General features: G+C 40.6%; 1 long non-coding RNA gene across 1 annotated transcript; it reads right to left on the bottom strand.

Moving 5' to 3' along the window:
• Positions 1 to 21716: 21716 nt before the first annotated feature.
• On the bottom strand, positions 21717 to 62282 carry LOC117095654. The gene is made up of 2 exons (XR_004442124.1): positions 62149 to 62282; positions 21717 to 21981 (listed from the first exon to the last, which is right to left on the bottom strand). It is a non-coding gene; the product is annotated as an uncharacterized LOC117095654 (long non-coding RNA).
• Between the last annotated feature and the right edge of the window lie 47499 nt (positions 62283 to 109781).

The raw sequence follows: 109781 nt of genomic DNA, 5'->3' as shown, positions 1-109781 counted from the left end.
AGAAAAAAAAAAAAGTAGACTCTCCATGTCAAAGGCGTGACTCATAGGGCCAGAAGAGGTTTTTAATAAGCATTTAGAATGAGCATAAATAGATCCATTCAATTTCACCAATATTCTTCATATCAAGGAAAGGACAAGAACTACAATGAAAAAGTGAGCAAAGAACATTGCTAGGCAATTTGCAGAAGTGAAAACCCAAAGGTTTATAAGAGCATATGAAAAGATGTTCAAAATCAATAGCGATTGGAAAAAATGTAAATTACAACGGCAATGATATATTTCTTTACACACCTTAGTCTTCCAAAAAAAGAAAGCCGAAGCTTGAAATGTAGACAAAGATATGAGGATAGAAGCATCCTCATACATTGGTGGTAAGTACAGACAGTATTGCCAATCCAGAGTACAACTAGCACCATTGAGTGTAAATTAGTCTGTGCATGTCCTATGGCGCAGCAATTCCACCCTGGGTGTAGAAACTAAGGACACTGTCACACAGATCCACAGAGTGTACAAAACGGGATGTTCCCTGCAGCATTATTTTTGATGGAGAGAACTAGAGGCAATCTGGCTATCGATTTCTGACACAGGACATACATATGGAAGAAACCACTGGCTTCTCACCAAGCCTTTTTCCTCTTCCTCCAGGATATGCAGAAAAAGCATATTTCTTAGCATCCTCTTGAGAATAGGTATAAATCCATGACTACATTCCAACAACAAAAAAAGAATGTTTGACTAGAATGCAGTAGACTATTTACAGGCTTTGCCAAAAAGAACCCTCTCCAGTGCAAATGTCCCTGCTCTTTCCTCCTGCCCAATGGCTTAAATGGCAATAAGTCCTGGAGCAGCCTTGGGATGCACGTGATGAAACTGCAGTACCACAAGATGGAAGGAGCCTGGGTCCTAAATTATAGGGACTCCATGTTCCGAATCAGTAATTTTGTTTCAACTTTATTAACTGATTAGATGGTTTGATAAGCCCCTGAAATTCAAAAGGTTTAGCAATGTATTTAGTCATATCTTAGCTAATAAAAGAGATAAATACGGTGGATAAACACCATGAAGTATTATGAAGCAATTAAAGGTAATAACTTTTATATATATACATAAATTTTATTTTATATGTATAAATTTCATTATATATATATAAAATTGTGGGTATCTTAAATATATAGCGCTTAGTGGAAAAAAGTGAGGAACAATACTATGTATATCAATTTTAAAATATATGCATACCACCCTGTTCTTTCCTCTTTCTCCTTCATGCAATTTGGAATGCAAATGTGAAGACTGGGGTTTGGGCTGCTCTCTTGGACTCTGAGAATGGAAACCAAGACGAGAGACAGTAGCATACATCCCGATGATGAGTTCCTAATGACATGATGGAATCATCAGGCCACATCTGAGATTATTTTATATGAAAAAAAACTACCTTGTTTGTTAATTTACCATCACATAAAACCATACACATTTTTCAGGAAGGCACACAAGAAAAGGTTACACATTAAACATGGTATAATGTTGGCCTACAGAGGGAGAAAGAAGAGAAGAATGATGGCGAGTTTGGGATAAAAGGAAATCAAAGTGTGTGATTGTATGACTGAATCGATTTAGAAAGTGGCATGCATAGATCAATAGTGATGGTGTAATACGAAGTGAGGACTATGATCAATTGCACACCCAGTTCCTAAAAGGATGAAAGGGGCTAAAGAAATGCGCAAACATGTTGACACCAACAACCATCACTCTAACTTTTCGTCTCTAATTCAGGCGTAGGTCTCAAAAAAAGAATTTGATGCATTTACCGTTGCCCCGCAATTGATTCTTCTCAAATGCTGCTCAAGCCAACAGAGTTTAGGTCAATGTCAAGGATTTTGTGTAAGGTGCCAGTAGGAAGACCACTCAGGAGCTCAGGTGGAGTCAAAGAGCCAGATGGAGATCGCTTCTGCTGCCTGAAGAAATTCCCCTGAAACTGTTACAAAGAAAATGCTAACCAGCCCACAATCACACCTTGAAATGGGCTGACATATCAGTTCCAAACTGCTGGCAAGGAGCATGGTAGTTATTTGCCAGGGGGCCTAAGACTCTTGTCTTGTGAATGAAAATAGGTACCGGGGCACCGCTGAACTAACTTACGCAGTTGTGTGAATTGATCCTGCACTCCATACCATAGAATACAAAACAAATCAGAGAGGCCAGAAGCATACACATTCACAAACACCTAGTCCCAAGCAGGGTTAAATTACCTAAAAGTGTCTCAATTAAGGAGAATTACCACCCCCTTTAAAACTGCAATCATAGCCATTATGTATCATTGGGCTGAAATCCGTTCCCTGGGAGATGTCCTGATTAAGCGAATTTCCCAATTAAGCCCATCCCTGTTGAGTGGAGCATACAATTCTGATTAGATTTCTAATTTATATGGGAGGCTTTATACTACATAGAAAGGGAAAAGAGGAGTTGAGGAAAATCCTCAGCCTCCAGAATGTCTCCCTGTGCAATTTATCCCTCCAACAGCAAACCTCCCATCTCTGAGGAATGAAAGTAGTTACCAGCCAAAGTCGTTCTAAACCTCTTAAGTAAAATACGATTGTCCCTTGTGGAGCCACATCTGCCCTTCAAGAACTTTAAAAAAAAATCACAATTGTCCTCTTGTGGGATAACCCGTTTCGCAGGTCAGCAGCAGACAGAGGAACAGAGAGGAAAGGCATGGCCCAGTGTCCAGAATGAGACACGTGCAGTCTTTCATACCTTTTAAAAAATCTTTTGCAGTGTACTTTGCAGCAAACTCAAATGAGTAAATAAATGCATGAGAACTGAATGGATAGATGAACCAATGACTAACATCACTGACCATCAGGACCAGATATAAAGTTAAGGCATGTCACCATTACACTCACTGATAACACAAAGCCACAAAATCAGGAGAAATATTGGTCTCAAAACTTCACTGAGGCTAGGTGTGGTGGTGTATGCCTGTAATCCCAGCACTTTGGGAGGCTAAGGCAGGTGAACTGCTTGAGTCCAGGAGTTTGAGACCAGCCCAGGCAACATGGTGAAACCCCATCTTTACAAAAAATATAAAAATTAGTGTAGTCCCAGCTACTTGGGGGTATGAATTGAGGCCCGGAGGTCAAGGCTGTAGTGAGCCATGATCATGCCACTGCACTCCAGAATGGCGAGAATGGGCAACAGAGTAACACCCTGTCTCCAAACAAACAAACAAAAAGACTTCACCAAAAACCTGAAATTTGAAAATATATTTGACTTCATTATTGGCCAAATTACTTGAACACAGCATCACATGAAATTACAAACCTCATAAATGCTCCGTCAAAACAGTGTTTTACAGAACTTGCTGGACAGGCTTACATATGGTCCTATGAGGAGATAGGAACTACTATGGCTTTGAAACTGGCACCTCATCTTTTCAAGCTTTACTTCCCTCATCTGCAAAATGTATCATTGAACTTAAGTCAGTTCCCAGGGAAATGTTCACAACAAATAATTTCAGAGGTGATGTCCAACCACCACATCCTGTAGGTCAGAAGAAGCCAACTATAGAGGCAAAAGCAAAGTCTTTGGAGTTGGAATTCTCACTCTCCCATTTACTAGTTACAGGACATGAGCAAGTCACTTGAACCCTCCAAGGTTTACTTTGCTTCTCTAAAATCCAGCTCTTAGAGCTGGGATCACTTTTTGAAGGAACACACATAAATAGCGAAGCCCATTTCAGAGGCTCCCCAAATCTGTTCGTTCATCTCTAACATGAGAATAATTACAACTAATCCATAGAGTTTTGTGAAGATTTAGCTCAGTAACATAAGTAGAATCTCCTTCTGATTATACTATATTCAACAGGGTAAAAGCAGAAACTAACTATTCTTTCTTACCACTAAATGGAAAAGTGCTAATCACTCCCCATTTTCCATCATTGCATGATAACTTAGGCAGGTCTCAGAGTTGTTCAGGGGATTTCTGGGTATTTGAACATTCCTTTTTGCATCCAGTCCAATTTAAAGTGACATTTGCCTCATATTCAGTTAGAACTTTTCCCCTTCCCCAGCTTGGGTTGCAAATTCTGCACTGCAACAGTCCTTTCCCATGACCCTACTTTGCTCTCCTGCTCCTTCCCCATCACTGTGTTACTTCTGGAGACCTCAAATAAGATGTAGAAGGGAGAGGCAGCAGAAGACAGCTAAGGAAACAAAGGTCTGTCTTCACAGGCGGTGCTTTTATCAGGTGTGGGTGCTCACTTATAAGCTGATGCCCAAAGGCTGACTTTCTCCAGCAGGAAATTTTAATGAATTCTTCGGAGTTCCCACTGTAGGAAGTTTCTGTACTCTGCTGTGCTCTGATTTGGGAGATATCTTCTCTGGCTAACTGCTTTTGACTCCTTTTTAGACCCTACTCCAAGGCACATCCAGGAAGGTTTGTCACCTGGGGTTGTCTCTACTTGGAAGAAGTTTCTCCTGGCCCAGCTACCATCCAATGCATCTGTAGTGGATGCTGCAATGTGTCACCTACACCCTCCTTTCAAGACTGAATGATTTATTTCCCCAGATGGTGGGACTAATGCTGGCACTCACCTCTCAGGAATTCCTCACAAACTGCCTTAAGTGAGGACAGATTCCTTGCATCAGGTCACCCTGGGCAACCTGCCTCCAATGACCAGCCAAAGTGATTACAAAAGACCAGCTCCTTTGGCCCAACTTGGGACAACTCTGAAGGGCCATTTCAGTTTCAGAGTTCCTGATGGCACCAGTTGAGGACTTCACTCAGACTGTATCACAGTTACTTTCTCTCTCTGGCCAATTCTCCCTTCTTCTCTTCCCTTCTACAAGAGTTGATCCCAAGAATGCTTCCTAATACTGCCCACTACTCTTCATTTTATAGTGTGCTTCCCAAAGAACCTGGTCTACAAGTTAAACAGTGGGAAAATGTGGACTCTTTTCTCCACTATACATATCTCTGTAGCCCCACCAAGCCTCTGACCTTTACACTTCTCCAGAATGATTTAGAGGTCAATGTCTATGTCTCCAAAACTCTGGCAGATACAAGCAATTATTTCCCAAGAACTAACTAGCCAATATCTGTCTAGAAATACACAATGTATTTCCACAAGTTTTTATAGTTCAAAGCATGTGTGTGGTGGACTTCTGGGGAGATATATATTCTCCCTCCACTGCTAGATATCCCCAGTCTCTACAAATGGCCTCTTTCTTAGCCTTGACCATCAGGAAATAAAGCTTGAAGTAGAGGGTATATGTGCTATAAAGGTATCCAAGCTCGAGGAATGGGAGTGAAGAGTGAGGGAGAAGGAGAGCAAAGCAAGTAAGAAAGGAGTAGGAGATGTGTGACTGACCTGGATGTCACTAAATGTGACTGATTGCACACCTTGTTGGGATTGTGGCTGAAAGCCATAATAAACACTGCATCTGCATCTCAGGATTTTTTTCTTAGCCAAAAAAAGAGAAGAATTTATCTATTGGTTTTCTCCCCTCAGTGGCTAAAGTTCGCTTCTACAGAACAATAACTGCCCTACACTTCCAATTTGAAATGTGTGAGCACCAAGCAGGGGCCCTGAGGTTGGATTTAATGTTAGAATTATTTGCCATCTGGAAAGGATAAGAAACAGATTTATTTTTAAATTCATAAGCCTGAATCTTTTGTCTTCTGAATTTTGATAGAAAATAAACATCACTTATAACTTTATCTTTATCTTATCACACACAGCTAAAATAAACAAGTTGATTTATATTCTTCCCATGTGAAAAATACACTCATGTCCTTTTAAGATCTCTAAGATATTCTCAAGAGTCTCACTTATTATGGCATTCAGCTCAAGCTCAAGGTTCAAGATCCCATCATTTTAGTCAAGTCCAGGGATAAGTGAGTCTCCTTGCATGTATTTCCTCAAAAACAGCACATTGAGTATAGTTTCTCTCAGTATGAATATCTGTGAACTAAAGAGACAAATTCTCAACTCCTTCATCCCATATTCAACATACAATGGTGATATATGCATAGGATATTCCAACAGACACATTCAAAAGAGGGAAAATGGGATATGCACAGCAAACACTGATCCATAGCAATTCTGAAATCTAGCTGGGCTTGCATTGCCAATTTACTGGTTAGAATTCAGTTTATTGCCTTGAGCTGATTCTCACTGCTCTTTGCTGTGCCTTTTTTGTTCTTGGTTCTCACTTCTGGTTCGCCTATCCTTTCCCTTAAGAAAGTATTGGCATTTCCAATTGAGGAGATTCCTCAGTCTGCTTTCTGTTCACAATAATTGGGGAGTGTAAAGCCCTTTCTATATTTTGTACTGCTTCTGCCACTTTTAGTCCAAGCTGCTGATGTTTCTACCATTAAAACTCTCTTTAAATTCTCTGGGTAGCCTATGATTGTGTTACCACTCATACCATTAGACAAAAGCCACGAACATAAATCTCAAGATGAGCCCCTTTAGACCTCAGGTTAGCTGTAGGACTTTGAGCGAAACATCCTTAAGATTTTTTATAAGCTCTGTTTTTGATTAGAAAATATCTAATAGGCACTGCCTTAAGACCTTAGAAGTCTTTTGTATGTCTGAGAGATTCTCTGATGCATTACGTTAGAAGGAATTTAAAATCCCACCCTGGAAATAATCTTTGGTCTGAAGCTGCGTCTTAATTTTAGAATCCTTTGCCATCTGGAGAGGATAAAAACCAACTTTATTTTCAAATCTGTAAGCCCCACCTCTTTTATTTATCCTTTAATTTTTTACAATTGGTAGTTCCACCCTGTCCTCCTAATGTGTATGCGGACCCTTAGACTCTATACAGCTTTGTTCCCCTTATTGTGCATGTGTCAGGGGACAGAATTTTCCAATTGTGCAATTGTAACCCATTTCTTTTTATCCTCAATTTATTATACACAGCCAAAAGAAACACACTGGCACTTTTAATATTCCACCTGAAAATCTACTTGGCCAAATCTACCAATTCATTGGATTCATTAGGCAAAAGTGTTTCCAAACTTTTCAACGCTATGTAACAAGAGTCTCCTTCCTTCCAGCTTCCAGCAACATTTTTGTCAATGTCCTTTAATCCATTACTGAAAGTCTCTTTGAGGGCCGTCAAACTTCTGCTGTTAGCCTCTTCACAGATGCTATTGTAGCATTCCATTCGCGGTACCAAAACCTATTCTGGTTATCTATTGCTGGGTAACAATAATTACACCAAAACAAGGGCCAAAAATAATAACAATCATCTATTTTGTTTACAAATCTGAGAATTGACTGGACTCAGCTAGGCAATTCTCACTCAGGGTCTATCATGTGATTTAAATCAAACAGTGGCTGGGGCTGACCTCATGTTGAAATCTTCTTCACACATGCCTAAAACCAGTACTGGGAAGAATCAAACAACTGGGATAGGAGCATCTGGGCATCCTTCATGTGAAAGGACTCTTTCTCTCTTTCTCTCTCTCTCGCTCTCACTTTTTCTTTCTCTCTCTCTCTCTGTGTGTGTGTGTTCAACAATCCCCAAACCCATTTTCATGTTCAATACTCTGCTACAATAACTCACAGAATTCACCAGAGCTGTTATATGCACAGTGATGGTATTTGACAGCAAAAAGATACAGATTAAAATCAACAATAGAAAAAAGTGGTTAGGGAAGAGTCTAGGAGGCACCAAGAGACAGGTTCTAGTTGCCCTTTCCCAGTGGAGTCATCGAGATAGCACGTAATTTTTCCAGCAATGATGTGGGGCAATATTCACAAAGTATTGCCAACAAGGGAAGCTCACTTAAACTTTGGTGGCCAAGGTTTGGCCAGGTGTTTTCATTGAGGATTACACTGGCATGGCTGACCTCCCACATGGCTGGCCTCAGCCCTTCAGCCCCTCCAGAGGTCAAGCTGATACCACAGCCCAAGGTCTGCTACCATTATTCACGTTATTACTAACTATCTGGCGTGGCCCAAAGTTTCAGGTAAACGAAAACACTCCAGGGGTTGAACAGGGGCCAAACCTTCTTTGAAATGTGAAGAGTTTGAACAACTACCCCTGTGGGGTTAATTCTTTCCACATTATCTAAGAGTGGCCAGACTACAAATATGGTGGCTGAAGACCCCCAGAACTAGAGTCACAAAGGAAACCACTGCAGCCTTGTGGCGTCATCTAGCCAAGGCCTAGAAGTCAGACACGCAGCATAACTCTGCTTCATTCTATTCACCAAGCAATCACGAAGGCTGCCCATGTTCAGGGGGTTGGTTCATAGGCTCCACTTCATGATGGGAGAACTATCAAAGCATTTATGGATGGATTTTTTAAACCACCACAGATGGTGACCAATACTCACCCACAAAGTAACAGAAAAAGGTCTTCCTGTCTCTTCTGACTACTAAGAATTATTTTTCTTTTTGCCTCAACCCAAAGAGAAAGCACCTTCAAGTAAAAAGAAATAAACACAGAGAATTCTTTAATCAAGGCAAAAAATATAAAGTCTAGGCTCAAACATAAAAATTTCTCTTGGCCTTAGGGAAAAGCTTTTTTGAGCGACTTAGAGCTGCTGCCTGCTGTGAAGGAGGTGACCAGAGGACCCCAGAACCCCCCAGGAGGGCCTGAAGTCATGTTGGTTCCTTTCACCAGATTTGCCTGGAGGAATTGCATCTGTTCCTAAAACCTACTCATTAGACTCTCTTTCTTCTTTTTTTCTGTTTTTTTCCCTCCTACTTCAAACCCTGTATATACAAGCTTGTATGAACCCCCTTCTTAAATCCTCTTAAAGAAACAATATCTATATAGCAAACTTGATATATGTCTTCGAAAAATATACCTCTTTCTACATGGCACAGGCCATGACATTTATAACCTTGTTATTTTCTCTCATGAAAAAAATATTTTTTTAATTGAGACAGCGTCTCGCTCTGTTGCCCAGGCTGACGTACAGTGCCACGATCTTGGCTCACTGCAACCTCCGCCTCCTGAGTTCAAGAGATTCTCCTGCCTCAGCCTCTCATGTAGCTGGGACTACAGGCACATGCCACCACACCCAGCCAATTTTTGTATTTTCGGTAGAGATGGGATTTCACCGTGTGGGCCAGGCTGGTCTTGAACTCCTGACCTCAGGTGATCTGCCCACTTCAGCCACCCAAAGTGCTGGGATAGGCGTGAGCCACCGCACCTGGCTTCCTCTCATGAGAAATTGACTTTTTTTTTTTTTTTTTTTTGGAGCAGTGGCAAGATTTATTGTGAAGAGTGAAAGAACAAAGCTTCCACAGCGTGGAAGGGGACCTGAGCGGGCCGCCCGAAATTAATTTTTAACTTATTCCATTCAACACTTTTTCATTTAGCCTGCCACATTAATAGCAGATTTTTAGAAATCAAATCTTCTTTTATAAATGAACCCAAAAGTCTCAGACAGCAGAAAAATTCTTGGCCTCAGAAAAAAAAAAAACCATGGAATTGCCAATCCACTGAGCCTGTTGCCTAGCTCCAGCGTGGGTTCCAACCTCTTTCCATAAGGGACAATTTCTGCAGGTGGTGTGTGATTCAAAGAATAAAAGCTCAACTGTTTGGAGAAACATCCTGCTCATTCACATCCAGCTCCTGACTGGAGAGCAGTAGCACAACTGTGCCAAGGAAAAACCAGTCTACAGAAATGCGTATCCAACTCACAAAGCCAGAACGTGGTGAAGCATTAGGAATCCCCCGCAGATGTCTCTCTTGCAAAGCGTTTCCAAACGCAGCCACCTAACAATGAAAGGCACAACAATCTTGGCCTGAAATCCTGCTGAAATCCAGATCATCATCTTGGAGAAGGGCAGTAGCCGTGGTCATCATGGCTTAGAAACTCCTCCTAGGTAGTTACATCGCACTCCTGGAAACCTAGTCAAACTTTCATTCAAAGTGAACAGGTGCAGAGTATGTAAAGGGAGACTACAGAGCCAAGAGAATTATTTTTCTGGGTTTCCAATAAATGTGGCCTTATTTGCCGCACAAAGAACGCAGTCGATGGTTAAAACACAAAACGATTTTGAAGTTTAATTTAAATTTCACCCTCCTGGCTATTTGTGTTTGTATTTCACTTCACTTGAACAATAAAGTAGCTTGGATGGTTTGGGGCATGCGGTGAAGCCTTTTAATTTCCTAGCTCTCATGCACTACTGCTCACACAGCAGGGTGACTGCCCTTAGCACAGAAGCAGAATTTGTAAATTGTTCATTGATATCTTTGGCGTAACATCGATACAATGTTTTGTGCACACGTCCTGTTGTCATATACATCCAAACCAAACTCTGATGACATCCACGTCCCTCAATACTGTAGCAACTGCTCTTACATCCTGTTAGCCACCCCATGACAACCTGTAGACAGGAATTCCTCGGCCCACGTCTTAAACAGAATGAAAGGGAGCACTGCAGAAATTCTAAATCCTTCCACACTTCTGAATAAATTATTTCTTTGCTGATGTTAGAACTCAGCATCTCAAGAAAATATTTTCCAAATAATAGAAAAGTTATTTGAAGTGTTCTGAGACTTCGTTTCCTTTTCCTTCTCAGTGGGCTGAGATTCTCTTATCAACAAGAGTAGCTTCTTTGGAAGTAGATATTCATAATGAGGAGGCAACTGTGCTACTAATTTACCAGGGTATGAATCAGCCTAAGCATGTCCACCTTTTCTTTGCCATTTGATTGTGCGTTCTTGCACACTCTGATTCGTCTCCAGACCAAGCTGCTTTGTTCTCCCTTATTTTCAAATTAGCACAGCTTAGAGCCAGGGTGATGGAAGATTCAGTGCTGAGAGAAAGAAGACCCACTTCCCAAGAGTAGTATCTTTGAATGCAGACATTCACACAATTGCTTTTTAGCATTAATTGGGTCAAAAGTACGTGACATATGGAAAAACAACATACTACCTCTATGTGTTTTAGATGGCACCCAATTTCAACTGTCATTTTGGAAAAGAATTTATAGGTTAAAAAAAAACACTTATGGAGCTCTGGCCACCATTCTGATATAAGTGTACTACAACAGCAAAGATTAATAAGTATTTGCTGTCATTCTTCAAGGAATTTACATTCTGGCAGGGAACATGGAGGAGGCAGAAATGTACACAAATAATGGAGTTGGGTGAAAATAAAGGGAGGAACAAGCGGGAGGAGTCTGGGAGCAGGTGGATGTTAAAGAGTCTAACCAGGATCTAGAGGCTGAGAGCAAACTAGATGGAAGAGGAGCTATTTTAAAACTGAATCTCAGCAGTTTATCTTAGAGTCACTGATGGATTTGAAGCTAGATGATGAGACAAGATCAGGGGCAAGACATTACATACACCTGGCCCTCCAAACAGGATAATGTCATGCCAGCCTACCTCACTTTGCCCTCAAGACATCATCCAGGAATAAGTTACAAAATTTGAAGATTACCAGGTCAGAGGGCAGCAGACTACAGCCCACTACCGGTGTTTGCTAAGAATGATTTATACATTTCACATTTAAACATTTTTAAGTGGTTGAAAATATCAAAAGTATATCTCGAGACACATGCAAACTACATGCGATTCAGTGCCCATAAATAGTTTCACTGGAGCATAGCCACACCAATGTCTTTGCATATCGTTCACATGTGTCCATGTGATAAGACAGCAGGTTTGAGTAGCTGCAGTGCAGCTTGTATAGCCTGCAAAGCCTAAAATATTTACCATGTCACTCTACAGAAGTTTGCGCAAGTCTGCTCTAAATGGTACAGTCTGTGAGTGTCCTTGCATAACTTACGAAGAGTTGCTGGCAGAAAACAAAGGTAATTCTTATTGCATATGTTGAGACACAACAGCAAATAAATCAGTGTCTATCCCACACATTGGCTCCTTTTTACTTCCTGTGCAATAAGACAAAATTGGCTCAAATGTCACTAGTCTCTGAAATAATAAATGCTATCATTCAGATAGTGGAAAGTGATTGCTTTCCATCTTCCCAACAAAAGAAGCCAGGAAAATGAGACTTAAGTCAGTACGAATTCAAGATACATCAAAAGAAGAATGTCCACACTGATAGAAAGAAAGTGACACCTGGGGATGAAAGAAGGTTGCCATCATTTTCTTTGCATTACTGTAACTTACTGCCTCTGCAGCTTAGAGCATAAAATAAGGTCTCATTACCTAGAAGAGCCAAATAAATTTGGTTCCAAACATTAAGCATGAGACTTTCTGCTGCCTCTGACTTCTGAGCAGGGTTCTGGATGCAGGACAAAGATGAGGAGGACTCCCCACTAATTTGCCCTGATGCTGCCTACAGGGCTTGTCAGGCCTTCTAAGGAGACTGAAATGGATGCTCCTCGATGCAGCCTCCTCGGTGCATGCCTCCTGGTTTGAGTGCATGTCAGCAAACTCCAACAAAGGGAGGCAGAAGCCAGTCGGCCTCAGTCTGATGTGAACATTGCCACTTACTATATGGCTGATGGGAGGCTGATTAATGGCCCTCAAAGAGATCCATGTCTTCATGACCAGATCATGTGAATGTCACATTATAGACAGAAGGGACTTTCCAGATCTGATTAAGGGGACATAACTTGAGAAAGAGGAGATTATCCTGGATTACCTGGGTGGGTTCTAAATGTAATCACAAGCATCTTTACAAAAAAGCGGCAGAGAGAGACAGAACTACAACAGAAGAAGGTAATGTGATAACTGAAGCAAGACACTTCACCGCTGGCTTTAAAGCTGAAAGAACGGATCACGAGCCAAACAACGCAACGAATGCAGCTCTAGAATGATGAGGACAGATGGACACAAGGTGGGGAACAACACACACCTGGGCCTGTTGGGGGAGGGAGGATGAGGGAGGGAGAGCATCAGGAAGAATAGCTAATGGGTGCTGGGCTTAATACCTAGGTGATGGGGTGATCTGTGCAGCAAGACACCATGGCACACGTTTACCTATGTAACGAACCTGCACATCCTGCACATGTACCCCTAAACTTAAAATATTTTTTAAAGAATATTAAAAAATAGTTAATTTACAAAAAAAAAAAAGAATGCAGCTCTAGAAGGTAGAAAAGCAGGGCAGATTTCTCTAATCTGACGAGGCCAGCCCAATCCATTCCATTTTTATCATGGGGAACCGAATTCTCTGGCTAGCACCAGTGAATGCCAATCACATCTCTTCACTTTTGCTACAGCATGACTCATCAGTCTTAGAGGCTAGATCTTTAAACTGGGTTGAGACTTTTCAACTGAGGCAAAGATGAGGAGAGAGGAAAGATATCTTGAATTCCCAACTCCTTCATGATTTTCTGATATCAGTCAGTGTGGCAAGTGATAACAAGAGATACCATTTCCTAAGTGCTTAGCACACTGTTAAGGGTTTTATGAAACCAAGATTCTGGGAAGCTGGCACTACTATTTACTCCCATTTTGTTGACAATGAAAGTCAGACTAAAAGAGATTAAGTAATTCACCACTGCAGAATGAAACACTAAAGCTGATTTTTCTAGGTGTCTACAACCCCTTCCCATGTGCTCATTGGCCCCTCAGCTCTAAGAATTCTTCTTTTAGCCTTTTTCCAACTCTGCCCCTTTGCCCAAAGGTCTGGCTCTTTCATTAATTCCTGTAGGGCTGCGTTAACACTTCCTTTTATTTTTTTATTTTTATTTTTTTTACTAAACTCTATAGTTACAGTAAGGAAAAAAGACCTTGTTTTCATCCCAGTAACCCCTTCTCATTAATTCAAGCTACCACCTCCCTTTGCCAGATCAACAACTGGAAGAATCTAGGAAATGTGGGGTCCATCAGAGCATCTCTTTTAGTACATCCCCTGCTTTCACTTTCTGGGAGAGGCTGATCAATGTTTCCTTGATCTCCCACTCCATTTCCCCTGAAATTCTTCAGCAACGTCTTTAGCTTGAACATAAACACAGACACTTGGGCTCCCACTCGTGAAAAATAGCAAGAAATTCCCAACATTCCCAGCAGTAGTTCAACATTCTGTAAATACTTGGCCTCAGTGTCAGAAGCATTGTTCACCTTGAGAGTGAACTGCTTCAAACATGGCACTTCTGAGACACTTTGTCACAACCCTCCTCACTTTCATTTTGTACCTGTCACTTTCACCCAGGTGCAATTGGCCTCAGCCATGCATGGAAGACCTCTTCCCAAGGCTGGAGTAACAATATCGAGAACACTCTCAGTGCTGGATACTTTATTATTTCTACCACAAGATGAACAGCCTTGTACAAGACTGGTCACAATATACTGATCTATGCACGAATAATCAGACTTGGGGTCCTGAAGTTATTCTTATGCCTGGTCACATCAGGCTGTTCACTCCTTCTGCTCTAGAGGCCCAGATAAGGGGCTTTCCACATAGTGGCCTGTCCTAATACCTTAATAAAAATAAGAGAGTCATTAAAAACTCTTGGGAAGTTGCATACATGTTCTCTTACCTCCTCTACAGGAAATGAACTGAATCACAGCCACCAAATTCAACCACTGAAAAAAACACACACCCTTTAAACATTTTTCTAGACTTCATCTTATTTTGGTTGTTTTTGTTTTTGCTTTTTGTTGTTTGTTTGTTCGTTTGTTTTGAGACAAAGTTTCACTCTTGTTGCCCAGGCTGTAGTGTAGTGGCACAATCTCGGATCACTGTAACCTCTGCCTCCCAGGTTCAAGTGATTCTCCCACCTCAGCCTTTTGAGTAGCTGGGATTACAGGCACGCACCACCATGCTAGCTAACTTTTTTTTTTTTTTTTTTTTTTTTTTGTAGTAATAGAGACAGGTTTTCACCATGTTGGCGAGGCTGGTCTCGAACTCCTCACCTCAAGTGATCTGCCCTCCTCAGCTTCCCAAAGTGCTGGGATTACAGGAGTGAACCACCACACCCAGCTGGTTGTTTTTGTTTTGTTTTGTGTGGTTTTTCTTTTTTCTTTTTGAGATTGTATTCTCCTGGGATTTCAAAAACATAACCTCAGGATATCTCTTCTCCCTTACCTTCCATACCTGTTGCTATGTTTATGTTGGGAGGGGGGCTTACTTGGTGCTGAAGTGTTGGGGTGACAAGGGCAAGGGAAGTCTTTGTGTCCCTAGTGCAATCCACCCAAGAGCCTTCAAGATGGCTCCCACGTTCATCCACAGGGCTTCATTCATTCAGGCTTAGTGACTCAGGCTCTCTGCTGGTTCCCTGCCATACCTGAAGGCACAGAACTCATTCCACTGTTTGCTGTGGCTGGCTGGTAACTAGGAATTTCTGTTATCTATCTGTGGGCTACCTGTCTGGCCTTACATTACAGCCATTCTCTCTCTGGGAGCTTCTGCCTCCTCAGGGCGCCTTTCTCTATCTGGCCCCACAAATCAATGTAGAGTTTTGCAGATTTCCTACTGCGGACTGTGTCCCAAAACCATTGTTCTAATCACTACCATCATTATTAATCATCTGGGTTCTTCATTTTCCCAGAATGGGAACCTTAAGGCCAATATTTTGTCATGTGAGTGGCTATAGAGAAGGCTGCCGTCCTGCTGTCAGTGTCCATGTTCCCCATTCCTTTGTGATATGTGTGACAAATTGCAAAGAGAGCTGCAATTCCTCACCCCTTCCTGCCCTTTTGCAATGTGTCTTCATAGCTCCTCCCATCAAAGCGAAAGTTTTTTCTACACTCGAATCTGGGGTGCTCTTGCGACTTTCTTTGGTCAATAGAAAGTGGCAGAACGGATGCAGTGCCTGTTGGGATGCAGGTCTGAGGGAGCGTTGCACCTCTGCCCACTCTCAAAATCCTCCAGCCACCATGTGAAGAAGCCAAGGTTAGCTCACTGGATGATGGAGGTACAGGACCACGTTTCCTCATGGCCCCAGCCAACTCCCAGACAATCCCTAGGCATAGGAGGGAGGCCGTGCACTGTAATGAAGACCCACAAGCTAGCTCAGCCACAGTCAGCTAAGGCTGTCTCAGATCAGCGGAACTCAGGCAACAGTAAATAATGTTTGTGAGGCCGGGCGCGGTGGCTCAAGCCTGTAATCCCAGCACTTTGGGAGGCCGAGACGGGCGGATCACGAGGTCAGGAGATCGAGACCATCCTGGCTAACATGGTGAAACCCCGTCTCTACTAAAAATACAAAAAAAAACTAGCCGGGCGATGTGGCGGGCGCCCGTAGTCCCAGCTACTCGGGAGGCTGAGGCAGGAGAATGGCATAAACCCGGGAGGCGGAGCTTGCAGTGAGCTGAGATCCGGCCACTGCACTCCAGCCTGGGCGGCAGAGCGAGACTCCGTCTCAAAAAAAAAAAAATAATAATAATGTTTGTGTTAGTCACTCCATTTTGGAGCAGTTGGTCCTACAGAAAAGCTAACTGATATTTTTCATAACATTTTGTCTTTGCCTCAAATCCTCTGAATTTCCCTAAGGCATTACACTTTTGAACCACTTACCCCTTCGTCTCTCCCCTTAGGCAATAAGCCCAGAGCCAACGATCTGATTGAATTACAGGCAGCGGAAGGTAAAAGATGAAATAAATTGAGAAAAAATAAACAAACAAAACTTGTCACAACTCAAATATTTTGCCAAGTACACTCTACCTGCCAGGGATTTAGGGCCACAAATTGTAGATTGAGAGTCCATCATTCTCAGTCTCATTACAGTTTTCTTCTGTAGCCCTAAGCATCTATAATTTGTTTAATTCCTACTCTTCTGTGTGTACAGTCATATAATCTGGTTATAGACACAGCCTCAGATATCAGTGAGTTTTGATCCTGAGTTACCATTCAATGAAATTTGCAAAATTGCTACTCCCGATATTTCCAAGGAGCACTCACATTGGCTGACCTAATCCAGCAGGTCTTTTGGGGTTAATTTTGTCAGGAAATGCCAGTTTCCCAAATCCCTATTAATGCCTGCTGATTTTGACCCATAACTGTCCCCTCCAAACACACACACACACACACACACACACAACACACACAACCCACATACTTCTAGTATTACCCAGACTCTGTACACTTCAGAGTCAACATTTTTTACTCTGGTGGTCGGTCATACCAGCTTCTAGCATCACCATACCTTGAGCCCAGAACCAAATCTTCCCCACTAATATTCTTCAAGCCTGGACACAGTTTTCTCTCTTAACTCTCCAGAAGAACAAGAAAAGATTTAAAAGGCAGCCTCAGGAACCCCCAGGGTATTCACTCCCTTGTAGGAAATGACTCAATTCCAGCCCCTACATTCAACCATTCATGGAACAGCTTTCTTTATTTTCAGTTCACACCTTAATTTTTTGAGCTGCTCAAAAAACAAAACCAAAAAACAGTGTAGATTTTTCAACCATTCATGGTCCCATGTAGGAGGCAATAAGTAAAATAAGTTAAAGGAGGGAGGAGAGACAACTTTTTTTTTTTTTTTTTTTTGAGACGGAGTCTCGCTCTGTCACCCAGGCTGGAGTGCAGTGGCGCTATCTCAGCTCACTGCAAGCTCCGCCTCCCGGGTTCACACCATTCTCCTGCCTCAGCCTCCCTAGTAGCTGGGACTACAGGCGCCCGCCACCACGCCCGGCTAATTTTTTTGTATTTTTAGTAGAGACGGGGTTTCACCGGGGTCTCGATCTCCTGACCTCGTAATCCGCCCACCTCAGCCTTCCAAAGTGCTGGGATTACAGGCATGAGCCACCACGCCCGGCTGAGACAACTTCTAAAAGTCACCTTTACAACATAGACCAGATAAAAAATACTCAATTTACATGAGCAAACAGCAGAATCCAGATGGCAACAGACGGAAATGTCAAGGTTTTCTCCTAAGAATCATAGATAACTACTAGTCTTCCATTTACAGAGCTTAAACGACCCCTTTAAAGAAGACATTCAGTTTAGAAAGATTGTAGGCTGTTTTCTACAGGAACTTAAATTACCAGTAACTTCCACCCTAAAAAGGCAATTCTCTGTCTATATATTTGAAAATGTTATTTCTTCTTCCCCAGGCATCCTACTATGGAGTTTTTCTCAGTCTTTGAATGTAAGATGCAGTTTTTTTGTCTGGGATGAGTGAAGTGTTATTCTGCCTTTGAGCTATGTATTACTTATTTTATTCTCTGGTTCCATAATTCTGTGTCACACATAAAATATTGTCAGTATTGACTTGTCACTGAAGAGGACAGCCTACCAATTATAGAGAAAAGTAGTTCTCAGTCTCTTCACTTCTCCGTTTCTTCATTGAGAAGCAGAAAATGAGAGATCATTGCTGAAAAAGTCCCGCAGAGGCAGTGTGGGACATACCTTGGACTTGAGAGTGGCACCATTATGATTCTTTTTTTGAGACAGAGTCTCACTCTGTTGCCCAGGCTGGAGTGCAGTGGTGCAATCTTGGCTCACTGCAAGCTCCACCTGCCGGGTTCAAGTGATTCTCCCGCCTCAACCTCCTGAGTAGCTGGGACTACAGGTACACACCACCATGCCCAGCTCATTTGTGTATTTTTTGTATTTTTAGTAGAGACGGGGTTTCACCGTGTTGGCCAAGCTAGTCTTGAACTCCTGACTTCAGGTGATCCACCCACCTAGGCCTCTCAAAGTGCTGGGATTACAGGCATGAGCCACCACGCCCAGCCACTATTATGATTCTTTACGGTTCTTACCCACTAAAAAAATTGCCTTCTTCCCTTGAACATGAAAGGGACAGAGCACCTTTGGGAAGGTTTATCATCTTCTGGACTCTTCAGAAAAGAACACCTCACATTTCTCCTACTCCTAATCTTCAGTAAGTGATTATGAGCCATTGCCCCTGCTACAACAAATTGCTACTTTAAAAAATTTACTTTCAAATTTAGACAGTTTCCACTAAGAAAGAAAGAACATTTTCATGTTAGATGCCTGATCTCTCAGAATACTACGCCCTTTTAGTGGAAAGGAAACCCAGCTGGTGTTCTAGAGAACATAATCTTCAGTGGTTCTGGTTGTTAAATTACAAATCAAAATAAAATAAAAGATCTATATAAATAGACATTACAAATGACTAATGAACAGAGCCCAAAGGCAAGATACATCAATAGCTTGGGAAATGCCCAAGTTTCTGCCTTTCAGCGTTGTTGGAAATGTTCTTAAGGACATTATGTTTCATTTTGCTTTCATCATTTGCTTAATAAAAATGCATAGTATGACATTCCCATTTATTTTTCTACTCTGAGAACATTAAGTCAAAAGCATCTCCAGTTTCGCCCATCACCTAAAGAGTTATTTATCTGTGGCTTTTGAATATGGCATTACATGTTTTTATACATTATAGCATCTTCCTTGCAAAATGTACCTAAAAATATGACTCTAGGTTAAACAAATAATAATAGTCATCAGGGAGAAATGAATGGGTGCTAGGCGAGGAAGGAAAAGATCATCTCAAGCTGAGTCCTCAAAAGAAATGTGAACTAATGAGGCAGATACGTGTGAGGGGGTGAAGGAGGCCACAAATGACAAGTGTGACCGAAAATATTTCTGTCAGTAGGATCTTTTCAGAGAGAGATGGGGAAATAAGAAAAGTTTAAAACTTAGAGCCAATCCCAGCACTTTGGGAGGCTGAGGTGGGCGGATCACAAGGTTAGGAGATCGAGACCAGCCTGGTCAACAAGGTGAAACCCCATTTCTACTAAAAATACAAAAATTAGCTACGCACCTATAATCCCAGCTACTCGGGAGGCTGAGGAAGGAGAATTGCTTGAACTCAGGAGGCAGAGGTTGCAGTGAGCCAAGATCGTGCCATTGCACCCCGGCCTGGGCGACAGAGCAAGTCTCTGTCTCAACCATAAAAATAAAAAAATAAAAAAACCTAAAAGCCACCTTTTTTATGCATAATGAAGAGCCAAAGAATGTGTTTTCATAGGAGAAATACTGATAATAAAATGAAAATTAAAAATGGATAATGTGGCAAAGATAGGATGCCAAGCAAAGGTTATCCTGGACACACAGAACATTTTAAGCAACCTATTCCATTCTCTCCCCAGCATGACTGTCAGTCTGCATAGAGTGACCTGAGAAGTGAACCCAATAGATGTTTTGTGGCTTCTTGCCACAAGTCTTTCATTATCTTTGCCTGTGATCTCTCTTCATATGGTAAAATCTATAATGGGTCAATATCATTCCATTCACCACGACAGCATCTTCGGCTCCTCTCCATAAGGAAAGAAGGGATTGGTGGCTTTGTGGCTGACCCTTTATCACAAGGATGTATCACATGCCTCCTATGTAAAATGGGAAGAATTTTACCAATTATATGAATTATTATTACTGTAACCTCTCCCCATTTACCCTACTAAAGTCTTCTTTGCTTGGTAGTACACTAAGAGCCAGAATATGATAAACTCTGCCCAGCTCCCTTGCTGTGAAAGGGCACTAAAATACTCAGGTCTGACTCTACTTTTTCTCAGGCTATCTGGGTTGATCATTTTTATTCTTTCCATCCAACTTACCCATGTCACACTCTGGACATTTGAACGGACTTCTGATCATGAATGTTGGAGAGAGGCTGTAGAACCTAAAATGGGCTGCCAATTTTTTCATTCACGAGTATTTATTGAGCACTTCTTTTGTGCCTGGAATTGTGTTTGGGGCTAGAGACATAAACCTGAGGACTAAGGCAGCTCACTCTCAGGTGCAGGAGGCATCCTGGTTATAAATTATTGTGATAACAATGTGTTGGGTGCTTTTGGAGTTCTGAACTGTAGGCACCACCTTCTCAGAGCTTCCAGAAAACAGCAGAGGCAGCTACAAAGTTTGGACAGAGGGGTCACAGGTCTATGCAAACTTCTCTAGTCCGCTGTAGTGACTCCCGTTCTGTGCTCTTAATTGTTTTCTTTGAAGAGCGCCCAGGCTCCCACCATCTGGAAGAGGGATAGTGGATGCCACGGCGTCAGCTGCCCAGTCTGCCTTGCTTGCGGCCTGCTCTCTGCTGCCCCCTGCAGGGCCTCCGGTAAATGGGCTCATGTATTCCCAGAGACGTTTTCTTGAACCTAACAACATCCTTCATCATTTAAAAAGCAATTCCTGAATTCCCAGCTGCCACAGGAGAGAAGCAGAAACAGTAACCCTGAGCCGGAATCTCTCTCCAGGGGCCCTGTGGCTCCCCACATCAGCCATGGGTGTGTGCTGACTTTTTTGCCTCAGGTATGGACAGGAGGTCGTTGACAAGGAACCAAGCCAATTCCACTCCTCCCCACGGGAAAACATTTTTCTGAACCCCGCTAGCACCCTCTCTTTGGGCCCACGGATCCTTTGCTTATCTCTTCTAAAAGTGAAAGCATTAAAAAAGAGAGAGAAAGACAGAGAGAGAGAACGCCGGTGTTTCCTCTTTTTCCAGCTTAACGAGTCAATTGTTTATGTGTCTCTTTCCTGCTTGAAAAAAAGAATAAAGAATACACCTAAGGGTGCAGATAGGGTGGGGTTGGAGGAGACCAGCCTTCAGGGAGAGTACTGAGCACCTCCGGGGGAATGTGTCCCCAGTTCAGACAGGTTTTCCCTCAGTCATCGCCCATCCATGGCAGCCCTTAAGGAAAGGCCCCCATAGACCAAGCTGGTTAGCCACTGGGGCTCTTTCTTCATTTTTTCCTGATTGGTACCAGCCCAAGGAACACAGACCCCAGTGTTTCCTTTGCAATGTGCTCCCTATGCCCCAGTCAATTCATTAGCGTATTAGTTTGCAGGAATTTTTGCTCAGTAGTACATTAGAAAGGACCATGGAATACTGTTATTTCTACAATTATTTTCTACTTTTCTTTTTTTTTTTTACTATTTTTTTCTCTTCCTCCAATCAATTCCTCAAATTCCCCCACCATCCACCTTCTCCCAGGGCTCCTGACGATTATGTTTAGCCCAACTCTCACCACCGGCTTCAAAGGCTGTTTCCTCCTGATTTTCCAAATGAGGCAAAATGAAGCTTCAAGGTCACAAGCAGAGCAGCCCAGTGCAGGCTCCTGCGCACATGGTGCAGATGTGCTTTTTATCTTTCTTGTACCTTTACAAGCAGATCTTCCCAGGCTTCTGCAGTGTAGGAGAACAGATATGGTTTTATTAAAATTAGTATCTCAATTTCAGTAGCTCTAAGTTCCCACCTGCTTGATGGCAGTGCTAAAGGAAGCCTCTCAGAGCCTCCTCTGCAATTCCAGGCATTCCAGGGCGGCCTTGCAGGACAGCAGGGAGCAAATCTGCTCCTGGATTTCAACCTCACCTGCTGCCCACCGCCTGTACCGAAGAAGGCACCTTGATGAGATATTGCTCTGTGGCTTTCGGACCCTCTGAGAGAATAGGGGTCGTGGATCGCTCCACTACAACTCTGGGTGCCACTTGGTAGCCACCCCAAGGTCACAAGTCGCCTCAATAATACTAGGGTCATGGTCTCGGTCACCTTTTCCACTTAAGCCCTGAAGTTGCTCTGCTCATGCCTGGATTCACAAGTCCTTCGGCTTCTGACTTAACCTACTCCCTTACTAGGGTTGAGAATTGGCTCTGACATACTCTAGAAAGAGGGCAGGACACAAGTGCCCCCGCCCCTTGCATACCCTTACTTATTCTCTTCTTTCTCTTTTCTCCAGTTGCCTTTGTCCCTACAATGGGATGAATCGTGTCTTCTCTAAAGACATACCCAAAGCAATGTAAGTGTTCATCAACAGACAAATGGATAAAGAAAATGCAGTGCATATACCCAATAGGGTACTATTCAGCCATAAAAAAAATGAGATCCTATCACTTGTAACAACACAGATGGAACTGGAGGTCATTATGTTAAATGAAATAAGCCAGGCGTAGAAAGGCAAACGTCGAATGTTCTCACTTATTTGTGGCAGCTAAAAATTTTTTTTAAATTGAGCTCATACAGATAGAGAGTAGAATGATGGTTACCAGAGACTGACAAGGGTAGCTAGTGTAAGGTGTGGGGATGGTTAATGGGTATAAAAATATAATTAGATAGAACAAATAAGATCTAGTATTTGATAGTACCACAGGGTGACTACAGTCAACAATGTACATTTGAAAATAACTAAGTATAATTGGATTGTCTGTAACAAGAAAGGACAAATGATTGAGACAATGGATACCTTATTTACCTGGATGTGATTGTTACACATTGCATACCTGTATCAAAATATCTCATATACCCCATAAATATATATACATATTAAGTATACACAAAAATTAAAAATTAATAAGTCCCAGCTACTCGGGAGGCTGAGGCAGGAGAATGGCGTGAACCCGGGAGGCGGAGCTTGCAGTGAGCTGAGACCGCACCACTGCACTCCAGCCTGGGCGACAGAGCGAGACTCCGTCTCAAAAAAAAATTTTTTTTAAGGATATGTCCAATTTCTGTTTCTAAACTCCAATACACATGAGTGTCATCGTATGAAAGCAGGTCTTTTGTAGGTCTTCAGAGATATAGTTAAGGATCTTAGAATGAGATTATCCTGGATTTCAGTTACACCCTAAATCCAATGACTGATGTCCTTACAAGAGAAAGGATAAGGAGATTTTAGACACAGGAAGGAAGAAGGCCATATGAAGATGAAGACAGACATTGGAGTAATGCTACCACAAGCAAGAAACACCAGGAGCCATCAGAAGCTGAAGGGGGCAAGGAAAGATTCTCCCCTAGAGCCCTCAGAGGGAGTGTGGCCCTGCAGACACCTTGTTTTAGGACTTCTGGCCTCCAGAACCATAAGGGAATGCACTTCTGTTGTTTTAAGCCATCAGGCCTGTGGTAGTATGTGGCAGTCCTATTCTCCCAGACGATGTGAAAGCAATATCTCATCATGATGCCTTCTTCAGTACAGGCAGTGGAGAGCAGGTGAGGTTAAAATCATAGTCCAGGAGCAGATTTCCTCCTTGCTGTCCTGCAGGGCCACCCTGGAATGCCTGGAATAGCAGAGGAAGCTTTGAGGGGCTCCCTTTAGTGCCGCCATCAACCAGGTGGGAACTTAGAGCTATTGAAATGTCGACGCTAATTTTAATAAAACCTCATTAAAATATAGCTGTCATCCTACTCGTGAAGCCCCAATATGTCCTTCTATCTATTTCTGCCAAAAAAATTACAACTCAGGCAAATAGAAACTGGAGTAAAAGGTGCTTCCTCACCCCTCTGGGCACAAACAACTGAGTCCTAGCTGAGCACAGTCCTGGGTTCGTCTGGTTTCTTTTCCTTGAAGACCATTTTGTTGACACTCCTTAAACTGAAACACTACATTTCTTAGGGTTCTTCCTGTTAAACTTGTAGATACTAGTTAGACAACATGTGAATAGACTTAAAATTAATGTACTTTACCACTCACTTTGCAACTCAATGCACTCTCCCCTGCCCACCAACAAGCAAAGCAAGTCATCCATAAGTTGAGAATTGCAGAACCCACAGTTCCTATAGTTTATGTCTAACTACCCAAGATAAGGATTATTAGGTCTTTCCAGACTTCCTCACTCAGCATTCTAGTTGACAGCAGGCCTCTGTTCTCAGGTCACTCTCTGGAACAAAAACATTTGAATTCCTTCCAACCAAAACAAACAAACAAACAAACAAAAATAATAATGTTCTGTCTCTCCACCATGTTTCTCCCTTATCTATAACTCTCTCCCCCTTGCCATACATAAGAGGCAATCTTCTTAAAAGATTGCCTCTTTGGGGGACTATGGTTAAAAGCATCCATTTTGACCTTAGACAGACCTGTGTAAAGTCCCAGTTACATAATTTAGTATGTTATTCTCTCCAGATCTTGCTTCTTTCTTAACTAAAAGGGGAAGAGCCCCAGAGTTATGCTACAAGAACACAGTGAGATGAGGCGGTTATAGAACTAAGTAAACAGAAAGGACTGTAGAGGATAAAAGGGTAATGAGTCTCTGTACAGCCCAGGAAAAGGATAAAGAGAGAAGGGTTTGGAGTTACAGGAAACACATGAAGGACTCCTAGACCTCTAGATGGGCCAGCAAGGGACTGTTGCTCAGGTATCAGGAGTCAACAGATGGTGACTGAGCAGCCACTGATACAGGCCCTACCCGTGGCTTCTACATCCCTCTTCCATCACAGCACAAGCACCCAGGACACTAATTGGCAGTGCCAGAGACACAGCAGGTACTCAGAGACGGTTTACTTCCTGCATCCAGAAAGCAGAACACATGGTGTCCAAGGCAGGGGGGATGTGTCCATGACCAGATGTTCAGAGTGTACTTGGGAGAGAACCTAAGGGGGCACATTCAGAGTAGGCTACAATAACAGGAAGACTGCTCCTTAAAGCAGTTCACACCCTGACGTCTCCTGGGTGGTGATGAGTAGGTTTGTATACGTGGGCTCCCTAGGAATTCTCAGGGTGCATATACAGTCCACAGTCATCATATTGATATAATTAGGTGCCCTATGTGAGATTACTCTTTTCTCCTTTAGCAAAAGCAATTTTAGCATCTTTTTATGTGGATGGGGACAAAACGTCACCCTGAGTCAGATCTCAAGAAGGCCCCTTAAGTTTCATAGGTGAATGACAGGCAACCCCAGAGCACATCATTTGCCCCCCAGTCTGCCAAGAGAGACCTCTACCTATACTTGATGAATGTAAAGTATATTCTTTTGTGTTAATTGCACTTTCAAATATAATACAGTGTTATTAAAAAGATGTGTAGTTTACATGTATTCTTGATATTTCTAGGCAGGCATGGAAAAGAGGAGATGGAATTCATGATACACTATGAAATAGATCACCAAGGGAAAATTTTTACAAATTGAATGGATTGTGGCTGCTGAAGATAGTAATTCTTGCCTATTTGCTTCACGGGCTTGTTAAGAGGATGAAAATCAAAATGAGATCGTAGAAATGAAAACACAATCAAGATTTCAGAAATTGAAAATAGCACTATCATTATTATTTTTAATTAAAGTCATTTATATGGGAACTACATACTTGAGCTGCAGACTCGGTGACCTGGCCCTCAGGTGCACAGAAAAGTTCTAATTAAAATTTTAATAACTGTCTTATTACAGGTAGAAGGTTTCTCAACAGTGAAATAACAAACGGTCATGGTAGTTGGATTCTATTATTCCCAGACTTCCCCATTCTAGGCTCTGTTCCCCCAAAACACTTTGAACACAAACACATTCACCTGCACACTTTACAGGTGTCCCGGGGCATTATTCTGTCTTACGAGAGCAGCCCTCAAGATAATGCCTTGGTGAGTTTAGAATCTTTTTTTTGTGTTTTTTTGGTTTTGTTTTGTTTTGTTTTTTGAGACAGAGCTTCTCTCTTGTTGCCCAGGCTGGAGTGCAATGGCGCAATCACGGCTCATGGCAACCCCCACCTCCTGGGTTCAAGCGATTCTCCTGCCTCAGCCTCCCAAGTAACTGAGATTACAGGCACCCACCACCAGGCCTGGCTAATTTTTTTGTATTTTAGTAGAGACAGGGTTTCACCATGTTGGTCAGGCTAGTCTCGAACTCCTGACCTCAGGTGATCCACCCGCCTCAGCCTCCCAAAGGAGTTTAGAATCTCTACAACAAGAAAAGAGAAAACTTTTTGTCTTCTTCTTAAAAATTTCTTGGAATAAATTTTTGAAAGTATTCTTTTATCTGTTTCTCAAACTAGCAGAGATCCCATTTTATCTCTTCTTTCAATCTTTTTTTTAAAAATCAATTCCCCCTCCCCCGCAAAAAAAAAAAAAAAACAAATAAATCATGATTGATGAAAAAAGGCACCATGATGCGGTTCTTGTGCATGGACCAGCCTGTCAGCAATGACCACAGCTCACCTGAGAGTAAGATTACAAAATTACCACCAGAAAATGACTTTTATAATCAGCTTCCAAAGCTAATGCCCAATATGTGGTACTTTCTGCTAAAGCGCCTGGAAATCTTCCCACGTGCTGTACATCTGCATTTGCAGACCCTCTACCAGGAGCTAAATTTATCTGCCCTTTAGTGTTTTATGGGATTTAAAAGAGCTAAGCAGAGAGTTTTAAATCTAGCGGGGATATTTGATGAAATAAAAACTGGTGAAAACAAGGACAACAGCAGAGAGGAGAATGAACAAGAGGGATTTACAGACCCTCCATCTTCCTCAACGTCCATCCCTTCCAGACTTCTCCCCCCAATTTTTGTGCACCTACTCTGAACTCGACATGTGTCAGATACTGAGGGCATATGGAAATATGATAAACCAGATTTCCACACTTTAGGGAACTTCTATTTGAAGAAGTACGACTAGCACAGGAACAATTACTTCTCAAAATATATCAGTTAAATGAAGAATTTGGTGAATTTTAAGTGTCTTAAAATATCACCAAAAGGAAGTTCAATGTGAACTCCCAGAGTAATCTGGAAAAGCTTCAAGATGAAGTGAGGGACATCAGATGAGCCTTGAAAATTGGGAAGCAGGCCAGGCACAGTGGCTCAGGCCTGTAATCCCAGCACTTTGGGAGGCTGAGTCAGGCAGATCACCTGAGGTCAGGAGTTCGAGACCAGCCTGACCATCATGGAGAAACCTCATCTCTACTAAAAATACAAAATTTAGCTTGGTGTTGTGGTAGTAGCCTGTAATCCCAGCTACTTGGGAGGCTAAGGCACGGAGAATTGCTTGAACCCAGGAGGCAGAGGTTGCAGTAAGCCAAGATCGTGCCACTGCACTCCAGCCTGGGCAGTAGCTCGAGGCTCTGTCTAAATAAATAAATAAAGTACCGTTATAACTGTACATTTATTTCAAATACTAAGGTGATAACTATTTTATTTCCATTTTAAATTTCAGGTACCAAGCTAATGCTTTTTAATAAAAAAAGTTTTGTGACTTAACCAAGATCACAGCTAGTTATTGGTAATGGGACCCAGGGCTCCTGACAACTAGACAAATTCATTCCACCAGACCTTACTGACTTGCAGTAATTTTTTTGCCCTAAAATAGAAATTCTTATTTGGCATCCATTCAACTGAAGAAATATATAGATATACAGGTGGTCTTATATTTAAATGCAGGATGCTCCATTGTCTTTTCCAAAAGTCAAGCCACATTTCTAATTTCCTTTATTTGTTTACTTATTTATTTATTAATAATTAATTATTTATTAATAAATAATAAATAATTAATATTAATAATATAAATTATAATTGTTGTTTATTTATTAGTTTATTAATAATTGATAAATAATTGCTTGTTTATTTATTCTTTCATTTATTTATTCTTTCATTCATTTCATAGATGTATTGAGCTACTGCTACATGATCTGCTATTGACCTGGTTCTAATTTCTGGGGATAGAAATAGTCCTCTCTTGACAGAACTGGCTTAACAAATAATTACAATTCCTACCAAGTAGGAAAATATAGGGTGCTATACAGAGTAAACAAAGGGAGTTCAGAAAAGTCCTATCAGGAAAGTCACCTTTAAGATGTAAAGGATGCCCAGTAGTTAAGTGATAAATAGGGACACCTATGTTTCTGCAAGACAACACAGCATGTTCAGGAAACTGAAGGAAGACTTGATGGCTACACCAAGTGAACAAAAAGCAGAGCATTTGATGGAGGTGGACTGTTTGGTGGGGCAGGACTACTGAGTGTCCCACACTGCCAATTTGCTATGGAGGTCAGGAGATGTATGATCAGAATTGAGTTTTCAAAAAAACAGTACTCTACTTCCGCATGGTCTCCTTTACAGAAAGGAGTGGGTTAAAATGGTCACCAGGAGTCTAATTATTAGGCCATTGCAAGTCATCTGGGAGAGAAGCAGTGGTAGCATGGAGTAAGATTGTGGCAGTGGGAACAAAAACAAGTGGATGTATGGCAGAGCCATCTAGAAGTCAAAGCCAACAACAGTGGTGTTTGGCTGCAAGAAGAAAGAGAGGGAATGGTCAAGGGTGACACCCAGATGATTGACAAGTGGGAGGATGGTAATTACCATTCCCTGAAACAAAAGTAACTGGAAAAAGAGCAGTTTTTGAAGGAGAAAGGAGAAGAGAAGAAAATGAATCAAGTTTGGGATGGGTTAAATTTGAGTTGCCTGGAAACATTCTAAATGGAAATGTGAAATAGACAGTTGGATATTCTAGCCTGGTACTCCAGAGAGAGGTCTGAGTTAAGGATAAAGTTGTAGAAACCATAAGCATGGGAGCGCATGAGACCTTGGAGGAAAGCATGTAGGGTGAGAGGACAAGAGCGCTTAGAAAAGACTCCTCAGGGAATCAAATAGCCATGGGTTATGTAGAGATGAGTGACAGCAAAGGACACTGAGAAGCCATCACAATAGGAGACAAATTAAGGCTAGGATGATACCATGGATGCATAGGCACATTAATGAAAAGCTTTCTTAAGTCATCATGAAAACATCTGTATTGGTCCATTTTCACACTGCTATAAAGAACTTCCCTGAGACTGGGTAATTTATAAAGGAAAGAGGTTTAATTGACTCACAATTCCACATGGCTAGGGAGGCCTCAGGAAACTTACAATCATGACAGAAGGCGAAGCAGGCACTTCTTCACAGAGCAAAAAATCTTACCCAGCAGTATAATAACCATGGCATTGTGATCTCTTAATTTTTTAACTACTAGCAAAATGTACAAGATGCATTGCAAGACACTGAAAGAAAATTTAACACTTTGTCTAAAAAAACAATAGGGGGATTGCAAGTAACCCTCCATGACTCTGAAGCTGATCATTGAGCTTGATCATTATTGACATCCTTTGTTTCTTCTCTTGCTAACTTTTGGCAATTTTATTCAACAAGGTAAACTGTCTCACTATGTGATTCCAGTGAGATCCTTTTCCTCCTTGGAACCAGTTTAAAAAAAAAATCAGCAAAAGAGAAGAGTAAAGCTGTTATAATTAAGTTTTTTTAAAAAAATTATATCTGATTTTTATGTTTTCATATGAACCCTGGGAGAGAAATCTGTCTTCTTGCCAATGGGATAATACAATATTGGTGTGACCATTGGCAGTGCTGTCTGTTGCCTCATTTGCCATCAGGGTTGATTTGGTAATCAGGTTGACTGATCCTTATTTCCCTTCTCTGTGTATTTCAATAGAACTAGTGGGCTTAAATGGACAATCTTTCCAGAAAAAGGAGGTCGGTTCTTCTGAAACAAGTAAATGAGAAAGTAAACCTCCAGACGATTCCTACATTTTGCACTTGCTGACAGAGGAAGTTCTACCCTAAGATGAGTTATCATGGGAATCTTCTCCTCTTTCTTTTCTGTCTCAATCATGGGTTTGAATTCCAATATCAAAATCCTAGTATTTCTGTATAATATTTTTATGGTGTAGTCAAGAGTGCCCCACTCCATACAGACATAGAACTTTGTGGGGCAGTATTGGGTTCTTAATGTTACTTCAAATGTTCTGTTACCCTGGGTCACTTCAATTTAGCAAGTATCATTTAATGAGCTTCCACTGGATACAAAGCACAGGGAAGAATTCTGTAAATGATATGAAGATGTATAAAGATTGAAGGGTAGAGAAAAGCGCCGGAAAGATGTATAAACACTTTGAGCTCTTGAATCAAACCCTGTCTCTTTGGACTTTCAAAAACTTCTGAACAATGGCAAGAATCATTACTAAGTTATGAAAACTCTGGGCCATGACCCCAAATCCACAGAAGGCTGGAATTTACCCCCAAGAAAAATGCAATGGGAGCAGAGTGGGGAGGAGACACTGATGCTTGAAACCCAGAAACACTGAGAGCTAAAAGTCATGCTCACAGTCATCGTGTGTTCACTGTGTACCAGCAATCATGCGAAGTGCTTTATATAAACAATTGCATTTTAATCTTACAAATAGCCCTGTGAGTATGTATTATTATTTTTACCCTACTTTGTAGATGAGGAAATTTAAAAGTTTAGATGTTAAGTAAATTATCCAAAGTAACAAACATCAGTAAGTGGTAGAGCCTGGAACTGAACCCAGAGCCTAGATTCTAAGCTACTACATGCAATGAGGACTGTCTTCCTGGTCTATGTCTTTCTCTCCAGCAACCTCACTCCCAGCCCTACCCCACACCCCTAGCCAGTTACAGTAGATGCAGTGCCTATGGCCCAAAGAACATTAGGAATCCACAAAAATATTTTAATTTTATTTCTTTTAAGTCAGAAGAAAAATACTAATGTAATAACAATAAATATATGATAATAATTCCAGCCTGAATTGTGTTCATCTTTATATCAATGTAATCATAAAATATAATTTCAGCTTATTTATTTTTATGAAAAAAGGGCGAAAGTGCCCACTCAAGGCCCAGAATAGTCAGAATTTGGCAGATACTATCTTCTTGACAGAGGAATAGAAACTTCACGCTCTCCCTTTCTAAGCCCCTTCACTGGAGCTAATTTTTCCTCTTCAATATAATAAAATAACAATAACCAGCACCTCTATAGCTTCTACAATGTGCCAGGAATGTATATACGAGCTTTATATACATTCTTCACAAACCCCTGTGAAGAAGCTGCTACTAATGTTAGCAGCAGAAAGCATCTGAGTTGCATGGTACCAAAGTAGGTTAGCAGTGGATCCATAAGGGCCTGCAGCAGTTTCTTGCCTCCTCAGAAGAAAGAATTCGAATGAGGGGCAGAAGGCAGAAGGAGAGAAAGAGGCAAGTTTAGAGCAGGGGAGAAAGTTTATTAAAAAGTTTGGAGCAGGAACAAAAGAAAGTAAAGTACACTTGGAAGAGGGCCAAGCGGGCAACTTGAGAGATCAAATGCCCTGTTTAACTTTTGACATGGGGTTTTATAAGTTGAAATACTTGTGGGGTCTTGCATCTCTTCTCCCCTGATTCATCCCCTGGGGTGGGCTGTCTGCATGCGCGGTAACCTGCCAGCCCTTGGGAGGGGCCACAAGTGCAGTGTTTACTAGAGTTGTACATATGCTTACTTGAGGAGTTCTTCCCTTACCAGCTGAATGTTCTAGAAGGAACATTCTAGGGATATTTTGCCTCTTCATGTGCATGCTTGAGCCCACTTAGCCAACTCCTAAGATCTTACTGGGATGCTGCTGATCACCAGTTTCCGGCATTTCTATCTATTGGGAGACGGCCTGTCTTGGTGCCAGCTGTGACCAATTATTATTTTACAGAGACAGTTAACAACCACCTGACCATACCTGATAGTCGCCTGACATTCCTGATGGGCACAGAGGAGCCCTCTCCTGCCCCGCTTATGCCTGACTAGCTAGCCAGCCACTGTAATACTATTCGCTCCATTTTATTATCAGTATTAGTATTAGTATTAGTATTATTGGCTCCATTTTAGCAAGAGTATTTAATATTTCTTTGAATCACATCCCACCCACATTAAAATACCAAGAGTCATTTCAAGGTGTGTCCCTGGCCCCAGCATCCTCCCAGAATAGCTTCACTCATGCAGATATGCACTCATTCACGTATTCATTCCCTTAACATGCCTGTCTTAAGAAGGTTGCTCTATAAGCCTCCGTAAATATGAGAAGGGAAACATAAAGTGTCTCTGTCTACAACTTGCTAACATTCTCACCCTAAGATTATGATTTAAAATACATCTCCTGTAGATTCAGCCATGTTATCTGTGCAGTTTCTGGGACTAGGTTTTGGTTTGCTAGACTTTGGTTGGTAGTCATTAGGTGTTTGTGTATTTGTCTGGAGAAGCGTGAGATTATGGCACAGAAATTAACTTCACTTTTGCCAGTGCATAGAGTACAAACGGTCCTCTTCCAGAAGTATCTACGCTATTTAATAGAGAGTTAATAGGAAGGCACCCCAGAGGATTCATTTAACCACAACTCACTTTGTTAAACTTTTTAAATGGAACCGGTATCAGCAATAATGCCAACGTAAAGCATTATTTCAGCCTTTGGCACGACATGAAAACCACCTCATCTTTTTGCACAAAATTGTTCCCTCTGTCACTAACAGCATTCAGGATTAGATCAGTTTGACTGTCAACTATTTTTACTTTTCAAGCACGGATCAACGGCACACTCTGCCTGATATCATTAAGATAACTTGAGGATAACTAGCCATACATTGACAAAGGGAGAGATTCATTATTGTGATTAAATAAAGCAACCAAGCTGATTATTATAATTCCAACCACTTCTCCCCAACCTCACAGCTCCCTGTTACTAAAACATTCTCTCCCAGAAATAAGTACATTGCCATACATCGTATTTCTTTTTTTGACTTTTTAAATTTTGCCTCTGAAACCTCAACACTCTTCTTTGGGTAAATTAAGCAGTTCAATGAGTAGGTCCCTCATTATTACTTTTAATAATCAAGAGTTTCAATCTGATTTCTATAATCATTTTTATTTTGTCTCTAGTTAAATACTACTTGACTGAATGAGAGTGGTCTCTTTTTCCATAACAATGCATATTTTAAATGTTTCAATATTATTTGCAGGAAACTTTTACCTTCCCAGCTGACTAATTATCATACTTAACAAAGCCTTTTTTGTGTGAGAGTGAACAGCCCAGCAATTGCCATCATTTGCATGCACACTAAAACTAGCGCTGGGAATGTGACCTTCATTTAGGCATTGAATAATGTTCTCTAAGCTTTATCCATCCTGCCTGCTAATCACCGCAGCTACAACACAGTCCCGTGTTGGGCAACTGAATTGTTTTTTGCAAACAAAAAGTAAATTGTCTATTAGTGCATGTACGCATTTTCTTGTCTCAGAGAACTAACATAAGGAAAGGTCATTGAAGGAGACAGACGGGGTTCCAGTTAAATGTTATTGGTGGGTAGGGGGATAGAGTGCAGTGATAAAGAAAACTATTAACCTTGTTTTTTCCTCTTTTTGTGCCTTTGTTTGGGAAATAAGGTCTATAATAACAGAGTTAAAACTCCCCACCAAAAGCAAAGTAAGGACCTGCTAAATCAATTTTTATATGTGAAAAAAAAAGGTAGATCTACATTGCTGATATGGAAAAAAATAAAGATATTGAGTTATAATGCATAAATCTGCAGCTATTACCATAAGTCCAGATGGAGTATTTTAGACTTTCTAAGGAGCTCCTAAAAGGCACAGGAAAGAGATTTGAAATTTCTTATAATTGAAATAAATCCTTTTGCATGATTACAAGGCAGATCTTAGGCTACTCACAAGAAATCAACCTTAGAGAGGAGGGGTTGGTAAGGCTCAGGAGATTCCAGGCCATTGAACTCAAAAAGCATGTGTCCTGCAGCAGCTGCCATTAAATAAATAACCTAGATCTATAACGGTTCTATCCTTGGTGACTATTTGCATGGTAAATGGATAAAAGCACAGTTTTAGAATCTCTTATTTATGTATATTAGAAAGGAAAGAATAATTCACAGTTCTTTCCTGCCCAGAGGTTTGCACACTCCACTCCAAGAAGGAAAATGATATGTCGTCAGCAAATATACAAGGAACCACTTAAAATTCTGGTTTCATTAATCATCATATGCATTTGCTTTTCTATCCAAGTTCTTTGCAAACTTCGGTGCATACACACACATTAAAAAGATATATGAATATATTTGTGTAGTTATTTATATAGAATATATATGTTTATCCTGTGTGTGGCTGGTAGGCTCAACTGATTAAAGTCCTGTTCTAATGAGGCTAGGTCAGAATTTCTCTGGCTCTGCTTTCTGGCCAGGAATAGCAATGTAATTTCTGATTAGCCAAGTTCTAAAGGCACACAGCGAGTCCCAAGGTGGAGCAGGCAAGAAACTGCTGGACAGAATAAGCCTTCTGTATGATGGAAAGAAAAAAGACCATGTGACAAGACCTGCTGGAGGGAAGCTGGAAAGTCTGTTTGGATAGGTAACATTTTCATTTGCCAGGATGTCTATTCAGGGCATAAAGTATAACTTAAATAACTAACCTACAGTTTTGGTCACTAAAGAAAAACCAGAAGAAAACTTCATAGACACTATCTTGAGTCATCTCCCTCTGGAATTTTAGAAGGTAGTTTGGTTGGATTTTCAGATTAGAAAGTCCACGGCTCAGAAGAATCAGAGGTCCAGGTGGAGAAGAAGAAAGGTGCAGGCTGGACTGTCACTGGGCTTTACCAGATGAGGTGAGATCATAGGGTGATCATTTGTGCTTCTTCATGGTACAGTCAAGTTTACTAGGGAGGAGTACAAGAGGGATCTGGGGAAGAAGTCATAGTCGGGAACAAGGACTGGCCCTTGCATAAAATTTCCCTAGAACTCTAGAATAGCTACAGGACAAGGTGGGAGTCCAGCAGAAGAAAGGCAAAGAGAAAGTCAGCTATGTTTGGTATGATGCCACTAACAACATCTCTGTAAATGTGTCAGTGGAAATGAGCCACACCCTGGAAGTCTCTGGAGGTCACAGGTGATATGGTTTGGCTGTGTCCCCACCCAAATCTCACCTGGAATTGTAGCCCCCATAATTCCCACGTGTTGTGGGAGGGACCTGGTGGGAGATAATTTAATCTTGGGAGCAGTTTCCCCCATACTCTTCTTGTGGTAGTGAATAAGTCCCACAAGAGCTGATGGTTTGATAAGGGGTTTCCCCTTTTGCTTGGTTCTCATTCTGTCTTGTCTGCTGCCATGTAAGATGTGCCTTTTGCCTTCCACCATGATTGTGAGGCCTCCCCAGCCACGTGGAACTGTGAGTCCATTAAACCTCTTTTTCTTTGTAAGTTACCCAGTCTCAGGTATGTCTATCAGCAGCGTGAAAATGGACTAATACAACAGGGGACTGCATTATCTTCAGTGGGGTCTTCAAAGATAAAAGGCTACGAAAACCTGATAGTTGAGTATGGCAGGTCAAAGTAGATAAGCCAAAGAAGTTTTTCCAAAAGATCCACCAAATCAAGAAGAGCTTGGAGGATTTGTGGGACCTGAAGCCAAGGAAGCAGTCTGCATTCAAAGACGCAGTTGTGACTTTAAGATACCATCACTAATTCCAGCAACACTCCACAAAGTCTACTAACAAAACTGGTCCTTCAGTGCTTGCAGATCCCATGGTAATTTCTGGAGACAAACAATTCTGCCAAGGATCCTGATAGCTAAAAGGAATAGCAATATGTCATTTAGGAACTTGCTACATCCAGAATGACTTCTCATGGTTGAAGGTCAGCTGCTAAGAGACATAGATAATTTAACTGCCCTGTTGTCTTGAACAAGGAACTGGTAACATCAATTACAAAGGCTCCTGTAAAGTCTGAGCGAACACATCAAGGCCAAGAAATTTGCCTTCATGTTTACTCAGCTTGGGTCTACACATTAGGAAAGTCATTAATAGATTGTTACCATCTGCTGAGGAGTCCTCAACGCCTGTCACAACAGCACCTCCATCCGCAAGCCATACTGAGTCAATGCCAAGGTGGTAGGTTAAGTAAAACTTGAAGAGGTGATAATGATTGGTGTAAAACCAGGAACTCACCAGTATCTCATCCCACCAGCCTCAACACAGCCACTTGTGAGCTGTGAAGGAAAGAACGAAAGAGGCGTAAGTAGTGGATGGGATTCCAACATTACAGAACAGGGCAGCAGAAGCAGCAGCATTGGAAGTCTAACTCCACTTCTGATGTTGGAAGACCTAGACATAAAATCTGGGGAGTTGTTCTTCCATAATAAAAGAAAAATCCAAACAATTGAGTAAGGCAACTAAGTAAAGCAATTAAATGTGATGCTTCAGGATAGACATCAAGGCCATTAATAGCAATTAATGTTTATTGTTTGTAATATTATGCATGGGGTATTGTAATTTCCACATAGTAAAATGATCTATTTTTCACTTCATTAATCAGAAAACATGATCATTGTGATCAAAAAAAGGGACCTCATTTTACTTCCCAACCAAGATTGAACTGCAAGTGCTTACAATGAGGTCTCATTTTCTCAAGACTTGATCGCAGGTAAAAGACATACTACCACCCATTAGTCAGTAGGCTATGGATTATTATAATAAATACTTAAAACCACATATTAAAATAAAGAGCCAAAGCACAGTCTGCCATGCAGTGGCCCTGATTTTTTAATCAGAGTCTCTCACTTGCTAATTGGAAGTACTCAGAACTCCAAATGACTTGTCTTATCGTTGGTGAGAATTAAAAAGCTTTTATACACTGGAGATATTTTAGCACTTTTCCCAGCTAGGTCACCCTCATTACACTAGCTTTGAAGCTTCTCTTACATTTTCTTTCTTATATGTCAGTTCAAGAAACGCGCTTTCAGAGACAAGTACACTGACCCTCTCAGCCAATGATCCACCAAGTGACTATTCCACATGTAGGCAGCTGTACACATAGCCACTTGCCAAGGGGAAAGAAAATCAATTTATTCCTGAAGATTACTGAAGCTATTTTATTTTGCTTGTTTTTACAATGTACCAAACTCCTGCCTGAAAAGCAGGCTGACTTATTTTGTGTGTTTATTTATAGGGTATGTTTATAGTACTTATTTATATACTTAGTTATAACGTTGTATTAAACAGATATCAGACCTATTAGAAGGAGTGACAGCAAATATGTTTGCTTGTTTCTTTGTTTTTAAAATTGTGCTGGAATGGTAATGAGGTTGGGAAAATATCATTACATCCAGAATACTGGACCGTGCATCTGCCCAGGATCTTTCTCTGAGTCCCACAAAACAATGACAGCCTACAATAAATAGATGAAGGACCACCTGAGAGAGGAAGAAATGAATGAGGACCCCTGGAAGGGGATAGGAGCACAGAGGGGGCCAGTGAGCAGCAATCTGCTTGAGGAAAATATTTATTTCCTCTGAGGGCGAAAGAGGGAAACTGTGAATAAACCTTAGCAGCCACAAATGGTCAAGGGAGTCTATAAACCAGGTCATCAAAGAGTATGCCTACTGCCTCAAACACAGCACCTTCTCCTGCCTTGGGAGGCCCCTGAAGGCCTCTGGTTGGAAAGTGCAGGGATAAAGACACCAAAGCTGGCTGGGCACCGTGGTTCACGCCTGTAATCCCGGCACTTTGGGAGGCCAAGGCGGGCGGATCACGAGGTCAGGAGATCGAGACCATCCTGGCTAACACTGTGAAACCCCGTCTCTACTAAAAAATACAAAAAACTAGCCGGGCGAGGTGGCGGGCGCCTGTAGTCCCAGCTACTCGGGAGGCTGAGGCAGGAGAATGGCCTGAACCCGGGAGGCGGGGCTTGCAGTGAGCTGAGATCCGGCCACTGCACTCCAGCCTGGGCGACAGAGCGAGACTCCGTCTCAAAAAAAAAAAAAAAAAAAAAAAAAAAAAAAAAAAAGACACCAAAGCTAACTCTTCACTTTCAACAAACTTTCCATTTTAAGTTCTGAAGAGCCTCAAACCTCTCAAACCTCCCAGAACCCACCATCTGCCGGGTCTTTCGAATGAGGTCAAAGGTAGCTCACTCTGTGGGCTGAGATAATTGCTTCTTCAGGCTTAGGTAATTAGGACAGTTGTTTCATTATCAGCCAAGCTCCTTTTATACATACAGCCCACATGAACTGAGTCTGAAGATTCATCTCAGAAACTAGGCCGGGGCAGGTAAACCCAAAATACTGCTCAGCAATATTCCCATTTTTAGAAATGTTGACAATGAAAGACAAAGTCTTGAGTTTTATGTAGCAAACAGTAAAACATAAACTCATACAGTTAAAGGAATATAGTAAATGAAAGAAATACTCAAGGAAAGAATTTGGCAACGTTTCATTCTTTCATTTGAGCATGAATATGTGTAAGTTCCTCCTTGTCAACTAATCTGAAGTTACTACATTCCTAACCACCCTCATGAAATTGCCCATTTATGGACACCCCTTCGCCATCACATTCCACATGGAACAACTGCAGTTATAAAAAGGACAAATAAAAGGGGAAGCAGGCCTGTGGCTCACATCTATAATCCCAGCATTTTGAGAGGCCAAAGCAGGCAGATCGCTTGAGCTCAGGAGTTTGAGACCAGCCTGGGCAACACGGCGAAATCTCGTCTCTACAAAAAAATTTTTAAAAAATTAGCTGGGCATGGTGGTGCACGCCTGTAGTCCCAGCTACTTGGGAGGCTGAGGTGGGGGAATCACTTGAGCCAGGAGGTTGAGACTGCAGTGAGCTATGATCATTCCCCGGCTCTCCAGCCTGGGTGACACGGTGAGACTCTGTTTCAAAAAAAAAAGGTGGTGGGGAAGCAGCTATTGTCACTACAGAATCAAAATAGAGTTACAAATTGTCAACAGAACACTGCCTGAGGGAGTGAGAAATATGTAACCTTCCATCCTTTTCTGTTTGTTCTCTGATTACTCTTGTCTGTAATTGTGGTTGGTCTTATGCATTAGGTTTGGTTACAGAGTTTTTGCTATGATTCCACATCTGTTGTGTCTTAAGAGACCCAGGAAAGAGGAAATTCCAGCATCAAACTTTAATCCAGCATATTAGGTTGATGCAAAAGTAACTGCGGTTTTGCCATTACTTTTGCCATTATTTTAATGGCAAAACCCAATTACTTTTGTACCAACCTAACGATAAGTACTCTCACGAAGTTTCTTCCTTTCCCCTCAAAATTGTCCTTCTCTTTACAGAGCCAAAGGCTAGCTCTTATATTTTTATTGCTAATGATTTTTTGCCCCCCAAATCTACTGGGACTTTCTCATATTCCTCATCACTGTTGAATTACTCACTTGGATATGAATGAGATTTCACTGGGCATGAATTCTCTCTGTCCCCACAGCATTTTATATATTTCTGTGAAAACTCTCTGTTATCCGTGTGCTTTAGCAGGCTTTTTTATTTTCCTACATCTCTCCTCCATGAAGCTATAAGCATCTTGATGACTGAGATTCTGATATAAAAGCAAAGCACAGTGCCTGGACCATAGTAGGAGCTTACTAAGTTTATATTGAATGAATAAAAAAATAAGTTGTAAAATATGGAAGGTGGGAACCTGATTGCTCTGTCTTCCTTCACTTAGATGTCTTTCCTACTTCTAGCAACTGGCCATTGGAGACAGTGATTTGATTATGCAACTATGTTTATTATCTCTGTCATTATCAATATATTCGAATTCATCCATTTCTTCACTCATTAAAGTATAGAAACTTGGCCAGGTGCAGTGCCTTATGCTTGTAATTCCAGCACTTTGGGAGGCCTAGGCGGGTGGATCACGAGGTCAAGAAATCAAGACCACCCTGGCCAACATGGTGAAACCCCGCCTCTACTAAAAATACGAAAATTAGCTGGGTGTGGTGGCGTGTGCCTATAGTCCCAGTTACTCAGGAGGCTGAGGCAGGAAAATCGCTTGAACCCAGGGGCAGAGGTTGCAGTGAGCTGAGATTGCACCACTGCACTCCATCCTGGTGACAGAGCGAGACTGCATCTCACAAAAAAAGTATGGAAATTTAGGGTTATGTGTCTTTAAGGATTGTTGCAACCAATACATACCTTTGCTGGTTAAACTCTCCTCTTTCAAGGTAAAGAAAACAAAATCTGTGTGACTGAATCCTTCTTAATAGTGTAAAAACTTGGAGGTTAGGGAAAACTTTAGGAATGGAAATGTGGCTGGGAAAATGGAAGTTGTTCATTCACACTGGTTGATCTCTAAAGCTAGAATATCTGCATTTCCAGCTTCATCACTTTGGCAAGTTACATAATCTTGGTTTTTCACATTGCTAAAATGGAAACAAAAATAGACATAACCCAACAGGGCTCTTACAGAGTTCAACAAGATAAAGTGTGTTCAGGGCTGGCAACTGCTGAGCTTCCCCCCTACTCCACATCAAGTCTTATTACTGCTATTATGGAGATGTATCAGTACTCCTCATGTCACTCAGAGAAGGCCCAGCCAAAGAGACACAAAGGGGTGTAAACCCAAGTGTATTCTTCATCTCGCCATACAAGCATAAACACCCACTGGCTACTCTCCTTTCACTACCCAGAGAAACTTTGCGTTCGTAATGCAAACTGCATCGTAAACTCCAGGAAACACCAGCTTTCAGCACATAGGTAATTTAAGCATAGCTACAACCTCCATTGCTTAAGTTCCAGCTCTGTCTGTGAGTCTACCATTCCGGCCCACACCATAACAATAGCTACCAGTAACACTAATACTTATTAAGTGCTTTTAATGCATCTTATGAGTTTTCACTCATTTAGTCCTCAAAACAACCCATTAAAAAGATGATTATTATTTCATCTTTTTACTAATCTATTCCTCAAATTAGGAAACGAAAGCAAAGAGAGGTCACATAACTTACCCAAAATCACACTATAAATCAACTATGTGTCGTTAAGAGATGCATTAAAATACAAAACCATACAGTGAAAGATGCATTAAACTATGACAAATTACCAGCTGGTCCAGGTATCTGGTCTTTCAGAAAAGTTACTCAATTTTAACAAAATCTGTATAAACTCTTTGTAAAAAACTCTGGAAAAGATCATAGAGATTCATAAGGTAGAAAAATGTGAGACTTTCTGCAATTAAACTTGAGCAAGCTGAGATAAAATTCTGTAAAGATAAGAAGGAAAAAGAAAGAAGGAAGAGAAAAAGAACAGAAGAAGCAGATCAGGGAATGAAAATAACCATAATTAAACTCCTAATGATGTGTAAAGCATCATTTTAGAAACATTTTATTTGTGTGACTTGCAAATACTCCAAACTCTTTTGTCTTTCTCTCTGTTTCCATTGTGTCCATCTGTGGAGATCCCAACCTTTGTCCTTGCATGTAAGCAGCCAAGTCATGTTCTAACCTCGACCCTGTCTTCAATCCCTGTCCCCTTGCGCGCTGAAGAGACCATCAAACATTGTTACTCCAGCCAGAATGACCCATGACCCTCTCTTCCCTTAACCACCCCTTCCTACCCAATTCCTCCCAAAGTTCAGTCCATTTTAGGACCCACCTGTCTCTTGAATCTGGCTACTAGGCTCCAGATGCTTGTCCTCTCATCCAAGTTCCTCTCTGTCTTGCCAGGATTTGCATGGCCACCTTTTTGCTCCTGTGCCATCCTGGGCGCCACTTCACTTCCACATGCTAATGCTACAGTGACAGGGCTATTTTCAATGTCAAAACTCATTATGACCTCCTGTATCAACAACAGCTCCTTGGCTGTCATGGTTAATATTGAGTGTCAACTTGATTGGATTGAAGGATGCAAAGTATTGTTCTGGGTGCGTCTGTGAGGGTGTTGCCAAAGGAGATTAACGTTGGAGTCAGTGGACTGGGAGAGGCAGACACACCCTCAATCCGGGTGGGCATCATTTAATCAGCTACCAGCATGGCCAGAATAAAAGCAGGCAGAAGAACGTGGAAAGACTAGAATGGCTAAGTCTTCTAGACTCCATCTTTCTCCCATGCTGAATGCTTCCTGCCCTCGAACATCAGACTCTAGGTTCTTCAGCTTTTGGACTCTTGGACTTACATCAGTGATTTGCTGAGGGCTCTTGGGCTTTAGGCCACAGACTGTACTGTTGGCTTTCCTGCTTTTGAGGTTTGGGGACTAGACTTAGCCACTACTGGCTTCTTTGTTTCTTAGCTTGCTGGTGGCCTATGGTGGGACTTCACCTTGTGACCTTGTGAGCTAATTCTCCGTAATAAACGCCCTTTTGTATACACCTCTATCCCACTAGTTCTGTCCCTCTGGAAAACTCAGACTAATACACCAGCCCTGCCATAGACCTCAGGGTCAGCCTGCTCTCCCCGGCCTCATTTCATGCTCTTTCCCTCTAGCTGTCTGTGCTCCAACCTGCATTCCATTCCCACCTCTGTCCTCTGCCTGGGCCCATTCATTTCCACAACACTTCCCTTCCCATCTCACTGCCTTTCCCTGCTTAGTATCAATTCATCTTTCAGATTTCACCTTCAGTCTAAATTTTTAGGGGGACCTGGCCTGACCATCCAGCTGGAGCAGGTCTGGGCCTGTCTGCTGTGATTCTACAACACGTTTTTTTTTTTTTTCCTTCGGAGTCCTTCCTTCAGTCTGTGATTACATATGCACTCCTTTGGGTGTTTTGTTTGAAATCAAGGTTGTTTTATCCACCTGACCGTATGTGCTGTGAGCTCAGGGACCACACCTGGTTGTTCTCAGCATGTCACCCAGCTGGACCTGCAAAGAGTGCCACATATGCAGTATCCATTGCCTAAACAAGTGACTCCCTCTAAAATTCACAACAAAGCTAACAGTTGTTGTGCCTGAGGACATACAGCAAGTCAGCCACAAACATCAGGTCTGGTATGAGAAAGCGACGCTCAAACTTCATGACTTTCTAAGTCCCCATGCCACCAACCCTTCTGGACAATAGCTGACTTCGATTTCTAAAGAACCATAAAAAGGTCTTTGGTTTGCAAAATCAAAATTTGTTCTGGGTGCTACTGTGCCCTCATAAATGAAATTTTGTCATTAAAGGAATGAACCTATTCGAAAACCATTTTTGGTGGAGTTTAGTGAAGCAAGTTTCTACTCTCTTCCCCCCACCCAAAAAAAATCACACCATCTGGTACAAATCAAGAGAAAACTCACCCTGCTAATGACATGTGCAAAGATGAATAATGAGGGCTCAAGGGTGGCAGAGAAACAGCGTTCTCTCTCTGATGTGAGTCAGGATTTTTAGAAAGTCTGAATGATTTGAGAAAACTTTTCCAGGAAAAAGTAACAACAGCTTTTCATTCTCAGTGTGTCGGTCAGTGCTTGAATTAAAGAAGAACACTAAAGAAAAAAAAACCCTCAAAACCAACAGAGATTCCAAACTGCTTTAACATAGATAGAACTAGAATATCTGATATTCAGAAAGCATCACAAAAGTTGGCCTCGCGGAGCCAAAGAGGGCTCAACCACAAAACAAACACTGTCAAGGAAAACAGAGTTTCCACCAAAAGCAGGAGCACGCAATTTTCTAGGACGAAAAAAAAAAAGCTTGTCACACAAAACCACAGGGTCCCCAAGGGCAGCGAGCCGAAAGCGGCATTCATGGACGGCTGCCACCAAGTGGCCACTGCGGGTATTACAGCTACTTAAAGTCCTGTTTTGGTTTTTGGTTTTTGGTTTTTTGAGACAGAGTTTCCCTCTTGTGGCCCAGGCTTGAGTGCAATGGCGCGCGACCACGGCTCACTACAACTTCCACCTCCCGGGTTCAAGCAATTCTCCTGCCCCAGCCTCCCGAGTAGCTAGGATTACAGGCACTTGCCAACAAGCCCAGCTAATTTTTTGTATTTTTAGTAAAGATAGGGTTTCACCATGTTGGCCAGGCTGGTCTCGAACTCCTGACCTCAGGTGATCCACCCGCCTCGGCCTCCCAAAGTGCCGGGATTACAGGCGTGAGCCACTGTGCCCAGCCAAAATGTTTTAATTACCAATATTCCCCCAGAGAAAACTATCTATGAAATTCTCAAATCTAGAGAGCATGTCTTGGGATTTTTCATTATTCAGCCTATCAAGTTAAATTTTCCCCTTTAAAATTGGATAGGGAGGCAAAATACAGCTAATAGTTGAACACATATGTCTCATAAAATGTAAATTTATTTTTGTTCCCCCACTGTCTCTTAAAATGTACTCAGACTGGTTCTTCCTCTGCTCCAGGATGAAAATGCAGGCACCCCAAGACTTTTCTGGATATGTGAAACATTGTCGCAAATTAGTAACTAAAATGATTGGTCCCATGTACAGGTCTGAGTTTCAATCTAGTGTTAAAAGACGAGTCCACACCAGCTTGGGTCAGAATCTAGGAGGCAGCTGGCATTGGAAAAGGAGGGGATATATTCTCTCTTCCTGGCTTATTATAGCATTTTACATTCTTTTTCCATTCCGCTAGCTTCTGTTTCTGACTCCTTTAAGACTGAGGGTCCAAGAGAGGGGAGGAGATGGAAAATTTCTAACTTAAAGAGTAGCCTCTTTCCTCGGTGTTTTTGTGGATTCTTGAGAGACTCTACCATCAGAAGTCTCTCCCCTGTATTTGTTCAGACTGCGGGCTGACTTGATCTCCTGATCTTGTGATCCGCCCGTCTCGGCCTCCCAAAGTGCTGGGATTACAGGCGTGAGCCACCGCACCTGGTCTGCTGCAGTATTCTTGGCATCAAGATGGTACTCCAAGATAAGAAGCAGAAGAGAAGATAAAGAGAAATTCTCAACTGGCTTTCTTTTCTTTCATCAGGGAAGAAACATTTCTCCCAAAGACTTCCATTTTCATTTCAATGGCTAGAACCTTGTGACATGGCACATGAGGGCGGGGCCCTCATGACGGGATTAGTGCCTTTATATGAAGACATTAAAAAGCTTGCTTACTCCTCTCCACACACATGCACCAAAGAAAGGCTGTATGCGGACACGATGAGAAGGCCACTGTCTTCAGCTGAAGAAAAGGGCCCTCTCCGGGACCTAATCATACTGGCATCTGATTCCAGACTCCCAGCCTCCAGAACCGTGAGAAAATATATTTTTATTATTCCGCCTATCAAGCAATATGCCCATTCTTTGGCATTTTGCTGGGGTAGCCCAAGCACATTAAGACACTGGATGAGCGTGTCTTTATTCTGACTGTAAGTATCGTGCACCCTCATTCCTCATTAGTCCCAGGAATGCATTGATACAGGCAGCTCCTCTGCTGAGATCTTTTTGCCTCTCCAGGTAGCCTTCTTGGACAAAGTCCCAAGAGAATTTCATGCCAGGCTTTGCTGACATAGCCCATAGTTGGACCATGAGAAACACCCCTGCATTCTTTGTCTTAAAACAAAGGGACAGAGGCAACTGCAATTTCTTTTTACTTCTGCCCTAAGACTGGCTGGCCAGCTTGCCTCTCATCTTTTTAATTTGCCCTGTAAAAGTCAGATAATCCACTGTGTGCCCACCAAAAATCCAGGAACATATAGAAAGTCCTCCCAGTAAACTCCTTAAAGCCCCATGTCATGATTAATTTCACGTGTCACCTCGGCTACACCACAGTACCCAGATATTTGGTCAAAACAGTCTAGATGTTGTTTTGAAAGTCATTTTCAGATGAGATTACCATTTAAATCAGTAGACTTTAAGAAAAGTAGATTAACCCTCCATAATATGGGTGGACCTTATCTAATTAGTAAAGGCAATAATAGAAAAAGACTGACCTCCTCGAGAGAAGGGAGAATTCTGCCAGCAGTCTGCCTTCAGACTCGAGCTGCAAAATCACCTCTTCCCTGGATCTTTGGCCTACCCTCTACCCTGAAGATTTTGGACTTGCCAACCTCTACAATTGTGTGAGCCAATGTCTCTTTCTCTCTCTCTCTCTGTGTGTGTGTGTGTGTGTGTGTGTATGTGTCTATATATCCTACTGGTTCTGTTTCTCTGGACAACCTTATTACAATCTCACTAGTGACTTGAGGAAAGGGAGGAAGCATCCCCATGTTTATTCCCAACCAACAATCATCCCCAAAGATTCTCTTCCAAACTCTTCTCTAGGAATCTTCTTAAGACATCTCTCACTAGGCTCCAGGTGAGGGGAAACACCCCCACCACTTCCCCTGGCTGAGAGTGAGACTTCAAGTCAACTCTCTCCAAAGGAGGATTTCTCCGCACACTCTCCTCCCAGGCCCTCTGTAACTACCATGGAGGTGAGAGTTCTAAGTGTCCCCTCCTGGGTCCTGGCCCCGATCCTCTACATTGTGGTGTGGCACCAGGACAGCGTCCGTCCTTCCCATGTCTTCCTCACTGAGTGGACTCTGATCACTGTTCAGGGTGGCAGTGTGCCTAGTCCCAGAGAACAATGTTTGGTGTCAGAGTGCTGAAGTCATTCTGCAGAAGCAGAAGGGACATCACCCAGAATTTGGTCCTGATGTTGAGACTGCTGACACCATACACACACCTAGGGGTGTGACATTGTTCACTATTCACAAAAGGAGGCTTTCTGGGGGGAATAGGGTAGGCTCCAGGAAGGTGTGAAAATGGTTTGAGAGAGCTGGAAAAGGAGACTGGTGTGGGGTTTTGTGGCAGATGGGGCTGGCGTGAGGGCTCCCGCTCACGGACAGAGGGAGCAGGGAGGTTTAGAGGATGTCAGCAATTGAACATCAAAAATGGATCAGAGTCTTTATTAAACACAGCCCGGGGCAAGGGCTTGTGTGCTACTATTTTGTTGGGGTGTATAGCTCCAAAAAGCAGGAATGAGGTCACAGATTAAGCAGGGAAGGTTGGAGAAGAAATGCAGAAAATACAGAAGATGGGTGGAGCTGGCTACTGCATATGGAGATACCCTCTCAACCACTGCTCCCAGGACAGTCCTGCCACAGACAGAAGGCGAAGCTATCTATGAGTTTCAATCTTCTGTTAGTCAAAGTCTACCCCACGGGTTGACCTCCTCCCCCAAACTTCTAGATTGTACACAGGGGGCCCCAAGTGAGGGTCTGGTTACATCTCTTACCCTAGTGGCATCAGGGAAGTCCCAGGACATGAGATGGGAAGCAGAGTGTGTTCGGGAAATGCTTTCAAGCTGTGTCTAGGACAACACAATGGGACGGGGCAGCCACTGTGGCAAGTCCCTGGGCAAGTAGCAACTGTGGCAGCCGCACAAGGGACCCAGCTGACACAGGCAGGAGCAGTGAAAGATGCTCTGGCCAACACACTGGCAGGGGTAGAGATCTAGAGGGATGTACATACAGCGTGCAGGGCAACTGGTTAGGCTGGTCACGGTTATCTTGTTGTGTTCCTTCAAATGCTCCTTTTCCAGGCTCTTTTGTAGTTTGCAGGAAGGGATTGCCATGTCACAAGGTTCTAGCCATTGAAATGAAAATGGAAGTCTTTGGGAGAAATGTTTCTTCCCTGATGAAAGAAAAGAAAGCCAGTTGAGAATTTCTCTTTATCTTCTCTTCTGCTTCTTATCTTGGAGTACCATCTTGATGCCAAGAATACTGCAGCAGGCCAGGTGCGGTGGCTCACGCCTGTAATCCCAGCACTCTGGGAGGCCGAGACGGGCGGATCACAAGGTCAGGAGATCAAGACCATCCTGGCTAACACGGTGAAACCCCGTCTCTACTAAAAACACAAAAAATTAGCTGGGCATGGTGGCAGGCGCCTGTAGTCCCAGCTACTCAGGAGGCTGAGGCAGGAGAATGGTGTGAACCCGGGAGGCGGAGCTTGCAGTGAGCCAAGATGGCACCACTGCACTCCAGCCTGGGCAACAGAGTGAGACTCTGTCTCAAAAAAAAAAAAAAAAAAGAATACTGCAGGAGTTCAGCAGGCATCCTGCAACAATTAAGTAGGTCTAAAAGCCTGCAGACTGAGGATGATGAACTATAAGGATGAACACAGTCCCTGTCCTTACTGACATGACTGAGCGGCTACCCTCCACCTGGAAGCAGCTATGTCTGGATTCATTGTTATGGAAGATAAGGACATACTTTTATTCATCAGATTTTCAGTTGCAGGGGAATATAATTTCACACGCATTAGAAAGGACAATCAATGGTGTGAATGCAACAAAAATAAGCCCCCAGGTACCTCTAAGCCCCATTTTGCATGAAGCTAAACACAAGAGAGACACACACAGGCCCCATTGTATGGTGGTACACCTGGCCACTCTTCTTGGCAACCCCCATTCTGCCTTGACTCCTGGGGGAAAGACAGAGTAAATAACTCAGTAAATATTTTACCTTCAAATAACCTTGAATGCAGATGTTTCTACCTGACAGAAAAGAGGTGCTATGTCATCATTTTCATCTCATAATATATTTGCTGGTATTTAGATGCTGGAAAGAAGGAGAGGGTGTAGCAAAATGCTGAATAATAACACTAATAATAATAATGAGGAAAACACTACTAGCTCATGAGTTGCACAAAATGCAAAAGTTAAAAAAAAAAAAAAAAGTACTTAGGAGCTTATTTTTATCCTCACACTGGATCATGGGTGATCTGGGGTTTTGCCAGAGTTGAGGATTTGTATATTGACAGTTCCTGACTTTTACGTATTGTACTTTCTCTTAACCTTCACTTTCATGCACTCTGTATTGATCTCCCTAAATCTGCTTTTATGTGACAGGTAGGGACTCTCCTGCCTCTATTGCTCAGGGATAAAGTAGCATTGTGCCTGCCCACCGACAGGTCAGTTCTACCAACACCACCACCTCGATCAAAACACCAACTTTGTCACAGCATCTCGAATACTATTTTAATGCATAATTTATATTATGAGTTAAATGGGGAACATAAAACAAGAGTTCTAACACTAAAGACAAAAAGCACAGGCCACCCCAATTCGAAGTATGATGAAATAAAGATGAGATTCACTTTACATGAAGAAAGCAGAATGTATTTAACCTCAAACTGCCTCTTATTGGATACAAACTAGTTAACAGCATCTTTCATTTTATATGAAAACAATTAAATAATATGTACAAGACACAAGAAATATATTGAGATTAAAAGGCTAGAAGAATGTGATTTTATAATATATCTTAGTAGATTGGCAAATGAACCACATCATCCTCCTACTCATAATTTATAAATCTATTATTCTGTCTTTATTCATAGATCTTAAACATAGTTGTAAAAATACTTTGTACTTAAGTAGGAGATGCTTATACTATACATTGTGCTCATCAAAACCTTTGATAAAAGAATAATATACCATCTCATTACCTTCACCCAAATATTCACAGTTAAATTTGGTTCTACTCAGATATATGCTGCATTTAGAAACCACACCACAAGAGAAAGACAGCGTCTTTCAACCACTTCTTCCTGCTTCCCTAATAAAGAGAACTTCTACGTGTACAGAAAGAGGAGATCTGCTCGCCATGAGTGACTAAGGGGCCCCTAGTGAGTCAGTGTCTGGCCTTAGCTGTGTTTTCCTTCTAACAATCCCCCAGGAGAATTATGCACAGAGACCAACCTCTGATTGATTATGCACCAGTGATCAGGTCATTAGCACACTATCTCTGTTATTTACTAATAAATGTCCTCAGCCTTGCACACCACCATAAATTCAGCTCATTAGGGGGACTCTCGGAGCACCCACTTGTGCCTTCCTCATCCTAGAGACGGGTCATTTATCCACAGGCTGCCTGCATTTTGCCTTCTGCCTCCAAATACTCTCTTTTCTCACAAGGGTCAAAATGGCTTTCATTTTTGTACAAAGTCTACGTCCCATATACTCCCTCTTCTGAATGACTTTGAACTTGAAATATGTTTGTTTGCTTGTTTAACTTAAGCCCCTTCAGTCCATTTACTTCTTTACTGATCTCTTCCCTGCACCAATTACTCACCCTCCTTTTAGTAGCAGCCATTAATATTCTCTGTTAATGGTCTCTTTCCAAAACCGAGTCTCTCAGAAATTTCCTTCACCAAGACTCTCCTTTGAAAATATCTACTCCCAAAGTTCTACACTCATCTCTTTGAGCAGCCTCTTTCCTAAATATGTGTAATAATAAATTTAGCCCTGGCTAAGAAACTTGAAGAAGTGATCAAGGATCATTTTGAAGAAAATGATAAACAATGAACAAAAGGCAACCTTAGTCTGAAGAGTTGAATAAAAGGCTCAGGCTGGGTTCAGTGGCTCATGCCCATAATCCCAGCACTTTGGGAGGCTGAGGCAGGTGGATCACCTGAGGTCAGGAGTTTGAGACCAGCCTGGCCAACATGGTGAAACCTCGTCTCTACTAAAAGTACAAAAATTAGCGGGGCATGGTGGTGCACGCCTGTAATCCCAGCTACTCAGGAGGCTGAGGCAGGAGAATCACTTGAACCTGGGAGGCGGAGGTTGCAGTGAGCTGAGATCACGCCATTGAACTCCAGCCTGGGCCAAAAGAGCAAAACTCCACTCAAAAAATAAAATAAAATAAAATAAAAGTAAAAGGTTCAAATATAAACTCAAGAGTTTATGAAGAATTGTAACCAATTATTTATCTTTTTCCTTACAGCTTGAAAAAGAAGAAAAAAAAAAGACAAGAGGCATTTCAGTTTTGTACTTTGTGAGAAAAAAAAAATCCTGACAGAAACTGTTGTTAGATATTCAAATCAGTTACCAAAGGAGACTGTGAAGCCCATGCCCTTGAGTGGGTGAAATTACAAGATGAATTCTCATTGCCGGGCAGGAAGCAAGGGATAATGTCAATGACCTCTGTAAGTCTCATTCTATCCAACACTATTATGCCCAAGTGGTATACAAATTGTGGTTGTTGTCTTTGTTTTAAGAATCAAAATGTGTGACACAAAAGCAATTGAATGCAAATGTAACTGCCTTCAGGAAAATATATCTGTTGACAAAGTACTGTAAGAAAATCACGGCTTGGCATGGTGGCTCACGCCCATAATCCCAGCACTTTCAGAGGCTGAGGTGGACAGATCACGAGGTCAGGAGATCAAGACCCTCCTGGCTAACATGGTGAAACCCCATATCCGCTAAAAAAAAAAAATACAAAAAATTAGCTGGGTGTGGTGGCATGCACGTGTAGTCCCAGTTAATGGGGAGGCTAAGGCAGAAGAATTGCTTGAACCCGGGAGGCAGAGGTTGCAGTGAGCTGAGATTGTGCCACTGCACTCCAGTCTGGGCAACAGAGCGAGACTCTGTCTCAAAAAAAGAAAAAAAAAAAAAAAGAAGAAGAAAGAAAATCACATAATCCTCTTTGCATGTCACTTATGATTTCTGTTTGAGATTAATTCCAGCTGTACATGCATTAGGGATGGTATGCTTTATTTAAGGAAGTGATAAAAAAAATAGTCATTTCTTATTTCATTAGTGTAAAAGAATCAGCTAAACATTTTAATGTATGTGATTTCAATGACTTAGAAGCAAATTAATAAAATATTCCCTTGTCAGCCACTAGGAAATACATTCTACCTTGTTAGAGATATATTTATTTAACCTAGTGAAATTCAGAACTGCTTATAATCAAAAAGCAATTTTGGATTAAGGAATAATCCTGTGTTAACATGCAGAAATGGTAGAGAAAAAAATCACAGAATAAGTTGTGAGTGAAAACTTAAGGAATAGAGATTGAAGAAATGAGAACTTGCCACATTGCAGGCAATCCTTCTATTAATGATACCCTATGTTCCAAAGGCTCATTTTGAAACCATGTGTTCAGAATTTAGAGCACATATTCCTGCATAATCATACACTCTACAGGTTGGAAAGAGCCTCAAAGATCATTTAGGTCATTGCTCTGGGATTTAATCACCTATTACATCATCCCTACCATGTAAATAATGTTATTAAAAAGGCAATTAAGACTCCAGATTACCCTTTAAAATTGTTTTCACAGCCAGGCGCAGTGGCTCACACCTGTAACCTCAGCACTTTGGGAGGCCCAGGCGGGTAGATCACCTGAGGTCAGGAGTTCAAGGCCAGCCTGGCCAACACGGTGAAACCCCGCCTCTACTAAAAATACAAAATTAGCCAGGCATGGTGGCAGGTGCCTGTAATCCGAGCTACCTGGGAGGCTTAGGCAAGAGAATTGCTTGAACCCAGGAGGGAGAGGCTGCAGTGGGCCAAGACCATGCCATTGCACTCCAGCCTGGGCAACGAGAAGGAAACTCCATCTCAAAAAAAAAAAAAAAATTTTTGTTTTTCTATCACAAAGATCTAGCATGTACTAAACACATAGTATGATAGCATTTTCCCACTCTATATCATAATATTTGTATGAAAAAATAGGATCAGATTATAGTAGCAATTTGGGGTGGCAGATACACAGACACATCTGAAGCCCAAACTCCATGCAGAAGCATGATTTATCTCTACCCCACGTGCAAGCACCAAAGGGCTGAGGAAAGGAGCGAGGGGAGAGCTGTGAGTAGGATCAGGACCTGTGTTGTAGGGTAGGAGAGAAATGAACAAGGGGCTAGGAAAGAGGTGAGAGAGAGACTGGAGATAACACAAGGGCAATGAGATTTGTAACTTCCGCATCTCCCTTGACTGGCTTTACTTGCCTTCCAACTCAGTGCTACCCTCAGAAGGCCAGCCTCCACTCTCATGGATCCTCCTCTCTTCACACAATGTGGAAGCTCTGAGAATTCTATTCAGTCAAGCATTAAGTCACTCATCTACTTGTTCACTTTTGAAACACTTCTATTTTGCACTCAATCACTTTACAGTTGTTGGTGTTGACCAGTGACCAAGAGTCCTTGGAGCACAGATGCCTTGTATTATGCATTTCTAAATACCCAAACCCCGCTTGTGTTTGGCTCACAAAGCATGTTAAAATGCTTTTGTAGAATAGGAGTTTAGGGTGCCGTGGCTCACGCCTGTAATCCCAGCACTTTGGGAGGCCAAAGTGGGTGGATCACCTGAAGACAGGAGTTCAAGAGCAGCCCAGCCAACATGGTGAAATCCCATCTCTACTAAAAATACAAAAACTTAGCTGGGTGTGGTGGCAGGTGCCTATAATCCCAGCTATCTGGGAGATTGAGGCAGGAGAATTGCTTGAAACCAGGAGGTGGAAGTTGCAGTGAGCCGAGATTGCACCACTGCACTCCAGGCTTGGCAACAAGATCAAAACTCTGTCAAAAAAATAAAAGGAGTTTATTAAATAAAAGGAAAAGAAAGGGAGTTGAAGGAGGAAAAACAGCAGAGGTCCCTTAGCATAAATAGCAGAGTAGATTCTTTCTGCTCCCGAATCTCCTTACCACTTGGCAACCGTCAGCAAGAGCTGGGCCCTGAGAAATGGAGCAGCAAAGAAACCAGCAGCAGTAGAGAAATGAGAAGTGACAACTAAGGGACTATTTCTTTTCTTTTACCTCCCCCTTCTACTTTTCTGCCACTTCACCCACCCTCAGAGATGCCTCCTCTAGTCAAGACTGAGTTGTCTGAATAGGGGAAATCTGGTACCATGAGGATACAGTTTCATAAAGCAAGACGTCTAAACAGTTAAAGAGAAAGGTAGCAGGAGAGAAATTCCCAGTAGGTTTAAGAACAGCCTAGTCCTTATGTAGCACAGATGACCAGCGCTCACTAAATATCCAGGTTTCCCAACCCCATGCATTGGAGCAGTGGTGTCATGTGACTGACTCTTCCCCATGAAATACAAATGGAAGTAATATGCCAGTTCCAATTTGAGGAAGGTCTGAGTGGGTATGCCTTCTCCAAGACTGTTTTTTCCTCTGCTACATTGACCTTGGAGACCATTTGCTCTAAGTGGCATGACTACAAATCAAAGAAAGCTGTTAGACACAAGGAGGCCTCATATGAGAAGAAAACAAGCATTTTTTGGGGCAAAATCAGTGTATTTCAGAGATGTATTTGTTACCACAACATAGCATAGCATAACCTAACTGATTCACCTTATTTCACCCATCTGAGACAGTCACAAACAGTAAAAGGAAGGTTGCTTAGTTGTGTATACAGGCCAAGAACCGCCTAACTACTCATTAGCATCTCATTCATCATTTTTAATTCAAAGTTTGAAACCATCTCCAAGCCATCACTTCCATTTCTACCTATCACTGAATTAGAAGATGTAATATTTTCAAAGAATTGACTAAAGAGCCTGGGAGAGGTAGCTCACACCTTGGTCTCCTGGCACTTTAGGAGGCCAAGGCAAGAGGATCACTTGAGCTTGGGAGTTCAAGACCACGCTGGGCAACACAGTGAGACCTCATCTCTACAAACAATTTCTCAAATTAGCTGGATGTGGTGGTGCATGCCTGTAGTCCCAGCTACTCAGGAGGCTGAGGTGGGAGGATCTCTTGAGCCTGGAAGGTCAAGGCTACAGTGAGCTGTGACTGTGCCACTGCACTCCAATCTGAATGAGAGAGCAAGACCCTGTCTCAAAAAAGAAGAAGAAGAAAGAGAATTAACTAAAGTATATTCAAATAAACACATTCCTCTAGGTACTCTGAAATCTACCTCTGAATGAAGTTTTATCGGCAGAGCTACGTTTATCACATTGGTCACTGTAGACTCATTCTGAGCTTGGCATGAGGCCATTAGATCAAGAGATGCCACCCTCTAGTGTTAGACCCTGTATAATCTCCTCCCCTTGAGCGTAGCTGGGATCTGCAGCTTGCTTCCAATCAATAGGATATGACAACAGTAATAGGATATTACTCCTTGATTAGTGTATAATCAAGGAGTAATTGATGTTGTGTGGCAAATGTGAGGAGATGACAGTTTCAGGATTATGTTACATAATATAAAGACAGACATGTGAGATTCACTGTAGTGCCAGGGTATAAACACTGGAGAATGCTACTCATTCTATTGCACAGCATCATCTTTGTGAAAATCCTCTGAATAACTTTCCTCCTTATCTCAATGTTAGTAATAGTAGATCTTCTCCTGTAAGACAGAAGATTATTAGGACTCATCTCATCAGGTTGTTGCAAGGACTAAATTAATTCATTTAAAAAGCTTTAAATGATGCCCAGAACAGAGTAGGCACCACATATATTTTTGCCATGACCAGGAATTTTTTTAAATCTTAATTGAACTATAAATTGTGCTCATGCTCAATATGTTTTCTAACTGATAAGAGCCAAAACCTGAGCCTTCTCACAGCAAGTCTGTCAAATGTCTCCAACTTTGTTTGGTGCCCCATTTCTTTCTCACCTTCTCCAGTGTACTTAATTTGACTGCATTTCATATATTCCTGGAAGCTGATCTAAATTATCTCCAGAGCCACATAGGCTAAAAATAAATAAAAATTCACAAACTAATCCCTAAATTCTTTACTTACCTTTTAGTAACACTTGGGGAGGGGAAGTGAAACATCAATGAAAGCATGGACGTAAAAGTAGAATTTTCTCCACTACAGTCTTCTCTTGCTTTCCTACTGTTATTAAAGATGTAAATCTTAACAACTTTGCCTGGAAGGACAGATAAGCTCCGGCTAGCCTCAATACCCTAAGTCTAACTTTGACACCTCAGTCAAAAATTTACAAAGGGAGCATCCCTTTCTGCTAACTTGTCTCTGAAACACTCAGGCTAAGGATTAAAAGCCCATTCTGTTCATGGGCCAGAGACATGGAAGGCCACTTTAGGTGAAAGCTGTAACTCTAGTGGCCATTTTCCAAACAAATACTTAGGCCAGCACTGGGATAATGTGTTTATAGAAACAGAATATTTAAAATATAAATTTGGTTGAAAAATTGGACTTCATGATCGTTGTGGCTAAAGGACTTAAAACATTGGCCCTGAGCTCAGAGCCAATTTGGTTCTGTTCTGTTCAATAAATATTTGGTGTCTTTATTTCCTGGGCATTGTGTGAGGCTCTGAGGACCCAAAGACAAATAAGTTATGGACCAAACCCTCGAAGACTCTAAGTGGGTAATAAGATACACTTAAATAATTATTCTGTATGACTGAACACTCCTCATTATCTTCATAGCATTTATTCAAATAGTAACTATAAATTAGTTTGCTTACATGTTTACTTTCTACCTCCTTTACTAGGCCATTTGTTCATGGTGGGGAAGGACCATGGCTATTTTGTGACTGTGAGCTCAGCACTAGTATAGAAGCCCATCATATGGTAGACACCCAATAAATGTTTTCTAACTGAGAATGGATGCATATATAAAATTTATAGAAAGCAATAGTTTTCATGTTATGCAAACACCAAAGTGTAGAAGATGTAATGGACAAGAGTCATTTATAATGGCAAAATCAATAAATCTATAAAGCACGAAATACCAAAGAATAAACTAATAAGAAATATGCAGCCAGGCGTGGTGGCTCACACCTGTAATCTCAGCACTTTGGGAGGCCAAGGCGGGCTGATCATCTGAGGTCAAGAGTTCAAGACCAGCCAGGCCAACATGGTGAAACCCCGTCTCTACTAAAATTACAAAAATTAGCTAGACATGGTGGTATGTGCCTGTAATCCCAGCTATTCAGGAGGCTGAGGCAGGAGAATCACTTGAGCCTGGGAAGTGGAGGTTGCAGTGAGCCAAGATCACACCACTGCACTCCAGCCTGGGTGACAGAGTGAGACTCCATCTCAAAAAAATAAAAATAAATATGCAAAAACAATATGATGAAAGAAATAGTAGTATATTTCTTAAAAACAAAGATACCAAGTTTGTAAATGCACCAAAACTTAATATGGTAAAGATGCCAATTCTTTCTAAGATAATTCATAAATTTAACAATCCTAATAAGAATACTGAAAAAGAAATTTTGTTCTAGAATTAGATAAGCTAATTATAAAGGTTATGTGGAAAATAAACTAGTAATAATAACCAGGAAATCTCCAGAATAGAAGATTCTGGAGAAGATTCTTAGAAGCCAATGAATACATAACAAAACTTTAATAATTAAAACAATATGGTATTGAGACATATGTAAATATACTAAAGAAGAGAAGATAAATTCCAGAAATAGATTCTACTTTATATGGGAATTTAGTGTATGATAAAGGTGATACTCATTCTGTGGTGGTAAAGATGAACTTTAATATACAATGTTGGAACAACCAAAAAGCCTTCTCAAAAATGACATTGTTAGATTCATATATCATACCATATTCAAATAAATATTCCTAATGGGATTTAGGATTTAGAGGTAAAAAAATTATAACATAGTTTAATTTCTTTATATACCTAGCATAGGAAAGACCTTTACAGCTATGACTCAAAAATGAGAAGTCAAAAGAAAAGATTGGTAAGTTCATAAACTTTGAATTCAAAAACATCAAGAGTGCAAAATGGAAGAAAATATTTGCAATTCATGTCACATAGAAATGTAGAAGAAAAGTAAACATTTGATGGAAATATAAACAAAGAATATGAACAGACAGTTCACTAAGAAAAAAACACAGATGGTAATTAAATATATGAAAATACTCATAATAAAAAGAAAGGATTTTTATTTTCTCACAATGATGGGAAGAATCTTATGATAGGTAGCCCCCTAATCTCCACCCCCGGTGTTAGGGCCTGTACAATCCCCTCCCCTTGGGTGTGGCCAGGACCTGTGATTTGCTTCTAATCAATAGAATGTGACAACAGTGATGTGGTGTTACCCCCTGGACTAGATTTTGTTGTTTGGCAAATGTGCCAGGATGACACTCCCATGATTAGGTTACATAGTATAAGACTCCACCACTTAACAGACCATAGCAAGGGACTCTTCTGCTAGCCTTGTGGAAGCCAGCTGCTGTGATGTAAACTGTCTATGGGGAGGTTCATGTGGCCAGGAACTGCAGACAGCCTCTAATTGCCGAGGGCCTCAGTCCTACAACCATAAGGAACCGACTTTTGCCAACAATCACATGAATTTGGAAGAGGACTCTTAACCTCAGATGAGACCACAGTCACAGCCCACATTTTGATTGCAGCTCCTGAGACCCTAAGCAGAGGATGCAGCTAAATCATGCTTGGGACACTCACAGAAACTGTGAGATACTAAATGTGTGTTGCTTTAAACTACTGAGTTTATGATGATTTGTTATTCAGCAATAGAAAACTATGACACTTGTCAATCATATTGACAAAAATACAAAACATATAACATTGTGTTCCTGAGTATGCCCATGGGCTCCCTCATATGAAATGGCTCAATGCTTATGGAGGAAAATCTGGCAATGTCTAGCACAGTGACAGTAACATTTGCCCTTTGGCCCAGCAATCCCACTTCTGGAAAATCTACCTATGCTTTCATACGTATGAAATAATGCATTACAAAAGTTTTCATTAAAGCATTGTTTATAATAACAAATAATGAAAACAATTCAGTGATTCAACAATTGACAATTGGTTACATTATCTAGGACCATGTATGCGATGGAATACTATGTAACCATAAAAAAGGAATGGGCGAGATCTTTACATAATGATATGGAAAAATATCTAGGATATATTACTAAATGGAAAAAAGTAAAGTTCATAACAATATATGTAGTGTACTGCCTTTGTATAATGAAAATGTACGTATTTGCATAAAGAAACAATAGAAGTTAAAAAAAAATTTTTAAATGGTTACCTGTAGGGAAAAGAAAGAAAAAAAACGGATAGGAATTAGACTTCTCCATGGATACCCCATATAAACGTCTTACCTACTAAAAATTAATGTTCTAAGTTGTTAAATGGATGGATGTAAGAAAGCACTGTGTCATAATGAGCATACTCAAGATGTGGAGATGACACAGAGAAGGAGGGGGTGAGAGAGGGAAGTCAGCTAACACGTTTTCACAGGCAGGGACACTCAGTGGGACTCTGAAAGATGATCAAGAGTTACCATGGGCCAGGCGCAGTGGCTCACACCTGTAATCCCAGCACTTTGGGAGGCCAAGGTGAGCGAATCATGAGGTAAGGAGTTCCAGAACAGCCTGGCCAACATGGTGAAACCCCATCTCTACTAAAAATACAAAAATTCGGTGGGTGTGGTGGCACACGCCTATAGTCTCAGCTAGTCAGGAGGCTGAAGCAAAAGAATCGCTTGAACCCAGAGGTTGCTGTGAGCTGAGATCGCACCATTGCACTCCAGCCTGGGCAACAGAGCAAGACTCCATCTCAAAAACAAACAAAAAAAGAGCTACTATGGATGAACAATCCTCAAAAGGACATCACAGATCATGAGAACTGCAAGTTCAAAAATACAGTGGGGTAAAACAGATAGTATATCCAGGGAATAAGGGACTCCAGTCTTATTAAATGTTATGGGGGTGCCAGAGAGTCATGTAGTGAGAGAGGAAGCCAAAGACCAGATCAAGGGGTCCTTGGAAGCTCTCCTAAGAGATTTGGACTTTATGCTGTGCATAATGTTTATGTCTTAAATGGATCATTCTAGAAGTGATTTGGAGGATATATCAGAGGGTATCTGTATTTATGTCTTATGGTATCTGTCATAGCAAATTCCCATGAACTTGGTGGCTTAAAACAACAGAAATTTATTTTCTCACAGTTCTGGAAGCCAAAGATCTGAGACAAAAGTCTGAAATCAAGGTGCCAGCAGGGCCGCATAGGGAAGAATCCATCCTCTGTCTCTTCCAGCTTCTGGAAGTTGCCAGTTTTGGCTCATGGCCGCATCATGCCAATCTCTGCCCTTATCTCCATCTCACCTTTTCTTTTATGCATGTCTTTTCCTCTTCTGTTTCCTACAGGGACACTTGTCATTGAATTTAGGGCCCACTCAAGTAATTCAGGATGATCTCATCTCAGCATTCTGATCTTAATTATATGTGCAAAAAATCTTTTCCAAATAAGGTCACATTCACACCTTCCAAGGATTAGAATGTGGACATATCTTTTGTGTGTGTGTGCGGTGGGGAAGAAGTGGTCATGGTCAATGCTAAAGACAAAAACTCTATTTGGAAGGTAGTTGCAATTGACCAGGTAAGAGATGTTCATCAAGTATTCAAATTTTCTGATTAAAAACTTCCCAGGGCAGAAATCCTACAAGCCACTCACATTTTTCAGAAATCCACCACATATTTTCCTTATAATTTAAGCCCATCTTTCTTGCCTTGATTTTTATTCAAGCAATTGAATGTATATTTGCTGCAGCACCCCCCCCCATTTCTTCTAAGTCATTTCTTATATTCATATCATAACCACTGTGTGGCATTTTATGCTATAAGAATAATTCTGGACTTTCTAACCTGAAATGACAGAAGTCCTCAGGGAGATTCCCTCCCCGAAAATGACACTTATCTAGAGGCAGACAGAGTGTTCTACACAGGATATTTTCCAGCAAGAAAGCCCGAGGCACATAGCATTAAATGTTCTGGTGAAGTCTGTGGCGCACCAGACCAATCATCATAAAATCCAGATACAAGAATTTCTAGAGTAAGTGGTAGCATATCAAAATCGGATGCAGAAGACCAAGGAAGGGATCAAATCTTTAAACTTCACATCAGAGTCAAGAGTGGTTTCATATGAAAGTGAAAGACAAGCAAATCTAATCGCCCATCCCCTTCGCCTCCAAACCAGTCACTATCTGGCTGTTTTTGGTTAGCAATTAAGCAGCCAAGAGTTATTATCCAGATCATGTTCTGCTTGCATTTCTAAACCTAGCTAAACTGTAGTTATTGACTTTTAATCAAACTAACCAATGCTGCTAGTGACCCCTTGCTTTCTAATCAGTTGGAGTGGTCATTTTCTTTTTTTTCTTTTTTCTTTTTTTTTTTTTTGAGACGGAGTCTTGCTCTGTTGCCCAGGCTACAGTGCAGTGGTATGATCCCGGCTCACCCCAGACTCCGCCTGCCCGGGTTCCAGCGATTCTTCTGCCTCAGCCTCCCGAGTGGCTGGGATTACAGGCGCCCACCACCGCGCCCGGCTAATTTTTGTATTTTTTAGTAGAGATGGGGTTTCACCATCTTGGCCAGGCTGGTCTCGAACTCCTGACCTCATGAACCACCCTCCTCGGCCTCCCAAAGTGCTGGGATTACAGGCATGAGCCACCGCGCCCGGCCGGAGTGGTCATTTTCTAACATTAAAGCTCTGACGCTAAGCCAGTCCTGTCCAAAAGAACTTTCCACGATGACAACAATGCTGCACATACAACATTGTATAATCATCTGCACTCTCCAATATGATGTCCACTAGCCACATGTGGCTACTGACCACTTGAACTGTGGCTGGTGTGAGGGAGAAACCAGTTTTTAAATTATTTATCATTTTCATTAATTTAAAGAGCCAAATGGAGTTCACGGCTACCATATTGGACAGCACAACTCTAAGACGGGTCCTGGCCCATCTTCCTATTTGGACAGACTGAAGTTCCATGTTGGAATCACTTTAGTCTTGGTCTGTTGTCATATTTACTTCCTGCTCCTAAGGAAGAATCTAGTAAGCCTACTGGGACTTATGGCCATCGATTATATTTCAAAGGAATAAGGTAGATGCTTTTTTTCTCTTTGATATTAGTTTGAGCTGTTATGAAATAAGACCTATGATACTGCCTAGATAATTTCAAAAAAATGTTTCTAACTGTAGGATGCCCTGCTAGCCACAGATCACTTAGCTGTTTTCTGGATAGACTCACTCTTTTTTTCCCCCTGGCTTCTCTTTCTAGACAAATTAACAAAGGCTTCTTTAGCTCCTGGATTTACTTTCTATGATGTGGCTGAAACATGTACGTTTACATACACTATTATTTAAGCCTGAAACTGCAAAAGTTTCTTAGATTGTTTTCAAGTTCCTAACTACCAACTTCTGGATGGAGTGAAGTTGATTACTCATTGAGGGGGTGAATATAAAGTATTTAGGACTAGATAATACACTGTCTTTCAAGGAACTCCTACAGATGTGCCTAGGAAGACGAATCATTGTTTCTGTGAGTGATTTTATCACGTCTATACACTAAGCATTGAAAGAAAGCTGAAGCTTTCAGTAAGCAGACCAGGCTGTCACGAAAGCCTTCACTGTGTGAACCCAGATTCTCCGTTCCCCAAAATGGGAGAACATTTGAACAACTCACCTGTCCCTTTATTCACAGTGTTAAAAAGAAACATTCCGCTCCATGAAGTGCTGAAGAAACAGAGACGGTTGGTTCAATGAGACTACGGGATGCGGAGAGCGTCATAAAACTTACTACCAGATTATATGATGGTAAGTCCTACAATAGAGATAACATAAGAACAAACCAGATCAAATTTATAAATAATATATTAAAAATAGAGATAGCAAAAGAATAAATGAGAGGAAATCTACAAAGCACTTCCCATAGAAAACAGTTTCAAAACTATGTGATATTATTACATAACATTACTGTTTTGATAAGTTAACTGAAATCCCAGCAACTCAAGAGGCCAAGGTGGGAGGATTGCTTAAGGCCAGGAGTTCAAGGCCAGCCTGGACAACATAGCAAGACCTTGTCTCTACAAGAAAAAATTTTTTTAATTATCTGGGCATGGTGGCATGCACCTGAAGACCTAGCTACTCAGGAGGCTGAGGCAGAAGGATGGCCTGAGCCCGGGAGTTCAAGGTTACAGTGAGCTGTGACTACGCCACTGCACCCCAGCCTGAGTTACAGAGCAAGACTCTGTCATTTGTTGTTGTTTTCTCTCTCTTCTTAGATAAAAATTCTGTTTGTGACACAAACAGCCATTAGAGAGAAATGATTAGCTATTATACTTCTCAGTGGTGGTTAGCAATGGGCTATAATTATTCCTGTCTATTAGGAGCCATTAGCCATTAATTCTAGGTATTAGAATTTTGAGAGCAGCTTGAGCAGATTGATTCCTGGGTTTACATTTAAAATAGATGTGAGAGAGAGAGAGAGAGATGATAGACAGGTATGTATTTTTGAAATATAAACTATTAAGTTATCATCATGATTACTGAATGGCTTTGAAATCCATTGGAATCCATTGTTCCAGAACTGTGTTTTATCTCTGTCTTCACCTACGCAAGTTTTCATTAAAATAGAATCTCAGATTTGAGGAACTTTAGCCACTGTCAAGAAGAAGAGCAGGAGCCCAGGATAGGAAGACATAACCTTAACCCTGTCTTTGCTGAGTGAACTTAAGCAATAGATTTAACCTTTTTATGGCTTAGCATCCTCATCTGTAAAATGAGAAAAATGGTATCTACTTCATTAGGATGTTGTAAAGATTAAATGAGTTCATTATTGTTAAGCACTTAACTGTCGTCATCATCATCATCATCATCCCACAGATGTAGACAGCAATGTCCAGGTAGGTGATGTGATTTATCCAAATCATAAAACTAGCATTAAGCACACAGAAGAACCCAAATCTCTTGACAACTAGCCCTGAGTTCCTTCCGCTGTGCCATGCTGCCCATATTGTTCTATACTGTGCCATACTTTCTGGTGCATAAAGTCCTTATCAGGTACATAACTTATGAAGGAAAGAACTCAGAAAGGAGAAGGCCTAATGATGCCATTTCTAGAGGTCTCAGGCAAGGCCATATAGGCCAAAGTGGCTGCTGAAACCAGTCACTTCATTGTCACTATTAAAGTCCTTGTACCCAGTGTATCTCCCCATTTGCTGCTATTCCTAAAATTTCCCTTATATAAGGAACAAGTTTTCATTGCATAATAATAAATGTATAAATCATATTGCTTTAATTATTAATAACTATATACTGGCTTATATTTATAGTACTCATATCAACACCTTACTCTTAATAAATGAAAATATAATGTAAAATATATGAATATATAATATTTGTGTAATACATAAGAACATAAGATCATGAGCCATGAAAGAGGGATTGTTGAGGTGAGGAGTGAAACGGTGCACAGTGGATGCTTTGGGTATCAAAATCAAACTTAATTTTCCTCACAATTTTTCAGGAGCCAGTAGGAACATTTCCTGGGATGTCACAGCAAGGAATGGAGTACAGCTCCACCAGGAGCCATTAAATATGGGATTATTGATGGACAGTTCACGTGAAAGGCAAGAACTGTTTGTCTCCTTCTGCGAAACACCAAGGCCATTCCAGACCCAAGTCAAACTCAGTCTATAGCCATGAAAAAAATGGTCCCCATGGGGCCCCTGCAGGAGAGACAACAAAACATTTTGATGTTACATCTCCTCCAGATCCCTGTGGGCTTTCAGAAAAAAAAAAAAAAAAGGCCCTTGTACAGATATGTTTTATAATCCAGATTTTTACATAGCATGAAAGGGGACGAAAACAGGAGCCATTCACAAACTGTCCATCTATTCCTGTATTCTGCAGGAACAATACTTGGCTTCCACATGAACTGCTTTCAACATAATTCCTCTTTATATTAGAAGTCAAAAGTATAAAGGCTATCTTGACTATATAAGCTTCACGAAAATCTATATATTTAACTTCAGAATGGCTTTTCTTTTATCCCCATGTAACGTTTGAAAATCATGTTGATGCATTTTATAAAGAATTACACTGGCTCAAAAGTACAGCAACAAAAACAATTCAAACATAAAATCTCATGTTTAAGTTCTTAGCTTTAAATATGCATCAGCCGAATGTGAGCTGTTATTTTCTCTACATGGGTTTTAAGTACTACACAAAGCATTGGCCGATCACTGTTACAGAAAAGTGGACTTGGTTATTGCCACACTGTCTCTGTCACATCAAAGCTATCTCTCCTTTGCAAGAACCAGTCTTTTTCTGCACTGCACATTTTCCCCTGCCACTACATGGAGCGCTGTGAAGCACTGATCAATTAGGGAATTCGTCTTAATGAGAGAGGTTGATTTTGTCATGTATGCATTACCTTGCTCTTTTCTTGACCACATTCTCCTCTGGGAATCAGAATGCTAAGTTGTTATTGGGAGTCTGTAACTGGCTTGAAATTACTCCGAGAAGTTCAGCCCTGCCAAACTGCTTCATGGCAAATTATTGCTTACCACCTAGTCTCTGATACATATATACCAGAGGGTACGCACACATGCATGTGTAGGATGGCAACTTGCTTTACTTTAAATTTATTCCTTTCTTCTCACCTTTCTCACATGCCATCAAATTGCCCATTTCCTAGATGGAATACATTTTTCTAGATGAAAAGAAAAAACTCACTAATGAAATGAGTACTAACTCATTTGCCTCACTGGTCGAAGGAGCCAGTTAATATATGAGAAACATCAGTTAGCTTAAAGAAACGTGGAGTGCAGATAAAGACTAAAGAACCACGGAGTCAACCAAGTAAAGTGCCAACTCAAAAGGATAGCAAAGAACTAGACATCTAGTATGTGTTCAATAGATGGCTAAGGGTGTGCTTTCTGATACTGTAATTTACTCAGGAGCAATCTGAATTTTCTAAGAGGATATTTGTAATAAATTCCTAGTGGTAGACTGTAAGCTATTATGGAAGAGAGTAAGAGGTTTCTTTGTTTTTATTTTTGTACCCATTAAATTGCATCATGTAGTTGATCATTTAACTTTGTCTAAATCCAAGTTTGACCTGTTTGTCTATGTTCCACATAATTGAAAAAAGTATTGAGATTAAATGAGATAGATTCTCAGATGTGCTTCCTGACTTATGTTGGTCCGGTAGATGCTGGAATGGAGAGTGAAAGTCTTCAACGTTCTTTGTCATTCTATCGAACCCAACAGGATGGAGACAGGAAGGAATGCTCAGTTTGCAATCAGTCACAATCTCATCAGGAAGACTCGCCCCCAACTGGTTCATTAAAGGCAAATAGACTTCTTCCGAAGCCTTAGTTTTCCTTTCCATTATCAATCGGGGAAGAATAAATGAGATTTAAAAAGTAAACCAAAAAGGAAGAACTTAATAAATCAGCCAAAAAATAATAGGATCTTTGGGAGAAAATAGTTTTTTCAAAGACGTTCAGAAAGAGTATAAAATAAATATCTGAGTATAGAGATCTAAGTATATATACACACTGACATTAACATGTATGTTTCAGCAAACATCAATATTTGTTATGCCTCTGGAAACTATTGGCTGGTGGGAAAATCAATATATCTTGATGTTGACCACAACAAAATCAATAATTGCTTGATAACTTACCAAGACTCATGGGATTTAATGAATCTGATAGCTATGAAGTAAAGCAAAATCATTATACTTTCTCCCCGGCATACTGGATAAAGGATATAATACCAACATTAGACATTTGTAGCCATACCTTGTGTCACCCCCTCACACCCCACCTTTATTGAATGAAGCAAGTGAAACATCACCTTTCCTGGAATTGTGGATGACAACTCTGAAATTTGAGCAAGGAGAGAAGAGTGAGAGAAAGAAACCGCAGGGAAGACAACACTCATTAGAAAACGGATTCAGTGTCACAGATGAATGTGGGCGTTTGTGCCTGTGAATTAAACAGCAGTCCCCTTCTGATAAATATAATTTATCCACTTTGTTAGGCCCCAAGATTGCCTTATATTGATTCTACGTTCAACCTCTTCTAGTTTTTCACTTATCTCCAGAGATTAATAAATTGCAAGTTATTCAAATGCCATGACTATCTAAAATCCAATTCAAAGGGACTTTGCAGATTTAGAAAAAAAAGAAATGCTGGTACACGTCCTGTCCTTCTTTAGGATCCCCTCAATATTTATTTCTACTTGAGAAAAGCAGAGGTACAAAGATGGCCAACACTCTGCAGTGCAGACACAATGATTCATCTGCAAATTGGGAGCTGGGCCAATATGGCCAGTCATTAAAATCTTTCAGTTTAAGTCCAAAACAGAGAAGTTCTATACACTGAATTGTAGGGATGTGTGTATGAATTGTCTGATAAATATGCAGAATGATATTTCCCAGTGCTCCTAAATGATATTAATAAGTCAAGCTCTGCAAGTAAAAACAGAGGTCAAAGCAATCAACAGAGTAAGCCAAAAATGGGTTCCCATTAGAATAAATTTCTAATAATGAATTTCTCTAGAAAACTGCCAGACTACCTTTATCTAAAACTATAGAAAAAGATCTCATTCCCATTTTGCAGGGTCTACACAGGGAAATAATAAGTGAACAAATGTGGGCTGAAAGCATAATGGCTAATAATATTTCCCAGAAGAGAAGAAAGAGGTGAGCTGTGTCTTTATAGACATTGCCAATAGGTAAGAGAGGGCACGGAAACTCAAAGCAGCTTTAGATTTACTGAATGTAAGAGAAGGAAGAGGGGAAAAGAGATGTAGATACAAGATTAAAGGTTATAAATAAAATTACCATAAGTAACCCCAATTTACCAATCATTTGAAGTGGTTCTAAGAGCAAGATTGTGTCATATTGCCTACATTCACGGCAAGACGCATCAGCGATGATTACATTTTTCAAAGGTATCATAACTTATGCTTTTCAGAAAGCTTATACATAGATTATCATAACTGAGCCTCACAAAAAAACTTTTAAATGGCCTCCTGCGTGATGGTTAATTTTATGTGTCAACTTGACTGGGATTAGGGATGCCCAGATAGTTAGTAAAACACTGTTTCTGGGTGTATTTGTGAGGGTGTTTCTGGAAGAGATTAGCATTTGACTCAGTAGACTGAGTAAAGAAAACTGTCCTCACGGAGGTGGGTGGATATCATCCCGGCCATTAAGGGTCTAAATAGAACAGAAAAAAATAATACAAAATTAGTATTTTCAATCAGAAGGATTGTAAGATTCTAATATCTGCCTTCGCACATTTTCCAGCATAAGCTAACCATTAAAAACTAATTAGACAACAATTATTTATTCAAATGTCTACCCCTAACATTACTATCTTAAATTCCACATTCTTTTCTATGTGACTTAGAGCACCATTTTATATCAGGTAGTTCTATCCTTTAGGGCTATTGTGAGACATGAGGAATACTTACGCCTTTGATAACCAAGCTGGGGAAATGCCCCTTGATACACCAAATCTCAACTATTAAATGATCTAAAGCAGTGTTTTTAAAATTGTAGTCAATTGACTACCTTCCTTTAAAGGAACTGGCAATCTTGTTAAAATGCAGACTCCTAAGTCCTACCCCAATACTTTTGAGTCAGAATTTCTAATTGGGTCCCAGCTATATTTTAACAAACATCCTAGGCAATATTTGTGTACAGGGTAGGATAAGAACCACTGAATCAGAAGATTAGAGCAATTAGTGCACAAATAAGACTCAGGCCCTTAACACAGAACCCTCTACACGTTATACCTGGGGACAGCGAGTACAGATCAAAAGAAACAAAGACAAAACGTCCTAGCTTAGGTAAAAAGTAAAAATAAAAAACAGGACAGGAGCGGTGGCTCACGCCTGTCATCCCAGTACTTTGGGAGGCTAAGGAAGGCGGATCACTTGAGGTCAGGAGTTCAAGACCAGCCTGGCCAACATGGTAAAACCCCATCTCTACTAAAAATACAAAACTTAGCCAGGCGTGGTGGTGCATGCCTGGAGCCCCAGTTACTCAGGAGGCTGAGGCACAGAATCACTTGAACCCAGGAGGTGCAGTCTGCAGTGAGCCGAGATTACACTACTGTACTCCAGCCTGGGCGACAGAGTGAGGCCCTGTCTCAGAAACAAACAAACGAACAAAAAATTCATTCTCGTTTAAATACCTTCAAAGGAGGTTTTACAAAGCCTCTTGATAACTTCTTTTTGTTTTGTTTTGTTTTTTTTCTTTTTTGGTGAGATGGAGCCTCACTCTGTCTCCCAGGCTGGAGTGCAGTGGCAGGATCTTGGCTCACTACAACCTTCACCTCCCAGATTCAAGTGATTCTCCTGACTCAGCCTCCGGAGTAAGCTGGGATTACAGGTGCGTGCCACCATGCCCGGCTAATTTTTGTATTTTCAGTAGAAAGGGGGTTTCACCAGGTTGACCAGGCTGGTCTCGAACTCCTGACCTCATGATCCGCCCACCTCAGCCTCCCAAAGTGCTGGGATGACAGGCGTGAGCCACTCCGCCCAGCCGATAACTTCTTATATGTGTGTGCTTCACTCTAAACATGCACACACACGAAACCAAAACATGCGTATTTTAAAAATCAAATTACTAAAATTTTCCTTAAGTTTTGAAATATCTTATACAGGGTTATTTAAAATAGTGTACACAATTATGCATTTTACATATTATTCTATCTAGACGACATAATTTTACACACAGCTGTTAGTGAATGTGTCTACTGAACAAAGGTAAGCTTATAGATTTTTCCCAAATAACCCTTCATTCCTTCATTTTGGATTTTCTTTTTTTTTTTTTTTTTTGAGACAGAGTTTCGCTCTTGTTGCCCAGGCTGGACAGTGCAATGGTGCGACCTCGGCTCATCACAACCTCCACCTCCCAGGTTCAAGCGATTCCCCTGCCTCAGCCTCCCGAGTAGCTGGGATTACAGGCATGTGCCACCACATAATTTTGTATTTTTAGTAGACACGGGGTTTCTCCACGTTGGTCAGGCTGGTCTCAAACTCCCAACCTCAGGTGATCCACCTGCCTTGGCCTCCCAAAGTGCTGGGATTACAGCTGTGAGCCACCACACCCAGCCAATTTTGAAATTTTTAAAATATGTCAGGGACCATAAAACTATACATACACACACATGTATATATAATGTTTATATACAATATAATATACACATATATGTATATACATTATATATGTGTGTATATTTTTGTTTAATTGATGAACTGATTAACTTGTGTTTGGGACTCTAATATAAAAAGCTGTGGTCTGGCCTGAGCACAGTGGCACACGCCTGTAATCCCAGCACTTTGGGCGGCCAAGGTGGGCGGATCACTTGAGGTCAGGAGTTCGAGACCAGCCTGGCCAACATAGTGAAACCCCCGTCTCTACCAAAAATACAAAACTGAGCAGGGCGTGGTGGCAGGCTCCTGTAATCCCTGCTACTCGGGAGACTAAGGCACAAAAATCGCTTGAACCCGGGAGGCAGATGTTGCAGTGAGCCAAGATCGCACCACTGCACACTCCAGCCTGGGCGACAGAGATTCAGTCTCAAAAAAAAAAAAAAAAGCTGTGGTGTGGAGTGGAAAAATATGGGCCTGCTTTCTGAACTTTCCACATACTAATTTATGCGGCCATAAGCACATCACTTAACAACCCTGGGCTTTATTTGTCCCTCTGCTGCCTGGGCACGCTAATATCCTCCTCCCAATATTGTTATTAAGATGTTTAACAGGGTTTCTGAATGAACATAATACATTTAAACTGCAACACAGAACTTGCCTCCCCTGACACCTAGCAAGTGAGCAAAGAAGAGCTACAGCAACCTACAGAAAGAAAAAGAATTAATCGAAGTCGTGGAAGGAAAGTTACAGGGGAGAGGGCATTCTTCTGTGGAGGGGAGGGGCACAGCACAGCTGGCATCTGAACCAGTTCCCTCCTAGTGGACCTCAGTTTATCCCAGAAGGAGTGTCACTGAAGTTACAAAGTTATGAAATTTTTCGTTAATACCCTCATCCTGAACAGAAGCAGACTGAACATATATCTGTATCTTTTTCTCTCTTAACAGAAGAATGATGGAGTGGTTCCTGGGGTGAAGCAGGTTAAATGGAGAAAGCAGTCAATGTACGTAACTATTCTCTGATGAAAATGAAAACTATAGACCCACACCCTGTATTGAAGTACAACTGAAGAACAAGCTAAAGTTCAAGGCCCTTCCTGCCTCCATGCGGAAATAAAATATATGATTCCTAGCCAAGTGTTATAGAACACGTACGTGACATAAAATCTCAAAGGCACAAAAGATTCTAAATATCCTAAAAGAGAGCTCCTCAGCTGACCTTTCTTCATATCCTCCATTTTCTCCTTAGGTGACTCAAAAATGGGTAGAAGACAAAAGACTTGGCTATCAAACAGTAGCTTACAGAGGAAAACAAACGTTTATAGACAAGAAGAGGGTTAAGAAGTCACCCAGCTCTATATCAGATCAAATGGAATGTCAGCACAGGACTGCCAAGTCATAAGCAAGATGAAAAGAAATAGCACGTCAACAATGCAAACATGTGATAGCAAAAAGGGTGGGAGTAGAAATGGGAGCAGAGTATCAAAAAGACAAAGAACCAACGCTAGAAGGAAAAATTACTCAATAGAACCGAGAGAAAGTGATCTACCACTGTGTTATGCTATAAAACAACGTAATTATTAAATGAATACAGTAAGGTGGTAAAAAGGATAGAATGAGATGAAAAGAGAAATTGCGTAGCTGATGCAATAAACTGATGCTCAAATCAACATCATTTCTGAACTAAAAAACACATTAGAACTAGCAAGGAACTGAATAGATATTGCTAAAGAGGAAACTACTAATATGTGAAAAATTGAACATAAAAATAATGAATGCAAATTTAAAAAACAAAGACATCTAAACAATTGGAGAGGAACTGAATTATGTGGAGGACAAAGATGATATAGCCAAAGAATTGGTGCCCCTGAGATAATCAACAAATGAAACTGAAAAAATATGTTGTAAGTTATAATACAATATATATATTGTATTGTATAATACTATATATACACACATATATCCTAAAATTCAAAGAGGAACCAATGACCCTGAACAAAAGGTCATATCATAATTGAGCATATCACTCACAAAATATGCATATCACTCACAAATAATGCATATCACTCACAAAAAGAAAAGAATCATGCTGGCCGTAGATTTATTCACCATACCAATGAATGCCAGGTGATGATGGAATAATGTCTATTAAGCTCTAAGGGAAAGAAAATGGTTCCCCCAAGAGAATTATCTCCAACCAAGAGGTTGTTCACATAGAAAGCATCAGGTAGACATTCTTGAACATAAAAGAAATGAAGGAATAAAAACATCCATGATCACCGAGCACAATCGCTCATGCCTGTAATCCCAGCACTTCAGGAGGCTGAGGCGGGAGGATCACAAGGTCAGGAGTTTGAGACCAGCCTGGCCAACATGGTGAAACCCTGTCTCTACTAAAAAAAAAAAAAATACAAAAAGTAGCCGAGCATGGTGGCATGAGCCTGTAATCCCAGCTACTCGAGAGGCTGAGGCAGGAGGATTGCTTGAACCCAGGAGGTGGAGGTTACAGTGAGCCAAGATTGCGCCACTGCAGTCCAGCCTGGGCAACAGAGCAAGCCTCTGTCTCAGTAAATAAATAAATAAATAAATAAGAATAAAAACATCCATGAATTCCTTCTTGATGACAATACAATCTAGCCAATTAATAGATGAGTCAAAATTGAAAACTTGAGAATGAAGAAGCCATGGTAACAGAAGAGGTGTTAAGCAGTTTATCCACTGTACTATTTTTCAACTTTCTTCTGTGTTAGAATGTATTCATACTAAAAAGTTGGAGAAAAAAAGGTTGAATGAAATAACACATGGTAATTGTATACATGCTGTAGCATAAAACCATGGAAATACTATACCAGGTACAGTATGCCATATATACTACTAGTAAGTGGTATACATGGTATACTATTCCACAGTATAATACTAGATCATGGTAAGTATTACACGTTTTGCAAAGATGGTTAAGCTGAGTCACAAGTCTACTTGCGTTACCGGGCAGTCTCTGACCTCACTCCCTTAGCAGTGCTACTAAGCATAGAGGTTGGGAAACATCTTTCAGCAACACTCCACCCTGCCATGGTGTAAGCAGATATTTATCTGAAATCTATTTCTAGATTATAAAAAAGCTAGCTTTGATAAGAAGAAAAGTTAAGACTCTGTGACAGAGTCAGAGCCTTGGGATGGGATGGGACCATCAACAGGACCATTATGCTATTCAGTAATACTAAAAAAAGTTATTAAAATACATCTTTGTTAATAAATTTGTGGTGCTCCCCTAGAAAAATTAAGAAAGTCATGGTCCCTGTCTTTTGAGATATTGTCTGTTCTCATCACTGTGTCATATGATGAGAAGATTATTTAACCAAATACCAGAAAAGCTGAGGTTATAGTTTAATATATTTGGTTATCTATAGATATAATATACAATATATAAATTAAATAAGAAAATATCCATGTGTTGGTGGGCATCTGTTGAAATTACGCATGTGATAATTTTAACAGATGCCCACATAACACATCTAATAAAATTTTATACCCTACAATATTTTTAAATAAAACAATTTTACTTAAATATAATTATTTATATTAAATCAAAAGTTGAAACATATGTGGCATTCATTTCAAATACAAGAAAAGAGTAAGGATACCTATTATCAGTATTGTGCTGGTCAGAGAATTTTTGGTTTTGAGAAACAGAAACTCACTAGAGATAGATGACAGAAAGGAGGGTTTATTACAGTAGAATCTAAAATCTAAAGGGGGGCCGGTTGTAGTGGCTCATGCCTGTAATCCCAACAGTTTGGGAGGCTGAAGCAGGAGGATTGCTTGAGCCCAGGAGTTCACAATCAACCTGAGCAACATATTGAGACCCCATTTCTATCATAAACTTTAAAAAATTAGCCAGGCGTGGTGGTGCGTGCCTGTGGTCCCAGCTACTAGGGAGGCTGCGGTAGGAAGCTCACGAGCCTGGGAGGTCAAGGCTGCAATGAGCCACGACAGCACCATTGCACTCCAGCCTGGACACCAGAGAGAGAGACCTTGACTCAAAAAGTCAATTAATTAATTAATTGAAAAACCTAAAGGGAAAACTGCTTCTCACAAGAAGTTGAAAGATAATCAAACGACTCTTTCTGAGTCTGAAAGTCCTCTTGGATTGTTTTTTGTGGGTTGGTATGTGTGTGTACATATGTATGTGTGTGCGCACGTGTGTCATACATGTGTGTGCGTGTGTGTGTGAACTCAGTCTCACCAGTACATGTCTGACTTCTAATCTGCAGGTTGCTGGCTGGCAGATGAATCAGCTTTCCCTGAGGCGTGTGCCCATTTTTTATCCAGTCAGTCATGACGGAAGCGTACATATGGTGCTGAGTTAGCAAGCGGAACAGTTAGAGTTTAGACAAGACCGGCATATTAATTGATGTCTCTTCTACAACTGCTTTTCTAATATACTTATAAGAGTAAATATCATTAAGATTCAAGTAAGATATAAAAATCATATTGGGAACTGAAAATTATTATGCATGATTAGAATAATTGCATCACTAAAATAGCTGAATAAATCTGCTCTTAGAAATAAATTACCAATTAGAAATAATAAAATAACAGTGAAATGGGCCGGGCGCGGTGGCTCAAGCCTGTAATCCCAGCACTTTGGGAGGCCGAGACGGGTGGATCATGAGGTCAGGAGATCGAGACCATCCTGGCTAACACGGTGAAACCCCGTCTCTACTAAAAAAATACAAAAAACTAGCCGGGCAAGGTGGCGGGCGCCTGTAGTCCCAGCTCCTCGGGAGGCTGAGGCAGGAGAATGGCGTAAACCCGGGAGGTGGAGCTTGCAGTGAGCTGAGATCCGGCCATTGCACTCCAATCCGGGCGACAGAGCGAGACTCCGCCTCAAAAAAAAAAAAAAAAAAAAAAAAAAAAAAAAAAAAAAAAAAAAAAAAACAGTGAAATGAAAAGATAGAACATCCAAAAGCTCATCAAAGTCTTATGTCCCATAAAAGGAAGCTAAAGTATAATAATAAAAGAGATCTATTCTCAAGAATAATAAAGTTAGCAAATATTCATGAAAAAGCTTAATTAAAAGCTACACAGAACTTTATAATGATACATGTTGGCCGGGCGCGGTGGCTCAAGCCTATAATCCCAGCACTTTGGGAGGCCGAGGCGGGCGGATCACAAGGTCAGGAGATCGAGACCATCTTGGCTAACACGGTGAAACTCCGTCTCTACTAAAAAATACAAAAAACTAGCCGGGCGAGGTGGCGGGCGCCTGTAGTCCCAGCTACTCGGGAGGCTGAGGCAGGAGAATGGCGGGAACCCGGGAGGCGGAGCTTGCAGTGAGCTGAGATCTGGCCACTGCACTCCAGCTTGGGCGACAGAACGAGACTCCGTCTCAAAAAAAAAAAAAAAAAGAAAAGAAAAATGTTAAGTAGGAAATATAAAGAAAAACTTTAATAAATGAAGTTATAATTTAAACCTTGATAAAGAGATTAATAGTTCTTCACAGTGAATTTGTAGAAGTATTACCATTGCATTCAAATTCTCGACAGCGACGGGTGGGAAGATAACAGAATGTTTCTAAAATCAATTTTAGAAAAGTATTTAGAATAATTGGAATATTATAAAAATATTGAAAACAGTATCACAGGTTTAAATATAAGAAAAGCAAAGTATTACTCTTAGAAGAATTAAGTTGTATTAGATGTTAAAACATATTATAAAACAATTATAAAATTAACAAATTTATAAAAATTAGAATAATTAAAATATTGATTATATCTGCAGACGAATGATAATTTTTCTCAAGCCTAAAGTACCAAGCAAAATCACAAGAAAAAATTGACAAATTTACATGTGTAAAATTTAAAATGACATATTAAAAACTCAATTGATAAGGAAACCAGTAGACTCTGAACAATATTTGATATTAAGTATGTCAAATATTTCTAGAAAATATCATCTCTCATTAAAATTTATTTTAAAAGGCAAAATTGCCCTAGCATTAAAATTGAAAATATGTAACAATTTGTACAAGAAAGAACTCAATTACATTTAAACAAACAAATGGAAATGTGTTCATTCTCACTAAACATCAAAGATTGAACTATAAAGCAACCTTGAAATATTAACATGCAATTAGAAAACACTTCTGGAAATAGCACACAGATTGAATAAGGATGTTATCACACTAGAAATATTCTGCACAATTTGTAACACTGCAAACTGGTACAACTGATTTGGATGGCAATATTACAAATTGAACACCAAAGGCCATAAAAAACTTTGTTTCCACTTTACCACTCCCAAGAGATAAAGGAATGAATGCAATCTCTTTTTTTTTTTTTTCTTTTTTGCCTTTCAAAAATTATTTTAAAAGATTTTTGAGGAACAAGTGGTAGTTTGCTTACATGAATAAGTTCTTTAGTGGTGATTTCTGAGATTTTGGTGCACCCATCACCCAAGCAGTGTATATTGTACCCAATGTAGAGTCTTTTATCCCTCACCCCTCCTCAACCCTTTCCCTTGAGTTCCCAAAGTCCATTGTATCATTCCCATGTCTCTTCATCCTTATAGTTTAGCTCCCACTTGTGAGTGAGAACATACAATGTTTGGTTTTTCCATTCCTGAGTTACTTCACTTATAATAATGGTCTCCAATTCCATCCAGGTTGCTGCAAATGTCATTATTTCATTCCTTTTTATGGCTGAGTAGTCCATGGTATACATATATCACAATTTCTTTATCCACTCATTGATTGATGGGCATTTGGGCTGGTTCCATATATTTGCAATTGCTAATTGTGCTTCTATAAACATGCATGTGCAAGTATCTTTTTTGTATAATGACTTCTTTTCCTGTGGGAAGATACCCAGGAGTGAGACTGCTGGATCAAATGGTAGTTCTACTTTTCGTTCTTTAAGGAATGGAATGAACACAATCTTTGAGATCAGACAGACACAGGCTCCATTCTGATATACTGCAGCTTGACTGTCTTCATTGATTAGAAAGTGATGATAACTATGACTAAGAGTTCCACAAAGAGCAAATAGGATAATGACACTATAAATGCCTAGCACTTCTATAGACACTAAATAGATTGTATTACCTATGTTTTTTTCTCCCTATCTTGCTTATCCCCATGAAAAACACACACAAACATGTACATGCACATATAAACATACATATAAGCACAGAACGTTTAAAGAAAATAATTTAATCAAACAAAGCTTTATGCCTTGAGAACAGAAGGGGAAATGGCATGCCATTCCTATAACAACGCCTAAGCCATTAAAAGGGATTGGGAGTTTTCCAGCTACAGTCTTGGCCGTCTGTATTAGTCCATTCTCACACTGCTATGAAGAAATACCCAAGACTGAGTAATTTAAAATGGAAAGAGGTTAAATTGACTCAGTTCTGCATGGCTGGGGAGGCCTCAGGAAACTTACAATCATGGTGGAATGGGAAGTAACCATGTCCTTCTCCACATGGCGACAGAACTGTGCTGAGCAAAAGGGGGAAAGCCCCTTATTAAACCATCAGATCTCGTGAGAACTCACTCACTATCACAAGAACAGCATGGAGGTAACCTCACCCATGATTAAATTACCTCCCACTGGGTCCCTCCCATGACTTGTGGGGATTATGGGAGCTACAATTCAAGATGAGATTTGGGACACAGCCAAACCATATCACCATCTGAAGAAAATAGGATCCAAAAGGACCCAAAGGCAGAGGGAAATCTGGCATATTCCTGGACTCCATCTAGGGAAAGAAGCTTAGGGAGAGAAGGCTCTCTTAAGACCCTAAAAACTTTTACACAACAGGGTCTGAATGCTGCTTTGATGGCCTAACTCATCAGATTGGTGTATGCTTTAAACCGGCTGCACATATTCCCCCTCTAACCAGTAGATGAGTTTCCAAGAGGAAGGAGAGATCAATTATAGAAAAAAGTAATTGCTTTCTTCTCTACATCAAAATTGTAGAATGAGTTGAATTTTGTAGATGTCACATGTAAAAGCACTTTTAGAAAACTAAAGGACAATCCAGTTTTAGAAATTCTCATTAGACTGGGTTTTTTGCTCTCTTGTATGTGTTTTTAGGTTGACTCCATGAAGGCATCACATCTTTGCTGTGGTTAATACCTGTCTAACAATCTGTGGTTCTTCAGTATCAGCTGTGAAAACCATACTTTTCAAAATGAGTTATTAGAATCTGGAAATTATAAGATTATTAATTACTACTTCTAATAATTGTTCATGTTATTATTTTGGAAATAGTAGTGGCCAGGCATGGTGGCTCATACCTGTAATCCCAGCACTTTGGGAGGCCAAGGTGGGAGGATCACTTGAGCTCAAAAGTTTGAGACCAGCTTGGGCAACATGGTGAAACCCCATCTGCACAAAAAAATTTTTAAAATTAGCCAGGTGTGGTGGCCTGCACCTGTAGTTTTAGCTTCTCAGGAGGCTGAGGCAGGAGGATCACTTGAGCCAGGGGAAGTTGAAGTTGCAATGAGCCAGTATCCAGCCACTGAGTCCAGCCTCAGTAACAGAGTGAGACTCCATATCAAAATAAAATAAAATAGAAATAGTAGCAAAAAAATTATTTCTTTCCAAAGGCTGTAACTTACAATCCTCTTTTACAGCACATAAAACCAGATTCTGAAAATCACAAGGGTCCACACATTACGAAGAGGGTCTTTTCTCTGTTTATGTCGTCTTTTGAGTGCACTTACAGATTCCCATCTTGAATTCACTGCTGGCTTTTCAACCATTATTGTTGCTTCAGTTTGCTCTTCCATTTCCTAGTTGCTTATGTGTTTCTTCATTTTATTTATAGCTCTATTTTTTCCCGCACTGTTGGAATGATTTCCAGTTGCACCATTCACGCTTTCAAATAGTTGAAAAAAAAATCTCATTTTCTATAAAAGTAGCTAACCTCAAAGCGATTCATTTCATTGTCCAAGCCTTTTTATGAGTAAAAGACCTTTTCATATTATTCATGAGTCTAAACTGATTCATCCATATAATTGAGATTTTAAGCTTTTAGGTTAAGGACTACAATTTCCCAGTGACGTTTCAGTGCTAGGTGGAAAGTCTGGGCTGAAATTGATGCTCTTTCTTAAAAAGAAATATTAGCACTTACTTCACCTTTTAACTTAGGCTGCAGAACTAAAGAAACAGGTTTATATTCTTTAAGGTGAGAAGGACCTTAATAACTGCCTGAAGTGACAAACTGTAATAGGAAGTAGATTTTTGTACCACGGATTGCTGCTTAATAAAATCACACATTTATGTAGATGAATACAGGAAAACCATTATGCGTGAGTATACTAAGTTTCAAAACTTTCTTGTTTCATCCATTCTCAAAGTAAGATATGCTCATTAGGGGAAACAACAGAAAAAAAGGGAGAAAAAAAAATCAACCATACTCCCACTAACCAAAACAATATCAATGTTAACACTTGGTGAAATGATTTTCTTTATTCATTTATCTAAATGGAATTTGGGGTTTTGTTTTATTCCTTTTTCCTTTTTGTTTTTATGTAATTGTGATCATTCTGTATATGGAACTCCTATATATAAACATTCATAACATATAATGAAAGTACCTTGCTTTCTTAATATTATGGCATGAACATTTCTCTTATTATAAATTTTTACAAAGCATTTCAAAACAATTACATAATATGTCATTGAGTGGTGATTCCCGACCTTATTTAATGATTTTATTTTATGGCATGTTAAAATGGTTACCAATTTTTACTATCACATTAAGCTAGAAAAGACTATCCCTAAACAGAAAGCTTTTTCATTTGGTCTTAGTTTCTTGGGGTAAATTTTCAGGAATAGAGTTATTAGTTCAAAGGGAAGAAATATTTGCAGGTTTTTGCTACACATTATCTAAGTTTTTCCAAAAGACGTGCAATAATTGGCACTCCCCTCTACAAGGTACCCTTAAGTTATCAGCAGTAAGTAGTCTCATTAAAAACAACTTATGTTTGTGAATTTGCTAGGAAGAAATACCATTTTCTTCTTAATTTGCAAATCTTTGATCACCATGGTGTTGAAAATGTTTCCATATTTTCATTTATTAGTTGTTGCTCATCTTTTATGATTTTCTAGCAATGATTTTTGCACATTATCCATCATGATTGTAAAGTTTCCATTAGTAACACTTTTACACTGTTGGTGGGACTGTAAACAGTTCAACTATTGTGGAAGACAGTGTGATGATTCCTCAAGGATCTAGACCTAGAAATACCATTTGACCCAGCCATCCCATTACTGGGTATATACCCAAAGGGTTATAAATCATGCTGCCATAAAGACACATGCACATGTATGTTTATTGCAGCACTATTCACAATAGCAAAGACTTGGAACCAACCCAAATGTCCATCAGTGATAGACTGGATTAAGAAAATGTGGCACATATACACCATGGAATACTATGCAGCCATAAAAAAGGATGAGTTCATGTCCTTTGTAGAGACATGCATGAAGCTGGAAACCATCATTCTGAGCAAATTATCACAAGGACAGAAAACCAAACACCGCATGTTCTCACTCATAGGTGGGAACTGAAAAATGAGAACACTTGGACACAGGATGGGGAACAGCACACACCAGGGCCTGTCGTGTGGTGGGGACAGAGGGGAGGGATAGCATTAGGAGATACACCCAATGTAAATTATGAGTTAATGGGTGCAGCACACCAACATGGCACATGTATACATATGTAACAAATCTGCACATTGTGCACAGGTACCCTAGAACTTAAAGTATAATAAATAAATAAATACATGTTTCCATTATGGATTTCTGTGGTTTTTCATAAGGAAGAAAATGAACGTGATTCACAATCGATTCAAAAAATGTCCAAACTATTTACCCTTGGATTTTTTTATAGGCATAAGTTTTTATTTTTATAGTATTAACATCTATCTCTGCCCTTACAGTTTTTCCATTATTTTTAAGTTAGTAAACCTTCCCCCAAACAGAGATTTGATAGTTTTCTTCTAAACTTTTAAATGTGTATGATTTTTTCAAGTCTTTTTTATTCTTGTAGATTTTTGGGGGGTGTATGTATGGTAAGAGGTAAGAATACAAAGGTAACTTTTTTTTTAAACAGATAACCGGTTGTTCCAACACTACTTATTAAATACTACTTTCTTTAACCATTAGTTTGTGGTGCCTCCTTTACCATATATTGCAGCTTACCTATCATAGAGTTCATCTGAGCTACCTGGTTCTAGTGATTAGCCTATGTCAAGCCCACACTGCTTAAGATATCCAAGCTTCATAATACTTCTTAATATATGGTACAATTCTCCACCACTCATTAATATTCTATTTTAAGAAAAAAAAAGAATTTTTAATTTTTTTTTACAAAGTTTCTCTCAAAAGAATCCCATCTGGACTTTGAATTATAATATAAAAATGATAAATTAATTTGAAAAATGATAATTTTTTACTGTTTAACCCTACCACCTGATAAAATGTACAACCTTTCCTACAGTTTTACTTTAGGGCATTAGGTAATCTCTTACAGTTTTTTAAAAAATTTTTAAATTATTTTTTATTCAGTTTATTTTATTTATTTATTTATTTATTTATTTTGAGACAGTTTCCTTCTGTCACCCAGGCTGGAAAGCAATGGTGCACGCTCTCACCTCATTGCAACCTCTGCCTCCTAGGCTCATGTGATCTTCGTGCCTCAGCCTCCAAAGTAGCTGGGATTACAGGCATGAGCCACCATGCCCAGCTAATTTTTGTATTTTTAGTAGAAATGGGGTTTCATTATGTTGGCCAGGCTGGTCTCAAACTCTTGGCCTCAAGTGATCCGTCCGCATCGGCCTCCCAGAGTGCTGGGGTTACAGGCATGAGCCACCGCACCTGGCCTATTCAGGTCATTTCTAACTGCAGATTGGTGCTATTTATGCACATGGACATTCTATTTTATTATACTATGCAACCTAAGTACTTATAGGGTTATGAAGAAAAGCTAATCAAATACTTTTATGTTTAACTTATATTTAGCCTCATTATTTACCCTTTTATAAAATTTATTATTTTTTGTGTTTAAACTTCTAATAATATATTATAATCTATATATAATATATAAACATACCAATTAAATACATTAATATAATGTAATCCCAATATATTTAAAATTTTCAATTCTATCTCTTACTTCCTCCTTTCATGTCTTTAGAACCACTTAAATGATAGTCAGATAATCCTGAGGTTACAAGTTAATTGATTTAATGAGAATTAAATTTTTAGGTGTTCTTGAAAAACTAGTTCTTTTAAATAAAACCAATGATGAGTTTCCGTAAGATGTGAAGTATTTTGGTGTAAAATAAAGGTTTTTTGTAATTCACAAGCTCCGTATTTAAAGAATGCTTAAAATGAAACCCATTTGCGATGTTACATGTAAAATGCCATGTATTGGAACGAAGAATGAATTCTCAAAATCTAAAGTACAGTTACAAAGACTTCCTTGAGCACTTGCATTGAATCTAACAGACTGACACGCTTACTATGTGTTAGATGATAAAAATATGCAGTGGGTAGGAGCCTGTGAAAAGATGTTCTGGCTAATTTATTAGGAATTGTAACATACAAAAATTACCGTGGGTGATACCATGTCAAAATTAATTTTAGTAATCTTGACATAAAACCGAATTTGTTTAAAAAAGTAAGAGAAAATATTCTGGCAACCCCACGGTATGGGCCAAAAATAAAGAAAAAAAAAAGTTAGTGGTGGGGAGACATGTTGAGATGCTCTAGAAAGCCAGTATGTGTGGTAAACTTGCATTGCTGCCAAAGGCTACCAGTAGAAAACAGTTGTAAAGATACAAAAAGTCACAGAAGGGAATTATCTAGCCAGAGAGAAGAATGTGGGGAATACAGACTTAATAAAAGGTCTTTGGTGGGATCCAAGAAATGATTTGTAGCAGGATGTTAAAATGTGACCCTTCCTGCCTCATATTTTCACCTGAGACCCTAAATTCCCTCCCAAGGACCCTTCGTGTGGCTAAAACCAGTTCTAACAGCCTTTGCCAGTCACCTGCCCCCATTAGAACCTGCTCGGAAAAGCTTTTTAAAAAAGATGAAAAGAACATCATTGACCAGAAAGTTTTCTTTTTTTTTTTTTTTTTTTTTTTGAGGCGGAGTCTCACTCTGTCGCCCAGGCTGGAGTGCAGTGGCGCAATCTCGGCTCACTGCAAGCTCCGCCTCCCGGGTTCACGCCATTCTCCTGCCTCAGCCTCCCAAGTAGCTAGGACTACAGGCGCCCGCCACCTCGCCCGGCTAGTTTTTTTTTTTTTGTATTTTTAGTAGAGACGGGGTTTCACCATGTTAGCCAGGATGGTCTCGATCTCCTGACCTCGTGATCCGCCCGTCTCGGCCTCCCAAAGTGCTGGGATTACAGGCTTGAGCCACCGCGCCCGGCCGACCAGAAAGTTTTCTTATTATTTGGGCTTAGTTCCTTAGGACTGATTGTCAGGAATGAAATTATTTGTTCAAAGGGAAGAATTATTTGAAAAGAAATCCTCATGAGGAGTGTGAAAGGAAAATAAATCTCGGGACCCCAAAATCACTAAAGCCAAAGGGAAAAGTCAAGCTGGGAACTGCTTAGGGCAAACTTTCTTCCCATTCTATTCCTAAGAAAGACAGCTACTAGGATAAATTCAAAGTCATCCCTCCACTCACTGAGATAAATGCATATCTGATTACCTCCTTAGGAAAAACTAATCAGAAACTCGAAAGAATGCAACCATTTGTCACTTACATACTTATGATCTGGAAGCTCCCTCCCCACTTAGCATTGTCCTGCCTTTCCAAACCAAACCAATGTACATCTTACAGATATTGACTGATGTCTCATGTCTCCCTAAAATGTATAAAACCAACTGCGTCCCAACCACTTTGGGCACATGTCATCAGGACCCCCTGAGTTGGGTTGCAGGGCGCATCCTTAACCTTAGCAAAATAAACTTTCTCGATTGATTGAGACCTGTCTCAGATATTTGGGGTTCACAAGAGGCTGAAGAGACTGAAGATGAAGAATGTGTCTGGTATTCTGTGTTGTGGCACTTCCCTTCCTGACCTGTAGTGAAGAGAAGATGGCTTTAAGGGAACCAGGCAGAGGACATGTGTCCCTTCAACTTCCAGGATGGTACCAGCCTCACTCTTAGGAAGTCCAAAGGCAGCCTGCCTGAGACACAGCCAAACGGCAGGATTTATTGGTGTCAGATGTATGTCTACAGTTGAAGAGGACAAAAGTGAATAAAGAGGCTAGATGTAGACAGCCAGATCCAGGGATCTGAGGGGAAACAGAAAACAGCCAGCTGGAAGAGGAAGCTCCTTGCCAGAAAACTGGAATTGGAGATCTTCAGGGAGGACTCTCCAAGGAAGCCATAACAGTGTACCATAAGAGAAAGAGGCAGCTAGGGACATCTGCCATCCCCAGCCCCACCAAGCCTAGCACCACTCACCAATACCCTGCACCACTACAGTCTTTAACCCCAGAGAAACAGGAAGCAGCATGGGCAGGGATGGGGGAGGAGTAAAAGAGCAAGACAAAAAAATAGAGATGAAAGGCACTCCCCATGCTCTGCCCCATAATAATGGGCCTTGTGCCTGGAACCCTTCCTTGCCAAGTTCCAGGCTCTGTGTGGGCCCCTTTGTTAGTCTTAAGCATGTGTGTCAATGGCTCCGAAGCATACCCCCAGCTTTCAGTATTTCAGGCCCCACGGGGTAAGGGTCAGCGTCATCCTACTGCAGTACAAGATGGGTATGTGAAGACCTCTTGCCCTGCATTAGCTGCCAGAAGGGTCCACTAGCCATGCAAGACTCGTGCACATTGTTGGAGCTGATCTCACCCTGTCTCTTCTCTATGTGAGTAAAAGCGTTGCTCCAGCCAGTGCTTGACACTATTGCATTTTCCTTGGTGACTCCAACACTAAGATATGGTAGGCAGAGTGTTTGGATTTCTATTACAGGTGGCTGGCATTATGATGACCTTGTCTATCCTCTAGATAGTTGGAATCTTCCCCTGGCATTGGTAACTGGTACATGCTGTTCTGCTCAACAGTAGGTTTACAGATGAGGTCAAGTACAAACTGAATAGAGAAGAAGTTTTAACTTGAGTAAGCAATTGTATTAGATTTTAGTAAATATTTTAAGACTAAAAATCACCAGAAGAACTGTGAGATCAGCCTGGTGTGTTTTCCAGGGAAGGGGGAGGGGGGAGGCAGGGGGAATGACAAAATGCAAACATTAAGAATGAATTAGGTTGCTTTCTCCATTCTATAAATGAGTTAGAGGACTGATTAAGGGGGTGGTAGAGCCAGCTAGTGAGAATCAGCTACGTTCATTCCTTTCCAATTCTGAGTTCCATGGCATCACATTGGGGGTTTGAAATTGACCACAGTGGTAGTATTTACACCATAGAAATTGGCAAATGCTACAAATTAGGTTTTTCTTCTTCTAAGAGCAAGTTGTTAAACATTTACCAGCACATCACTAGAAAGAACCTTTCATCTAAAATTCAGGTGGCCTGTAGAAAACTTTTAACCAGAACCAAGGATTGGAACTAGGAACTTAGGCAGGAAATAGGGTCTGGAGGCAGGGAACCTAAGGACTTCCTAGAACTAAATTAAATGGAAAAACCCCAACCCAGCCTTCTAAGTCCAAGTAAATAACTTTGTGACTCTACTTCAGCTATGACAGGAAACATCCTCTTCATTTGCATAGGGTGTACACCAAATAAATAACTTTGTAACTTCACTTTAGCCTTTTCATCCGCATAGGAAGGTACACCAAGTAACCAATGGAAGTCTCTAGAGGGTATTTAAACACCAGAAAATTCTGTAACCAGGCCCTTGAGCCGCTTGCTCAGCCCACTCCTACCTTGTGGAGTATGCTTCTGATTTCAATAAATCTCTGCTTTTGTTGCTTCATTCTTTCTTTGCTTTGTTTGTGCGTTTTGTCCAATTCTTTGTTCAAGACACCAGAAACCTGGACATCCTCCACTGGTAGCAGAACCAGCAAATAAAATTGGCATCCCCAAGGATCAAGGCTAAGAGAGGAAATAATAACCTAAAAATTAATCCAAGGATGATCACATCATAAAGGCCACTTCACCTTTGAACATGCCATTTAGACTAAGGTCGATTAAAAAATTAGCCTAAAGTTTTGTAAAGGGGTGCTAGAAAAATAAAAAACAGGAAGGCAACACCAGCACAGTCCAGAGACAACAGGACCAGACCTACTGGACCTTAGGCTGACTTCTGGGCATCCCCAGCAAGTGCCCAACATAGGCAGGACTAGAGGGATAAAAAAGAAAACACTAACAAAACAAGTAGGGAACAGCCATGGAAGGAATCTAGAAAGGAGGCTACCAGAATGTATATGTAGCCTTGTTTACAATTCAGAGAATTCTAGAGACAATCACAGTATTAGTCTGTTTCCACACTGCTGATAAAGATATACCCGAGACTGGCTCATATGTAAAGAAAAAGAGGTATAATGGACTCACAGTTCCAAATGGCTGGGGAGGCCTAACAATCATAGTGGAACGTGAAAGGCACATCTTACATGGTGGCAGACAAGAGAAAATGAAAACCAAGTAAACGGGATTTCCCCTTATAAAACATTAAGATCTCGTGAGACTTATTCACTACTTCAAGAACAGCACGGAGGAGATCACCCCTATAATTCAACTAACTCCAATCCAGTCCCTCCCATGACATGTGGGAATTATGGGAGCTACAATTCAAGGTGAGATTTGGGTGGAGACACAGCCAAACCATATCAATTACTTGAGTATATTTTGAGATTCATTCTCTGAGATCTGTTACTTTTGTCAATCTACGTATGTTTTCCCACAGTTCTTAGCAATATAAATAAATAACAATGAAAGAGAGTTGTTAGGCATGCCTCAAATACAGTGGGGAAGGAAGCTAAGAAAAATATATACATAAGAGGAATGCGAGGAGGTAGCTGGGCAGAGGAATGTAAACAACTGCAATTAGAAAAGAAACAGGCAGGAGCAAATATCTGAGGGATTGGCAAACTAGTTCTCTGGCAGATTAGCTGGCAGGAAAGTTCAAGGCCCTCATCATTTCTCTGAAGTTTGGGATGAGTATCATTCACAGGAATGATTTTTCTTAGAAAATACACACTCCCACATCAGGCATCTCATTAACTTGTGGATTTCCTACAGATTCTTTTCTGTGCTCTTATGGCAATTTTTAAGCCTCTGAACTTTATCTTATTGTTAGTCATGATTTGATGTGGAATTATAAGCCCCATTAAAATGATTTAAATCTCTTAGAAAACACCAACAGCTGCAGTTCTCTCTGTGATATGACCACTTGAAGATAACAACCATAATTGTCCAGAGTAACTAAACAATCCCTCGCTTGTGGATAAATAAGTCTTGGTATAATCGATCTTTCAGGGATGCTAATCATTCTGTCAGAATCATTGTTGGTTTTGTATTTCCCCAGCAATGATGAACCATCTAACTTAGATCTTATTTCCCATAGATGTCATATCATCTACGGGATATAGATGGAAGATCATAAAACCTCAGTGCTAAAAGATGGTCTAATTTAATCTGTCAATTGCATAACCCAACACTCAGAAGAGAAACTAAGTGACTTATCCAAGATCATACGGTTCAGTAGAATTCCATTGACCTAGGGCATCAATTAAATGCTTAACACTTGGTTAATTCAAAAAGTGATAAAATTCAGAGATGTCATATGTTAAACTATATGCATTCTATTTTTCTATTCCCACAGTAGTGTAATGCCTCTTTGTAATGACAAAAATAAGTTTATTGAGGCACAGAGTTTGGTAGTTGCATGTTTATGGATTTACAGTGTAACAGGACCCACGGCTGTTAAGATCCCTAGTCATGTGCCCCAATGCCTGGAAGCCCACAAGGAGCTATTCATTTCTGTCTATTTTTCATACTTCTGAGTGATACATATTAAAACCGCCAAGATTGTCTGCTACTGGGAAACTCACATAACTTTCTTGAGCATTGGTTTTAATATTATTTTTTACAATATTGGAAAATAGACCTTTAAGCTACCCCCCAGTTACAAATGCAATGGGAATGATGCCCAGATAGGCAAAAATAACAACAACAGTAACTATTCATCCATTCTAGGATGACCAGATGCCCATTAAAGGCCATTACAAACAGCCAAACAATCAGTTCTCTTTCCCAGGAAATGGAGCAAGGTATCTGCAACCCATCCATCTTCTACAGGAAAGAAGGACAGCTGAATTTGGAGGAACTTGATATTATATTCTTTTTTTTTTTTTTTTTTTTGAGGCAGAGTCTCGCCCAGGCTGGAGTGCAGTGGCATGATCTCGGCTCACTGCAACCTCCACTTCCCAGGTTCAAGAGATTCTCCTGCCTCAGTTTCCTGAGTAGCTAGGATTACTGACACCTGCCACCATGCCTGGCTAATTTTTCTATTTTTAATAGAGACGGGGTTTCACTATGTTGGTCAGGCTGATCTTGAACTCCTGACCTCAGGTGATCTGCCCAACTTGGCCTCCCAAAGCGCTGGGATTACAGTGATATTATATTCTAGGATTTACCACCGAGTGAATTCCACAGTCAGTGTCAACATGGTTATCAGAGTATCCGTCAGAAATCAGAGAACTGAAAACAGATTTCCCAGAGTATTATTCCTAGGAGAGGTAAATTTTAAAAGAATAAGGTTGGCAGGGAAAAGATCAATGGCAGACCAAAAACCAGAGAGGTAAGATTTGGAGAGAAAACTTTGGATATCCATAGGGCATCAAAATGGTGCTAGCAGGTGATAATAAAAGGGACCACAAAGGGAAAGGCTTTGAAAGAGGAGCTAAGGCAGTGCTACTTTTCCATTCCTGTCACTGCTGGACTATTTTCTTTCATGTGTGCTATAATTTGAGGTTTTCATGTGGACTCCACCCCTTCTCAGGTAGTTTTCGTCTGAAAGGTGTACTTTATGTAAGCGGCATTTCTCCTGTCCTTCAATAACAGCATTTATCTGTTAACCACTCAGCTCCATGGTAGGCTCTCAGGGTGGGCTCTCATCGAACACACAATTATCCGCTCCAGCTGCCATGGATGCAGCATTAATTTCTGACTCTCTGAGATGAAAATTAGATTGTGTTCCAAGTTCTTAGGAGTGTAACACTGAATAAAATGACTGAGGCGAGTCTCAGTCAATTTAGAGGTTTATTTTGTCAAAGTTAAGGATGCGTCCAGGAAAGAGAGACACTAGTCCCAGTAGGATCTGTGGCCCACACTTTTTCCAAAGAGGACGTTGAGAGCTTCAATATTTAAAGGGAAAAAAGTGGGCAGTGGGAAAAGGGGAAAGAAAAAAGAAAGAGGGAGGAAACAGTCGCATTCTTGTGATGCTTTGATTAGGCTCACTGAATCCTCATATGAAAAGGAGGGGGTAGAGGGAATAGTCAATTATGTATTCATCTCACATTCAGTAAATCTGCACTTTACATAAGATAAAGTAAACATAGAATAGAGGAAAAAGTCAAATATGCACTCATCTCAGGGTGGACAGGAATGATTTCCAGTCTCCTCTTGTACCATACTGTGAAGATAAGCTGTTCACTTACATTGTCAGAGTGAGAGAGGCCCCCTGCGGAGACATGTGGCCTTCTACCCTGTAACTATTTGTTTAGGAACACAAGCAAAGGTAGTTTGTTGTTGTTGTGTGTGTGTGTGTGTGTCTGTGTGTGCATTTGTTTTGCATGTTTCAACTTCTCAACTTTTCCCTTTTGGCTTAGTGAATCGGGAGTCCTGAGATCTTATTTTCCTTGCACAGGAATTCACCTGATGTTGCTAAGTGACTGATTCCTTGGCAATCATGGAATTTTACATTAAGCCTGGATTTTTAATTAATAGCCCATGGAATCTCCGTGGGATTCATAGTCATTTTTACGATATGCTAAAATTAACTGCGATCCATCTGTCCAACTCTCGCCATGTGCTCAGAGAGCAAAGGGCAGACGACTTTGCCATCCAAGCGCACACATTCCTCAGCCGCCTGTCTGAGGCTTCATTACCGGCTTACTGAGAGATAAAAGCTTTTGTCTTCAGCATCTCCCCTGCCAGGTTGGTGATAAATTTACTAGTGCAAATTACCATCCAGGACAATGCTGCAATTCCACTTTGCTAGAGACAGCTGCTTTTCTTTTTAAAGGTGAACCAGCTCCTAGTTCCTAAAAACAACTTTTTCTCCTCACATTAAGTTTTCACACATTTGCAGAAACTATTATTAAGGGATTTTTTTTTCTCACTCCTGAAGTCTATTACGAGGCAATTGCTGAATACAGAGCATACTCAGTTTCCAAAACTGAAGATAAGAGAAGATTGGTGCTCCTGACCCTCAGAACCATTCTTTCACCCTTTCTGGCACCCTCCCTTTGAGTATAGTTCATACCCTCTGTAATGGCTTTTTTTATGTCAACCTGGCTAAGCTGTAGTCCCCAGGTATTCAAGCACTAATCTAGGTGTTGCTTTGAAAGGATTTTGCAGATTTAAAGTCCCTGTTCAGTTGACTTTAATTAAGGAAGATTATCCTGGATAACCTGGGTGGGCCTGGCTTAATCAGTTGGAAAGCAGGCCCGAGCCTTCCTTGAGAGAAGAAGGAGTTTTACCTGCAGACAATTTTGTCCTGTGTGGTGGAGGTCATTCCTCCCTACTGGTCCTACTTCTCTGGACAAATGTTAAGTGACACACCTTCATACTATACCATGCCCAAGCCCGCTGGGAACATCTTTCTGGTGACCCCTGCTTTGGACTTCCCTTTCTCTCTTCCTTCACTCAAATTTTCTTTGTATGCTACAGTGATTATATTCCTTGGTAAACAAAAAACTGGGACCTGTGACCTAACAATAGATATCTTTTATTATTCTGTGAACATGTTTAAATGAACAACCTTATCAGAGTATAGATATTAAATTCTGTTTAATAATGTATATGATGGCCCAAATTTATTGAAAGGAATAAAATTACTTGAAATTGGTATACCCAGGATAATCTGGGGCATACGATTACCACAACTGTACCCAAATCAATAATCTTGCCATTAGAAATGAATATTATCCCATTTATGCTAAGGTGTTAAAGATCTTGACGTTGGACTTCTGTGCCATATGAACATAAACACTTAAGTATAATGCATCTCATAATGTACTTTTATTTTTACAAAATTCTTCAAAAGCTATTACTTCATAAATTAGTGTTTCTGATATTGTAGTTCTCTGACCAGCAATATAAGCATTAAAAACTTATTAAAGATAAAAATTTCAATTTTCATGCCCCATTCAAGACTTGTTGGATCAGATGAATCTCTGCAGGGGGCGAGGGGCAGGGTTCCAGAAATCTGTGATTTAACAAACTCTCCAGGTGAGTCTGATGTCATCTAAAGTTTGAGAACCACTTTCTTTTTTTTTTTTTTTTTTTTTTTTTTTTTTTTTATTTTTTTATTATACTTTAAGTTCTAGGGTACATGTGCATGACGTTTATATCATGTATAACTCCCCAATGCAATCCCTCCCTCCTCCCCCCTCCCCATGATAGGCCCCAGTGTGTGATGTTCCCCTTCCCGAGTCCAAGTGATCTCATTGTTCAGTTCCCACCTATGAGTGAGAACATGCGGTGTTTGGTTTTCTCTTCTTGTGATAGTTTGCTAAGAAAGATGGTTTCCAGCTGCATCCATGTCCCTACAAAGGACGCAAACTCATCCTTTTTGATGGCTGCATAGTATTCCATGGTGTATATGTGCCACATTTTCTTAATCCAGTCTGTCACAGATGGACATTTGGGTTGATTCCAAGTCTTTGCTATTGTGAATAGTGCCGCAATAAACAAACGTGTGCATGTGTCTTTGTAGTAGAGTAATTTATAATCCTTTGGGTATATACCCAGTAGTGGGATGGCTGGGTCATATGGTACATCTAGTTCTAGATTCTTGAGGAATCGCCATACTGTTTTCCATAATGGTTGAACTAGTTTACAATCCCACCAACAGTGTAAAAGTGTTCCTATTTCTCCACATCCTCTCCAACACCTGTTGTTTCCTGACTTCTTAATGATTGCCATTCTAACTGGTGTGAGATGGTATCTCATTGTGGTTTTGATTTGCATTTCTCTGATGGCCAGTGATGATGAGCATTTTTTCATGTGTCTGTTGGCTGTATGGATGTCTTCTTTTGAGAAATGTCTGTTCATATCCTTTCCCCACTTTTTGATGGGGTTGTTTGTTTTTTTCTTGTATATTTGTTTGAGAGAACCACTTTCTTAATCTGAGAAAATCACAGTACTGGGAACACACGAGCTAATTTTGAATGACAGATTTGTGGGCAGTTAATGAGTTAAAGTATTAAAAATAAAAAACCTAGAAATTGTTTGTAAAAACAACCATCAAAAACGAATTAATTAGGAGAATACTGGCATCTACCACCAGCTTAGCAAGTTTAACACTTTGGAATGCAGGTGAACAGGCAGCCCCAACACCAGCCCCAATGTTTATTAAAAACTTCCTTCTAGAGCACAGCCACTAGCAACTCAGTTCCCATCTCCCAATAGTGATTTCGTCTCAACTCTAACTATGAAATATTTGAAACTAGAAGGGCTTAGGCTAAGTCAGGGATTCATCACTATAACTTGACAGGGTCACAGAGTAGGAACACAACCATGAAAACTTTTCATCCAGGGGTCAAAACTGTTACAGGGAGTTAGACAGGCATGAACGGAGCAAGAGAGGGCTCTCCCCCACCCACTAGGAATGTCGGGTGATGTTTGGGCAATTATCGCATTGCCTCTCTAAAAGTGATAAATTGGCAACCAGCACCAGGAAGAGGCCATTTCCTGATGGTCCACACCTGTTGCATTAAAGTGTTAGCTGAATGCAGGTGCCAGGGAGAAGCAAAAAGGGGCTTCCAATAAAATCTCAGGTATCTGACAAGTGAGCTCGGGCATGCACATTAAGAGACAAAATGGCAGAGTATGACCTTCCGGGGACACTCCACCAGAAAAGGGAAGAAAGCTTCAGATAAGCATGCACACAACTTCCTAAACACACGCCGCGTGCCCGCCTCTGAGCATTAGAAAGGCACTGCGCATGCAGGCGGCCCACCCTACGGGAAAAAGGGACCAGCCTACAAAGTCCCACGATCAAGGTTAAACACTGCACTTGACCTCAGTGTCCACTTGGGTCTCTTTCTAAAGTACTTTTCTTTCTTTCCTGTTCTAAAGCCCTTTTACATAAACTTCCACTCCTGCTCTGAAACTTGCCCCAGTCTCTTTTTCTTCCTTGTGCCCCTCAGTTGAAGTCTTTCTTCTGAGAAGGCAAGGATTGAGGTCGCTGCAGACACGTACAGATTTGTCGCCAGTAACTCGGATACCGTTCACCTTTCATCATAGAGAAGAAGAAAGCCTATAAGCTAATCAGCCACCCAAAACTATACCCAGAGCCATCCTCAACTTACCTTGATGCTCCTATGCTGCATACTACAGGTGGCTATCTTCCTCAGCATGACACCAGATTATGCTACTCCCATTCACCCTTCCTGGATCATTTAAAATGTCATCTCCGCCGGCCATGACCCTTTGAGTCTGGTCTGGCCACCATTTCTCATGCTCTTATAGCACTGATCGGGAGTTCACATCTGCTCTTATTTTCTTCAGACCTTGCCTTTGCCTCCGTTCCCTTGCCATATCATTCCATCAAACTCTACTTGACGGTTTCTAACAAATATAAATATCTTTAGAATTTAAGGTCAGAAAGAAAAAGGAGATTTCATTATGTTCAAATGAAAAGGCTTGAGCACATTAGTAACTCAGTAGACAAAGGAGTTCTACTCTCTGGACAAAATTGAAATCGGCAATGTATTTGGAAAAAAAAGTGTGAAGTGCAGCTCTGAATACGGTTACCCTTTTCTTCAGAAACTGAGAATGATGTGTGTATGCTAAGATGATATTGTGAAGTGTTAACTTGTAATTCTCCCTAAAACTCCCCCTCATACCTCTCCTCATTCAGGCTGCTGAACAGGAGCATTGCCTGAACCATGTTCCATGTTGTCATCCCAACAAACACAGAGAACTAGGGGATCACATTTTAGCTTCTTAAAAGTTTCTTGACTGAGGCTGGGTGTGGTGGCGCATGCCTGTAATTCCAGCACTTTGAGAGGCCGAGGTGGGCAGATCCCCTGAGGTCAGGCGTTCAAGACCAGCCTGGCCAACACGGTGAAACCCCATCTCCACAAAAATACAAAAATTGGCCAGGCATGGTGGCATACGTCTGTAATCCCAGCTACTTAGAAGCCTGAGGCAGGAGAATCACTTGAACTCAGGAGGTGGAGGTTGCAGTGAGCCGATATCCCGCCACTGCACTCCAGCCTGGGCGACAAAGCAAGACTCTATCTCAAAAAAAAAAGAAAAGAAAAGAAAAAATGTGTTTTGACTGAGGATGGCAGCTCAAGCCTCTAATCCCACTATTTTGGGAGAACAAGGTGGGCAGTTGCTTGAGCCCAGGAGTTCAAGACCAACCCGGGCAACATGGCAAAACTCCGTGTCTACAAAAATAACAAAATTTAGCCAGGTTTGGTGGTGCACGTCCCAGCTACTCAGAAGGCTGAGGTGGAAGGATTGATTGAGCCCAGGAGACGGAGGCTGCAGTGAGCTGAGAGTGTGCCACTGTACTCCAGTCTGGGTGACAGAGTGAGATCCTGTCTCAAAAAAATAAATAGAAGTTCTTTTTTCTGTTACCATCACCTACACCCCACCATTTCCCATCCCTAGAATCAACAAAAACCTCTTTGTCTGGAGGGGAGAAGGGTGAAAGACAGAAAGCAATTTAAACCATTAATCAACAAGAAAGAGTTTTAGTCATATGAGGCAGTGTGAGAGGGACGCAGAAAATCTTATTTCATGGTTAAAAGAGAGAGAGAGAGGAAAAGAGAGAAAGGGAAGCAGAAATGGAAGGAGGAAAGAGAAAAAAGAAGAGAAGTAAGAGAACAATAGATTTTAACCCCCTCCAGCCCTCATTAGGGCTCACACACAGCCTCCCAGGAGAGCTATCCCACAGGATGCATAACAGGCCTGGCGAAGCAAGTAAGCTTGCCAGCAACTCTCCCAGTAAACCATCCAAACACCCTCAAATAGCAAAGAAAAGCAACATGGAAAATTGGAGAAACAGGAACCAAACTGGGGAAATCTGTAAGAGTGTGTGGACCTCAGAATCAGGACCTCCTACTTGAGATATTCTCAGAAGATATTCTCAGGAATTTGATTTTTCTCCTTGAACTGATGTTATTTCTAGATGTCTGGAATTTTCAAGTTGACCAACAGTCATTTGCTGTTATTTTTTTCTTTTTTTTTTAATCCCACAGACTTGCCAACATTCTCTTTAAAGTGGCATATTCAAGCCAGGCACAGTGACTCACACCTGTAATCCCAGCACTTTGGGAGGCCAAGGTGGGCAGATCACCTGAGGTCAGGAGTTCGAGACCAACCTGGTCAACATGGCAAAACCACACCTCTACTAAAAATACAAAAATTAGCTGAGCATAGTGGCACATGTCTATAATCCTGCTACTCAGGCGGCTGAGGCAGGAGAATCACTTGAACCTGGGAGGTGGAGGTTGCAGTGAGCCAAGATAGCGCCATTGCACTCCAGCCTGGGTGACAAGAGCAAAACTCCATCTCAAAAAAATAAAATAAAATAAAATAAAATGACATACCCAATGCCACAAGTGTCTTTAGATTATTCTCTCATTGCCTCCCCTCTGCTTTTTTCTTACCTTCCTTCCATTTTTCTCTTCCCTCCCCACTTCGAATATTCTTATCTATCCTTTTATTCACAGTTCCTTAGGTCAACCACATCTGGGATATTCACACTTTCTGGACTGGCCTCTTATTTGGGTGAGAAACAGCATTACCTGTCATTCTCCCTCTTTTTACCCATGTTTCAGAACCTGCTATTGGATAATTGCATTGTTTATTCTGTGTCTTTAGAAAGTCTGTAAGATTAAGACCATTGGAATCAGAATAAAGAGCCCTACTTTCCACCCTGACACTTGTTTCTTTTCTTCTTTTCTTTTCTTTTTTTTTTTTTTTTTTTTTGAGATGAGTCTCGCTCTGTCAGCCGAGACAGGCAGATCCCCTGAGGTCAGGAGTTCAAGACCAGCCTGGCCAACATGGCAAAACCCCATCTCTACTAAAAAACTTCTGTTTCTTAAATAGCTGGGGAAAACAATTTTTAGCCATTAGTCTCCTCATCTGTAAAACAAATAAGTTAAACTAAATTTCCATTAAGGTTCCTTCTAGTTGTAAAATGCTATGATTCTCAATGGAAAAAAAAAAAGATCCATATTTAATCAGGTTACTCAAGGAAAATGAATTAATTTTGTTTCAGGCACCAGCAAAGATTCTTCTATTTTGTAAGAGGAAATAATAGAAAACACCATATCAGGTAGTCATTCAGAACCATTACGACTAAAAATATGTTCTTCCTTATTCTCTTCTATTTTAACTTTCTCACTTCCTTTAATGTATTAATTTTTACACCGATGGAGTTTCTTCCCACACTTTCTACCTTTTTCCTGACTGGTAAAATGGGAAGCTGGTCCAGTTCAGAGTTTGCCTCCTCCTCTACACATACTAGGATCCCCTGTCCAGCTTCCCTGAGACATCATTTAACACAGTGCACTGTCTTCACCTTCTACTCTCATTTCTTCCTCTCTGTAGGGCGCTGCCACTGTTCCATCATCTGTCTCTCCACTGGCTCCCATGTGAACTTCATACAAGCAAAACAATTTCTTACTTGTCTTTATGTCTCTGGGCTCAGCCAGTACTTGAAGCAGATATGCATCTAATAACTAATGATTGAATAAATTAATTATTAAAATGTATCTATCATGCTAGATGAAAAACCCTGAAGGAAACTTAAATGTATTTTGCTAAGTGAAAGAAGCCAGTCCAAAAGGGCTACCTACTGTTTGGTTTCCACTGTATGACACTCTGAAAATGACAAAACTATGGAGATAGCAAAAAGATCAGTGGTTGCCAGGAACTTGAGGAGAGAGAGGAAGGGAAGAATAGATGGAGTACAGGGGCTCTTTAGAGCAGTGAAACTATTCTGGTGGATATGGTGGATACATATGATGATACATTTGACAAAACCCATAGAATTGTACAAAGAGTAAACCCTAATGTAAAGTATGGGTTTTAGTTAATAATCATGTATTAATATTGGTTTGTCAATTGTAACAAATGTAGTCACCAAAGCAAGATGCTAATAACAGGGGAAACTGAGGCATGGATAGAGGAAGCTTGTGGGAATTCTATACTATATGCTCAATTTTTGTAAGCCTAAAACCACTCTAAAAATTAAAGTCTATTAATTCTTAAAAAACGAATGAGCCCCCATTAGTCTCTCCTAGGTCACTTGGTTTCGTGTAAGTAAACTTTTAACTTGGAGCAGGTAAAGACAGCTAGATAGGGTCACACAGTTCATGCTGACATTACGACCAGATATCAGGCCTGCTACTTTCCTGCCTGAGGACTTTTCCTATAGCTGACTTGCTTTTCATTCTGGTCTTATTTAACTTTCAGTTTTTGGTTTTTTTTTTTTTTAATCATCTGGTAGCTTTTACCTTTTTTGCATAGTTTTTCCTGCAACCTAGGCATTGTTTATATCATTATCTTGGCTGCGTCACTAATTAGCAATTGATTTCTGAAAATTTAGCTCATCATCAATAAATGCTGCTCCTAAGTAGTCAATTAGAATGAACATCTCCCAGGGATTTATGGGGTTATTAAGTCTGGAAGGTAGTCTTGGTGAAGGCATACATTAAGACCTTGTATCCCAGGAGGATTATCTGCAGTGACAGCAACAGGAGGTGAACCTGCTCAGCCCAGCTGTGGAGTTCAGCACCAGGCTGGTGAATCCATCTTCCTGAGACCTCATGCTGTCGCAGCCAGGAGACTTATGCTTTAATTATGTGCCCCTCTTTTGCAACCCCTACAGCTTAATGGGTTTCACATTCTCTTCAGGTCTAATGTCCATTTTAAAATTGACTGACATGCCATTGTCTCTCAGGTTTGGGGGGACTTGTTTCTTCCTAGGAAGGGAGTTTTGCAATATATCTATTGACCTGCTCCTGACTAGTGCATTAAAGAGAGCTCTTCTTCAATCTTGTCTTCCCACAAATGAAGTAGCACTTTGTTCTCTTAGAGAAGCTCTTTTTATGGAACTGCATTAATCACCCACATAAACCCACCTCCTCATGCATCCCTGTACTTGTATTCCTCCTTTCTAAAGTTCTCCCCAGTTGGCAATGAAAGGAAGTGCAGACAGTGAGCTGTGGCTTCTTGAAGGGCAGAGGCAGCCTCCTCAGTCGCCCTCTGATGAATGATTACAAGAACTCATTGTGCAAGGCAATGAAGAACATTTATGTTGATACAATATCTGGGCTTTAAAATGCCTTCCGATGACATACACCAGGAAAAATCAGCACAGCCACTTCAGTTGGGATCTCTGTGCAGGAGCCTCAGATGTACTCATTTTAAATTAAATCAATCTCTCTCTCTCTCTCTCTCTCTCTCTCTCTCTCTCTTTCTGCAAGCCTATGAGAGAGTGGATAAGACAATGACAAAATATGAATGATTTATTTTAAATAAAGAGACAACCTGTAGGCTATTTTCCCTGGCTAGTTAATAAAGCTCAGTAAGTGAATACAGTGAAAACAGAATTGCCGAAAGGTCATTCAACAGGTAATAACCGTTATTGGTTATGGTGGTAGTTTAAAAACTCACCTATTTATGTTTCAAATAAATTCTGGTGGAAGATAGCACCAGCCATTAAAAGACATTTTCAAGGAATATTTATAAGGCCAAGAAGAGATGTCAATTTACCCCATCAGAACAGCAAAAATAAAAAGATAGTAACACCACCAAATGCTGGTAAGGATGTGGAGAAACTGGATCTGTCATACCTTGCTGGTAGGAATGCAAAATGAGAGAGCTACTTTTATACCATATAACTGGGCAGCTTTTTAGACTTGTCAGTTTCTTATTCTTTAAAAAATAAACAACTAAACAGATATTTACCTTATGAACCAAAAATCACATTTCTGAGAATGTATCCCAGAGAAATGAAAACTTCTGTCTACAAAAACACCTGTATACAATGTTCCCAGCAGCTTTATTTTGTAATAGCGAAGATCCAGAAACCACTGAGATGTCCTCCAATGGGGGAATGGTGATACAAACCGTGGTACATGTCATAAAATATTACTCAGCAATAAAAAGGATTGAACTATGGTCACATGCAATAGCTTAGATGGCTCTCACAGGTATTATGCTGAGTAAAAAATCCAAATCCAATCTCTAAAGGTCAAGTACTGTATGATTGCATTTATATGACATCCTCAAAGCAATAATAGAGAGATGGGGAACAAAATTAGTGGTTACCAGGAGTGGTGGTGGATACAGTAACCATAGGTATAAAGAGTTAGCATGCATGAGATCTTTATGATAATGGAATAGGTCTGTTCTTGACTATGATGTGGTCACACAAATCTATATACATAATAAAATGACACATATTGTACTGCTGGCAATTTCCTGGCTTTGGTATTGTGCTATAGTTATATAAAATGTTACCACTGGGAGAAAATGGGTGACACTGTACTATAGTTACATAAGATGTTACGAGTGGGCGAGACATGAAACTTCTCTCTACTATTTGTGAATAATTATTTCAAGTATAAAAACTTTAAAAAGAATATTTAATAACATTAAGAAAATGTTGAAAAAAATTCTAATGTTTTCAACATAAGCAATATATTGACAATATATGCAGAAAAACTATGCATACTTATATACCACCCCCAAAAAGTGCTAGAAAGAAAAACACCCCTACTGGTGTATTAGTGATTATACCTAGAGAGCAGAACTTACATTTTCTGTTTCTTGTCTGTGCTTTGCATAACTTCTACAATGAGCATATATTAATTTTATAATCAGCCCTTAAAATTCTATTTTATGATCCACTAGAAGGACAGTCCTTTTAAAAACAGTAAGTTATATATGCTCTGCTAAAATCAGTGAACTAGAACTCATTCCTGAAAGGAAATTGCAGAAGTGAAAGTAATCACCCAAGAGAATCAACTAGTTCCTTCACATAAAAACCAGGGAGAATCTTACTTTGTTTATAAGGGCTCTACTTGTGTGAGGCGTATTTTTTCTTAGCTAATACAAGTCTAAAATTAACAAGACTACCAAATACCATGACTATAATGTTTAAATCAGATAGACTAATTTTATAGCTACCAAAGCAATGGTGTTGATTTACTTGGGATATATTTCCTTACCTCAACAAAGTAACAGTCAGAAAGCACATGCTACTCATTGTGCTTAATGTAAATCATCCATTAATGCTGCTAAAAGAAGACTGAACGTGTGCTAACTGGCAAATTAACCTAAGATAAACATAAATGTTCAGGTCTTTATTGAAGTGTCTTATGTTTCATCATTATAAAGCTGTGTACCTGGCTGCGTATCTATTCTTTCCCTGTGAACATCCTTGCTGTTCATATATAACAAGTTATTCCTACGCTTCATATTTAATGCTTAATGTTTTCTCTTTGGATAATCTGCATTTGTGAACTTACTTTTTGTAAATATTTCTAAAGTAGACTTTCCACATCTCCAGGGTGAGTTTAATGACAGGAGATAACTGGGATTTATAATTTTCCCCAGCTATTTATGAAAACAAAGAACAGCCTATTTATTATTCAGTTGTAAAGCCTCTATTCATCAAAAAGGCATTGATTTCATATTTTTGGCTGAAATAATCCTGAACTGCTTTAAGTCATAAAACAAATGCCATCCCAATTATAATTTCAAGATAGGCTAAACAATTAAAAGAAATATAGCACAGAGTTGAAATTCAAATAAACGTTTAGTTTCATCTCATTTATTTTAAACTTGAGTCACAGGAATGCAAAAGAGAAAAATACACAAAGAAGTACAAATAAGGAAAAATTCCCTAAAACCAACTGACCTTCACGAGAAAATTCTACCCATTGTTGCATCATAGAAATAGAAACAGATGTAAATATGAATACCTTAGTTGGAAGGATAAAACAAATATACACACAGTTACAGGCAGCATGGTATGGAGAAAAAGCACAGGCAGACACAGATTCAAATCCTGCTCCCAGAGTGCTCATAGTTGAGCAATGGTCAAGTTCAGGCTCATACCAGAAAACCTTTCCACATCAGGTTATTTTGGAGCTGACCTTCTCCGGCCAGCACTGCTATATCCCAGAGACACCCAAGTTCTTGGTGCCATTTAGGCCAGTGCTACACCCTTGCCATCAGAGTACAACTGAGTATTCTGAATTTGTCAAAGGTACTGACTCATATCCCTTCTTCACTTAACGCCTCTCATCATCCCTGGAGTGAAGTGGTAGACCCTGCGGCTCATAGTCATCTAAGAGTTCTCTCTTCCCACCCCTTTTTTTTTTTTCAGTTTGTATATCCATACCTGTAAAACACAAGTTATTGTATTCACATCCTTGTTACCAAAGTATAAGATATAAGCTATTACATTTCCAATATTATAGTTGAGGCAACTGACTTACAGACTTACAGAAAATAAGAAACTCGTCCACAGTCGCACAGTTTGAAAGCCAGAAGATCTGGCTCAGGCACTGATGGTGTGTGAGTTATGAAGTAACAAAGTGGTTGCCTCAGTCCATACATCTGGTAGTGGTGACATGTGAGGGGGGCTGGATGTGGGTACAGACTGATTCCTACATTTGCTGCTCCTTGCATTTCACTTTTTGACTCAAATTCTCCTAATCAATGATGTCTCACACTAGCTCCTTCATTTAGTTCATTTCTTTTCTTCTTCTTTTCCTTTTGAGAAAAGATCCTACACTGACAACTCCAAATGCTGGCAAGATGAGGAGCAATAGGAACTCTCATTCATTGTTTGGTGGGAATGTCAACGGTACAACAATTTGGAAGACAGTATGGCAGGTTATTACTAACGTGAGCATATTGTCACTATAAATTCCAGTAAGTGTGCTCCTTGACATTGACCTGAACTAGTTAAAATTTTATTTCCATAAAAAATGTGGACATAGATATTCATAGAGCTTGATTGAAAGTTGTCAAAACTGGGAAGCAACTGAGAAGCCCTTTAGTAGGTGCAGGAATTATTACACTTTGGTACATAGAAACAGTAGAATAAGATTCAATACGAAGAAGAAATGAGCTATTATGCCATGAAAAGACAAAGAGGGATATCAAATGCATATGAGTAAGTGAAGGAAGCCAGTCGGAAAAGATGACTTACCACCATATGACATTCCAACCATATGACATTCTGAAAGCAAATATGGAGACAAAGATCAGAGATTGGCATAGGTTATTGGGGAGGGAAATACGAAAAGGGAGAGCTCAGAGGATTTTTAGGGCAGGGAAACGATTCAGAATTGCTTTTTAAAAATTTTTTTATTTCCATAGGTTTTTGGGGAACAGGCGGTCTTTGGTTACATGAATAAGTTCTTCAGTGGTAATTGGTGAGATTTTAGTGTACCCATCAACAGAGTAGTATACACTGAACCCAATTTGGAGTCTTTCATCCCAAAGGCCCCTCCCAGCCTTTTCCCTGAGTCCCCAAGTCCTTTGTATCATTCTTACGCCTTTGTATCCTCATAGCTTAGCTCCTACTTGAGTCAGAATATACAATATTTGGTTTTCTATTCCTGAGTGACTTCCCTCAGAACAATAGTCTCCAGTTCCATCCAGGCTGCTGCAAATGCCATTAATTTGTTACCTTTTATGGCTGAGTAGTATTCCATGGTATATATATATACCCCATAATTTCTTTATTATTATTATACTTTAAGTTATAAGATACATGTGCAGAATGTGCAGGTTTGTCATATAGGTATACATATGCCATGGTGGTTTACTGCACCCATCAACCCATCATCTACATTAGATATTTCCCTTAATGCTATCCCCTCCCCTTGCCCCCCAACCCCCAACAGGCTCTGGTATATGATGTTCCCCTCCCTGTGCCCATATGTTCTCATTTTTCAGCTCCCGCTTATGAGTGAGAACACGAGGTGTTTGGTTTTCTGTTCCTGTGTTAGTTTGCTGAGAATGATGTTTCCAGCTTCATCCATGTCCCTGCAAAGGACAGGAAAACTCATTCTTTTTTATGGCTGCATAGTATTCCATGGTGTATATGTGTCACATTTTCTTTATCCAGTCTAACATTGACAGGCATTTGGGTTAGCTCCAAGTCTTTGCTATTGTGAATAGTGCTGCAATAAACATACACGTGCATGTGTCTTTATAGTAGAATGATTTACAATCCTTTGGTATATACCCAGTAATGGGATTGCTGGGTCAAATGGTATTTCTAGTTCTAGATCCTTGAGGAATCGCCACACTGTCTTCCACAATGGTTGAACTAATTTACACTCCCACCAACAGTGTAAAAGCGTTCCTATTTCTCCACATCCTCTCCAGCATCTGTTGTTTCCCAGCTTTTTAATGATTGCCATTCTAACTGGCATGAGAGGGTATCTCATTGTGGTTTGATTTGCATTTCTCTAATGACCAGTGATGATGAGCTTTTTTTCACATGTTTTTTGGCCGCATAAATGTCTTCTTTTGAAAATCCCATCCCTCTCTTAAATCCCTTCTAATATCCTAAGAAAGAGAAGTGATGTCAAGCTCTGCTGGGGACACAACACATGGGCCGTATTCCAATCTCAGCTAGTTCTATTCACCCAAACACCAGGTCTGTCTCTATCTTCTGAGACCACACAGAAAAAGCTAAATTTCTTTGCATCATCATTATCATCCCCATGCTTATTCATGTCTTGGTCCTTTATTCATGTACTGGACATTCTGCTAAAAACTCTATAGGCACTCCTCATTTGATCCACCTAACAGCCTCAATTAGCAGGTACTAATATTTTGTTCCATTTTACAGGATAAATTCAAGTTCAGAGAAGTTAAGTAACCAGCCTAAGACCACAAACCCAGTGAGTAGCAGGGCCAAAATTTGAACCCTCCACTATCAACCATACATCACTCTCTGCATATTAGGCAACAGCTTTGTTGCCTCCTTGAGCTTGATCTCAGGCAGATTAAAAGTTCTTGTTTTCAAAGCAAAGCAATCATGAAATTATGACATTCTGTCCAATGCAATAACTATTAGAATATTTCCTCAGAGATTCCAGCTGGAACTCTATCCAATGTGATAACTATGAGGACATTGCCTCAGAGATCCTAGCTGGAATGCAATAGTTAATTCAAATGGCTGGTGGCATTCAGTACATGGTGAAAACAGCAGAAAGAGGGATGTACAGGAGTTTCGTGTTTGCAGTGTCAGAGCTGAAGGGGAGAAGGCAATGTCAAATTACCCACAATTCCACTGTTCAAACAACCCTGTACTGCCCTTGTCTTCTTTCCTTCTTAACATTTCAAGAGTTACAGAAGAATCTCAAAGAATCTTTCAGGGTCTGTGACAATACATTTCTACAGGTTATGAACACCTCAGACTGCAAACACTTTGAGAGTAGGGGCCATGTCTTACTTAGCTTTGCATCACATACACGTTTGATTAAATCAGGGAACAAAAATCAATGAGCAACAAACTACACATAGAACCAACAAAAACTCAGAAGTAGATGCCAATCGAACCTCACTGCAAAAGTTATAAAGCACAACTTGTTTTAGTTCAGGTTCCCTAAGAAGCAAACTCTGAGATGAAGACTTGGTGCAAATAGTTTATTCAGGAGTTAACCTTGAAACAGAAGAATGGAATGGAAACAGTGAGACAAAAAAGAGAAAACGTCAATAATTGGTGTCTTAATGAACTGGATTAACACTGTGGAAAGCTGTGCAGAACACTCCTTAGAACTATCACACCAGGTGATGGGGGGGTGGAGGTATTATTCACCTTAGTTGAGGGTTGCTTGTAACGGTGTTAAATTCTCTGAAATTCTGTGCCATGCATGAAAAGGGTTAAGTAGGCTCCTGCAGTTTTGCAGAAAGCAACTTAGAGAGATGCCCATGCACAAACTTGGTGAAGGACCCTGGCTGTGGGGCAGCTGTTATGGAATGAGGAGACTGAGGACATATGGCAACAGTCATGGTAAATCACAAGTTTCTGCACTAGCAAATTTACATAAGTTGGTTAAAAGAAACTATGGAACCGGGTGCAGTGGCTCATGCCTGTAATCCCAACACTTTGGGGGGCCGAGGTGGGCGGATCACCTGAGGCCAGGAGTTCGAGACCAGCCCGGCCAACATGGTGAAACCCTGTCTCTATTAAAAATAAAAAAATTAGCCAGCCTGGTGGTGTGCACCTGTAATCCCAGCTACTAGGGAGGTTGAGGCAGGAGAATCACTTGAACCCGGGAGGCAGAGGTTACAGTGAGCCGTGATCGTGCCACTGCACTCCAGCCTGGGAGACAGAGCCAGACTCCATCTCAAAAAAAAAAAAAAAAAAAAAAAAAAGAAGGAAGAAAAAGAAGAATGATGGAGTAGAATGTCTCCTGTGGTCTCGGATTTTCAGGTGAAGCTCCAAGGTGAGTACAATAAGCATCACAAAGCATGAAATCAAGAAACCAGCAGACACTTCCCGATTTGTGGAAACGAGGGTGCCCATATAGAATAGAAAAGTATCTGTATCAGTTTACCAGGGATACCATAACAAAATAGCACAAACTAGGTGGTTTAAACAACTGAAATATATTTTCTCACAATTCTGGAGGCTGGAAGTCCGAGACAGGGAGACTAGCAGGGTTGTTTCTCCTGCGACCTCTCTCCTTGTCTGGCAGGTACCCCTCTTCTCCCTGTGTCTTCACTTGGTCTTCCCAGGGACCCAATATCCTGTTCTTAGAGACGTACCAGGCATATGAATTAGAGCCTACCCTAACAACCTCATTTTAATTTAATCACTTTTGTTTTAACAGACCCTATCTCCAAACACGGTCACCTGCTGAGGTACTAAGAGTTAGGAATTCAACATATGAATTTTGGGGAAACACAGTTCAACCCGTAACAGTATCTCACGCTCAGCTGGGGGCTTGCTAAGCAGTTGCAGAAATTCTTAAGTCCCTAAAGAAGGATACGGTGGAATTGCTCTCTGGAGAGCATGACATGGATAAGCTAGAATTTAGGGGTTTATGTGAACATAGAGGCTGGTGCCTGCCTCCTGCCAGAGAACGTAGACAGTGAGAGGCTGGCAGGAGGAAGCAAAAGAGCATCGGCAGCAGCTGGCGTTTGGAAACCACAAGGAACCATGCATTTCCGGTGGGTTCAGTGAACTCCGGAAGGGAATCAAGCTTGAGTCCTCCTGATGGGATGCAGCACACTAGGCGGTACGACCGGAGGCTTGGAAAAGGCCAATTGGGTATTGTCTCTTGACACCCTGTGCAGAGCCAACGTGGAGCACACACAGACTACCTGCACCCCACAAATGAGCCAGCATTTGGAGGCCCAGCACCATATTATCAACAGCCGAGAGAAACCCATAAATATCATGAACTGAGTAAAAATGCCTTTCCCCTTTTCATGCTAACCCCTGCTTCCCAGTTCTGGAGGAGCCAGCAGCAGGAGTTGGGAAGAGAAGCAAAGGAGAAAGGAGTTGCATAAGAAAAGACCACACCTCTTTCCTAGCCTAGATCAGACCTGAGCTGAGGGAAAGTAAGAAGCTCAGAATTGGATCTGAGCCTTAAGTTTTTATTTAGACTGGGCAGTTTAATACCAGACACAGTGACTCTTAACAAAAAAGGACTTGTCTAACAAGTCAAAAGGACAAGAAAGCTATGTGGTTTTCCTCAGATCTCATTCAGGGATAAGGAAAAGGGATCAAACAGACCACATTTAAATACATTAGATGATGAAAAATTAACTCGTTCCCTAGTTCTACCCCCACTCAGTTTAGCTCACTCAATAAACCAACAGCACTTCATGTTCTCATGTACAGATTATGGGGGGAAGAAGATTCTGAACTGGCCTCCTTCCCAGAAATCTCCTAAATTATTTTGTACCCTGTTATCAAATTAATATTCTCTAGACACTACTTCTATCTCATTATTCGTATGTCCAAAATTCTCCAATGACTCCGTGGCCTGAAGGATAAAGCCCATGGTTTTCTTGCTCCTAAAGACCTCCCGCATCAATGCTCACCTCCAGACATCTGATAATTCTTCTTTCCCAGGGAAAACCACATTCCAATCTTACGGTTTGGGAGGGCCACCTCATGGTTTTCCAAGAGTCTTTTCATCATGGCCTGGAAGGTTTTGAAATAACGACTGTACCTCAGTGACATAGGTCAAGGAACCCAAACCATCCACCTCCTCATTCCACCATAAACAACCCATATTGGCTTTTGTGTATGAGAAATTGATGGCTCTCCCTTGTCCCAGATTCCTTAAAGAGTCCATGTTACCACTAAACAGAGCCCCCTGTTCTTCTATCCGTCATTTCTCATGTTATGGGATGTACATCAGTGCCTCATCATTATTCTCTTTCATATACCTGGACCTTATTACATAGGAGTCAAAGTCTAGGTCTTTACGTTTCTCTTAGTCTTCTTTGATACTAAGTGAGGCAACAACGACAAAAAAGAGATAGTATAGGCCATTTTATTTTACTTTATTGAGACAGGATCTTGTTCTGTTGCCCAGGCTGGGGCAGTGGCTTGATCAAGGCTCACTGAAGCCTCAAATTCCTGGGCTCAAGAGATCCTCCTGCCTCAGCCTCCTGAGTAGATTGGATTACAGGTGTGTGCCACCACATATGACTAATTTTATTTATATATATATATATATACAAACACACACACACACATACAGACGGGGTCTCCCTATATTGCCTAAGTTGGTCTCAAACTCCTGGCTCAAGTGATCCTCCCCACTCATCCTCCCAAAGTGCTGAGATTACAGGCATGAGCCACCATGTCTGACCCATGTAGGTGTTTTTAAATAGCCCTGAGCTTCTCAAGCCCCTACACCCCTCCCACATAGGAGAAAGGAAAACCTAAATGATTAAATTTGATCTCCTGAGGCCACATAAAAATGGACCCTCAAAAATTCGCTGTACTTAGGAAACTCATAGACAGGTTATCAAACCTCAAGTAGCAAAGTCCCTGTAGAGTTTCCTTGGACTTTTACATTTTCTTGCAACAAATAATACCTTTAAAGGTCAATGGATCTCATTCTTTATCAACCAAGAAAATATGTCTGCAGAATCTAAAATCTTGTCTAGAGTTAAGATCAACATATTTTTTTCTTCTGGTCCTTTCATTTATTTCTTTAACATTGTCTTATCGTTACTATCCAAGCTTGTACCTGAAATACAGCTTTGAATAAAGCAATGACACTTTTATTTCTCAGCTGCCTGATGACCATATTAACCTCTCCTCCTTTGAGTTATTAATTGCACGTTCTGTCCACATCCCTTTGGCGTGGATTCCAAGGAGACAGTCAGAAGGCTTCTCGGAAAGGGAAGGACATGTTTATTGTTGGCCCTGTGGGAGTGTTTGCATAATTACCAGAATGATTAAAGAGGTGTTTTCTAAAATAGACAAGCATACTAAGTTTTAATATGTTTCATGAAAACGCATAAGACAAGAGTGCATGTTGTACCTGATACAGGACCCTGCAGGTCGCCAAAATAAATAAATATGTGTAGAGGCACTGGAATGAATTCAGTCATGGATATAAACAGAAATTTCAAGGGGAAATGAGCTTTGATTCTTGATGAGAAAATTGTTTGTGATCAGAATGAGGACAGCTGTACAGCAAAGGTGACAAAGAGCCTGGGGACATGAAGTCTTAAATAGTTTGCTATAATCCCATGTTGTAAAGACGGCTTAATGTGAGGGAGGGGGTAGCAGGAAGAGTTTTGATGAATCCTGAGATTGGAGTTAAAGCTTTTCTAATTTGGCTCACCGGTATTTAATCTTATAACTGTGCATCCTTAATCAAAACTCAGAGGGAATCTTTAATCTTGTGTATATAAAATGAAAGATGATTAGAGCCCCCTGACCTGCCTGTGAGTTCCAGCTGTTTCCTGCTTTTCCATTTCCTAGGCTCTTCATATCTCCCACAAGCCGGAGTTACATTAATAGAAAAAATAGTATCCTGAAATTGTAGGAGAATAAATATGAAGAACATATTCATTCATTCATTTTTTTTTCTTTTGGTGGTTAATGGGCATCTATTATGTGGCAGGCATTGTTTTACATATTAATATAGAGCATGAACAAGACTGACATATCTATTTTTAAAGACTGCATTTTAGAATCTAACTAGGACTTTTTCACCATTTCTTGGCTAAGTGAGCAAATGCAAGTGATTCAGGAAAATAAATATGCTTTTAAGGAGTAAATAATTCTGTAGAAAAATTCTTCTCTTTCAGGTGACTGCAAGGTGTAAATTGTTTACTGAAGAAATTCATCATGTAGCTGGTCAAGTGTTTGGATTCTGTTAGAAGATTGAGAACAAGGTGATAAAATGCATCATTCCAGCATCACAGGATTTTGATGACCAGACAAAGGCTTTGAATCATGCCTGATGTATTTTTAATGCACAATAAATAGGACTCCAGGGCCAACTACCCCAACCCACACCACATCCTGAGCAAGACCTTTATAGAGAAATGTCCCTGGGAGAAACCTTTTCCCTTGATCGAAATCCTAGCATATCCGGGTAATACTTCACTACTATTACCACTCTTTTTTTTTTTTTTTTCTTTTGAGACAGTCTCGCTCTGTTGCCCAGGCTGGTGTGCAGTGGCATGATCTTGGCCCACTGCAAACTCTGCCTCCCAGGGTCTGAGCAATTCTCCTACCTCAGCCTCTGGAATAGCTGGGATTACAGGCATGTGCCACCATGCCCAGCTAAGTTTTGTATTTTTACTAGAGACTTGGTTTCATCATGTTGGCCACGCTGGTCTTGAACTCCTGACCTCAAGTGATCAGCCCACCTTGGCCTCCCAAAATGCTGGGATTACAGGTTGAGCCACTGCACCCAGCCTTATTGCCACTTTA

Source organism: Trachypithecus francoisi, unplaced genomic scaffold, assembly GCF_009764315.1.
Source record: "Trachypithecus francoisi isolate TF-2019V2 unplaced genomic scaffold, Tfra_2.0 Lachesis_group14, whole genome shotgun sequence".
NCBI lineage: Eukaryota > Metazoa > Chordata > Mammalia > Primates > Cercopithecidae > Trachypithecus > Trachypithecus francoisi.
This window is presented reverse-complemented; position numbering and strand designations above follow the sequence as displayed.